Source organism: Simochromis diagramma, unplaced genomic scaffold (genome assembly GCF_900408965.1).
Source record: "Simochromis diagramma unplaced genomic scaffold, fSimDia1.1 OVJJ01000321.1, whole genome shotgun sequence".
In the NCBI taxonomy this organism is placed as follows: Eukaryota; Metazoa; Chordata; class Actinopteri; order Cichliformes; family Cichlidae; genus Simochromis; species Simochromis diagramma.
Window position 1 is genome coordinate 15,635,509 of NW_024386772.1, and position 103,500 is coordinate 15,739,008.

Here is a 103,500-nt window from a genome sequence, read left to right on the forward strand (position 1 = left end):
GCTGTAGTGTTATGCCTATGACTGTGCTTTAATCCCCCCAAAAGGATCAAAAACATGACATTTAGACCGTTGGATTGAATTAGCGGTCAAGCAGAAGACGGGGGACTTTGAGGTCACTTTTAAAATCCTTCTCTCCGTAACTGTGCCACTATTTACTCTTGTTTTATCTGTCACGTTGTCTCCTTCCTTCGCATTTTCACTTATTTGGTGATCAAGGAGGCATGAATTAAAATTTGCCTCCACAGGACACGAACGCCTGCAACTTTTTTTCACCTCCACCTTTGCTGAATTGTGTCCTCGGCCGGTCTCCAGGCACATTAGGCAGATGAGTGATGTCCATCTCGGCTGTTGTGTTCAAGATGGCAGAGAAACTTAGTGGCTTCCACACATGAACTCTGTGTATTTTTTTAATGAATTGAGTTTATGAGAATGTATTAGCTTGTTGGACTACAAGTTACACACTAATCACGGTAGACTTATGAGTGCAATATCTTTTTCTATCAGATTAAAATTAAGTCATTATAGTCTGCTGCAAGGTGGCTGCTAGGCAACACAATAGCATCATGATGCATAATGCATAGTTCACCTTTTGTGAACATAATGAGATGTTGTTGTGAAACTCAAACAAGTGGGTGCTTTCATAAGATGCGTTATGTGCGTAAATGCTAAAAACAGGTCATTTCAACCCATTGCAAGAGGTTACCACACAACATGATGCTGCCATAATATCTGATCTAGATAAAAACCTTCAGTTGCCAACTGGGTACCTGTGTGCCAAGTCTGGTTGCTTAACGCCTTCTTGTGTAAAGGCAGTGGTTAGACAAAGAAATAAGCAAACACACAGATGGGCAGAGATTTTGTGTCCTCTAGCATGCCGGATATGAAAGGCCATGTCCTTTAAAATAAATAAATAAATAACGTTAAGCTGTACATAAGAGCAGACTCCTGAGCGGAAAAGGAGGAGGAGGAGCCAGCAGCAGCCACAAGAGGTCTCTGCAGCTCAGACGTGCGGATCTTTGAGGCAGGATGTGAAGCCAGGCCCCACGAACACGAAGAGGCTTAAAGAGGCTAAAGGTCACGGGCGCAGCTGAGTACTTGAATTGATGTGGGCTCCACTGCTCGCGTGTCTCTACCCAGCCGTAAGATTTATACTACAAACAACCCCCCCCCCCCCCCCCCCCCCACCTCCACGCACCACCTGGCCACATCCTTACACTAAAACACACACACAAAGCTGCCCACACAGTACCTGAGGTGGTGTGTGTGTTTGTATGTGTGTGGAGGGGGAGGCCAGCAACTGATAAATTATCACACACAGAGAAAATGAGAGATAGAGGGTATTGTAAGATTTTTCATTATCGTGTCATATTGCGCAATAGTCCAAACCTGCGCACTGGTGAATTTTCGGATCACCAAGCTTCCCAGTTCACCAGTTAACTGTGCTTCAAATAATTCTTCTCCACACCTCCCCAAATATCGCGCTCAGTTATTCCACCTCTGAGCTTTGATAGGTGAAAGCCCTCACTGTTACAGTAAACCACTCCCGCTCATGGATTGGGCGTGCGTTAGGAGCGCAGGTGTGATTGTATCCACTTCCAGAAGAGTGTCTTCCCAAGGAGTTAGAGTTAGACATAAAGGCGGAATAAATTTAGTATTAGCTGCACCACGAAGGCTTTATTGCAGTTGTTTAGTATACCGTCTATCAGTGGCGAACAAGAGACGCACAAAGAGAAACAACCTGCAAACGTTACGGATGCAAAAGTGAACTTTACACATTCTGAGAAACCAGAGCGGATAATCAAGATTAGATTGTCAAAGTGAAGAACCCCCTTAACCACCAGGAGAGGAAACATCTCACAGAATCATGAAGAAATCTTCATTCACAGGTAAGTCTAGCTCTTAAATGTGGTGACAGCTTTCAGGAACTCGTTATCTCGTGAGATATCACCAAGTCCTTTTATAGCCTGATTGCAGGGAGGAGGCTGTGTCTTATAAACTGTGCATGTTTAGGTGCCAGTGTGACTGTAGAATGGAAAAAAAAAAAGAGGGAGACAAGGTAAACATTAAACAGCTCTAACAATTAATAACCCACGTTTTTTCTAAAAGTTTTCCTTTTGAATTCCCCCTTTTGCAAGAAGAAAGAAAGAGGGGGCCCCACACATGCATCTGTGGGTGTGGCTGTAAAGCATTTCTTGCATGTTTGTGCTCTCAGACTTTACCCTTCAAAAATAGGCTACGACGTCATGACAGAAAGGTGGTGCACAGACCCTGGCCCGGTTTTTTGTTTTTTCAAATGTGAGTTTCTTTCTTGCTTAGACGAACAAGATGAAAGCTGCTCTGTGTGTCACCAAAGCAGGTCATATTTCATTCACAGTGAAATACTACAAAACCCTACAGTCAGATTATATGTCAGTTGGCTTGTTAATCTGCTTGATTGATAGTTTTACGGTGTAGCTCCTTCACTCCTCCCAACTAATGCCTGAAGAGTGATCTGATTTGTGCATCAGACACGTTCAGTGGTTCAGTTTACTTTGGGACTGGCTGGACCTGATTATGGTTGTTGTGACACTGTGGAGGCAAAGACTTGAAGCGAGGATGCTTCTTTAAAGGACAATGTCCCCTGTCGCAAGGAAAGTACACCATAAGTGCATGTGACCTCCTTCTATGCTCTCTTTTTACCTTCCTTTGTTGCAGCTTTCCTCTTAATTCCCCCCTCTTTCTTCTTAAGGCACTGCCTACTATCGCCCACATCTTCTACATTCCCTCACCCCCTCCTTCCACCAAGACACACACACACACACACACACATGAATCCTGTCTCTCTTAGCAGTGGCTCAGTCCAATGTACACAACCCTATCCCGCGGAATGCCAGCTTTCCCGGCTCCTCTTCCCCGAGCCTTTGTGCGATGGAGCATCCAATGGTTTTCCATCGGAGCCAAGCACATGTTGGGTCATGCCGCCTCTCCTCCTCCTCTTCCTCTGTGTGTGTGCGTGTTCTCTCTCTTCTTGTCTCTCTTTCTTTGTCTGCCATGTGACGTGCACGGAGCTGTCACATTCTTTGTCAGAGCTTCCACTCGTGGAGCGGTCTAATAACAAAGTGTGTTTGTAAGTCTGACATGTGTGGAAGGCCTTCCTTACAAATGCGCAGCAGTGTTTAGACAAGCACCAGAGATGTGGATAGGTGACTGAGAGAGGAAGGTGGACTCGTGTGTCAGCTTATGTGTGCGTGTATTTTGTACACAAATACCCTTGTAGACACACAAACAAGTACAACGTGTATCTGGCTCATCTGAAGACTGACATTAACAGTGTAGAAATGTGTGTGTGTTTCTGTGTATGTGTTCCGTCATGTAACCCCGCACAGATGAACCCCGCTCCTGGAGCCAATCCCTGGCTTGTACACCACTCCCTCAATTTGTCTGGATCAATGAGTAACCTGCATGAATAACAGCTCACTTCAGCACACAAACACACACACACACACACTTCAAATTCCACTCCTCTCACCTGTGTGACAAAGCCCTCACTCCCCGCTGCATTACAGCTTTTAGCCTGTTTACACTGGAGAGTCAGCCGGGCTTTGATTCAGAGCCTAAAGCTATTGTTTGATGGCAACTTGAAAGTCGAGCTATAAACTGTGTTGAGACATATTCGCCCTGTCATCTAGCAGAGCGTGCCGCCGATGGTCTAACCCTCAATTTGGAAGCCTGTGGATAATGGAGAGATAAGGTATTGGGATATGTGGACATGCATGTACAGTACCCTGCGTGGTAAAGTGCTCTTACCATGCCGAGTACTGTAGGTACAGCGTAGGAAACAGCAGGTCCATCAAGTATTCAGTGTTCACTGATTTTGCAACTTGATGCATATGTACTAGTAGTATCAAGTTTTCATATATCACCGTTGTGTCAGCATGTGCCTTCCCTCGCCTGATCCTGGGTCCAGTTTTACACTAACCCCAACCATGGACTGTATATAAAAGTTGAATGTGAAGGCTCACTTTGAAGCCTCAGTTCTGTCATTATGGCCACCTCCATCTTCGTGTTTTCCAGAAGCAGAAGTGACAAAATTATTATATCTATGCTTTGCTGAGACTTGCTGATTAGTCAGCTGTGAAAATTCTCACCAAAATTAGAGCGTAGACTTCCTCTTATTAAAAGCAAATTTGATTTAAAATCCTCTGAAAGGGGCGATTAGCACTCATTAGCCCCTCACAGGTAGAAAGGTTTGGCTCTAGTTGGGGGCTTTTCTGTGTGGTTGTTCTCCCTAAGTGGTTTGGTTTCCTCCCACAGCCTAAAAATGTTGTTAATTTAGCTGGTGGTTCTAAATTGACCATAGGTGCCAAAGTGTGAATGATTATTTGTGTGCGTGTGCGCGTGTGTGTGTGTGTTAGCCCTGCGATAGACTGGCATCCTGTCCAGCAGTGCGTCTCGCCCCATGACAGCTCATAACCTCCAGCCCACCATGTGATCTCGAATTGAATAAACAGGAGACGATGGATGGATGATCCAAAAGGCAACAGCACCATAAACACTGTGGGTTATGCAAATTAGCCAAAAGTGGAAGCATTAGCGCTAGAGACTTGTAGCTTTTTATCTTTAGTTTTATGTGAATTTGAGCTGCTGCACATTTTGCACTTCATGTGGCTTTATATTTCGGCCTTGGAGGTTCTCACGAGTTAATACTCCTACTCTGGACCACAACCTGACCATAACCACAAATACAAAGGGTGGTGACTACAGGAAACACACTTTATCTTTGACATAGATAAAGGCTTATTAAACAAGGGTGCGGACCTGTGGCATCTCTAACCTGTGTAACTCTGTGGAGGTTTAGCAACCTTGAGACTGATAAACATGTATGTGGCAAATAGGCCACAGCACTGTGTTATTAATAAAAACTTCCGTGTGAAATCATAGGAGACCTATATTTACTATGTCTTGTCTCTGCGCTGTGTATGGTCCTCCCCTCTCAGGCGCATAGAGCCTGCTCTGAAGTGTCCACTCTGCTTTGTGTTTATCATCTGCAGCCAAGAATGCAGCTCTGTGATGCTGTGCTGCTGCTGGGGGTGTCAACTGATACAACAGACCGCCTGTACTGTAGGCCCGAGGCCAGGAGCAAGCCTGTAAAAAGATAATGGCAGGCTCGGAGACATTCTGATGCGTGGAGTAACATGTGCGCCGACATCTAGAGACGGGTATTAGGGTGATAAAGTACAGACACTCGCGTACATTTGTTTCGATTTCAGATTTTTACTGCACTGTTATCTGGCTAACATGCAGACCTGAAAAAAAAAACAAAACCCATAAGGGGGAGTGGGGAAAGCATGCTGTTCAGTAGCCCATGCAACAGATAGCAGCTCCTCTGCTTGGCAGGAACAGCCCTGTCCTGTCGTGACATGAATAAATATTTTATTGCAAGTAGCAATCAGTTTAAGTGTTAGTGACTCATATCAGTTCGGAGAGGCTATTAGGGTGGCAATGCCCTCGTGAATTAGCCAGATAATGCATGTTAAATGCATGCGAGCTCTGCTGTCGGTACAAAGTCTTGCTCTTATTGAAAATCAGTTTCCGGGACAACCGCTCTGTATAACATGGCTGCAAGAGGATTTCATCTGCTTTTTAGTTTCTATTTCAGTTTATCAGCTTTGTTTTAGTCGATGAAGCTCTTTTCTTTTTTAACGTGACCTGTTGCTTGCACACACACCTGAGCAAGCACATGCGCTGGCCGCATGATGCTTAAGGCTTCAGCGTTAAGGTGGAGTGGCTGTGTTTGTTTAGTTCCTGAAGAACTTAAGTCCCTCATACAAATTAGAAAATCCCAGCAAACATGCGGACGCTGAGGCCCTTAAAACTTTCCTCCTTCTCCCCGTCATTCTCACATTTCTGAAGAATCCCGTCTGTGCGGCCAGTCACTCACCGAGCTGTTCGCCTGTGACACGTATTTCCTGGGGGAGGCTGTAGCTCATAAAGCTCTACAGGCTATTTGACTAACTCCGTGGCTTTTAACAGCCTTGGAAAAAGGAAGGCTGATGCTTATCTACCACACTGGTATTATTTTATGGACTGCATGAGTTTGCTGTCTAGAGCACGTTTTGATATGATTTAATGCCGACTTGTGTGTGTGGCATTGTGAGGAGTACAGAGAGGCTTTTGTGTGTTGGGCAACACGGTGTTGCTTTTCAATGAATGGAGTGAGTGAAGAAGAAGGTTGGGAAAAAGTGTTGCCTTGGGCGCCATCAGAACAGCGGCCATTCATATGGGTTCCAGTTTAGGGTCGCCAAAATGATAAAAGTGTCTGTGCGTGTGTGTTGAGTCTGCCGATGTGTGGGCAGACCTGCAGCCGGGTAAAGGTCTTACCTGAGCTGTAAAAACAATCTTGAAAAATGGACGTGGAGCCATTCAGTCAGCTTTGCTTTCTTTTCTTTAGCTCTTCCGCTCGCTCACTTCAGCCCTCTTTCATCCACTCCCAGCTCTTTCACAGGCAGAGTTGTGAAACACTGTTTGCAGCATCGTAATGAGGGTCATAAAACACAGTGGAACAGATGGCTGAGCAGAGAGACACAGGGGGAGGAAGGAGGGCTTAGTGAGCTTAACCTTCTTTGACATCATAATTTAAATTAAAAAAAGAAAAGATGATGTTCATTCATGTAGTGTCAACTTCTCCAGTGGATCCTCCAGTAATGGATGCAGGTCTGCAAACACACCACAGTGAAAATCTTCATTTGCTGTGTACACAGTTCAGGGCAGTGCAGGTACACTGGTATTCTTGTGTCTGTCAGACTTAGTCATTGTAATCATAAACCGGTAGTAAATGAAGCAATGAACATGATACGCCTGCATATACAGCGTAATTCACTCGCTGGATCCTTTATTATGTTCAGCTGATTGTTAATTCCCGTATCGAACGAGGGAGTCATGCGGCAGAAACTCGATGCTTTTAGTCTTGTAGGATTTGGCAACACAAACTTCAAACTGAGCATCAGAATAGGAAAGAAATGTGATTTAAGTGACTCTAAATGTGGCACAGTTGTTGGTTCCAGATGAGCTGGTCTGAGTCTTTTAGAAACTGCTGATCTACTGGGATTTCCCCACACTGCCGTTTTTTTTAGATTTGGTCCAAGAAAGAGAAAATATCCAGTGAGCAGCAGTTCTCTGGGCGAAAAATGACTTGTTGAGGTCAGAGGTCACAGGAGAATGGCCAGACTGCTTAAACTGCTTCGAGCTGACAGGAAGACAACAGTAACTCAAATAAATCCTTGTTACAATCGAGGTATGCAGAAAAGCATCTCTGAATGCACAACAAAACTTTGAAGCAGATGTGATACAGCAGCGGAAGACCACACCGAGTGCCGCTCCTGTCAGCTAACAAGAAACGGAGACTCAGAATTTAGCATAAACAACGTGAAAGCGCGGATCCACCCTGCCTTGTATCAATGCTTCCGCCTGCCAGTGGTGTAATTGTGTGGAGAATATTTGCTTGGCACACTTTGGGTTCCTTAGTACCATCTGAGCATTGTTTAAACACCGCAGGCCACCCGAGTATTGCTGTTGCTCACTATGCCTATGCCTTTATGACCACAGTGTTTCCATCTACTTTAAGCAGGATAACGCACCATGTAACAAAGCTCTAATCATCTCAAACTGCCTTCTTAAACACGACAATGAGTTCACCGTACTAAATATCTGAGGAATGTTTGGAGGACCTAGTTGGATCTGTGCCACGAAGGATTAAGGCAGCTCGGCAAAAAAAGGTAAAACAGGGTACAACCCAGTACTAACAAGGTGTACCTAATAAAGTGGCTGGCGAGTGTATAAGGGAGCATTAAGCAGACATGAATCTGGTTGCACATTTCAAAATTATAATTTAAGCACGCCTCAACTTTCTCTATAAGTGCTTTTATTTTGGAACTCTGATATTTTGTAAAATCATAATCAGACAGTGTCCGTGTTTGGTTTATATGAGTGCAAATATCAATAGGTGAAAATCTGGTATCATGTCACAGAACTAATTTATAATTTCCTGTTCCAAGCAACAGTGATAATTAATTGTTCAGGAACTGCTCTGCAGCTGTTTTTAGTAAAGTGACTAAAGACATGTCTTGCATCAGGCTGTTGATAAATCAAACCACTAAAGGAAACAGTGAAGTCAAAGAAGCACAGGATGGGGGGGGATCCGTCCCCTCCTCTGTCCTCCTGCACAAATATCAATACAGCCTCCTCCACACAGCCTCCTTAAGCAAACACTAAAATCTCAGGTCCCGGCATTAATTATAGCCTACGTTTAGTAAATCCCTCTACCCGGTCTCTGTGCAGGCCGTCCTTCGTGTGTGACCGCATGCGATCACTCTTGTGTCTCAAGTATGTTGAAGTGCTGCACCCTCTCCTCTGTTATTTACTCTTCTCCACTCATTTGACATCATTAACCAATCAGCTGAAACATTTGTCCAAGCATAGCCGTGCACTTTATTGGTCATGCTTAAAAAAACACCACCTGGCACGAACGCACACACGGCTTCGCTAAACACTGCGTTTTGACATCAGTCACTTTACTGCGAACTCACAAGCACAGACAGATTTGTCAATGTGCAAACATTGTGCAAACATTCATATGTATGCGCTGTGCGTGCGCTGACCTCCTTTGCGCACAGTATCATTTGCAAATATGACATCAGATGATTAAAACTCGCCTTCAAAGGTGAAAAAAGATGCATGTGAATGTATACGTTTCTGTTTGCTGCCTCAGACAAGACTGTGCAGGAGGACAAACAGATTCGGCACACAGACACTTTTGTGCTAGTGTAGAAGTAAACTTGGCAGGTGTCCCTCTTTTTCTTTGTATTGCTGTATGTCTGTCAGTACTTTGCCCTCACTTTAAACTACGCTGAATTATATCACCTTTATGCCAAATGCCAGCGTTTCAAAGCGACTTCATGCTGCTTTTTTTGTGGCTTCTGTGCCGCTTTACTTTGTTGCGATGATATGCATTGCTCGCCCCATTTGAAGGAGAGGTTCAGTTGCAAGGGTGTGCATGTGCATCCAAGAATAAATAAGTACAGACATGTTTTTTAGCTCCGAGGCTTGATAGACTTGACTCCACAAACCTGAAGCTCTGTGCACACACTAGCATAGCAGGCCAATTGGGTCATGACATGAAAAGTTGCTGATTAATGATTCACACTCACAGCAAATGGTCAGCCCGAGTTCCTGTTTGGTGATTTAAAGAGTAAGACTTCCTCCCTAAATCAACATTGAACGCGCAAGTAGCGCTGCTTACATCGACCGTAGCTCAATACTGAGTGTAAAACAGGTTAAATCAATTCTGAAATGCTTATAATAATCTATGCTAAACCTGGGCTTTTTCTGGTCTGACTGGGGGTGCGGGGAATCAAACTGGGACACTGGGAGCAGGTAAAAGTTCAAAATTGAATTCTTAAATAAAAGGCAAAGGAGCAGAGAGTCGGCGAGGCTGAATCCAACCATGAGAAAACCAAAGGTACACCGGAAAACAAAACTTACTGAGACCTGGGACAAGTGTGCACAGAAAAACATGAGAAAACTGCTTAACTACAAGACAATCTAACAACTAAAAGTCTGTTGGTGCACGTCTTTAGACTGTGGGAGGAAGCCTGAGTATCCGGGAGAACATGCAATTCCACACAGAAAGGTCCTGACCTTCTTGCTATGAGGAAACAGTGCTCCCCACTGCACCAGCATGCTGTCTGTAGCCTAATGATTTGTTCTAAATGATACAATTCTGCTCTAATGTATCTGCAGACGGCAACATTTATGCCAACAAAGCAGTCATATTGTTTTCGTTATGCTGACGATGCTGGGCTGCATCATCACTTCCTGCATTTACTCTCCTCATTGTGAGGAATGACTTCAAACGCTCCATCGCACCTTCTCGCCTTCTGCTACATGTGCACACTCGCGTATTACAAAAGCTTTACTCATGTATTCCAGTCATATACCCGCCACACTCACTACCTCTCCCTCGGGCCAGCTGTCTTTGTGTTCATCAGTGACAGCAGAGGAGGGAAAACCGCTATGTTGGCTGGCAGCGTTAGAAGAAAACGAAGCCCATGTTGTGCACCAATTTGTGGAAGGAAGTACTTCTAAGAATTAAAAACAGGATGGGACGACTGAATCATCATCCACCGGATGAACTACCTCATCTGATCTGCATTAAGCGAGTCGACGCAGGCGACGTCTAGAAGCTTAAGGGAAGTGGAGACGAGAGTGTGGTTGATCAGACAAAGATGCAGCATCTTGTTTCCATGCCACTGCATGACCCAGGAGGACAACACTTTTTTATCATGCTATTCTCTCTGTAACCAAAGCTATTCTTTATTATGCTTTATTTTGTGTCAAGTAAATCCTGTATTGTTTGCATGAAGCAAATGAGAAGCCACAGCCAAAGCTTTGAACATGGTTAACACGAGTCCGCAGTCACTGGGACTCTATTTAAACCTATGAGCGCTCTGAGATTAAATCTGACTACACATGAAATGAAGTTAAAGATGATGTGGTTTTAGTGAGTGAAGCAAACACTGGTGGATGATCGTGATTAAAGAAACGCTCAGTGACCTGATCTCAGTGCGTTTGACATGCTGAAGATAAAAAAACAGAAGGCAGGAAGACCCACAAAGAAATAGCAGCTGAATATAGCTGCAATAAACATCACAGTGGAGGAAATGCATGTTTTCTTATGTATCTTAGTTTAGGCAGTCATTGCCTGCAACGGATTCTTAAGCTTATCTGTAATTGTTAAAGTAATCTTGAGCAATGTGTTTCAGAGGAAGGTTTTTTTTTTGGTTTTGTTTGTTTGTTATGTCACCTAACGCTGACCTGTGAATCATTCAACATGAAAAGGTACCTGAAGATGCCAAAGATGATACAGTTTTAGAAGCACAAGTTAATGTCTTTCATAAAGAGCTATTAGCTGAAAACTGGGCATGGGTCTGAAAGGTGTGTAGTTTGTCTTTAAAATAATTAAATATTGAGGAAGTTGGATGAGTGGAGGACAAAAGAAGAAGTAGGTGGAGGCTCTGTCATTATTTAGGTCACAACTGATGGAATTATGAGTGCAAAAAAGTACCATGACATTTTGATCCAGCATGCATCACCATCTGCAAAGTACGGCTTCATTTTTAAACATAACAATGACTCCAAACACACAATAGAACGCTATCAGTCATAAACGGGTCCAGACCTCAACATTAGAGTTACACTTTCACTATAAAAACTCATTTCCTGTATTTCCATGCATGGTTGCACACATTTCAATAAGTACCTGCACCTACTTCCTATTTTCCTTCCTGAATATCAGGACCTTAGTACTGTGTAAAGGACAAAAAGCTTTACATTTGAGCCCCTAAAGCTTTGGACTGTGTATAAAAATGGCCATAACTCATCTGTGATTAATGCAACAATTGTTTTTAATGCCTTAAATAAAAGCTGAGAGTCTGCATATCTGTTATTCACTCATAAGGTCCATTTGATGTTACTGCAATGCAAACACATTTTGGTAGACAGCAGTCAAAGATGGCTGCTGTATTCACTTATGAGATCTTTTAGAAAACTCCATTGCCGTTTATTTAACCAAAACTTTCAGTCTGAAAATGTTACACATGATTTTAAGTGACGAATAAAACTATTTTTAAATATTAATCTCACATATAATCCATTTAATCTCTACATCATTCTTCCTTTGACTGGCTGAAGTCAAGTGTTAGTCATGTACGTTAAAGAAAATATTCACCCCTGTTCCTGTAGTGGAGCTGAATCACCTGTTTGAACAGAAAACAGCTGTGTCCTTGTTTAGCTCAGTACGCCACCAGCAATTGCTGGTGATTCAGCAGCACTGAACACGCGCGCACACACACACACACACACACACACACACACACACACACACACACCGGAGTCGATCAATGAGAGATTATCTTCAACGTTCCACCAGAGTAACACAGCGGACCGTCTGCCAAGAGGAAGCAACATTCCTCTGATTCTTAAAACAACCACCGTCATGTAGAACAAGACTGTTGGCACTGAGATCTCTCTTAGATAAACATGAATGGGGATGAATAACCTTTTATTTTCCAGAAAATAAGCATACGGGACCCCGGGGAGAACACTTAACGGGATCAGGAGATCATAACTTCAGCTGCACTTTTCAGATCTTTCCACACTTTCATCAGCACTGATTTATACTTTCAGCTGCTGTTCTAATTTAACCATTGAGGTTTGCTTTGTTTACGCCCTTTCCCCCTCTCTCTGGCTTTACTAAATTTAAACAAACTGCTTCCACCCACCTGCCAAAGCATCATACATTCACTCCATCAGCACAATTTTAGTCTATTCATGCGCAAACAAAACATGCAACAGGCCACATGTAGTAGAATTGTCACACTGTGCCGTTACTCTCTTCTCTGTCATGCACTTTCTCCTAACTGCAGCTTTGGTCTTCTGGGTTTACTTCATCCACACAATTATAAAACCAGAAACAAACGACAAACTAATTTACAAAAAAAAAAAAAAGAGCCTGGCTTTTTCTCTCTGTGGTCGGACAATAATAGCAGTCTTTCAAACTGTTGGTTTACTTTGTTTTTCCAAATAGCAACTGTAGATTATTTTGGCCTCATGAAGAATGTGAAGTAATGCTTTTCCATTTGGCGCCCGTCTTTTCAAAACGCCACTGGCAGCAGGTGTTCCTCGTGGGGAAAAGTGAATCCGCTCGAATGTGTCATTTTGGATTTGGCCATTAAAAGGAAACACTGGCAAACGCGAGCTAAACTGCAGACTTTCCCTGATAATTTGCCGTTTTTGAAGAATAGGGGCAAACTGCATAACCAGACCTGCCACCGAGGATGCTTATTATTTCACAGCGTAACCCTAAACTGTGGTTTTGTGCAGACTTTATTGTATGTTTGCTCGTACTCCATAACTGTGGCCGAGAATTGTGAGTAATGCAATATTTCTTTCCTAATGCTGACTACATTCCAGATGAGGAGATTTCACTCATTTTCCCTTCTTTCCTTGTCACAATCCACAGCACGAACCTCCAGCGCTCGAGCGAGGAGAACCGAGAGAGAGGCCTCCGGCATCACCAGCCCCAGTAAGTAGACTCCACCACTCCAGTGTCCGCACATACAAAACATCCAAGCTTCTAAACTAAACCAACATAAGGTAAAGATTCCCACAGGGTACCTTACATTTCTCCTAGGTATACTTGCACACAGCGTTTGCAGAATTTGCTGTTGATCTGTGGATTTAGCCTCTCTTTGGGTAATCCCAGAGATGTGATCTCTGTGGCATCTGTTGCAACATCGTTTATTCTTCTCATCACTGAGTCATAAAAAGACTAGCTGCATGTTCAGAGCTGTGAAAGGACTGTGTGGACTGATCACACCCCTCCCTGCTGCTAATGAGTCAGGGACAAGACAAAATCTAAACATTGAGAGGCTAAAAAGTTTTGCATAATTTGGTACATTCATCTCCAAGAATCGATTGTAATCTGTCTCTTGTGGGCGGAGGTAGACGCAAAAACGTTTTTTTTTTCCACCTCGATAAATTGCTCTCTATTACTTTGAAGTGTTATGTAAGCCGACATCAATGACCATCAGCTGAGGAAGGTGCGAACACTGCGTGTTTCCTGCAGAGATAACGGCTAATAGTCAGTAAATAGCAGATCACACATACAAGGGTAAGAAACTCTAGCAAAAAACATTTAAAGGATTGTCATTTAATTATTATTTTAGATCTTATTTCATACTTAAACAAAATAAGTTATCTTGGCTCTGACCACTCCCACTGTACTGCATAATTTTAAAGGTTAGAGGTTATTTAAAAAATACAGGTTATAAAAAATAAGCCCTAAAAACAGTTTATTTGCTTCAATGCCAGCAGTGTTTTTGCAGTGTTGTTTAAATGGTAGTTTTCAGATTTAAAATAAAAATCTTGCACAAATAAAATGTGTAATATTTCACAGAAAGAAAAAACACATCCACACATACTGACCGTCTCTTTCACGGCTGTTTATGAAACCATAAACTAATCGCGTGATCAACACCACATCTCAAACTGGGGGGATTACATCACGCTGCAAACTGTGGCTTAGAAGATGAGATAAGGTACTTGTTTATCTTGATACCTCTAACTGTTCAAAAGAAACTCGTCAGTCTGCAGTCGCACAAACTGAATTCTCCCCACCAGTCTTTGCGTCAGCAGCACTTTTGTGAAAGGATTTTTCTGTGTAACAGACAGCAAGGGATAAAACAAAAGAGGAATAATGACTCTTCAGACAGTATCTGAAAAATTGTTCTGTTAAATTATAGAGCATCATTCAAGAAAAACCAAATGACCAGAAATCCAAACGATCCCCGTTGAGCAAGCACTTGGAGAGTGTGGGAAGGAAGAACTCCATTTTAGCAGGAAGAACCCTCCAGGAAAACCAGGCTCAGGGAGGGGCGGCCATCTAATGCAATCGGTTAAGAGATATAGAGAAAGAGAAGAGAGAAAAAGGAAGCGCAGAGAGAGTCAAGTGAGGACAGCAACATGAGGGTAATCAATGATTTTAGGCTTTGCTCTTTTTAAGCAGTAGTACTTGTTTTTTCCGCTGTTCACTCTCAGTTTTAAAAGGACGGTATTTCGTTTAACGTGACAGCGAAGCACGTCACTGAGGGAACAAAGAAAAGCACCAACGACCATCATCTTTCTTCCCCATTTTGATGCTCAGTTTGAACATCAGCACGTCATCTTGACCATGCCCACACAGAGTGACGTGATGCCATATGATTGGCTGATTAGATGTTTCCATACCCACATGCTGTACTTACAAACAGTGCTTGAGGCTCCAGAAGAGGCCCTGCTTGTCAGCAGACCCCCCAACGCTGATGCAGCTGCCACAGGGTGTGTGTGCAGGTATGTGTGTGTGTGTGCGTGCAGGAGTTTGTGTTGGCATTCACAGGGAGATGCTCCGTACAAAACATCTGCCAACGGAGCAGATTTACGAGCCAGCAGGCGTGTGTTTGGGAGGATGCTTTACTGTAAACTCAACTAGAGCACACACACACATACACACAGGTCTGCCCAACACTGTTGCCATTGTCTGTCTGTGTGTGGTTAATTCCCCTCTATTAGTCAGCAGATCCTGTTTTATTGGACATGCACACAGAGACATTACAGAGATATAGCCCTCCAGAAGGATAATCACATGCACTTAACCCAGATAGGATTTAATTCTAACACTTCATTTTTTTATGGCAAAAACAACACATTGAGTGACATTTACTGTCATCTTAAACTTAATGGGACAGTTCACCCAAATATCAAATCTGCACATTTCCTGTCTTTTCAAAGTGCCACAAAATACATTTCAAAAACTCAGTATTATGTTTTTTTGGGGGGGTTTTCCCCAGAAGTCACGACCCAGATTCAGAGCAAACTGTAATGTGAGCAGGTTCAGGTTGTAGGAACTATTTTCTTTCTAATCTATTAACATTGCAAAGAAGCATGCAGCAAGCTAACTTTACAGTTGAGCTTAGAGGGGGCCACTAATGTTTACATCCTGTAGCCTTTTATGAGCACCAGCCTCTCACCACAGTTAGATGTGTGTTTCCTGATGTACTGTACTGTGCAAAAATGTTTTGTCAAATGGGAAGTATGTGCAGTGATTTATTGAAATGTGCGAACATACATGTAAATAGAGTATATAAGGCCAAAACAGAGTTTGTAAAATTCTAATGAGCTTGAAAGACAACCGTTATTCTTCAGCACAGTCTCAACCCCTCCAGGAGGGTTTTCATCTAATTTCTTTAAGCAGTCTTCAGGAATAGTTTTCCAGGTTTCCAGAAGGAAGTTCTTCCTTGGATGTTGGCTCACTTTCTTTCTGTTCTCTGTCAAGATGTTCCCCCACTCGTCCTGTTTCCTCAATTTTTTTAAGGACACACTGCACATCGTGCTAACATATGCCAACTTTTTGACTGCACAAATACAGTCGGTGCCTATCAGCCTGTTATCTTTGGCAGTTTTGTATATTCAGCTAACGAAATTAACAAAGTGCCTCAAGATACTGTTTAAGATGGTTTGTTTCCAATTGTCTGTTTTGTATTGACAACAACAGTGGTTCATGTCTTGAGGCAGGTGCCTTTTTTATCCTTGAATTATTCATATGTCAGTGTTAAGTAGTCTAACAAACAAGAAAAACATTCCTCTAAAAATAGTCAGGCAGAGCCAACTTCTAAATAAAAAGCTTGAAAGATCTCTAGAAAGCTACTTTTAAAAGGTTTGAAAAAAATTCTGTCTCCTTAGAAGCAAAGTTTAAAGAAATAAAGGGTGAGCCAAGACTGCTGCACAGTACCTTACTCAGTCAAGTGTACAAAATCAGTCTGAATGGATAAATGGCCTTACAATCATCTTATTAATATACAAGAACTGTCAAAAGGAGCGGATTTCGCTTAAATGACTTGATAGATTCTCTCATTGGCAAACCAGCAACAGCAGGAGTAGGTGAACATCATCAATCTCTAATATATAGTATGTGTGTCTGAAAGTAGGCCTGAATTTTGATCTGCTCAGCCATTGTTTAGATTGTCTATCAGCATCTAATTAGTCGTTTAATTATTTTGGCAACAAATACTAATCATGTCTGCGCCTCCTGCTAGAATTGTGCGCTCTCTCCTCTTTGCTTCGGCTTCCAGCTAATCAGAGTTCCAGATTTTATCCATTCGGGGCCTAATGAGGCTGGTTTTAACTGAAGGATTAAAAGTGATTTGAGTTGAGACAAACAAAGGACACACAAGCACTCCGAAGCCTCCTATGAAGGCACAAATACTGGGTCACTGGGGACGTTACGTATTGCACAAGACAGCTGACTGGCATGTCTAAGTGTGTTTGAGCTCTCTATCAGAGCTCAGACGCTTGCCATGCGACCCCTGACCTCTGCGGCGCAGCGTGAGGGATATGCCAACAGTCGCAGGTCATTTTAGTTTCCTGAGCACACATTTCAGCACGACGGCTGCTGTTCCACTACACCAGCAAAACACAAGCGCTTCTTCTGCGTTACCTCTATAGGCTCGTTACTGGGAAGCTTTAATTGGGAAGTTTTAATTAAGTTCCCCCTTCTTGCTTCCAGCTCTTATTGTTTTCGCGCTTCAGTGTTATTTCTATCAGCCTTTCACACCGTACGCAACGGCAGAACTGTTTCATCGTGGGGAAGTTCAGACGTGGCTGAGGCAGGACAGTCATACCAGCTCGACGAGATCGCAGTTGGTATCAAATGAATCAGGGCCGGAGCGCACGCACGCACACGCGAGGAGAGCATTATAAGCAGGCTGACAGAGGAGTTTTCAAGTCCAGCGGTTTATTTTTGTCTGTAAGGAGCTTGTCCGTGTCACATGGTGGAGCTAATGGTTTCTATTTTCAAGACACAATGCTGCTTCAGTCTCTTGGTCTGCTCTGAAGAAGGAGAGGGAGAGAGAGAGGGAGCAACATATGATCAGCACATGGGGATGTCGTAATTCTGAATTCATTAGCAAGACACACTGAAGGAATCAGTGTTGAGGGAGGAGGGGAAAGGGAGAGAGAGCCCGAAAGGAAAGAGAGAGTAAGAAGAGGAGGAAGAGGAACAGAGGGAGAAAGGGAAGGAGTGAGGGAGCAAGAGGGGGGAAAAAAAGGGAAGGCTAAAAAAAGGCAGAGAGAGAGGGAGAGGGTGAGAGAGGGAGAGTGGAGTCAAAGAGCAGACACTACATGTGGCTGTGGAGGGAGTGATCCGGTTATGGAGGGGGACAAATTCTCAGGTAAGCCCAAACTCTCGGGGAGCTTAGATGAGTCCGTGCCATCCGTTCTTTAGCGCAGTTTAAGGCTCTTCGTCGGCTCTTTTGCTGGGTTATTTTCTCCATGAGCCAGAGTCTATTTTTCCCCTCCATGGTATTTTCCACTCTCTCATTCTGGGCTGTTTGCTGACTGGATGTTTTCTTTGGGGTTTGGAAGCTGGGACCAGGAGCTCTGCAGGGTTTGTGGAGCAGCTTAGCGGACCCGATTTTGGTTTATCTGTCTTTTATCTGTCCTGTTTCCTTTCATGTATTTCTGTCTCTCTGCACTCACCTCACCATCTGTATCACCAAACCTCTGTTAGATGTTTTTGTCTTTACAGGCTGTTGGTCAGGATTTGGACTGGTTTGCTTCGTTTTCATTTGTTGCAAGAGTGTTGCAACTTTTTTAGAGAGTTACTTTTTTGTGCTAAAGTGACAAAGAACAGAACTTATTTCTTAGATATTTCTCTCCATCCCCTGCATTCTTCTTTAGTGTGAAAACAGGAAGGAGCTCCGTTTGAACAGTACTACTCTTGTCCCTTGTGGCTTTGATCCCTCTTTGGCCATCGGTCAGTCCCTCTTTCAGTTGACAGCGCAGAGAAAGGACTGCCTCAGTCCTCTTAAGCGACGTTCCAAATTTGCACCTCTGCCATGTCTTTCTTTGCTGGATGTGGCAAACAATACACATTAGTGAACTGATAACCATTTTTCTGTGCACAGGTGCTGGTATGTGAGCTGGACATTATGCTAAAGTCATCAGTGAGGGAACCCTGTCTGCTTCTCGCTGGTATTTTTATAGGTGTTAGTGTGAGAGCTGTAAAAAAGCTCAAGAAAAGTAGGGTGGAAACGTTCAAGTGGTGGCAGCAGCATGTTTATATGAGTGTGTGTGGGACTGTCTATGTTAATGAGCATACATGTGGTTGGTGCGGTAGTGTGTGTGTGTGTGAATGAGCACAGCTTGTAGCACCTACAGGGTCTGTTGAATCGAACTGAAGTAAGCTCAGATTATTGACAAGTGTGTGGTGGAAGTGTAAAGTAGTGGTACACCTATCGCACTTCTCCCGCCCCGTGAACAGCTCCTCTCGTTTTCTGTTTCTGTCTGAGTGACCTCTCCACTCCAGGTGCTTTCTCCAGTGGGCTGTAACAGCTCCAGTAGGACACGCGTGTGTATTTTTGTTGTGTTTAAATATTCCCTCAGGTTTCGATGCATCCGTGAACATGTGTGCATCAGCTCCATCAGTCTCTCGTAATGCTTTAGCTTCTATTGGCTCACATGTAGCTGCGTTTATTAAGCATTGTATCGCGCTGGACTCATTTTTCTGCGGTGCATCGTGTATTCAGTTCCTTTTAACCTTCCGAAAAGCCCTTTTACAGTGTGATCCTCATTCACACACCGATGCATGGTGGCAGAATTTCCATTCAAGTTCCCCCACCCCCCGGCCACTGGGAGCATTTGGGCACGTGGGAAACACAAATATCCAAGGCAGTGGCATTCAGGCACCACCCTTGCCTAAACCACGGAGTATTTCCAGGAGTGAGAGCGTGTCTGAAGTGGACAGTTTCCTGCCGCGTGCCACATATAAGAAAGGACTTCTGAAAGAGTCTCGACCTGATTCTCTTGAAATTGTCCAAAGCTCATGTCTGGAATTACTAGACAACCTACACGTCCTCCTGAGGCACAGTTGCCTCTGAAAAGCAGCTGTGGCCTTTCTGTGCGGACTATCGCAGTCTTAATCTTAGCTCAGATAGGCTGCGACCCTTTTTGTTGTTATATGTATCATGTGTACCCCACTTAATGAATCCGCTCTGTTTCCCCACCCCTCTGGTGCTGATGCTGATTTTCAAGGCTCCCTTTGTCTCCTGTGATCCTCCCCCCTCATCAATCAACGACCGTGATGTCCTCAACAGAAACTTTCCATGAACCTCAGAGCTGATGTTTCACATCATTTCCAGTCACAGTGAAGTCAGCTGATGAGGTTTGATAAACATCTGCATGACACAGCCATAGTCAGCGCCGCTCTGAAGTCTCAGGGTCATGACTTTCACAGTGACTACAAGCTTTTGTGATCAATGCGGTAACTCACTGAAAGACGCCAGGCAGGCTGTTTGTGGCAGGAGCGCTCTGATTGATGTGTAATTTACACACTCACCACCAGGTGGAGGCGCTGAGTTACACGACGGTCACTGGAGTCTCAGAGACTTGTTGTGCTGTTCTGCATCTTCAGGCTGCTGCGCAGTAACTGGTTTTAAGGAAACAACAGAGTTGATTTTGGTGAAAACAAAACATGCCTGCAGGGGAAAAACTAGGGCCGTGATGACAGTGCTGGCTTGTTGACCTATTAAACAGTGCTGTTACCGACCCAGTGGTGACACGGCGCAGAAGGCGTAGGTGGGAGAAAGAAAGACGAGCGTAATGAGAGTCATCTCCAATGAAGGACAGCTGCTCTCTGTATTTACCGAGCCATCACCCCACCAGCCCCATGTGCAGTCACATATACAGGCTGTGCACACTGCAGAGCAAACCACAGAGTTGTTTTTTAGAGTGGGGGGGTTCCCTCGCATGTGTGCGTGTATTTTCCAACAGGTGCTGCTTTTGATTAAAGGTCGGGGAGCCTGGCCGGGTGCTGATGTTTAACATTTTGGTTAAGGGGCAGCTGCCATCACTACAGCTGTGCTTTTACTTTACATGAAGTCACTTCGCCATCTCTGGGGCCACAGGCTCCGTGTGCACATGTGCACGTGTGCATGTGTGTGTTTTAATGTGGCAACCTTTACAGATTCTTACTGTGTGTGTGTGTGTGTGCACCGTCACACATTCTCACTCTGATGCCTTCCCATGCCATTCATTCCCACTTTTAGCTAAAAGCACTCTTCCAGTGGGGTTTACTGCTTTTTTCCTAACACTGCTGACAGATATCTTCCTGCTTTCTAGTTTCCATTAAAGCCGTGGGGGGTTCACTGTCACTCCACATCTCCCTTTTTCCCTCTCTCTCTCTTTACATATTTATATATATTTTCCCCTCGCTGCCTGAGAGGGAGAGAGAACAAGCACACCTTTCCCCACCTTTCTCCCCCTCTCTCAAGCCCCGAGCCAGGTACAGCTGCTTATTATGGGGGTTGCCATGTAAACAGAGTTGCAGTAACTAGACAGAAGCATCCAAAAAATACAGACAAATGAGCACACGCGATCAATGCAAGCAAGGCACCGAGTTTACCTCTTCCAGATGGCTTGTTTGATGCAGTCTGACTCATGGGCGACTTGTCTGCATTGAGGCCAACAAAGCTTTTCTGTTGTTATACAGTGAACTCAGCAGGAAGCCAGAGCTTCCTCTGTATCTGGTACTGGAAATGTTTGAAATAACAACTGACACAAGCTGAAAGAAACACTGATCATTATTCACGCATCGAAGCTGGTACGAGGGGTTTAGGAACGGCTTTGAAAACATGCCATCTGTAGAAAAAAAGTTAACAAAGCTGCAGTCATCAATGATGTTCAGGTGCATTCTTGAATCCTCCTGATGAGTGTGGCTTTGCTTACTATTGAAATTTTTATTGGAGTTTTATCTCAGGTTTGAACTTTCAGGGCATCTTTACCACTCACCAGACTACAGAGGAGCGTATCTCAGTCTGCTGTTGCCCTGGCATCGCCCCAGCAACTGCCATGCCAAGCTGGCATCTGTTTATAGAAGCAATCGTCTTCTCCTCCCACTGGGCTCCTCTCATTTTTCAGCTCCTCGAAGGACAGGACCCTCTTTAGCGTGGTGGTGGTCTGGGTTTCTTTAAGCGACAGACTCTTTGTCTTCTTGCTGCAGTGCAACATTTTATTAACAGCTCGCTATTCAAATGTATTACAGTTCAAAAATGTACAGAAGGCCCGTAGGCCCAGTAGATTCCTACTCTGTATTGAATCAATGTTCCTAATTATTGCTGTTTTTTTAGGCGTTTTTTTTTTTTTTTTTTACAGCAAATACACAGCTCTGCCAAGACTAACTTGATGATTTAATTATTCTGTGGAAAATAATGCACATGTTTACGACTGATTAATGAAAAACATCATCTTTGCTCATAACACAATGCCACGTTTACTAGAAAGAAGAGGCGCTGTGGCTGAATTGACACCACAGGAGGCCCCAAAGCTTGCACCGATATCTGGAAACAACATGTCCTTGTAAAAACTTCCAGTCACACACACACACACCCACACACACTCACGCATACACACATTTGGGCTACCACATACCATATCCAAGGCATATGTTGTGCAAAAAAGCAGATAAAAATGATTCTCAGTGCTCTGCATGTGCTGAGCGCGAGTGCACGATTGCTATGATGTGAATGAAGTTCTCTAAAGGGTGAAAAGCATTCCCCTCTTCACCCAGTGTGACAGTTGTTACAGCAGATTGGATTAGAGCTGTCTGGGCTTGCTGGGGCTTGCAAGGATATGTGGTGGAAGGAAGTGTGCATTGCTGTGTGTGTGTGTATGTCTTTCTAGCTTTGTGTTAACATTTTTTTCTTCACTTTTTGCTTAAAACCATTGTGATAACCACTTGATTTCAGGGTTTTGTGTAAAATCAGGGTGTAGCTCACAGTGAGGTTTGGGTATGGGGTTGTTAAAAGTCAAGGTGAGGGGTAAGTGTCCTCACACTTATACAAAGCTGCTACGGCGACAGGCCTGGGCGCTGTGCTGAGTGTGCATGCATGTTCGTGGTTTTGCATGCATCAGCTGTGCGCGTATTAGTCGTCTGTGTGTGCGTGCATGTGTGTGTGTGCACAGAAAGGCTCAGTGTGTATTTTTATGCCAGGCTGAGTAGAAATCCACCACACACATGCTGGGCAGGATTGGCTGTGTGGGTGGAGGGTGTGTCCCGAGCAGGATTCTCCTCGTGTCTCCATCTTTATTTGTTCCCAGATTATGTTACCGGGTGCTATAGTGACTGGTATAGTGACTGGTATAGTGACACGTTTTATTTATAAGTACAACGCTGACCTCTGCTGGAGGAAGTGATACACAATTGAGACATTGTAGGGTTCATATCTCCAGGAAAACACACTTCAAGTAAACATATTTAGGTGTATTTATAGGCTAAGTGTGTGGGGCTGTAGTAAGACGAGAACAACCCCTATGAAACTTGTGAGTAAGGCAGTGATTCTGATTCTGTTCATCTGGGCAAAAACCAAAAATTAAAAATTGAAGCTTTTGAAAACATGTCCCACAATTTTCAAGTTCTCTGTATTAACCAAAATTATTCGCTGACATTTTTCCGGTTACATAATTGTTTTCATGGTTCACTGATGGAGGGGGGGGAGGGATGTGAAGATCAACCACAGACTGCAGGTTTTGGTACAGTAAAGCGCCGTATTTATTTTCACAATCAGCGTGTTTAGTGTGTGTTTGGCCACTCGTGCACATCTGTGTTTATGGCGAGGTAAACACGCTTAAATCAACAGAAAATGCAAACTTTGATTCTAGTGTAAGCAACCAATTGGCTTTCCAGATAAATCACACGCCGGGCAGAAACTGCTGGGGGGGGGTTGAGGGGGCCTCTTAACGTCTCCTGCCCCTTTACGCTCTGAAAAAATTTACTGCCGTTTAGATCCTAATCATTTTTGCTTCAGCTGTTGTCTCTAAGGGCGGCCTCTTTACTTTACAAGCACAACATCCATGCAGATTGGAAAGAGTTATGAGCCTTATGAGAAAAGATCCTCTCAGCACACACACACACATAACTATAATACTTTTGGTGTTTATTGTCTTCACTAATGAATGGTTGTGAGGCCAGCAGCAGTGTTTTCTCACCGCAGGCCTGTGGCTGAGCAGTTGCCTGAGGGTGTGATAGCATTGTGGAGTAACTCTAGTTTACACAAAAGGTAACTGCGTTCGCAGCGAGCTGTCAGTTTAGGCGGCAGCGCTTTACTAGAAAAACATTTCCAAGACACTCTAGTAAACTAACTGCGACTGTGCGCAGTCATTCTTAACATGCATTCATCCACATGCCCCTAAATGCCACATCCGCTCGCTTCTTCTCCCCCTGGTCCTGTACATGCACAGAGCAACACACACGATCACACTGACCAGCGCCCCTGCCCACCCGTCCCACAGAGAGCCTCATTCACATGGTCATTAAGTCATTAGGGTACTTATTTATTGATGTCTGCCTCCAGAGTGACTGAGCATGTCAGACGACCTACAAACTGCCTGCGTGGGCCCGTCCTGACCATATTAGTCCATTGTGTGGTTGTGTCTTCGCTCTTGGGTCGTTCATGTGTCGTCTGCAAGCTTTCGCTCCAGGACTGGACGTAGAGCTCATCTTTCCTATACACTGAGCGAGCTACGTGTTTGTAGGATGCTGCTCTAATGGCTTCCAACCCTTTCAGAGCCTCCAAAGGCCCCTCAGTGTGCTGCCCGGAGCGTGTGAGTCATGTGATCGGGCCTGTAGGAAGTGCGTTTTGAACGTTGGTGTGTGAATAATTCGACTTGCCCGGTCGAAAATGAGAGGGTTCGCAGAGAAGAGGCAAGCCAGAGAGAGGAGGGCTGCAGAAGGGGAGGGAGATAGGGAAGGAAGAGGAGGAGGAGGGGGGAGGGAGGGAAGGCAGTGAGCTGCAGAGAGAGAGAGAGGGAGGGAGAGAGCGGGAGGGTGGGGGGTTGTCATTGGTTGCTCATTCCAAACTCTGGAAGTTGAGAAGGAGGAGAAGAGAAAAATAAGTTGCTGCTTTAAGAAAGAGAGGAGAGATAGGACAGGCAGAGCGTTTTGGATCTGTGACCTGCCTGGTGTGTGTGTGTGTGTGTGTGTGTGCATATATATGTGTGTGTTTTTCTTTTTTTTTCTCCCTCCCCACCTCTCCCTTACTCGGGCTCCTAATTTGGGATTTGTTTAAAAGCAGGACTGCGCCGTAGGAAGACTTTTCCTTGCTAGGGAAAGGGAACCCTGCTCCCTCTCTCTCTCTCTCTCTCTCTCGCATTTATTACACACACGCACAAACACACTTGACGCCCAAAATGTCTGATTCCACTGTCAACGCTCACTTGGAAGGGATCATATCAGACTTTGAAGGTCAGTTTGTTTCTCTCATGTGCTCTGCTGATTCTTCTTCTTCTTCTCCTTGTCACTGTGGAGTGAGGCTCTCTGTAACCCTGCCATGAGGACACTATAGATCATTTCCACATGTTTGATTGGAGCCCAGCGCATCTGGAAAAATGGAGGGTGTTGTGAGGGCTTTGTTGACGTCTGCGGTGAGCTGTGGTGTTTTTTTAGGGGAGGGGGGAGTGAAATTTGTGAAAGTGTTGCTGCTTTTTAAACTGCTCTTAAACTTTTGTCGCCAGACGTGTTGAGCGAGTGTGTTTTATTCTGAAGTGTGAGAGAGAAATTTGTGCTTTTAAAGTAACTGATTTTTTTTTCTCTTGCTTCACTTTACAACAAACCCGTGTGACAGAAAAGGCAAAAAATGAAACTATATTTTAAGCGCTCAGGAAGCACGAATTGACCGTACGGCTGCGAGGTGAACACCTGGACCACCTCCCCCCTCTTCCTTTTCATCTCTCTGCCCCTGGCACACAGATTCCCCCTGTCATCTCTCCCCTCCCACTCGTCCTCTGGCTGTGCTTCCCCTTTCCCTCTCTCAGCAGCTTGTCCATTCACAGCTCCCTCTCCTCTTCCCCTTTTCGCCTAACCGGTGGTGGTTACAAGAGGGATGGGTGAGGGTCGGCAGGCCGACATCTCTCCCCCACGAAACCGTTTGCCTGTCTCACTAGATGCCTCCTGTCTCACAGCCATCAGGAACGCATCCACACTTGTCCAGAGCTGCGTCTCTGTCAACACGAGTTTGCTCGTGGTATGTCCTGGGAATCTCTCTGCCTCGCTCTCTTCCTGTCTTTAGGTCTTTAAACCACCGGCTTACACAGTGCAACCGAGCGGAAAGATAAGTGGCGTTCAGAAAACAAGAGGTGTGCTCCAACCATGTAGCTCGAAGTCACGCTTTCAGACGGTCCTCGCTCATGTGTAACACCAGCATAATGGCCTACTGTTGGGGTTGTCAGTGGTGCATGTGTGTGTGTTGTCCGTGGTTGGGCTAGCTGTGTGGTAATACCTTTGTGTCACCACCATGCCCCGTGATGTATTGCTCTGTGTGGGTCATTGAGCACAGCATGGCACCGATGCAGCACGGGAGTCCTGTGGGAGCCGATATGTATCAGGGTTGGAAAATAAATAACTACAAGTTCTCCTCTTACTGTAAGTGATAAGATTTCATTATAATGAGCTCATTTGTTGGTACATTTTTAAACATTTTACTTCATTTGAGAACAGCTTTTGGGCAGTCTGCAATCAAAGGGGTTTTGATTTGAAATTTGCTGTAAGAGGAACTTTTAAAATCATAAGCAAGGAAACTTTAGACACAGGCATCTCCCCCTTAAAGGTTAGATGATGCTTTTGTCACAAACTCTCCTTAAAGCCAGACTCTGTGACTTTAGAGAGAAAAAGTAACACACTTCTCTGACTGAAAAGATGAATTTTAAAAGCAACACAACACACCCTTTATTCCCTGAGGGGAGTTTAGCTGCCTCAACTTTACTTGGACCAGTGAGATCGAGTCAGCTAGTTTTATTTTAGCATAGTATATTACACCCCGCTTGTATCTTGTAGCCACAGTTTTAGCCTCCCCTGTCTCAGGTTTTACATCATTTTATGATACAAAGACCAGCAGTGGTAGTTTATTACTGTGTAATAAGAGTCTGTTGCCTTTTCTGTAATCTAAAGTGGCACGTGGTGAATGGTGTGCTGCAAAAACTTTTCACTGTAAGCCTCCAAAACAGGGCTGCATCCAAGCTTTTGGGCTTTTCCGGTTAAAAGACACAAGGCTGGGAATGTTTAGGATTTAGGTCAGTTGGGGGTGATTTTAACCACCACAGACCACACCTACAAAGATTGAAAGAAGTTTGGAAAGCTTGCATTTTTCATACTGATTTCACATCTCTGATCGGGTTTGGACCCATCTTTCCTGGGTTCAGACCTTTAAATGCATCCATTGCACTGACTGGTACTGTGACATGAATCGGGAATTTCTCGGTTAAAAGACAGTCAGCCAGTTTAACAGCCAAGTAGTTAGCCAATCGACATGACTAACGCTGTTGTTGAGCTGTTCAAAAGTGTTGCAAGTGGTTTGGGGGAAATCACACATGCTTTTCTACAGAAAACAGAGTTGAGACGACGTCAAGACTGAACATGGGAACAAAGTGTAATGAGCGCTGTAATAATAGGTTAACTTTACTTTATCTTATGTCAAATATGCTAATTATTAATATGCTGACAAACCCCAGTGCTCTGAGATACCATCTTCGGATTATGTTCTTTGCTTGGATAGGATGGAAAAAGAGTTTGCGCTGTGTAATCCGGACAGTAACAAGAACGTTATATGTATCAGTGTGTGTATCTGCCATGTCACTGGTGCTGGACAGTGAGTGTGATTCAGCCTGCCACGCCCTCGGCTGATGACACCATTGAGAGGCTGAAACAGACAGAGGAGAGGATTTACTCGCCCCTGAGGCTGGTGACCTCAGCTGTGACCTCAGCCTCCCTAACTGACATAGATCATTGACCGGGCCACTGGGCTCCTCTTCTGCGAGCAGATGGAGCACATGCACACAAACAGACACACACATTCATTCAGGGTCATCGCAAGAGATCTGTGCTGTCTTTTCTCTTGGGAAAAGTTGGCTATTTTTCTGTCTCATAGCCAGATATACCGTGATTTAGCGATTTCTGTCTACTACTCTTGTCTCTCTGCATCTCCAAACTGCATGTTAAGGGCATTTGCTTGTCCAATGAGAGGAAATTCCACAGGAGTACATTTCTGCGGTGGGTGAAAATGTCGGGGTAGGCCGGAGAGGAGGAGTGGATCAGAGCACAGCCGGGTTTCTTTTTTTTTGTGCATGGGACCCAGCCTGCATGGCACTTTTTTTTTTGTTTTGACAGTCGGTGATAAGACAAAGGAAAATCTTATCTCGAGCTAAGAAAGCAGGCTTTTATAAACAACTGAAAGAAAAGCCTATAGATATATAGTATGCCTGGTATGTAATACAAAAAAAAGGTTAACATTTACAGAATTCGTGGGCTTCGTAGTCTCTGTTTCATCGTCTGTGCGGCAGTTTTAACAATCTGTTTCTAAATAAGGCGGCCCACCTTGTTCTGTGGGATAATTCTCGTTAATGGTGACAGAAAGAAATCCGACGAGGAATCATAGCAGAAACTTAAATGCCTGTCAAAATGAAAACAGTCATTATACAGTAAGCCAACTGCCAATTACATGTGGCTTTGGATTTTTTCAGGAACCGTGTTAGTTGGTGCTCTGTAGCCAGCAAAGCGTTGAAACTGTGCTACAAAGAAACAGATACTGTATGCTGGGCTAGTACGATATTGATTGCAAGCATTAAAGCTCAGTAGACACACTAAACAGAGAGTGTGTGAGAGGAAGGAAGTAACTTTCTGACAAAAGGCTGATGAGCCACCCTCAGGAGTCCCCATCCTTATCAGCACTATCAGGCTGCTCTGTATTCACCAGCTCCAACAGGTTTCCTGCTAATGACGCCAACTGCAGGGGTGCTGCTGGAAGGCACAGAGGGTCACTCTGCAGAGCGAACACAGCAGGTCTTTGTTAAGTTTTAAAACTAATCCTAGTTTTTTGCCCCTCCCAGTTGGACATGGCGAGTAAAAAAGCTGCACCTATTCCAACCCCGGGCAAGATCCGAGAGTTATGAACACACTCCATGCTACAGCTAAAAACAGCTAGTTTTCGATGAAAGATTTTCTTTGACTAAAATGTTTTTTTTTTCCTGTAAGGGAATGAATAATGTCTTTGACTGAGATTCGTTAAGGACCAAATGATCCTATGCCAGCTCTTTCAAAGAAACATTTTGACCTGCAGGCCACCCTGTCTTTAAGAGAGGAGCGCAAAACTCAAGTGCTCGAAAACAGTGCTGTAAATAAAAAATGGGCATGGACAGCAGAATTCACTGCAACTCATTTGTGTAGGTGTTTGGCTTTGCAGAATGAAGGGTTATTTATATGCAACCTACAGACATGTGCTTACATACAGTTGTTAATAAAACAAAAGAAAAACAACAGCATGCAATGCTGATTGGTTAAAAAATGTGCAGAAGGATGCTATATGTCCCTCAATGTTATCTGCATCTTAGACATTGGGGGCAGGTGGATGAGCATTACTGTTCAGCAGCTGGCTTGTGTCCAGCTGATTCATCCTTCCTACCACTCCCTGCGAGGGGATGGAGGTACTTGTTGGTTCTGGGGCAACAACCATAGGTTTTTCCATACTCTTGGTTTATGTATTTATGTATTTTATGCAGTTTTTCTTACCAGGGCGGTTGGGGATTCATGATTATTTGTCCTGTTATTACATGCATTACTTGGCTGAAAGATGAGCAAAAACACAAGCAAGGCTATCCTACACTGTCTTTTCTTATATATATGCTGCCTCTGGTGACAGTAAAAACTACAAGATGTACATAAATGATGGTCTGTAAAACTGTGTAGGACCGATGCACGACCATGCTGCCCCTTAATGTCACCCAGCGTTTGGCATTTTGAAGCATTTACTTTAACACTTTTGTAGTTTCCGTCTTGTTCTTTTGGAGCCAACAGTGACCACATTTGGATGAGATGGGGGACTGTGAAATTTGGCAACTGTGGCTCAGATGATAGAGCAGGCTGTCTACCAATTGAAAGGTCGTTCCCAAACTCCTTCAGTTCACATTACCAAAGTTGAATGTGTGTTTTATTGGGTGAATGAGACTTGCGGTACAAATCAAGGCTTTGATGATCACCTGCATAGAAAGACTATAAAATCCTGGTTCATATACCATTCACGTTGTGCCACTTGAAGAATTGGTTAACAAGCTGGGTGTGTGTCTGTATGGGGATATCACATCGATACATACATGCCTAAGTGGCGTAGTGGTTATCATGTTTGCCTGTTACGCCAAAGATCCCTGGTGAAAGACTGAAAGGAGATAGAAACCCAGCCTCGGGGAGGTGGAAGTTAGTGTACTCCTAGTGCCGGTCTCAGGGCCTCCCATGGTGGGAAGGTTGCATCAGGCCGGACATCCGGCGCAAAATCTGTGCCAAATCAAACATGAAGGTTTATCTGCTGTGGCTTCCCCTTGGGAAATAAGAGAGCAGTATCTAGTGCGAAGTAACAGGCTGCTAAAATATCTCTAAAGTTGAATCTAATGTTGTAAATTCTGCTTTAAAGTTGTAAAACTATAGACCTCAGACCTGGCTGCAGCATTCATATCCACTCATTGTCAGCGTAACAGCACTCTGGTTTGACATTACTGAGCAGCTCCATTAACACAGTGGGACTGACTAGTTGAATATGTTTAAAGTTAGTTAAATATCTCACATGCTACATTTGCATGGAGCCAAGTATTGCTATTGTAGTTGGTTTAAACACCTCAGTAGGACTAGAAAGGTCCAAGCCAAGTAAAATTTCAGGGGAATAAGTGTAACTGATCACATGAAAATTGTAACAGGTAAACAGTTTAACCTGATTTATCTTTGTTTGGCTGTGTTCTTTCTGCATATGGCAACCTCTGCAAGCTGAAAATTTGGTCTTTGATAACACTGCTTAAGTAGAATAAATACCTGCAACCTGCAACAGGTGATAGATTTCCACCTTCAGGGAGATGATCGTGAAGAAGATAAGATAAGGAAGGTGACCTTATCTTGTGGTGGAAGATGACTGCAGGCCATACTCATCACTTTTTTACGTGCTTTTCTACTTGAATGCGTTGGCACATGAGCGTGTTCAGCTCAAATCCCAATAAGCTGACCCAATCAGAACAATGTCAGGGAGAATGAAAAATATATATAACTGGATTCTTTTTGATGACCTCAGCTGTGTTTCCTGTGACTTCACAAAAAAAGTCTTCAGTTGAAATAAAGTAAATATTGTTTTTGCATTAGCAGGATCTTAATTCGGCAGGAAACAAGGACAGGGACTGCGGGAAGCTGCTGGGAATTGCTAGCAGACCAAACCACCAGCTTTTCTGCAGCAACTGTATGATAAAGTAGACAGTACATGCACAGATACAAGGATTATAACTTACCCTCAAGCATGCTGGTACTTTGTCATGTGACTGTCTGTTTGGAGGTATGCTGGTGCTCTAATTAGGTTTTGTCAGCTTGCTCACTGTCAACCTCCAGATGACCAAACTACCTCTCGCTGACCTGTCCAGCTCATCCGCTGTCACGCTCAGAGATGCGTATCGAATGTGGTCCTCAGTCGGTACATGCTATGCTAGAGGAGAAGTGTCATGTGATTTTTCTGGCAGCTTAACTATGTTTCAGTGCACTACATGGATCCATCCCATGTCTGACCGAGTGTCGGGTGGAAAACATCATGCTTGGCTCAGTGTCTTCCTTATTTGGCAGTTAAGGTTGTGAGAAGGGTTTCCAAGATTAATAGGACTCAGAAACCTGCTTCAAATTCAGCTCAAATGAGAGGTAAAAAGAAGGGGTTGCATTTTGTTCCCCGTTGGGGCTTATCAGTCAATATCTTTGCTTCGTTGGAAGGTATGTGATCAATGCTATCGCCTCAGAGCAGCAGCAGCTTGAAGCCATCACGCATAGGAATACAGCTAAAAACGTCACACGCGCTCAACACCGTTCATGTGTAAACATGCAGGCACATAAGGAGTCACTGAGACATGCAGAAGTAATGGTGCCATCGTCTTCACACCAAAAAAAGGGATTAATCCCCACTGACCGTCAAAACAACAAAAAAAACCCAGTTGTGTTTGCTTTACTCAGCTGTGTTTAAACACACACGCACGCGCACATGCATGCACATCCAGTGAGAGATAACGCAGAGTAACTCAGCTGACAAGGCCCCTGTCTCCACAGTGTCTGTGAGGACGTCACTGCGTTGGCTTTGTGTCACCACAGAGCGCACTTTCAGCGCCGTTTCAGGCAAACGGGTCATTACTGTTTATCAAACCAGCAGCCAGATGCAGTTTTAAGTCATCTTTGGCGTCTACTTTGTGCTTACTTTTACTCCTCGGCCTCTATAAACAGAGCGAGTCATGTCCACTAAATTAGCCGCTTCGTTAATGGTTCCCCTCCTTTCCATTTCTGACAAGAAATTCCCACCGCATTCGATTAATTTTAGTATAACTTCAGTGTGACTAGTGTGCCATCTGTGTGCTTGTACTTAAAGAAGAACATCAGGCATTGCTACCCTTTCTTCTGAGAACATTTCAAAGGCCAGTTTTCTCATTATTTCTACACAAAGAGCTTGTTGTCAGACACAGATGAAATGATCGCAGCGATGTATATTTCATGCTTTAGCAACTCAAAAGGTCATTACCGTTGCAGACGACCAGCTAACCCAGCACCTCGTGGTGGGCGGTGTTATTTGTTAGTTTCTTCTCGGTACACGCTGTGATATCAGACACAGAAATCTGCAGAAACATATCGAGGATGTGGAAACACTGAGTTGGGGGAAAGAGAGGATTCTCCCATGCTGGTACTTGGCTCGTCAGCTTTGAAACACGCCAGATGCCTGATCGGGCTCGGGTGTTTATCTGGGACAGGGGCTGTGTTGGTCCAGATTTTAGTGGCTGCTCTTGTCTCTGGGCCGAGCTGAGGTGAGCCAGGTGTCACCATCGACATCTGACATGCAGCTCACTGCAGTGAGGAAAAAATGCAATTTATCAACCAGTAACAACACAGCTGCTGGTGAAATACTGACTCATTCAAAAGATATGGAAGGGGCTTACTAGTTTGTCAATATACACTGGCTGATTTGGATTTTTCAGAGCAACTTTTGCTCTGTAGCCTTCCTCATCTTTGTTTTCAGGAGCCAGAATTGACTATATTTAGAAGAGAGACTGATGTGCTAAGTCATTGCATAGCTACCAAACTGCCTGTATAGTCACATATTTTATTTGTACAACATTTTTATTTACTTATTTTTATTTTATTCTTATGATTTTCTAATATATGTCTTATTGACTTTTTCTTTCTGACCTTTTTGTTGCTGTAATGTGTCTATACCATTAAAATGCTAAAATTCCACTCACCAAAGCAGGATCCAAGTTTCTTTGGCATCTTTTCTTGAACTAACAAAACTTCAAAACATATTACTTGCTAAATTCAAAGTAGTCCAAAGGTTCCGAGGCTTAGTTTGGTGTAGAATAAATGGTAATATAACATAAAGTAGATATAAGAAAATATTTCTATATTTCATTTTTAGTTTATTAGTGAGAGTTTTTTTTTAAATAGATCCTTTAATAAAATCTATGGAAGCTTATTTTGACTACTGGGGAAAATTATAAGTAAGTCAAAATTTCAGGTTATTATATCAGTATTTCGACTTACTAATTCAAACTTCTAAGAAAATCATTGTAAATTGGAAAAAGTTTTATTATGTAAAATAAAAAAATAAATGCAAATTCCAATCTGAATTTTGAGATAATAGCAAAAGGAAATTTTCACTATGGCAAAAATAAAAAAATAAAAAAATAAATTACAAAATCTTGATACTTCCGGTAGAAAATACGTCAACGCTTCAGGATTAAGTGTCACGTGATCAATCTGGGCTCCGACGACGTCATCCTGATACGCTGTTCTGGCTACAGGTGCGCGAGGTTCGCAAGAGATGTGTAGGTAGCCGGTTAAACTGAACTCTTTCAGTGGCTGGGTGTGAGTGGAAAGCTCGGCAATCCTATTAAAACGTGCTTGGTGGGGAAAAAGAAGTATTTTTATCGAGTGAATTAAACGCCATGTTATCGCGCTATATGAAGCGTGTCAAGTCGAGTAAGATGAGTTTCTTCTGGATTTTCTTTATTTCATTTCAGTGGTTTGTTAGCTAACCAACTCGTTAGCTGATAACCTTAACATTGCGCGCTGCATTTCGTTTAATAACTTATATGTTTCCGATAAAATTGATTATTTTCTCTATAGGTTATTGTTCAGCATGTGTTTTTGCTATTATTGTTTAAACCTTTGTTAAAGTGGTAAACCTGAGGACTTCCAGGCCTCTAGAGCCTCTGGTTTTTCTGCAGTTTCCCCAGAACTTTTCAGCTTCAAAGAAAAATGTAATGAGTATTTGAAATAAAATCTATGGTCTAAAACTAGGCCATTAAGTACCAGAAATGGATGTTGGCTCTATAGAGTCCTGCTACAGGGTTGGAGAGGAAGTGATGAGCACTGTGTCCTCTGGCTCTCATGTTTTCTTCTTTATTTGTGCTTTTACTTTCTTTTTGCTCCATATGATAACACTGTAATGGTGCAACAGTGATTTAAGTCCATATCTGTCAGCTCAGACTGTTGTTTCTTATGTAACCATGTTTGTTGTTTGTCTTTCAGCGCTGAAACGCTCGTTTGAGGTGGAGGAAGCGGATACATCCACACACCCATCGCCCCTGACTCGCCGGACCACCAACCCCCTCCGCTCATCCACCTCCTCCACATCCAGCCAGCGGAGCTACGACTTGAGCTCCCGCAACTCTGACTACTCCTCCACCAGATCTTCACCCTCCGAGTCCTCCAGCCTACGCTCCCCGAAGACCGGCATGAGGCGCATTGAGTTGTCAGGGGGTCGTAATGCTGATACAGCCTCTTCCCGCCGTGCCGAGATGTCCATTGAGGTCTCCTCCAAGCAGATAGATAGCTCGCCCAGTGCCGGCATCACCCGCTTTGGGCTCAAACGGCCGGAGGTCAGCCTGAGCAACAGGAGCACCTCCCTGGAGAGCTCCTCCAATTCCTTCTCAAGCACCAGTAGCAGGCGAGGGGAGCTGAACATGACGAGGACCCACGAGCCACCCGCCCCTCCCCGGAGGATCGACTCCCAGATGGCCTCAACCCCGGTGTCTAGGATCCCCGAGCCTCCCCAGAGAAGGGCGGAACCCCCGTCGCCCAACCTTAGCCCAGTTGATGTGGCCTTCAAGAGGCCAGAGGTTCCTGTGGAGAACAACGGCCACCAGCCGCCTGCACCCGTCGCCCCCCTGCCTTCACCTGCAGAGCACCGGGTGGAGAGGGTGCAGTCGCCTGTCACAGAGGCGTCCGCAAGCCGACCAGCAGACAGTGAGTACCTGCTCAGTTGGGCTTGTTTTCCAAACTAACCCCTGTGTATGATTTATAGAAGTAAACTCCTCAGTGAGATCAAACCGTTTGTTTCTGATTTCTTTGTTTGTTTGAAAGCGCCACCATATCTGATTTTCACTTGTTTCTTCCACTTGACTGTTTCTTCTTAATTTTATCTTGCAACACACTCATAGTCATGTTAAGAGGAGGCATACAGCTCACAGTCCTTGTGAGCTTGTCATTATAGACTATCTGAATGTAGGTCAGCGAGGGTGATGATGAGAATCCCAGAGCTTCTCCCAGGACAGCAGTTACAAGAAAAGACTCAGGCAAGCGGTTGAATATGTTGGCTCTCCCTGAACTTAAGTTAAAAACTTATAGCACTCACAGTCTGGTTGAAGCCTTTGTAAGTTCAGACAAGCAGGCAGTTGTAGTTAATTTGGTCTGTTATTTTTATAAGATGCATGTGACGCGGGAGGAAGTCTGGTAGCCGCTGTTTTTTGACCTTAGCGTGCGGTTTGTGATTTCTTCTCCTTTTTTTTTTCTCCTGTGTATTCTCTGGATTTTTGTGACATAAACTCAGTAGGATATTTGCGCAAGTGAATTTATCCCTGTCTAGACCACTCAGAGGCTTTACTTTTCACCCACAGCTGACTAACCTCTCAGATGTGGTACAGGGATGATGCCAAGCCCAAACTCGAGCGTCAGATGTTTTTCTAGTAACTTGTGCCTTTAAGTATTGGTTTTACTGAGGGAGAAACAGTCACTTTTTGGACTAACCACTCAACCTGACCAGTTCAAGTGTTTGATGTTGATCATAACATGATTTGATGGAGGACTTTTTAATTTGCTTGACCATTTTTGAGCAATCGATCAGGGGAAAGTGATGACAGAGGTTGGTTAGGCAGCTCATCCAGCATGCTGGTTCATACCCAAAGATGACACATTACTGCCTTTGAACTTTTTCTTATGTTCTTTTTCTTTCATCACATTATCAGGGAGAATTTAGCGCTACGGTAACACTTTCCCAAAAACTGAATGTGGATTTCCATGAGGTACTTTCTGGATATGCCTCATCATTAATGGATTAATTAAACCTAATGTTTAAGGTTAACCTATGACCTTTTCTTTACTGCCACTCTCAAGTCGAACTGCTCCCCCCCCCCCGATATGTTTGTTTAACCCTGTGCTTTAATAATAAATGTCAGCCTTTGGAAGTGTCTGTTTTCAGTTTTTGAACTGTGTCATTGTATGCTTTGTTTTTTGTTTTTTTTTAATATTCTTCTTGGCTCTTGGTTTAAATGGAAGAAAGCATGTGTATTTGTGCAGGACGTTTTTTGTTTTTCAGTTTATCGCTTATTTTGGTTGTTTGCTTTCCTATCTTGTCTAACTAAAACAGCGCATCGCTATACTGGTATGTGTGTGTGTGTGTGCCTTTGCTATCTGGAGACAGCTGTGCTCATAGGTTGCTGTCACTGCTTAAGTAGTATGCAGGCGTAGGCGGCTGGGAGGTGGTACATTCCAAATCTGGAGGTCATAAAACATTTTACATAAAAATAGAAAGCCTCCAATTTCCACTTTTTTACATGGTGTCTCGCCTGTTTTTGACTCTGTCCACTGTTTTTCCCTTGCAGGCAGCTAGAGATTTATTTTGGTTGTCCTTCTACCTAAAGATATAAAAGACCTTTAAAACTTTTGTTTCTTAGATACCAGCATTGTTGTATCATTGAGCACATGTGCATTCTAATTATGTAAAATAAGCAAGGAAACGGGAGAGGATTAGATCTCAGCTTCTGCCACATTTGGCTCAGATTACACACTTCCTGCTCAGCCATGCATGTGGAGGGAGGCCCTGCAAGAAGCTTGGGAAGCTTCCAGCAGTGAGCAGATAGGAGGCGGAGAAAGAGTCTAGAGTTTGTGGACAAGAAGGAAAGAGAGAGCCAAATGCATGGAGATGTGAAGCGTGGATAGAGACGATGTGCTTCCTGTAGTTTGTCTGCAGGGAGAAAACAATATGAGAAAAGCCCACTTTAGCATCCCGTCATTTGGAAATAAATCTAAACAGTTAGACCACACTGGTTCAACATCGTGCCCAAAACCAGATTTTAATTACCATTTTCTCAACAACTCCACACAGCTTTGATGCAGGCCAAGCATTTGTTTTTGTTGGTAAATATTTTGACTTATTTTGGAAGGGGAAACGGGGAATGTTTTCAGTTTGTTTACTTCTGTTGCCGCCTATGTCAGGGTCTGCATCCAGTTGGGTGTCAGTGTTTTTTCTGAGACCCATTAGATTATTACTTAAAGCCTCTTCTGATTTATATGAAGTGGGACGTACTCACCTTCGGGTGTCAGCTCATGTATGTACATGCCATGAGCGCATACATTCATCCTTGTGTGGATGATGAGGGTTAAGAATGCCTCACGCCCAGGGGAGAGTGACTGATGGACATGCTGATAGGTGATAAGAAGTTTTGTGGTGGCTGTTCGAGAGCACAGGAGGTAGTAATGACATGCTTTGTGTCGGCTGATTTGTCGCCTGTAACGATGAGCAGCTGTATTCAGTCTCAAGCAGGATGTGATCTCATGTTTACCCACAGAGAGACACACACATGCACACTCATTGTGTACACAGCTCAGTTTCCTGTTCCTGGCCTTGACCTTGATTTGTTTTGTCATGGATGCTGCGATACATATTGCAGAGTCAGTCAAATAGGCTTTGTTTTGCATAAACTTAATACTGGTATGAAAAAAAAAAAAAAATTGCAGTATTTCCAGATTTAGATTCAGTTTGTGGGTTGGGATGTCTGTTTGCATGCAGTTTCTCCTGCAAGTTTTATTTGCAAAGGGCGTTATGAAAAATATCTGGGAAATTAGTCAGCTGCTCTCACCGTGCATATTAATGAATGATAGCGAGGATTGCCACAACAACAGTAGGCACCTTTTCAGAGAACCAGCTGCTATGGAAAACGTGACAGGAAGTGGGTTTGCTAACACATTTGCAGGACTTAAAATTTGAAATAGTAATCTAAAGAAACTCTGTATGTAGTGGAAGTGTGTTCAGCATGTATGCTTTGCTCCCTGATTCACAAACAGCTCAACGTAAAGGGGCAGTTCAGAAGATTTCTTTTTTAATGTCAATGCAGGCATCTTTACATGGACAAAGGGATGATCACAGTTCAAGGAAGGCAATACAGAGTCTGTCCTATCAATTTGTATCTGCTGCTTATATAGCGCAAAAGAAAATACAGCGAGTATGTGTTTCATGTGGAAGGACTGTGTAAGAAAAAAGAAATACACATAAATGCAATAGAATTCAAACTGTGGATGCAAAACAATGCACCCCTCAGTAATGTGTTTTTGAGGGGGATACTGATTCTAAGTTTAAATATCACATTTATCTGCTGATGATGATGCCTGCAGCCATAAACAAACCACAGAAGTATCTTTACACCGATCTGTTAGAGGTTTTGCGACATAAATTGATATTTAACAATTTAAAACCTGTTGGAGCTCTATGATTAACTAACTATTGCATGCAAATTCATTTTCTATATGGCTCAAAGCCAGTTTCTCCTTACTTCACTGCAATTTCTTGCTGTTGACATACAGCGCACAGCTGCGTAGACCTTATATAGGATGTTGATTTATTGGTCTGTTTCTCAGAGAAAACAACAATAGAAGACCAAGGCTTGAAATCCCTTTAAACCTGCTGCTCTGTGATTGTCATACATTAGTTTAGCCACTGTGATGCATACAAACAACAAAATAATATCACCACTGGTATTTCCTGTCTTTTTGCTTTAAAAAATGATAAATAGCATTATTTAAAAATTATAAGTGGTTAAGTAACAATGTTAATCAGTGCATATTACATTTGGTGTATTTTAAATTTTACACCATTCATTTTTATTTTTTTGTGCCTCCGGTCTTCTTTGGATGCCTCACTCTGACAGCAGCGAGTTTGTATAGGTGTCTTTTTAAAATGCATTAACCTAATGAGAAGAATTTTCACATCAGATTATGCATAAATACTAGAAAGTTTGAATGGAGAAAAAGCACAAGAAAAGTTTGAAGATATTCTGTTATCTACTCTTATATAATCTACTATTTTAGATTATGTCTGCTGTGTCTTGCCTCCTGCCATTGATTTACTTGCATTTCCTGCTACATTTTTTGGCTTTTCTCAGGCCATCCTCTGCTTTTTAAAGGCAACCTCAGTCCAGCTCATTCACACTACCGCAGGTCATTTTAAATTAAACTTAAGTAGTCAAAAACTTCGTAGTACAGGTGTTTAAAAATAAGTTAATAACCTGTGGTTCACAAAGCCATTTTTAGGCCAGAATTAAGTATGTCATACCTTGGCATGATGGCAAGTGAATGCAATTCAGCATTAAAATAAATAATGATAATAATAATAATGGATTGGATTTATATAGTGCTTTTCAAGGCACCCAAAGCGCTTTACAATACCACTATTCATTCACTCTCACATTCATACATTGGTGGAGGCAAGCTACAGTTGTAGCCACAGCTGCCCTGGGGCAGACTGACAGAAGCGAGGCTGCCATATCGCGCCATCGGCCCCTCTGGCCAACACCAGTAGGCAAGTAGGGTAAAGTGTCTTGCCCAAGGACACAATGACCAGGACAGAGAGCCCAGGGATCGAACCGGTGACCTTCCGGTTACAGATGCGATTCCCAACCCCCTGAGCCACGGTCGCCAACAACAGGGCAAGTTGTTGTTTTATTTGGCTGGATGCATTCGTTTGCTATGATTGACATTTAGATCTTCCCCCAAAAAATCTAAAATAGAAACATTGTAGAAATATAGATATCTCCATGTCCTGGCTGCATGTCACACATTCATTGTGTAGCATTGAGCTTAACAGCTTGCAGTTCAGCAAGCAGCTTGAGGTGAATTAGTTTAATTTCTCTGCACAAACAGCACATAAATACATCTTGAAAAAATAGCAATACCATATTAGGATTTTACACAACTGTTAATTTACAAAAAAAAGCTGTTTTGGATGCATGTTTTAAGGCACTAATATTGTGTCGACCTAAATAAAATATAAAATACATAAAACATTGGTTGTTTTCTGGATAATTTTCTTACAACCAATCTCAAGTAATAAGAGCTAATTTATATAAAAACGGATTACCACGCTTCAGTTAAACAAAACTGATTGTCCTGTTATGTCGCTGTCTTATGTTTTGCTTAAGGGATGACACCAGTTCTTAACTGGCCTGAAGACAATTTCTATTTTCATGAAATACTCCGTTTAAAAAAGGCGTTTTAACTGTTGTTTAATAAGCTGTTGAGCCACTGGGAGCCATAGCTACGACACGTTCCATAATACTTACTGCCTGCCTTACAGTTAATGATTTACGTGTTGTAAATAGTGAATATCAAAGGTGTTTTGTTGATTACATCTCTCTAATGCAATCTTTCTATGTGCTATCTTTCCTGAAGAGGTGTGCGTTTATGTAGGTGTGGAGCCAAACACGGACTTGCAGCATCATGCTGAAATGCATCCCATGCCGTGCACCTGCTCCCTTATTATTAATGAGGTCTCTTGGATTGTGAAGTATTTAACATAATTTCTTCTGCTACTTGCTTGAAACTAAAAAAAAATTCCATTATGTTTTGGTTAACAAAGGAACACAGGAAGGGAACAAAAAACCTGTTGATGCAGTGAGCTCTATTTGCTGATTTTAAGGTTGCTTAAAGAATATTTAACATAGTAATTGAGTGTGAGCTTCATGCACTGGGGCGTGAATTTAGGACGGTAATGACACATTAGGCAGTTTTTGCTTTATTATGTGTTTAGTTTTATGTAATGTGATTGAAAGGATGTACAAAGAGGAAGTATGAAAGTGAATCCACAGCAGCTTTATTTTTGGATATTGGGTGGGTTTTTTTTGTTGTTTTGTTGCTTTGTGTGTGTGTGTGTGTGTGTGTGTGTGTGTGTGTGTGTGTGTGTGTGTGTGTGTGTGTTGTATATATTTTATATAAACACCTATGCGTTTTGAATTTGCATAATTTCATTTACAAAAATGAAACCTGTTAATGTTGTTAGCAAAACTAAATTAACGAATGTGCATGGATTAGGTGTCATTAATCGATTACTGATTCTTCCTAATCTGAATCACCTCAAGTCATAGCAGAAATTGATGCTCTTCTGCTTTCTTCTTACAAAATGGTGGAAGTAGCTGATCAAATGTGTCAGCTTTCAGACTTTTAGAGACAGAACAAATAAGTGTCTGTTTGTCATTAAAACTTGGCTCTGGTCTCTTCACTAGAGAGTTCTTTGTACTACTATTTTTGCAAAGCTGAGCCTGCAACACTTTTAATGATGAGTCATTATCTTATGATCTTTTGGGTCTTGTGCTGGCCCTCTGAGTGCTATCCTCTTTTCACCGCATTAAAACAGTATTTATCTCTTTCACTCAAGCATAAAGGCCTTTTGATAGTTCTGCCTGGGACTTGGCTAGAAACGACGACTTGTGCATGTCACAAGGGATGGAAAGGATTTATCCCTGGCCCCCAAAAACGTCTTGTGATTAGAAAAAAGAGAAACACCTGTCTCTGTAATTATGCACATCTAACTTTTAGAAAAAAACTTAATGTCACTGATGAAATGAGGTTTAACAAACACAATTTTTGAGTCTTTTTCACAGGATGTTCTTCATTAAACTTTAGACCCACTTACAGCTTAACACACATGACATTTATTCATTCAGGCAATTCATATTTTGCAATCTTGTGCAAACAGCTGAGACAGAGGTGCGGCTTGTTTGACTAGATATGCTGGAGCATTGAAAAGCCTTTGCAGGGCAGCACTTTATCATGAGCGATAAGGCCGTTACAGAAGACTTTGTACAGTTTTTTAAAATGCATTTACACACTAGGACCTTTAATCCCAGCAGGTGATATCCAGGCCAGTCTGCGGCATGTCTCCGTATAGGCGAGGTCTGCAGGATTTTAGCTTGAACCCTTAAGATCCAAACCTTAGTGCCACATTGCTGTAAAGGGGTCATCAACATAAGCATGTCATACACAGTTGAAATCAGTCTTTACAAAAAGCATTTTCGATAAAGGAAGAAAACATAATACAAACACAGAATACATTCAAAATGTAGAGGCAAAATGTCGCACACACCAGCAAATCTTTTGGAGACGCACAGAAGCCATTGTGTCCGTTTTCCATTAGGTAAAAAAAAAAAAAAAAAATCAGTCACATTAATCTCGTTACATACATATAAAAAATTCCCCATAGAAATCTTAACTCTGATCCCATGGATTTCTTCCTTTTTCCATAAATGGACATTTAACACTGCTCTGTGATTATGGGCTGATGAATACATTGTTTCTGATTGACTCAAACCCAGTTCATCACTGCTTTACAAAAACTTCTGACCACATGAAGTACAGCACATTAGTACCAGTATCTCTGCAATGAGCTCTTACAGGCTCATGTCTGTTTTCAGCAGAAGACAGCATAGAGATGAAGGACCTGAAATACCTTTACATCTACTACTATATGATTGTTTTTACTAAAAATCTACCTTTAAATATACAGTATGGACATCACTAGTCTGGTATCTTATTTTGCCTTTTTTTATTTAATAAAAATCATTCAGCTATTATTTGAAAGGGCGTATGTACAGGTTAATTTAATATATCTATCTTAAAATTTTTTTTCAATATCTTTATTCCCCCCAGGGTGAGGTTCTTGCTTTCTCAATTTCATCCTGCATAATGAAGCGTGCTTGCACTCCTGGGGCGATTGTCATACCTGACTCGTACTCGTACACATCATAAAACATGTCCTGGAAATCAGTGTTTTCTTTGAATTTTGTTGCCCACTGCCACCGCCACCATTCATGGTTTTTTGTGGCTTTATTTTCAGAACTATAGAAGCCTACCCACGCCTTTTTAAATTCAGACGTCCAGTTATGGAAAGACTCATTCACTATTAAGCGAGCGCAAGCCTTGCCGTCTTTTGCAAAGAGTTGCAGGTTAGCATCATAACCTGGTATTTTCACAGCTTTGGGGTTTTTAAACTCACTGCCTCTGTCTATCTCATCTCCTAATGATTTCCAGAAGCAACATACAGTCCTGACCTCATGCAGTCGTGCTTGAAGGCCTTCATTCAGGGGTACTGATGTATCACAAATGCCCGACTCTCTGTTCCCAATAGATTTATAAGTGAGAGCGTCCTCTTCCTGATCATTCTTGTAAAGTGCCACCATCACACCTTCTTTAAGAAGATGTCTAGGAACATCGCTCCAAATAATTCTGGCATTTCCCTTTTTTCCAGTTGTCACCTTCAGTCTTATCTCATCTCTATGATCCACTTGAATTTGTGCAAACATTCCAACAGGATTATTATGCCTGCTCTCTGGGATATTGATCACAAAATCAGTTTGTGTGTTCCTTGTTGGTGCTGGCTGAGGTCTGTTGTTGCGTTTGTGAGTGGAATATTTCTCCTGGATCACAATAAACAAAAACAGCCCAAGACAAGCAAGCTCACCCCATGTGTTTCTTATCTGCCATAGTTGGGAATCATCAGCACGGCTTCCAAAGCGGTCTCTGAGATACGTCAGTGAGCTCATGTCATTTTCTTCCACAGAAAACTCTCTGATCTCCGTCAGCAGATTGGTAGTGACCTGATATGTATGCTCTGGATTATACCTCGTGCCCTGATTTTCAGATTGCTCATAATGCTGTGTGATATACACTTGATCGATCCTTTGTGAAGTTTGGCGTCCCACGTTCTGCTCTCTGACCCTGAATATGATCCTGTCCCTGTTTCTCGCTGGGTACTCCGCCCGTGGGTGGATGACATAATATGGCAGTGGTAGCGATGTTTGTTGATTGATGTTGCCAACAGTGTAGTATCGGTATCCCCTCGGCAGTGGGTCTAACACCCTCTCGTAGTTTCCGTAATGATGTGAGCCGAATTCTCCACTATTTGGCTCAAAGGTCAGCAGGATGATGTTGTTGTTGTCGATGTCAATTTCATTAGCAAACCAGTGGAGCAACAGGAGGCTGTGTTTGGGCACCGTTTGTCCAAAGTCGATTGACTTTAGATCACTGATTGAATTCAGGGCCCGTTTTCCAGCTAACACAGAGGTTAGGGTCAGGAGGAGAGCCACACAGCAGCTCGTGATTCTTCCTGTCTTCAGCATCCTGTAGAGAGATTTAAGAGTTGGTGGTTTCATTATTCATCTAGACTCTACATCCTCACCTTACACTTGTTCATATTTTGATGATCTTTTTCCTGGTGGTCTTTAAACATTAGACATGTTCATATAAACAGTGAAACAGGTTTTGCCAGTTATCTTTCCTTTGGCTAATCCCATAATGCAGTGTTGACTTAGGTTAACATGAGGATCGTGTCTCAGTGTGTTTTTCATGAGCCAGATCATTTGGTTAAACAACAGGAGTGCGCTTTCCTGGCTCGTCATTGAGTACAAATTCTGATTTTGTTTTTGCTTTTTTTAAAAATTAAGCCAGAAAGTTTTGAACCAAGCTTTATATGTGGGCTCATGAACTACTGGAATTATTGAATTTAACTGCATGAGTAAACCTGAAATTTTTTTTTTTTTACAAACATGAATTTGAAAACATTAACACCAATGTCTGTATTATTTTTAATACTGAACATACTTGGCTGTTTGCTACAATTCTAATGACACTGTTCCTCATGCAATGTTTATGATAACTGCCTTTGTCAAATGAATAAATGATCCACAACACAAGCTGCTACAAAGTGCTCTGTAGACTATCAGTGTAATAAAGACCATTAGAACCGGTGAATTGCATAACATCCTGCTTCAAATAGAGAAAATGATTCTGTGGGTCAATAAAGCTGTAGAAAGTGAGGTAAATATTAATTGTGTGGTTGTCTTTTATGATAAAGGATATATTAGAAGTACATAATGCTACAAAAGACTGTCAATGTTCAATTTTTGTACCTTGCTACATACAATACTAAAATAACGTGAGAAGCAGAGAAGCCTTCACAAATAAAATCTAGAGTTAAATCAGTCACAAATTCATTCAAAATCCCACCAAAAAGTAAGAGGACTTACCTGCGTTAGTCTGTTGCTGTCATGTGTCTGAGCTCTTTGTTTGTGTAGGAGCAGAGGTAACTCCCTTTAGGTTGCTGTTTCCGTGTAAATGAAACCAAAGTAGCCAGCAAGGCTGGTACTAACAGGAAGTTGTCTAATACATCTGTCTGCATGTAACCACCTCCTGTAATAGCGAGCAACAGAATACTGTTTCAGCATTTTAGCTGGGTTTACAGCCACGCTTCTAGATACAAACACTGATTATTTGTCATTTTTAAGAGCAGCTTTAGGATGAAGTGTGTGACTGTTGGGAGAGCGACTGAGACAAATTTGGTTAAATATTAGTCAGTATTGCCTGAAGCCTTATCAAGTCTATCAGGTCTTTGTAAGTACTTTTATATACACGTGTCACAACTCTTGACCGCCTAGAGTGGATTGAAATACTTGCACGTCAGTGTCTTAATTTTTATTCACTTTTTTAATATATGTATGTGTATGTGGAATACTAGCCTCAAACACTTGACTTTTTTTTTTTCTTCTTCTTTTTTGGTCGTTTGCCATTATTAGGCAACAGAAAGAGTCACTTGGTTACCTGCTATTTGTTATTCACTATGTTGTGAAACATGGACGACGTGCAACGAACATTCCCAGATGGATTTGAAGCAAGTGAATCATACATTGTTTTTAGGTCAGTAGGTCACCAGGACACTGTATTTTGTTTTTGTTTTTTAATTTGTTTATATTCTCTCAAACATAAACTAATATATCTAATACGAACATAATGACACTTCTGCTTCAAGGCAGGTACGCGTTAATACACTTAACTCAGTAATTGTATTACATTTACAATGTTGTCTTTACTTACGTTGCAAAAGTTCTTCAGTTATCTGCATATTGAATGGATAGAGCGGATAAAAGAAATGGATGTGAATTCATTTCGTGTGCTTGAGAAGCAAAATGGAACAGACATGCATTTCATACACCACAGGGTAAACTGCACCCATGTCAGAAACAATCGCATTATGCTCATCAGCTCTTTGCAAGCATCTGAACAGATGACATAATAACACACAGCTAGCCAAGAACACATCGTGATCATAAAGTTGACTCTATGCTGACCCCAGCCCAGCAGCCAGAGCCTGGTCATATAGCGTAGGCACTGATGAGCCTTACATTCTACGCATCTGCTTGTTTGTGTTTCTAAAGTTGGTTATGACACATCACAAAATAACCATTACACACTTGAAAAAATGGTTTAATGAACACACACTTTTCAAGATGACAGAAGAAATACAAAAAACATCTATAAAATGCATGTCTTATTCAAGATTCATCGATCAGAGCAATTGTCCTTTTTTCTTACAAATCTGTGGCGAGTAACTACATCATACACAGTAAGCACAATTTTATGTAGTTCAAATGCTAAAAAGATATTTAGAAATCCCAAAATTTCATTACAAGCATTCTATGCAAGATTTAGAAAGCAAATCCATACAGCACAAAGTAAAATTAAATAGATGGCTGCAAAGCGTACAATGTAACAACTCCTGCTGGATTTTTGTTTCCATGTTTAATTAAACATCCTGCTGGTGGTCGTGGCCTTTTCTTGGTGAACAGTAAGGCGACTATAGCTTGGTTCAGTTGATATCTAGAGCATGTTGTGCCTCTTTGTGTTATTTACTGGTTTGAAGGCAAGGCAGTGTGCTAATGTGTTTAAATATCAGCGTTTACTCAACAGTCATTCAAAGTATTTTACGAAATTGGATTAAACTTACTTTATTTTTGAAGAAAATATATGTATTAAAAATGAATGGATGAATGAACAGAAAAGTATGATTAAAATTTAAAAATGTTAAAAAATATATAACACCGATTTTAAAAACATATGTAAATATAGTGTAAAACAGGTAAACAATGATAGTAAATATCATTGAACACCTTTTTAATGAGAGCAGTTTATGTGATGTGACATTGATGAAATCCTGATTGGAAAATTTCATAGTAGAAATTTGTTTTCAAGCAGTTGCTTAATCGTAATACGTAATTTTGCCAATAAATGGAAGATTTGAAATAGGCCAATAATTACTAATGGCCTCACTATCTGAATTTGTCCTTTTTGAAAAATACAGTCTTCACTGATGCAGAAGAAATACCAGGAAAAAACGTTCAGGAGCTAAGGTGCTGAAAAAAGTAAAAACTTGCTAGGAGTGTATCAAGACAGCAAGTAAGAATAATGATGTAACAGGATTCTGTAGTCGGTAACAGTCAATTCTAACAGAGAAGCTCGATTTAAACTATGTGCTGATGTTGATTTTAGTTAAATTAGTCCTTGCACACATATGACAGGCGGGGGAAACAGAAGAACGACAATAAGATGTTGGAGAAGCCCTGATTCCAAAGGTGCTATCTCATGGTTGTGTTGTTTCCTTGTGTTGCAGCCTGCGATAGGTTATTTAGGTTAGAGTTGTAGCTTTTCAGAGGCCTGTACTATGAAGCAAGTTCTACACACCCAGGGTATCTTTCTGTTATTTGGATTTACTTACTCTAACATCAGCAATTGAATAAACAGTTACACGAAGCTAGTTATCAACTCATTAACTCCAGGGTTTCCCCTGCATGTTCACATGAAACTGTTGGTCAGATGCTGCCAACACCAATCTAAAAGGGGTGTTTCACGGGTCATATGACTCGTCCTCCACACAAAATGATCCCTACGAGTGTTGCTATCACAGACCTTATCAGATGATGATAAATGTTGATCAAAAATTATGCAAAGAACATAAACTGTAAAATGCAACACTGTTGCAAAAAGGATGAGAGAAACTCATTAATCTTGTGACTTAGTGCATTGAGTGGTAAAGTAAACATTTTAATTCACATTAATTATTTTATGGCTGAGTGCATGCTCTGTGCTGTTGATTATTTCTAAGGTGATGGATGCACATTACAGCTGTTTACACTAGATGCATTTGAACATTAAAACTTACTGTCCCACAGGCTAATAAAGGAGATGTTGAAATGACTTCAGTTTGTCTGCAGATCAAAGTGACTTTGATTTGTTGAATAGGTATTCTTGGTGTTTTTCTTTTTGTGTCCCAGTGGCTGTATTATAAGATTTAGCAGCATTTAAAGTGAAGTATAAAAACATTTATACAATTTTATTTTATTTTTTTTACAATGTTACTATGTTTACAGATTTTTAATCACCATTTGATAATGTCTGGTTTAGGTTGCGTAGGGATCATTTTGTGTATATGATCTATGAAATGCTCCTTTGAGATCAATCAGATGCTAAGACCACCCTTTTCATGTGAAAGAAGCTGGGAGTTAACTTGGCAAGTTGATAAACAGCTTCGTATGACTATGTATCCTGATCACCAGTGAATCCAGGTAATTGAAAGATACTCTGGGTTTGCTTCATAGTATAGGGCCAGGCCTCTTGACAACAATAAACAACAACCATATGTTTATAATGTCCCATAGCTGGTAATCATGATTGTTTCTTCAAAAGTGGTCTCTAGAAACCTTTCTGATCACTCTTAAGAGGCTGGTAATGACCTGAAATTAAAATCTGCTGCTAACACTTGTCTCTACTTTCTTTCTTTGGCTTTTTAAAAAACATTATTCAATCAGTATTTAAAGGAGTAAATTTCTTCATTCAGGCCAGGGTGAGGTTCTTGCTTTCTCTATTTCATCCTGCAGTATGAAGCGTGCTTGCACTCCCGGGGCAATTGTCATGTCTGACTCGTACTCGTATACATTATAATTGTCCTGAGAATTGTTTTCTTTGAATTTTGTTGCCCATTGCCATTGCCACCATTCATAGTTTTTTGTGGCGTTATTTTCAGAGCTATAGAAACCTACCCATGCGTTTTTAAATTCAGACTTCCAGTTATGGAAAGACTTTGTCACTGTTAAGCGAGCACAAGCCTTGCCGTCATTTGCAAAGAGTTGCAGGTTAGCATTGTATCCTGTTATATTCACAGCTTTGGGATTTTTAAACTCACTGCCTCTGTCTATCTCCTTTCCTACTGATTTCCAGAAGAAAAATCGAGTCCTAACCTCATGCAGTCGTACCTGAAGGCCTTCATTCAGGGGTACTGATGTGTCATAACTGCCTGACGCTATGTTCTCAATACATCTAGAAATCAGGGCTTTCTCTTCCTGATTATTCTGGTAAAGTGCCACCATCACATTTCGTTTAAGAAGGTCACTATGAACATTGCTCCAAATAATTCTGGCGTTTCCACTTTTGCCTGTTGTCACCTTCAGTTTTATCCCATTTCTATGATCCACTTGATCTTTTGCAGACATCCCAGAAGTGACATTTTGCCTGCTCTCAAAATCAGGTTGTGTGTTCCTTCTTGGTGCTGGCTGACGTCTGCTGTGGTGTTTGTGAGAGGAATACTTTTCTGGGATCACAATAAACAAAAACAGTCCAAGACAAGCAAGCTCATCCCAGATATCCATAATGTCCCATAGCTGGGAATCATCAGCACTGCTTCCAAAGTGGTCTCTGAGAGACCTCATTGAGTTGATGTTATTGCGGTCCAAGGAAAACTTTCTGATCGCTCTTAGGAGGCAGACGGTGACTGGATATGTATGTTGTGGATCATAATCTGTCCCTTGATCTTCATATGTCTCATAATGCTGTGTGATATAGACTTGGTCTATTATCCGTGCTGCATTCTGCTGCCTGACTCTAATTATAATGCGAACCCTGTTACTGTCCTCAATGTCCGACTCCGCGACATAATCTGGAAGTTCCAGTGATGCATCTTGGTAGCTATTACCAACAGTGTAGTATCGGTATCCCCTCGGCAGTGGGTCTAACAGCTCTTCATCGTTGCGATAATAATGTGAGCCATAAGCACCACTGTTTGGGTCAAAGGTCAGCAGGATATCATCATTGTTGTTAATGTCAATTTCATTGGCAAACCAGTGGAGCAAGCGGAGGCTGTACTCAGGCACAGACTGGCCAAAGCCTACCGTCTTCAGGTCACTGATTGAATTGAGCGCTCGTCTTACAGCTGACACAGAGGAGAGGGTCAGGAGGAGAGCCACACAGCAGCTGATTTGTCCTGATATCTTCAACATCCTGTAGAGATTTAAGAAGTTACTGGTTTCATTATTCATCTCTGCATCTTTACCTTACATTTGTTCATATTTTCCCAGTGGTCTTTAAACATTAGACATGTGTCCATATGAACCCTGCAGTAAGCTTTGCTAGTTATTGTGTGAGTGTGTCCGGGTGTGTGTGAGTGTGTCCGGGTGTGTGTGAGTGTGTCCGGGTGTGTGTACGTTTTGAGCTTTCCTGGTCCTTAAGTACAAGTTTGTCTGCTTCTAATTAAGCCAGAACGTTTTGTCCTGATGTTTGTTTGTGGGCTCATGAGCTGCTAAAATACAATTGCATGAGTAAACCTGAATATTTCCAAAAGCATTATCAAATTAATGTCTGTATTGACAGTTTTTGGGGTTTTTTTTTTTTTTTAACACAGAATATACTTACTGATATAGCTGTGCTACAATTCTAATGATGCTGCTGCTCATGCAGTGTTTATTATGATTGCTGCCTTTTCAGGAAGTAAAACAATCCACAACACAAAATATCGCAAAGTCCTCTGTAGACTCTGTGTAATAGAGACCAATAGTAACAATCCATCACATAAAAGCCTGCTTCAAATATTGAAATGCATTCAGTGGGTCAATAAAGCCATAGAACGAGGTGAATGTATGTTTGTGAATGTATGTTGTGTGGTTTTCTTCTTCTGTGTGAAAGGGTGCATTAGAAGTGTGTAATCCTCAAAGAGACAGTCGACTCTCAGTATTTATTGTAACTTACTCCATATAAATTCCTCGTACAATGCTGTTAGCTGCACTGTCGTGTAAATAATTTTCCATTCAGAATAAATTCTAAGCAGAGAATCCTTTACAATAAAACCTAGAGTTAATCAGTCTCCAAATGATTCAAATTGGCAGCAGAAAGTAAGAGAGCTTACCTGCCTTAGCCTGCTTCTGCCAGTGTCTGAGCTCTCTGTGTAGGACCAGACATAACTCACTTTAGGTTTCTGTTTCCCTGAAAATGAAACTAAAGCAGCCGGAAAGGCTAGCGCTAACGGGAAGTTTCATAATACAGCTGTTTGCATGAAACCTCGTCCTCATGGAGAAAAACAGAACAGTATTTTAGCATTTTAGTTGGGTACACAGCCAAGTGACACTTTCATATGTAAGTGCCACAGCTCTCGACCTTCCTTTGCACATAATCCGTTTTTTTGTTTCTTTGCTTTAAAAACAAAACAAAACTGATTATTGGCCTCAAACACTTTTTTTTCCTTTTTTTTTTTTTTTAATCTTGCTATTATCAGAAAGTGTAGAAATCTACGTAGTGCATTGCAAACCTCATATCAGCTATGTTGTAAAACATAGAAGAGCCAGATGAAATTGAATCAAGTGAATCTTGTTTGTTATAGCCCAGTACCTAACCAGGCCACACAGTTAATTTACTTTTTAAGCAAGACTAAAATATCAAATACAACGTTTGAGTCAACACAGTTATAACACATCACATAAAATGACTGTCCCCAATTAAAAATACAGTTTAATGAGCACAACATTTTAAAAATGCAATACAATACCAAAACAGTAACACAACACTTGTCTGTCATTCATCTGTCAGAGTAATTGTCCGTTCTCCTCCCTGGATGAATCTGCTGGGAGTCACTACTGTTGATTAGACTTGATTAGATATTTGACAAATACAAATGCACAATTTTGAAGTCCACACACAAAATGTTGATTTTTGTGACTTGCTGTCAAAATGATTTATTACAAGCATGCTATAACCAGCCTGTCTTTTAAATCTAACACAAAATAAACTCATATAGTCCAGGTTAAAACAAAAATGAAAAAAAGATAATGACATGGTTGCAAATTGTACAGCAGAAACTATTAGTCATGTAGTCAAACTCAGATAACTGCCCTGTTGTCCCGGTCAAGACAAAGATGCTCCAGGTTCTCTGGTCCTGAGCATAATTTCAGTTACTGATTAAACTATACTCTGTTGTTAGGGCTGTGTGATATGACCAAAATCTCATATCCCGATATTAAGACATCCATCATCTGATAACGATATAAATCACAAAAATGTAACATTTTCTGTAAATTCTGTGGGCAGCTCGACTTGCGTGAAGTGTTTCCAGCTGGGCGTTGCGTACCTGGAGTCGAGTGTTTTAACTGATGCATGAAACTATACATTTTTAGACATAGGTTGTAACGGCCGCCGTTTTCTTTGTGAGTATGTATTACACAGCGTGCTGCGGGGAAAAGCCTGTTCTAACGTTTGAGTCTAAGGTTTATTTTTAGCACCTGGCAGCTCTTTTTTGCTTCTCATCCGTAAATACTCTGCACCTTTCACGTGATTCAGTTTATTTTGAAAAGTCTCAACAGGATCTTGAGCTTTATTGTGAAAGCTTTATGTGGAAAATAAACAAGCAGACCCGCGGTGGTTTTTCCGTTGTTGTTGCTAACGACAACGCATAAAAACAAGCGCTTGTCCGTCAGTAGTGTGGTTAAATATAAGAGAAAGAAAGAACTTTAAGAAATTAATATAGTCACTACAGTGGTCGTGTCCAAATTCATGGGCTGCATCCTCCTGAGGACTCAGCCTTGGCGGTCTACGTGGGCCGGGTCCTCAGAAGGTCGGGTAGGGCGGAAGTAAACGGCTGGGGAAATTGGACGGTCTAGCCTTCTGATTAGCGTCACCGCTGTCTCGGTGGAGTTTAATAAACTCAGCCGTCTGCTCCTTGCTATCTAAAATATAACAGGACACTGGCGTCAATTCTCGACCGTCTCACACTTCTGTTTAATCAGTTTTCTGTTTGATGTTTATTCAGCTGTGTAAAAACCAAGGAGGAACCTACCCGGGGATTAATAAAGTTTTATTTTATCTAATCTAATAACTTTAATCTCAGCCAAACTGATTTACTCACGAACAAACAAAACACTGAAAAAAGCCCAACAATAACATTTTTAGGTTGTCTAAGTGACATATATTACGTTTAACCTGAGTAGCGAAAGTCCACGGTGACCTGAAAATGATGTGCCGGGAGTTGTGCCGTTCTCGGCGGCTTCAGTGACCCTCGAGCTCCCAAGTAGCTATCGAGCTGGTAGGTAGCAGATGTCTTTGAAAACGTCGAGGCACTTTTGCAAATATGCGATATCTTGATAAACAGAGCAGATATTTGATGTTTACACAGCTACTTTCTCGCCTGAAAATATGTTAAGTTTATTTTGTGACCCAGAAAGATTAGTACGAGTAATTTTAAAACTTAGTAGCGGCCGCCATTGTTGGAAACTGGAGTTTGGCTGGGCCGCGCTATGAATTCTGGGATATGGTAGTTCACGAAGGACACACCCGACCCATCCTTCAAATTCGGGGAAAAGGAGGACGCATTTGTCGGCTGCATTTGGAGGAGTCTACGAATTTGGACAGCCTTCGGCGCGTCGCTGTGACATAATCGGTCTACAAATGCGGCCTCAGGAGGATGCAGCCCATGAATTTGGACACGACCAGTGACCATCAAAATAATGAAAACATATTGCCATAAACAATTTATTTTGCGACACCACAAAACAAACGATAGCGTAAAATGCAACGATAGACGTTTTTATATCGTCATCCGATATATATCGTTATATCGAACAGCCCTATCTGTTGTATTTATTTGCTGTTGACAAAAAGGAAATGAACAAAATGACGACTAAAACAACCAAAGCGAACAACCAATCATTCCAACCATTAGGTTGTCCATTTCTTCTTGTTGCAGCCTCTCTGTTTCCAGTGTCCCATGACTGGGACGCGTTTACACGATGTATCGGTGAGTTGTCCATACGAGCCCTTCTGATCTCTCTTAGGAGGTTAGTAGAGATCAGGTACGTTTGTTCTGGATCGTACTCTGACCTTTGGTAGTCAAATGTCTGATAATGCTGTGTAATATAGACTTGGTCTACTGTCTGTGACTGCTCCCTGACTCTAATTATGATTCGGGCCCTGTTTCTCCTATGAGATGGAAGCTGGAGTGATGTCTGTTGATTGACATTGCCAAGAGTGTAGTATCTGTACCCCCTTGGCAATTCATCTAGCAACCCCTCAAAGTTGCCGTAATGATGTGAGCCATAATCACAGTGTGGGTCAAAGTTCAGTCGTATGACACCATTTGTATAAATTTCAATTTTGTTGGCAAACCAGCGGAGCAATTCTTGGCTCTCCATAGGTACCGATTGGCCAAATCTGACTGACTGTAGATCACTGATTGAATTGAGCATTCGTTTTACAGCTGAAACTGATGTAAAGATCAGAAGAGCCACACAGCAGCAGATGATCTTTCCTGACATCTTCATCAGCCTGTAGAGAGATTTAAGTAGTTAGTGAATCCATGCATTTTTCGTCCTTACAAGGTTTGTTTTTTTTTTTTTTGTCTTTTTGTGTGACCTGTGATGCATATAATAGTTATGATTACATATTTTTATCACCATGCTACCATTTAAGAAAGGACTTTAATTTTTCTTTCCTAGTCTGTGATTAAGTGTTAATCATTTGGTCGTACAAACACTGAAACGGGTTTTATTTACTTTTCCTGGTGAATGGTATTAGCCATTCAACCCAGAGAACAACAAATGTTACAAAGTTACAAAATCATTTCTAAAAATGTCTCTTTATTTCTTAAATAAAGAGATTTTGTTTTTAACTTAAATTCAGAAATTCTCTTGTTTTCCCAAACAGTCTTAACTTCCTGAACAGGACCTGAGAGGAGGTAATGATAGGGGAGTGTCACACTAGTAACTCTTCATTTATAATTAACTTGTTTAATTTGTCCACTGATGCCTCCTGTCAGCTTCAGATAAACAAGAGGGCGGGATCACTGAACGGTCTGCTTAGAGTAATTAAACAAAGCAGATTTTGTTTGAGAGATTCCAAAAATGTTTTCATGTTGTATTAGATAAAGCCAGTTGCTAATCTTAATGAATTGTATTTCACTTTTTATTGGCCATGGCACTGGTTTCATGACACTCCCGATTACTGTGTCAGGAAGTTACACAAATTAAAATTCAAAGCTTTAATACTAATCCTGCAGACTTGCAGATCATATTGAATGGAAGTATGTATGCTTGTAATTAGTCCAAATCCACTTTGTTGTGTATGGAATATTTTGTCACCTGCTGAATAGATTCTGCATTAGAGATGTGGGTAAATTCCTCACCAGTCGAGTAAGGAATTTAGAAAATGAGGTAACTTACCTGTGTCGGTATGCTTCTCTCAGTCTGATCTATTTGTTGTGTGAGAGCAGTTTTAACTTCTTTTAGGTTTCGCTTTCCTTGTAAATAAATCCAGAGGAGCTTTGACAGTTGTGAAGAGGAAGTTGAAAAACAACAGTGTTCATTTGACTTCCTTCCGTTTTTAAAGACAAAAAACATTTCAGTATCTGGTAGTTTGGCAGTCACGTGTCTGTTAACAGCTGATTATTGGCCATTTATGAGCAGGCTTGTAATGGAAACTTTGAATATGGGCGTGTCTGCCTTATGGCAGGGTGTCGAACTGTGACACTGCAGTAGTCTCTCCTGTACCAAATGATCACAGATGAATTTCACACATTGTGCACATGTTTTTGAATTTGGTGTTTTCTTGAATGATTGTTGTTTTCTTAATTTAAGTTTTTATTGTTTAAAGATGATCTGTAGTCATTATATAAAAACTTGAGATTATTTCTGTGTCCAAAAATATGTATGTGTCACAGCTCATGACTTTACTAGAGTAGATTGAAATATTTGCACATAATCCGTGTCTGCTTTTTGTTTGAGACTGGATGTTTTTGTTTGTTTTAATGCAGGTTATTGGTCTCTCACACTGGCTGCATTTTTGGTCTTTTGCCATTATCAGGACGTGTAGAAATTTACTATTACTTTTTTATTTTATTATTACTTTACTATTATATCAGCTACATTTTGAAACTTGGAAGACACAGATGGATTTGAATCAAGTGAATCGTATATTTATTTTAGGCCAGTAAGTCACCAGGGCATGCAGTTAGTTTACATTGTGAACAGTGCACATATATCTAATATGTGCATATCTAATACAACTTTTGAATCAAGACGGTTACAACACATCATTGAAAATGACCATCTCACGCTTGAAAATACAGTTTAATGAGCACAAAAGTTTCAAGATTACAGAGAAAATACAAAAGCATCAGTCAAATACACTCTTAATCAACATGTCTGTCATTTCTCCATCAGCATTATTGTCCTTGAGCCTCACTGGATGAATCTGCTGGGAGTCACTACTGTTAGATTAGACATGAGTAGATATTGTACAGATGATGCACAGTAAGAACCATTTTGAGTAGCTAATATACAAAATATTGATTTTCACTGCAAGCATGCTGTGGGTCTATCCATTTAAAAATTTTCAAACTTAGCACAAAATTAACTCATATTAGAGAGTAAAATTAACAAGTGAAAAGTGGAAAGTTTTATAACACTTTTACAAAATTTCTCATCAGTCATCTAGTGGTACAGATGTTGCAACTGGCTAATTGTTTTTTCCCAAAACAAGTGAAGACCAAGTTCAAAATAAAGATCCAGATGGTTTTCTGGTCTAACAGTTACAGTTAGTTTGAGTCTATCTTGGAACAAGTTTTCTCTTCACATTGTTTACTCATTTTTTATTTGCCACTGCGATGAAAAGAGAAAACAAAACAGCAACTACCAAAACTACTAACAACAAACGACATAAGAAACCTAGACAGTCTTGAATGTTGCTCCATGAATCATTTCTTCTTGATGCCAACTGGACTTGGTTACAGTAGGATTGTACTGGCCCAGCATACCCCACAATGTGGAACAACAGTCCGAGAGAAGCAAGGTGACCCCACATGTTTCTGATGCGTTCTAACTGCAAATCATTAGCCCTGCGTCCAAAGCGATCCCTAAGATCCCTTAATGATATCATGTCATGACTGTCCCTAGAAAACTCTCTGATCTCTCTTAAGAGGTTGGTAGTGACCTCATACGTTTGATCTGGATCATAATCTGACCTTCGATAGTTAAATTGGTTATAATGCTGCGTGATATAGACACGCTCTACTTGTCGCACTCCATATGCCTCCCTGACTCTAATAACGACTCGAACTCTGTTTCCATGTCCTGACTGGGCTCGGACATGAGGTGGAAATTGGGCTGCTGTTGATTCATTGATGTTACCAATGGTGTAGTATGTGGATCCCAGCGATAGTTCAAACAGCCTCCCACTGTTGCCATAATAGTGGGACCCATAATCATGGTTTGGGTTAAAGGTCAGATGTATGACATCGTTTCTGTCAATGTTAACAGTGTTGGCAAACCAGTGGAGCAGCACAAGACTGTGGATCGGCACAGACTGGCCGAAGCCTACTGACATCAAATCATTGATTGAATTGAGTGTTCGTCTTACAGCTGACACAGAAGTCAGGGTCAGGAGCAGAGCCACACAGCCACACAGCACAGTAATTCTTGCTGACGTCATCATAATCCTGTAGAGAAATTTATGTTTATTAGTTTTATTGTTCGTCCATATTTTAGCCCATGCTGTCATTGTGACCAGTGATCTAATAATTATGTGATGTTTTCATTACCATGCAATCATTTGTCCTACTCTGTATTTAAACATTATTTAAAACGGGTTTCACAGGTATTTTCCCCCTGATTAATACCATCCATTATGTGATGAAGCCTCCTTTCAGCTTCAGATAAATAACAAAGTAAAAGTCCCTAAACGGTCAGGTTAAAGAAGAGCAATAAAACAAAGTAGATATTGTTTTATGGCAGTTTTAGAGTCAAAGACTTGTAACGAAAACATGCCATAACATTTGTATTTGTCCAAACAGTGATCCTAATGAATTAATTTAGAATTTCATTTTTTTCAGTCTGGCACTGGTCCCATGAAAATCACCTAAACTAACTAGATTTTAAACGAATTAAACAAAACAAATTGAAAATTGTTGCTGCAGACTTAAGTGCAATTTTGCAGGAGTGTTTGTATTTGCAAGAAAAACTTATGGGAAGACAGACGGAGTGAAATGTAATCCACTTCATAGTGAAATCTAATACAAAAAATGGTCAACTTCATTGTATTTGTAAATATTTTGTCACCTGATAAATGCTGCATTAGTGATTGGGTGTGAATTTGTCAGCAGTCATGTGAGCAAAAGTATGCGAAAATGTAGCCGCTAGAAAACAAGACGCTTACCTGCGTAAATCTGCTGCTTTCGATGGCTGATCTGTATGTTTGTGTGAGGCTGTAGTAACTCCCTTTAGATTTCACTTTCTTTTGAAACGAAACCAGGAAAACAAGCTTTGCCGGTTGTTTTGCTGTTAGAGGAAAACTGACAGTCTGCCTGTTAAAAAAGACTTCTTCACTGTAAAAGAGCAAAACCAGCTTGCATTTCAGTGTGGGGTTTTTTTTGTTTTTTTTTTTGTTCTGTTTTGTTTCTTTTTGTGGTAATTTGATTCTGTTAAAATACAAAAGCTGATTATTGGTCATTTAATCCAAAGTCTGAATATGGGTGTGTCTGCCCGACTGCAGAGGTGAGGGACTGAAATTGCAGTAGAGTCTCTCGTGTTGTAGTTGAGTGAATTTTAAATAGTGTACACGTGTTTTTAATGGCTATGTTTTCATTTATAATTTGTTTACTTTAGTTTTCATTGTTTAAAGATGTTCTGTAGGTTCTGTCACCATATAAAAACTTTACGATTATGTACAAAGATGTTTGCACCACAACTCAAATTTTAAGTTTCATCATGTTAAAATAACTAAATATACACTTGCCAAATTTTTAGATATGCAAGTTTTGCACTGCAAAGCTGAGGCTGGAGACTGACCCATGCTGTTTTGAAGCTTGTGGAGCTGCTTTTACTGCTGCAACTCTACCAGCTACCAGCAGATGCTGCTGTCACACAGGTAGTTGGCCTTGCACCTGGAAGGTAGCGCCTGGAGCTGGAAAACGTTTGTCAAAGATACGTTGAAGTCCACTGTATTATACATTAAGAAGCACAATACACAAACACAGAGCTGAGTGGCTCAGTGTCGGCATACACACACATCGGGTGGAGGAGGGTGAAGGAACTGTTTTCAGAACCCTGAGAGGGCCTCATTCAGCTGTTTACTACAAATCCTCCTCAGTGAGGAAGTACTTCCTCTTCCCAGAGAATTGGATTGATGTGACATCTTCAACCCCCCCCCCCCCACCACCACCACCACCACCACACACACAGACACACACACACTGTTTTTATTACTTCAGAGGACACTGACCTACATTAATTTCCGGTAGATTTGCCCTAAAGTTGGCCCCTAAATGTTATTTACATTGCGAGTGTTTACTCTTCATCTCCAAATGGAAATCCAAGCGTCACAGTGTGACGGTGCACAATAGATTTTTAGGTTAAGTAAACTCACAAATGTTTACACATAAAGACATGCTCAAGTTTCTCCTTTTATCCTGTACGGAGGCTTAAGTATTCCTTCTGGGTGAGGTAGACACACACACACACACACACACACACACACACACACACACACACACACACACACACACACACACACACACACACACACACAAGGAAACATTTAGTTTCTCCGTGGCCACCACCCACATCTTTCACATGAGCAGCATGAGTGTTGCAGAAATGAATAAGATCCTTGCTGTTGATTTAATTTTTCTGTACTTGCTTTTTTGTTTTTTAGAAACCTCAGCATGCATGTCAGCTAACGAACCTTTATTTATTTATTTATTTTTGGTAGTGTCATTTATCAGCCTAAGATGGTTCATAGCAGAACTGTACACACACCCCGTGCACTGCAGTCTACTGAATACTGATTTAAGATGTGTTGCAGCCCTCTGTATTAGTCGTACACTACACTATTTTCCTATGGAGGAAAAAGACAACCTGTGATGCCTTTAATGTAATGCGCCCAGTCAATCTATGGTTCTTCTGTATCTCTGTGTTATGAAAGTCCAACTGCAAGGAATACTGTCAGGGGTCAGCCAGGCAGCTTCATGCTCTGCCTGCCAGTACATGACACCATCTTGGCTCAGCGTGGCCCACAAACTTCAGCCCCTGACATCGGCTTTCTGTCTCCTTCTCCTCAAAATTAAGATTTTTTTTTCTTCTTTCATTTAAGAAGGCCGTGTCCCCAGCAGCACAGCAGCTCTGTAATAAAGAAGTCTGCCAAGTTATGTCAGATCAAACAAATGATGGTTGGCCCACGCTGCATGCATGCACGGTTCACTCAGGAGTCAGCGTTTTTAAGAAGAAAATCTGAAAGAGGGAATTTGTATCTCATAAAAAGTCTATTTTAGGCTTAAAAAAGACAAGTTAATAGTGAGACCTTTGGAGAGCAGCTCCTGAGTGGCAGTGATGTTGAGAAGAGGAGTTTGTGTTTCGAGTTCAGAGTGGCACAGTTTTATGCACACAGCTGTTTACGTGACTTCAGGATGATGCTTTAGTCTTCCTAAATGTGGATTTTAATTTGTCTTAAGTCATGACCATTGCCCCTTTTTATTTAAACTATCTATGGCTTGCTTCATCACTGGCACTGCTGCAATGCATATTAGGAGTGAAAAGCTCTGTTATGTCTTCCTATTGTATAATCTGCATAATCCACAGAAGAAGATTTCAAAGATGATTGTGTCGTGTTGGTGAAATAAAGTGCAGCTGAGTAATAAACCAGCTCCTAAACCCATTATTAAGTGCTGTCAGAATTATCTACATTTCCAGTGTCTCCACTTTAAACATCAGGTTTTTATTGGGGAGATAAAGGTGCTTCAGAAAGAGTGAGTTGAAAAGAACGAAAAAGGTCAAAGAGCGAAAAGCTGTAAGAGAGACGGGGCCCCGAGTTTGGGGGAAATTGCAGGGTTCTCCACCCTGTAAAACTAACGACAACAAGGGTTTATTTTACGTCCATATTTGGTAAAAACCTGGTTTTTATCACAGTTACAAGTCCAGCTATGTTTGTGTGTCGGATTTAATGAATCGTGTGTTGGTATTGTGCAGGACTCAGGTCCATATTGATGTTTCAGTTTCGTTAGATGGACATTGTTTAAAAGCCCTGGTTTATTTTGGCCTCTGAGTTTGAGTAATGACACGTCTCTCCAACATATTACGCCTGGTTTTTTTTTCAGGAACCTGACTGTTCGTTTCAAGGAATGCAGGTGTTGCGTGTGTGTGTGTGTGTGTGTGTGTGTGTGTGTGTGTGTGTGTGTGTGTGTGTGTGTGTGTGGCTGCAAGGTTAAACTCAAGTTGCTGCACTGGTGTGTAATTACACTTCCTGTGAGCCTGAAAACAGCTGTTCCCTTCCTCTTTAATCTGGCATGAATATACACACTTCCAAAGAGTAGTAATCAGCCAAAGTGATTGGTTTGTTCTCAGGTACTGGAAGATAAGGGATCAGGTGTTTTTAACATCTCATTTTGCCATTCTTTAGATTTCGTCTTTTCGTATTTTGTTTATATTTTCACTGGATAATAGTTGTTGGTGTTTGCACTGTCATAATCAAATCTTTATTTTGAACATATAAGTAACAAGTGTCAATACGTATTAGGGAATAAAAGACAAATAAACACAATCATTAAAAGCCATCATATTCAAGAGGAAAACAAGAACAAGATGTTGACCATATCCTGGTCAGCCATTCCTACCCCCATCTAACTCATCTTATACATCTGTTTACAGTGTACAATCTAATATATGCTATAAATAAATATACCTGTCTAATACATGGATTCATGTTATATTATGTTATTGCTTTTCATACTTTGTCATACTATGTATACATGTGGCTTTTATTGTTACTGTAACAGCATTAAAGTGTTTGTACATCATCCCTGCAATGGTTTTTACTGTTGAAATGTCTGAGGATATCTTATCCAGGCTCTTGACTGTTGCCAAACATTTCAGTTTAGTTGCTGTGGGATTATTCAGTACTTACAAAAGCTGCTTTAAAAAAAACAACAATTTCCTGTGAATTTTTCTAAAAAAGGATAAATGTCATCATATCCCCTGCTCTGTCCGCTTGATTTCTTTGGCTTTATCTAAAACATTTTTCCTCTTTTGTTTTTTCTTTTAAATGATTTACTGTAAAAGCCAATATGATATAAAATTTGCAAAGAGGGGGAAAAGAAATCAGTGAGTCTTGATTTATGGAGGGTACTGATTTGTTAAAGGGACTGAGTGTTAGTAGTTTGACGTAAAGATGAGGAGATAAGGAGTCCAGACAAAGTAATTTAGTTTTTTGTTTTTTAATGTGGGACTTGAGGAGAAGCTGGCCTAAAGCCAGCAGAGCTGCAGGCGCACGCACACACAGCTCTTCTGTTGTTTCTTTATCGCAGCCACTGACGCTCTGTCTTTGTCCGTTCTCTGCTAACATTTACTTTTTATTGCATTGGAAGTTGTGGGTGTGTTTTTTTTTTTTTTTTTTTCCCTTTTATTTGTCAGAGGGAGGGTCGGGGTTATTTGAAGGAAGTGGGCGTATGGTGTTGCCTTACGTGCAGAGTCACATGACAGGCATGGGTGGGAGGGGCAGGCAGGGAGCTTCCAGAGCCACAGCAGAGTTTGGCCTCTCACTGGAGCGCTGCACTTCGACAGGGGACAGCTCATACACACAAACACTTCACACACGGTGAGTGCTTTGCATACTGGCAGGGAGCGTAAGTGTGTGTGCGTGCATGTGTGTGTAGAGCTGTGTGTGTGTGTTAAAAATCAGTTGGAAGTGGAGGAAGGAAGTTTTCTCCTTTGTTCTCGATTTGTGTGTTTGTGTTCTTAGCAGAAAGAAGAAAACTGTTTGTTTTTGAGTCCAGCTGTTCAAACATGTAATGTTACTGATGTGTTTTAACCAAGCTTAAATATGCACGTGGCTATTAATTTGTTTGTTGTAAAGAAGCATGGCTGTGTATTTCACAGACGGTGCTCAGGATCTCAGGTTGGGATATTTTTCTCATTTTTGTGTGAGCATGCTTTCACGGAAAATTACCATTGTTCAGATTTTGCATTCTGTCTTTCATCTCCTAAATGTTGTGCATGTCTGCTGTGTGGCACGCTTTGTAATTGATCTCTCTGTGTAATACACACACACAGACTCACACACACGTCTGTTTATGTATCCAGGGGGATGTTCCATCATGTTCAACCCCATTTTTTTTTTTTTTCTGTTTAAACTCCCAGTTTTATTTTTGTTTCCTTCCTCCTGACGTTGTCCACACACTGGACTGCCGTTGCTGACAATGACATATTACCAGGCTAAATACGTATGCAGAGTGGACAGTTAGCACCACACACGTGGTTCGTAGGCTTTGATGTGCTTTTGGAAAGTACAGTGAAGGAATCCTTTTAGGAAAGTAGAACAGGCTAGCCTCAGATTAGTGTTTCTTTATGAGCTCTGTACAGATCAGGTTTCTCTTTCACTACTTTTTCTGCTCTTGTTTAAGCACTGACAAAGTGATAGTGCGAGTTCTTGGCTATGGGGTCATGTGGCAGCAGCTGCCAACAATGCTGGGCCTCAGAAAATATCATCCAGGCTTTGTTATCCAAAGTTGACCTGGAGAATACAAGGAATTCCTCTCAGCAGCTAATATCAAACCGGTGGAAACACCAACCGCCCCTCACCTTTTCAGAAAGTCACCCGCCTCTGGTTTGCCTCAGAAACACACACATATGCGCGCACACACACACGCAGAGCTGCTGAAAGGAGCTCTGTTGTGGCCCCTGTGCAGAACAGACTGTGGCCTTTCACCACTGTTTAATGGGAAGCTGAAAAGGTCATCGTTACCTTCTGCATCTTGCGTGTCTTTGTCTGTCTGTGCACATCGGGAGTCAAGAAGTTAGATCAGTAAGATTGTGTATCTATTGTGGAATTTAGCATCATGAGTTTGAAATGCAAAACATTTCATGAATGTAACCGGAGTTCTGTAAAATCGATAACATTTCATCTCTGTTGGATTCCCCGGGAGCAGATTCTCTGAATAACCGGTTTGCGTTTTCTAGTACATGTCTGTGCGTTAGATGTTCACCACAAGAGAAGAGTGGAAAAAGGGAAACTGTCGTATTTTTGTTGTAACTTGTTGCATATAAATTTTGAGATGATTCAGTCGTCTGCAAGTGTTGATGTTGATAGATTAGCAATGAAGATGTTAAAAGAAAACAATGCTAAACTAACATAACACAATAAGCTCATGTTCCCTTTATAGGGCATGCTTTTAAGGTCTAATGTAACAAGTGTTTGGCTGTCTACACCTACAGTGACCTAGAAGTGTCATGCTGCCACACACGATAAATATACGACTTTAAAATCTTCAAAGGTGAGGAGATGATGGTGGTTCACTTGAAATTAACTGAAGTAACATGTAAATATGAACTACTTTGAGTAAGGAGTCACATTTCAAGTTAAACTGACACTGTGACGTCACTTATTGTCCACTACACCCTTAAGCTTTGTATGTGGGTCAAACACAGTCCATAAATACTGCTGCTGAGACTTGGAGAGGACCCAGGTGACAGGCTTCAGCTCGCACACAGGCTGTAGACTGTGTCAGAGGAGTGCTGCTGACAGCATTTTTGATGGAATAGTGAGTTTGTGTTTTCTAAGGATTTGAACACCTTGATCCTTCTGTCTCAATAGTGAAGGACAGCTGCCCTCTAAGTCCACCTTAAGTCAACTGAGCATTAAAGTAACATTGGTTAGTTTGTAGATAATTTGGTATTTATAATTATGTCTGTGCAATGTTAAAAAAGCAGAACTTTTTCAACTGAGTTCGCTGTACTTTTTTTTTTTTTTTTTTGTTTAAATAACACTTCTTCTAACTGTTGTTTCTAAGGTGAGGCGTGTGCACGAACAGAGGTCAGATTCCTCAACCCCCTGCCCCTCTAGACCCACACTCACTGTCAGCTAACCATTTCACTGATACACTTTGACCCATTCACTGAGATTACATTGGTTCAGTCCACATGCTCTATTACTGTCAGCAAGTAGCCAATAGGTAATGGATAACTAATGTATTATTTAGCCTAGCCACAAAGACGCTCACAAAACTGACAACTTCCTGATTCATTTTGCTTTCGTGTAAACTCAGAGGGTAAAGTTTAGCAGTTGCTTTAGGGTGGAATATTTTTTGTAAAGCATGATCTGCTGCAGTGGAATGTATTTCCTTAACTGTAGATGTTTAGTTGAAACTAAATCAGCCTGAGCCTTGAATTGAGTCAATAAGTCTTCTTGCTTGCACTTGGGTGTCCGCACGGTAAATTGAGGCATGCATGCATTTAATAATGTATAGGTGAAACCTTACCTGATGTGCTCAGTGATTTGATTTTTTTTTTTTCTCCTTTCTTTCTTTTTTCTTTTGGAGCTACTTGGTGTAAGAATTAGCTGAAGAGCCTAGAAAGACAACAGCTCTCTTGTGCACCACCACAGCTTAGAGGCCGAACACATTCCTCTGGAAGTCTAGACAAACCTGTGGGCTTCTGCTGTCATTACAGTAATTTACATTTCTCTGCTGTCTGCAAAGTAACCCTAGCTGCTGATGCTGCATGCTGCAAATACAAAGTTGTATGTTGTTAAGAGACTGATTATCATTGGTTTTAAACATCTGCATTATATTAAAATACTTCTAAAAACATGCACATAAATGCCACGTGCAGAACACAGTAAGATGGGTATATCATTTCCAGGCAAATAGTGGCAGGTGACATAATCTCTCAGGCACATTTCTCCTGAGAGCTGAACGATGAGTCTGGGAATTCGGCTTTGCTGCAAAAACACTCAGGCTGTTGTGTTATTAAAGTCAGTGTTTGCACTGCCACCAAACCAATTTCCCCTTTTTATTAAAAGGCTTCACTGTCAGAGGGTGGGAAACTGGGTTTGTGTGTTTATGTGTGTTGTAAACCCATGTGGTCTGGGGGTATCGAATTGATTCAATGCTGGAGGGCTACCGGAACCCCAGTTCAATGTAATTGAATACATTTTTATCGCTTCTACACAAGTTTCTCAGCTGTGTTTGCACCATCTCTTGTGGGAAATCAACCATAAAAAAGGCAGCTTGAGAATCAGTTGTTTTTATCACATTGAATAAAATAAAATTTGAAGCAGCCCACACGCTCCTCAAGAGGCATCTGGGTTACCATCAAAACAAATCTAGTGGCGTTAAGATGAGACTCGACTGCAAACCGCCTTCATCCTGTATGGGAATGTAAATGGAAGACAAACGCAGCAGATGTTTTTAACCAGCCCATAAATAGATTGTTAAAAAGAACAAAGATCTCAAAACCCATTTAGTGGATTAGTAAACCAATGTGTCTTTGACATACAGGCTCCAAACAAGCACTTAGATTAACCTGAACTTGTGCATTTTATCGCTTGATGGGATTAATGCCTAGTGGTGGATACTAAATTATTGAGCTGTCATTGCTATGAAACAAATTAAGCCTGCTGTTACGTGGAGCTTGGACACAAACTCTTTCAATTTACCTTTTCAATCAAATATAATTAAGGTTATCTGTAGGAATTCACCAGCTTTGTGTTGGTGTTGATACAATGGATTAAATTAATATATGCGTGGCTGTTCCCTAAATTTTCCTGGATGCAATCAATCTGGATGAAACTTACTGCATAAACTGCCTACAGTTGGGAGTGAAGGGAGGGAGATGGAGCACAACTGAGGAGGAGAGTGGGGATGAATAATTAAATTAAATGCAAAGTGGTGTATAAACACAAGCAAGCAGGAGGTGTGGAGATGATTCCAAGGATGGGATTTGGAAGCTGTTTCCAGGAATCCACAACATGTGGTCAAAATGCTAATTGATTATTAGAATAAGCCGCCTCAGATGTTTCAGCAGCCAAATCATGGCTAGTTTAACAAAGCAGTTTTCTGCTGTGCTAATGGGATCAGTTAGCCATTTTATCATTATAAACCCACATTGGGTAATACAGTGTAACACAGGGGCGATGCTGGCTGAGAGTGTGTTTTATTAAAAATCATAAATCATTTTGTGATGAGTGGACCCATTAGACAGCAAGTGTCATTTACTACATTCTTGATCCGTTTCATGTAACGTTGGATAAAAACAAATCTAATTTCCTTTGAAAAACAGGAGTTTTTGTGACTGTAGGTTTTGAGCAATTGTTTGGATCTTATCATCCGTAGCTTAGTGTTTGTTTAAAGCCTGGCATTTAATCATTCAGTGCAATGCTTTAGTAGAGAAAGCATTTGTGTACGTTATAGCTCATTAAAATAGTAGAAAAACTGTGGAACTGCCTGCATGTTGTATAACACAGTTGTAAAAGTGAAGCGATAAAGGGAAAGATTTTGTACAATCAGTTTTACAGCTGCCCTGAGTGAGTCAGTGTTGCAGATAACAAACACTCCAAGTTTCCAGCCTTTTCTCTCTCTGGATTCCTCTAAATTCTACTGAGTTTATTCAAAGAGTCAAACCACAGGTTTGTCATGAGGGGACTAACCTCAGTGCAGCTCTTTCCAACCTAAACTGGGAACATGATCTCTGACCTGCTCACCACCCTGTTGAGATCAACACCCTGGACAGCTAAGCCATGGCTCAGTGGTTCTGGCCACACTGCATCTAAACATAGGCGACAGAGTCACATGTTGCTTCATACTTCTTTGTAGTTTTAGTGCCTTTTGAAAAGACCATCCAGTGAACAGGGAGATGTTTAGCTGGATTCAAATGTATTTGCATCTCAGTTTGGAGGCCTGTGTGTAGTTAGTGAGGAATGCCCCAGGCCCAAAACTGGAATAAATCACAATCTCTGCATCCACACTTTTTTTTTTTCCCCTCCCCTCCTTCTCCCCCTCTGCATGCCTTTCTTTGTCCTCCTCTCACTGACCTTATCTTGTTTACCTCCCCCCTACTCAACGACAGCCATCTTCCTTTTTGCTTCTCCTCTGTATCTCATGCCTATCTGCACACGTCTGCCTTTTTTTCTCTCTCCACACTTCGGTCTTCTTCTTTTCCTTGTGTCTTGCTGTTTTTCTCTGAAATGTTTTGCTGCAGAGATGAGACTTCTGGCTATATTTACAAAAAAGCAAAGCAATCTGATGCCGCTGGAAGCAATAAAAGAGAAAACCTCTTTAGTGCCTGTAATTGAAAACAGCATCACAGTGAGTCACTCTGCTTTCCAATAGCTAAAATAAATTTTGTTTGTCCATGATGCAGGGGAGCAGTAGAGCTAAGGAATGGCATGGCAAATGTGCAAGTCATCCAGGGGTGATTTATTACCACTAAGCAAGCAACAATGGAAACTGACGTTTTTAAATGACCCTTAATTGTCACTGAAAAACAAATCTGATTCATCCAAACTGTGCTTGTGCTGTTTGATCAGCAACATAAGCAAACCTATTCCACAACTGTCATCGCATTTTCTCTCAAATGTGACTTTTGCATGCCCATTTCCCATCAGACTTGAAACTAGTGGGGGGGGGAAACATAAAATGCTGAGTTGAGAAGCGGCCCAATATAATTATTCTTAAAAGGCTGTGGCCGGTTGAAGCCATCTGAGAGGCTCATTATCCACCTCCAAAGGATTTACACCATCAGTTTGCATGACAACATATTAAAATACCTGAGGTTCCCACAATATGTCATTCCTTATATCCCTATTTCACTCAACAGTAATTTTTTCAGTCAGCCCATTGTGTTTGATAGGTTTGAGGTAATGTCCAACAGCTGTTAAGCCATCGGGGCCAGACATTTCCAGGTGGAGGTAAAAATAAAAATGTTAACATTTTTAAGGCCATTACTGGCTAAAAACCATGACAGAGGGTGAATACATCCATCTGATAAATGGTCAGTGTATCCAGATGCTTTGACACGCTCTCTGCACCACTGATACGATGCTTCACTCACCACATCGTAGGGTTTGTAGTTTACCAAAGTTGGCTAAAGGTCTAAAGAAGTGTCCTACCCATGAATGAAGTGATTCATTTTGATTGTAGAGAAGAGTTTGGTTTCCCACGGTAGTGGTTCAAGACTCCTTTTGTGTGGTGTTGTGATGTTTGCCAAGTTGTTTATGGTGTTAAATTCTTCTTTGACTTGAGAAAATCAGTACATTGGTTTCATGAAGGACAGTTAATCTTTTGAAGAGCCTTTGTGCTCCTGGCTGGGAAACCAGTTAGTTACCACCAACAACTCTTTCTGTCCGTCTCTCATTCACTCTGTATCTTAGCTTTTATAATTCCCACCCACAGTGGAAGATGAGCAAATAGTAATTGAACATTAAACAGAACAGACGTGCTGCAGAGGTGCTGAGCATTGTTCTGAAATGAGGCTCATTTCAGGAAGTCCTCAGACCAAATACTGTAATTGATTGTTTCCACAAAGCCTACACAGAACCAAAAACCTCCATAAAACCTACTTTTTCTTCCTGTTTTAAACCCACACTGATCACAAAATGAGAAGTGTGCATACCAAACTGGAGAAAAGTGTTTAAGCTCAGAGGCTGGGAATGAGGACTGTGCTGGGACCGCAGAAGTAAGATCTACAGTTGCAATAAAAGGAACAAATTTCTTTTATCCAGTGTTATGCCCTTCGAAAATGGGTCGATGCTCAGCTCATGGTTGTGCACGAGTCCTGACAGTAAAGCCTTTGGATTAGATTAAACAGGTATCCAAGTAACTGACAATCCACCATCTATTAAATGTTTCAGCTCGAACAAAAGATTAAGCTTGTACAGATGATCTTCTCATCATTATATTTTAGTGCTTTGCAGGTGTAGCTGCTGTTGGATGATATGTTAAGTATTCCATCTTGTTCATTTCATGTCCCTTTCCTTTGATGCTTTCCCTGGTATCATGCCTTTGAAGCTCTGTTGTTGGAGCCCTGGTTGCCACAGTGTCCTAACTCCTGGCAAACATCTCTGTTTACAGCACAAAGCAGTCGCAGGAAAAAATCAGCAAGGGATTTCAGGGGGGAAATACATGGTGTAGAGAAGAAGAGGATGGAGGTTTTGTATTATCCAGCACATTTAATAACAAAGCTAAAAGCCAAATGAGTAGCAGATAGGAGGAGGGGCTCAAACAGGAGAGATACAAGAAAACTAAGAGCTGGTGTGCAATAGGGAACACCGATGAGGGAGGATCAGTGTGAGCAGGGAGGAAAGGGTGAGGCTGAGGGGAAAAAGACATGAGCGAAACAGGGGAGGTGCAGAGGGGAGGTGGAGGGCAGTGAGTCGCTGTAAGTTGCTGACTGACTTTTGGAACAGGATGAGGAAGTGGTGAAGAGGCCAGGAGAGCTGCTTCCATAGGTGGGTCTCTATGACACATGGGTGCACACACAATGGAGCATAGTATAAAAGCAAGACTTAACGTGTTAACATGAGCTAGTTTTGAGCTTCTACGGCACTGCCATTCCTCAGATTTTTCTTCTTCCATTAATCAGTGCAGTGCCAGTTTGAAGTGTGTTGACTTTTCTACCAGCCTGTTGATTTATTTCCCAGAGTGATACGGGTGAACTGGCCTGCTGTCTGGACTACTTTCTCCTTGTAACAGGTCGAGTATTCGCTGGAATCCAAAAGCTGTTAAACTCTTGGCAGGCAGTCCAGGGGCTGATATTTGCATGTGTACGTACAGATCAGCTGTGCGCTCAAACAGAGAAAAGTCTGAGTGTGTGAAGTCAAGGCAACCAGCATGTTTAAAGGCACAAAGTCAAGCATGTACTCAGGGCTTTTGTGTGTGTTAGCCAGGTTAGCTGTGGGTGGATCAGGTTTCAACCTCACCAGTCTCACTCTTTTCCACTCTCACATTAGCAGGACAGTAACACTGCACTGTAGAGAGCAAGGGAAAGGGAGGCCTTGCGAGGGGTAGCATGGTACATGGACTGTGTATCTAATGACACACGGACATAAACACTGTCGTCGTGTAAATTTGTCACATACACAGCTCGAGAGGTACGGTGACTTTGGCATGCGCAGACCTCAGTGAACACATTAAAAGTTTAATATTTCTCTTGTGATTAGACAAACATCTGCAGGCATTTCACAGAAGGACATGAAGTTAATCATTACAAAAACAAAGTGAAGAGATGTCGTTCTGCCAATTTTAAACTACTCTAATTCCACAGAGCGAATTTTCTGATAGTTTTACTTTTGGGTTGATAAACTGTTCTGGCATGAGACCAACCAGGACCTTGAAAGTCAGGAGGTGCTTTTAGTTGTTTTTCTGTCTGTCTTCTAGACAGTCCGCCACATTTGTTCCAGACTGAAATAAACAACAACCATTAGATGGATTATCAGAAACTTTTGTGCAGACATTCACTAGAAGATGGATCCCAGAGCTTTCCTTTAGATATAACAATAACTAATAGCACTTTGTAAACAGTTACAAAGGGCATCACAGGTTGAATAAAACCAAACATTAAAGATGCAATGATGTGCATGGCCACTTGCACCATTAATCAAGTTTCCCCCTATTAGGCAAACACGCAGGCCATTTCAGCTATAACTTGGTTTTTTGTGCCATCAACCATCCAAGCTGTTGTTTAACTGGGTGTTCACATGAGTTTTCCCAGTCAGGGATGCATTTTTCTGACACTGCAGGAATCCCCTATCATCTTGTTCAAATGTGTGTATGTGTGTTGTTAACAGATTTTACTGTAGTTTAATTCTACTGATAGCTTTTCTTCTGAGCTGCCAGCACCTGAAGAGCTGCTTAGCTGAACTGGTTTGTTCTATAACAGGAAGTTGTAAATCATTACATATTTCAGCACTATGACAGTTTGGTGCAGTACATTACTTCCTCCTATGGATTTCCAAGGAACCAAGAATCTTGAAATTCTTGTAAAAAGTCCTCATTTTTTTTTTGTTTTTTTTTTTTTTTTTTTAAAAACCTCTCTATCATTTTACTTGCAGTACCTGTTTTCACAGATGAGTCATTTATCTGTTATTGCTTCTTCCATATTATACTTGTGAGTAACTCAAGCCTTCTCTGTTTCTGTTTGTGTTACATCAGGACCTGAAGTGTTTTCCAGCTACAGCAGCAGTACCATGTCTGAGGCGGTGGTGCCTGATGCTATGGTGTCCCCAGCAGTGGGTGGACTGTATGGGGAGAAGGCTGGCGGCCCCATGTTGGACTTCAGCTATGTGGGTATCGATGCCATTCTGGAGCAGATGAGGAGGAAAGCCATGAAGCAGGGTTTTGAGCTCAACATTATGGTTGTGGGTAAGCAGAGCCTGTTTACACTCACTAAAATACCCAGATTTGGTTCGCACAGTAGTTGTCGGTCACATAGCATGGCAGTGATCAAATCTTTGGCTGCTTATGCACTCACACATTAAAAGAAATGCATGTGAAGCATTAGAAATAATTCCAGGAGTTGCCTTTGAGTAAGACTTTTGAGCTGGTGCTTCACTTTGGATAACTACTGCTAGCAAATGTTCAGGTTGAAATAATATTTCCCATCTTTACTCAAAAGTGTGGCCTTCTGCAAATAAATGGTTGCATTGATGGTTGTATACACTTAAATCTGACAATAACCTCAGTTATGTATAACTAGAGCTTAGACTGAGTCATGATGCTTTTCTCTCTAATCAAGTTTAAATAGAAGCCTGAAGCTTTTTTCTTTTATTTTGTTTTTTTTTAATTGGGCATACTCATCACTGTGATCAGACACCTTTTAAAATAGGAGCTAATTACACACCTCAGGATCAAACAGGCCACCATCGAACCCACCCAATCTCACTGCTTTGCGTCTCCTGCATGTCGTCTCCACACATGGTCTGTGTCTCATCCTCAAATAAAAAAATGTGCTTGAAAGCAGCCCCAGGCCTGAGTGGGTAAACACAACTAAACAAAACTGGTTTCCATGGTTCTTTGGGTGTCTTTTTTTTTTTTTTTTTTTTAAATATTCAAATTCAAATTTGAATTTTATTTGTCACGTACACAGTCATACACAGTACGATATGCAGTGAAATGCTTGGACAACTGCTCGTGACCTAAAGGAAAAAAAAAAGGAAAGGGCTATGAATAAGATAGGAAATAAATATGAAAAATTAAAAAGTGTAAATTTAACTAGGAAGGAATAAAATATAAAAAATGAAATAACTGTACAACACAAATTAGAATGAAGGGTAAATTTAACTGGGAAAGAATAAGATAAAATATATAAATTAAAGTTGAAAATAAAATAACTGTACAACAAAATACACAATATAGAACTATATAAAAATGTATGAAGAAATATAAATAAATATATACACAATAACAGCAGCTGTACAAGTATTAACTGGAAATGAAGAATATAGTGTCCAGTGTTGTGCAATCCACATTATGTCTTGTGCAGTGCAAATATGCTTAAAGTGATTTAAGTGATGAAGTGAAAACAATGTCCAGAATGTCCAGTGTGTGTGTGTAAGAACTGTATGTGTGGGTCAGTACTGTGTGGTGGTGTGATTGAGAGACCGTATCGCCTGCGGGAAGAAGCTCCTCCTCAGTCTCTCTGTGTTGGTCCTCAGGGAGCGGAATCGCTTTCCTGACCTCAGCAGAGAGAACAGTCTGTTGTTGGGATGGCTGAGGTCCTTCACGATCTTCCTGGCCTTGGTCCAGCACCGCCTGCTGTAGATTGAGTGCAGGTCAGGGAGCTCGGAGCGGATGGTGCGCTCAGCTGATCGCACAACCCTCTGTAGAGCTCGTCTGTCCTGCATGGTGCTGTTCCCGAACCAGGTTAAGATGTTTCCCGTCAGGATGCTCTCTATGGTGCACGAGTAAAAGTTCCTGAGCACCTTGGAGGGCAGTCGGAAGTCTCTCAAGCGTCTGAGGTGGTAGAGACGCTGACGGGCCTTTTTCACCACGGTGTTGATGTGACAGGACCATGACAGGTCCTGCGTGATGTGAACTCCGAGGTATTTGAAGCTGTCCACTCTCTCCACTGGGCACTCGTTGATGACAGGGGTCTGGTAGTTCCTCTCCTGCTTAGTGCTGAAGTCCACTATCAGCTCCTTTGTCTTACTGACGTTTAGAAGGAGGTTGTTCCTCTGGCACCAGTTCTCCAGATTCCTAATCTCCTTCAGGTAGGCCGTCTCGTTGTTATCAGAGATCAGGCCCACCACGACGGTGTCGTCAGCAAACTTGATGATGGTGGTGGAGCTGGTAGTGGCCACACAGTCATATGTGTACAGAGAGTACAGTATCAAGGTGAAATTATTTAACTGTATCACAATGTAGGAACAATTGATGGTTTTTAAGAACTGGATAATTGGTTTGGCATCTTTATAACTGATGGGTTTTTACCTGCATAGAGGACTTTATGCTCCCCTCCAAAAATTGTAGCAAAAGTGAAAGGAAAATCAACAAAAAAAAACGCATTTTCACTGGATTTTCATTATTTTAATTCTCATCTGTTAAACAAATGGAGTGATAATGGACTGATTATAAAACATAAGACTCAGTCATGCTTAGGCCCAGGTGCAGTAGCTACAATCTAACAGTTTAAAACTAACAGAGCAGGTGGATTTACTTCCTTGTCTATAAAGGAAGAGGACACCCGGGGGGAAACCCCTACATCCAAACAGGATAGCGAGATGATAGAAAGAGAAGAACAAATTTTTTGGTAAGATAATGAATTGTGATAACTTTGAGTGTCATTTTTAAAAAATTTCCTTCCAGCTTGTTTGCTTTTTCTTGTGAAAATGTTTGCTGCCAGACACAATTTAACAGTTTAAAAAGCATCTGTACGACTTTGACCTCATACAGAAAGCACTTGTGGGATTTTGGCACCACCTCACTGTTTTGTGATGGTTGTTAGCGGTAGGATGATGGATGCAGACACTTTGGAGAAAGCAGCTGTTGGAGCGAGTTTGGACACGGCTCAGAGTGGCATTAGTACTGCCAAAGCACTGTAGCAGATAAAATGCTAATTTCCACGTGGACTTTTGAGTCCTTTAACTTCCAGCTGTTGAGCTTCATATTTGTTCTGTGAATCCGTGTTTGCGTGGAGTGTGTGCTGCTGTGCATGTGAGTGCATATCCATAAATCAAAGTTCTGAATGTTGACTTAACCTGAGGTTGAACTTTGAATGGTCATTTCCCAGTGGGCCCCTCCAAACAGCTCTTCATTAACCCGTGGTGATGTTAGCATGAGGTCCAAGGGTCACAGGGGGTCTCATCCGTATAGACAGACAGCTGATAAATTAAGTCTGTTTCAATTTGCCCGGATGGGGGAGCATTTTATCCTCTTACTGTAGCAAAACAAGAGCATCTGTGTTGTTATCTGATCAGAAAGTGTCTTGAAATGATAGTTATAAGATCAAAGAAGGAGTTACATTTGTGTATTTCTGGGTGTGGCTGTTGCAGTCATGCTATTTCCCCTGCTGTTATTTTGAGTGGCTCATAAGTGCCATATGTCGTATTAGCATTTTAGGACTATTAAAAAAAAAGCTTTAGTGTTTCATATGCTGCTGCCTCCACAGGATACCAAAGTAAAACTAACCTCCATCCAAAACAGCATCACCATTCACAGTTAATTTACTAGTGAACACTCCCTTTGCTCATTTTATTTTATTTTTTTCAGTTCAGTCTCTGCTTGTCATCTAGCCCCAGCCTTTCCTGTGCCATTTTTCCCAGAGGTTGATGTTGCGGTTGTGGTGGCCCACAATGTCATTAAGCTGCTTCCCAAGAAGAATTCCCGCAGTCAAACATACTCCAAATAAACAGTCATGGATTTCAGCTTTAGATGCTAGATCTCGTTCTGCTAGGAAACTCTAACCAGAACCTGCAGCAGGTGGACAAATCAGCCAAACTCATCGAGGCTGCAGAGCAAAACGGGGACTACTATCACAAGCTGCAATTACAACGGAGGGGCTGGATCTCATCCCACATCCACGGGATGAGACTTGTTGAGAGAGGCAGCTGAGAGAAAGGAGCTGGAGAAATTAGACAGGGGAAACGCCCAAACTCTTGTGCACATGCAATCGTTGGAGACTTGTATAGAAGATGACAAAAGACAACCATAGGCATAGCAGTTGTGGCTGTTGCTTGTCCTGTCCTGCTGTTGGCTCATTGCAGCTGCCCCTTTTTCTCATCACTTACTGCATATGAAGTAAACTGGTGTGCTTTGTTGGCAGTGTTTGAGCAGACAGGTGTCACAGCTTCTGAAATTGTTGGAGTGAAGCAGGGTCATTTTATAGAATCTTGTTTGGGTTTATTATGGCACCATTGTGTAAACCGTTGGCTCCCCATTGTGTAAGCAGTCACTGTCGAAGTGTTTTTTTTCTCATTGCCTGTCATTTTTTTGTTTGCTTTTTGCTTATAGGACAAAGCGGCCTGGGAAAGTCTACTCTGATGAACACGCTGTTCAAGTCTAAAGTCAGCCGTAAGTCTGTGCTGGCTACAGCCCAGGAGAAGATTCCCAAAACAGTGGAAATCAAGTCCATCAGTCACGGTACAACTCACGACAACTGGCTTATGCCCATCTGCATTCTCACTGCTTGTCTGTGTTACAGCAGTTTGCTGCTGTGCTGGCTCTCAGTGTTCTTATGTGCTTTTGTTTGCAGACATCGAGGAGAAGGGCGTAAGAATGAAGCTGACAGTCATTGACACACCAGGCTTTGGAGACCAGATCAACAATGAGAACTGGTAGGCTACAACTTAACGTTGCTGCAACAACCATATAAGCATTATAAGAGTTCATAATGACAAGAGTTTCTAACCAGATGTCCTCCCCTTTATTCTTGCTTTTCCTGCTTTCTTACTTTACCTGATCTCCATCATTGTCCTTCCTCCTCTTCTTTGTCTCCCTGAGCCCCTCCTCTTCCTCCTTTTACTGATCTGTCCCTTGTCTTCCTTTTCCACCCCCTTACCCTTCTTTCCCCTCCCTCTTCTCTCCTTCTCCCTCTTCAATTATCTTTCTCCACCATGGCATAGCTGGCAGCCCATCATGAAGTTCATTAATGATCAGTACGAGGCATACCTGCAGGAGGAAATCAATATCAACAGGAAGAAAAGGATCCCAGACTCCAGAGTCCACTGCTGCATATACTTCATCCCCCCAACTGGACATTGGTAATGACACACCACAGTCGTAGTTTTAAATCTCAAAAAGACACATCTAAAAAAACATCAGTGTTGATTCCTGTCACACAAGCTGTTCTTTATGCTCTGTAGTTTTCTTGTAAACAGACATTGTGTTTTCTAAAAGCCTGACTTGGTGACAATACGAAACAATTACATCAACTGGAATTTAAATAACTGCTGTTGTTACAGACAGCAACGCTGTGCTTTGCCTGTGCATGTCAGCATATATTGGTATAGGCTGTCTTTGTTTGTTCTTAACTTTTTAAATGTGAAGCAGATCTCTCTGCCTTGTTACCCCCTCTTATTGAACACACACAAGGACTCTCTATCCGGCCCACACACTCTGGAGACATGGGCTGCTCTCGCCAGGCCCCGAAGCAGCTCAGTATCCTAAGTTTTTCCCTGGACCTCTCACAGGCCCACACATCTGGCTCTCATCGAACCGTCCGGTTTACTCTCCCTCTCAGCGCTCTCTTGGTTCAGACCTGCACCGATCGGAGCTCAGGGGGTCTGGGTATACTAGCAGAAGGAATTACCATGCAGCTCATGGTTTCTTTTATATTCCTTTTTTTTTCATTGGTGTAACTCGAGTCGAGTGCAGCGACTGGTCTTGGGAAAATGTTGAAGCAGCTGTGGACTGTCATCCCCTTTGGAGCACGCACACAAAGACACAACTGATAACAGAGCAAATGCTGCACCTCTATTAATTTTTGTCTCATGGCATGTCTTTACTCAGGCAGGGGCCTGGTGTGAATGCCCCCCCCCCCCGTCTCCAGCAAGCAGCGTTTCATGTTGATCCAACACTGCAGATGTCACATGGCCCGGCCAGCAGCTGCTCCAGGCTTGCCTTAAAAAGCCTAATGGGGGAGAGGCAGGAAGGACGCAAGAGACAGAGACTCTGTGTGTGTCTGGGTGCATGCAATCAATTCTGCACTTTTGTCTTTCTCAGCGTGCTCTTTCTCGAGTGCACAAGCCTTGTTGTTGTCAACGAGCAGCCTGTGTGAAAGAGTTGTTAGCCAGGACAGAATCCGCTGCTCTAACCACATGCAGATGCTTTCTCAAACTGCGGGAAAGGCCTTAGCTGCTTCCCCTAACTGTATCAAGCAGCTGTTCACACACTCTGTGTAATGATGGGTGCATGATAAGAAGTTGGAACTGTAAATGTTCCTCCATCTGGGACGTTTCTTAGGAACATCTGCCCTCTGGTGCGAGAGCTTTGCGTTACAATTTCCTGTGCTTTTGTTCTTAAATCTAATGTCTTCCTCCCGGTTCTCTCATGTTGTGTCTCCTCAGTCTTCGGCCTCTTGATGTCGAATTCATGAGACGTCTGAGTAAAGTGGTCAACATCGTCCCAGTCATCGCCAAGGCAGATACACTCACGCTGGAGGAGAGAGACTTCTTCAAAAAGAAGGTAACATCTATTAGATTTTAGTGGCATTGCAACTTCTCTGAAGAAGTATCCCTATATTCTTTTACCCTTTTGCTCTCTGCTTGCCTTTACTTTTTTTAAACAGCTGACCCCTTTATGAGGTTTTTATTGGCTTTGTTTTCAAGGATCTCAAGATTTCCCTTTCCCTCATTAACACACTGTGTGCGCACAGGTTTAGGCGTACATCCTGTGAGGGTTTTGCGTTTTGTTTGTTGCAGTTAGCGACTAAGCCCAAACTTTTGGCATAGATTAGCGTTAATTCAACCTTAATCTGCATCCTGTGCATATTTAGGTACAATTGTTTGATCTCTCAGAAGGATACATCAAGAACAGCCGCCTAATTAGTCCAGAGATTAAGAGACTTGTGGTGGGTTAAAGATTTGTTGTGTGTGTGTGTGTGTGTGTGTGTGTGTGTGTGTGTGTGTGTGTGTGTGTGTGTATTTCAACATGCTCTAACCAGATCAGGGAAGAGCTGCGAGCCAATGGGATTGACGTATACCCACAGAAGGAATTTGATGAGGACGCAGAGGACCGAATGATCAATGAAAAGATCAGGGTAAGGGCAGCAGCATCACCAAGCAGGACTTTGGGCTCTATCTGAAATCCATTCTGTAAGGATTTCTAACTCTAATAGCCGTTTACTTTTAACCTTTTGAACAGGAGATGATCCCATTTGCTGTGGTGGGAAGTGATCAGGAGTACCAGGTCAACGGCAGGAGGTTGCTGGGGAGGAAGACCAAGTGGGGAACCATTGAAGGTACAACTCTCGTTTGTATTTATATTAATGATGCACTTTTAGCAAAAAAGAAAAGGGGAAAAAAAGATGGGAGGGTTTCTGGGAGTCAGCTTGTCACAGAGTGTCAACAATGCTCCATTCAGCTCTCCAGACAGCAGTCGTGTGCCATGTAGCTGACTCAGGCCTCCACCAGACAGTCGCTATGAAGAGGCCTGATTGTTTACTTGGTGTCCCAACCTCTCTCATTCCCATACAAAGAGTATGTCTGCTGAATCCTCACATTGGATATGCACTGAGCAGAGAAAATGTGTAAGTTTAGTCATTTTTAATTTCAGTTTCCTCCAGCAGCTGAAGGAAACTGGTCATCATTAGTGTCATACGACTTTATGGTCACATTGTTTTTGACTGCAGGATCGGACTTTCAATATTTAATTATGTTAGCCACTCCAGACAGGAGGCCCCACCCCTTTATCAAGTGTCTCATAAAGGAAGTTCAATTTCCTGCAGAGTGTGCCTGTGCTGACACACACAGGCACACATCACTGGGAAATTCTGATGCAGTTAATCTCCTTAGAAAATACTCAAAGTGGATGAAAGCTGCAACAGGTGAGGGCAAGATGGCCTGCTGCATGGAGCCATCACACTAGGATCACTGACTCCACCTGCTGGACTCTTAAAGAATCTCAGCACCAGCTATTCATGAAGCTTCTGCAGCCTGTTAGCACCTGTTTTAACTCCCCTTTGATTATTTCTAACTCAAAGCTTCTCTCTCTGCAGTTGAGAACATAGCCCACTGTGAGTTTGCCTATTTACGGGATCTCCTCATCAGGTGAGTGCATGTTGTCTACTAGTCTGAAAGTCCACAGGTTTATGCCAGATGAGGATCTGGCACAGATTCATCATAAATAAAGGGATTTTTGTAATTTTAGACAGAGAGGGAGACCCAATCTGCATGTGGTTGATCAGTCTCATGAATCACATGTGTCACATGTATGTAGTAGCAATAGGAATGAATATGTAAGTGTTTTTAATAGAGCTGCCAATGTTAATGTGTTAACACGGATTTATCCATCATCCCGCAATTAACCCATCTGGAGCGCAGAATGACGCAAAATCCCTGAAATGTCTCTGTCAACGCAATTCGGGCAGTTTGTCCAAAGTTTGTCCATTCTGCGCTCCTGATTGGTTAATGGCGTAAAAAAAAATGTAATCGCAGTGATCGTGATGATGCGTTAACATTGACAAGAGGCGTCCTGCTTCAGTGAATCCACCTGTTTTATAGTGATCACAGTCCCAGTGCAGTAAAAGCAGAAACGCAAATTTGCAGAGGGAAAAACTGATATGAGACATGTTTACAGGCACAAAGCGCAAAAAAAACATGAGCTGTTGTCTGTAAAGACAGCTGGAGTGATTCAAGTCTGCGTGTTTCCCTTCTGTCAGACACACACAACAGTTAAAGACACGTTTTGAGCGGTTTCTGTCTGACACTGCAAGTGTGCTGGTAGTTTACAGGTACATGCTGGATCAAGGTGGATTCAAAACCGTTTGAGGTTATTGTAAGGCAAAATAAAGGACACAAAGGAGCAGGAGGATGTTTCCAGTCAGCATGTTAAAGTAAATGTAGTTTTTATTTTCAAACTCGAGATAAAGTGACCATAGTTTCCTGTCGTGTGCTCGAACATTGCAGTTCTTAGGATGAGTGAAACGTAGAGAATTGGTTTCACTGTCTCTATATGCCATGTAGAAATGGTCTGTAGTTGTATTTTTCGGTGTTTTAGGTAGTGTGTTTGTGTTCAAGAATGAGACTGCTTCAGTTTGTTAATATAAATTTTGACCAGCTCATCTGAAACTGCAAATCCAGATTCAGTTTATATAGAACAGAATAAAATCGCCCTTTAATACATCGAGAAAGACCATTGGAAACTTCAGTTTTTCAAGTTTTTGAGATCCTCGTTCATTTAAACACAACTTCTCAGTGTGTGGACGAGCCTCTTTAAAAATCCATATATACAAAGGTGTGTGATTTTTACAGCAGTAATTATCTGTCCACACTTTGTACCCTAAATTTTAAGGTGGTTGAGTAGAAAATGTAAAAACTGTGATGGTTTGAGATGGACGGACACTTCTGTGATGCCACCGTGTGTGTGTTTTTGTTTGTAGGACCCACATGCAGAACATTAAGGACATCACCAGCAGCATCCACTATGAAATGTATCGCGTGAGACGCCTCAACGAGAATAACACGATGGTGGCTCATGCCAACGGTATCCCAGAACATCATCTCACCGCCCACGAGATGTAGACGCCGCCTGCCGCCATCACAGCGTAACTCGTTTGTTCTGAGACTCTGATGTTCAGCAACAGTCTTCCCTTCACTCCAACCCACTCCACTCCAAACCTCCTCCCCCACCTCACAGGGTGCGAAAAACTCAAACGCCTGCCAGAGGGACTTCATTATCGGTGACTTTTGGTGGCTGAATGGACTGTTTATGTCAGTTTATTGCTTCATGAATAAATCCCCTCAGTATCGCTGACCGAGAGAGGGATTTTTACCTGCTTACAGTTAATATTTGTGGTGCCAAAATTTCAGCTTCCACCAAACCGAACGAACTGACACTGAAGTGCCTTAAAACGTAACATATTAAACTCGTCCACTTTTCTTTTTGCAGATTTTGGTGTTTTGTTTTTAGCAGCGCCTGTAGGAATGTGGGCCACAGTTTTGTTTTTTCCTCTAAGCACACACTTATAGCGACGTGTGAAAAGTGATGATACTTGCACTTGATCACTGCATAAAGCATGTTGGAGAAGGGCCAGGCAGCACTTTGCCAACATGTAACACACAGTAATGTAAAGTGTGAGCAGTGCAGCTTCACTCAGCTCTCTCCCCCTTAGTTAACCCCTCCCCCCCCACTCCCAAAAAAGGGTTATCAGAGAGCACCTCATACGCTTGACTTAACTTTTCTGTCGCAGCTCGTGTTTCTCTTTAAAAGTTGTTTTTAATTCCCACTTATAAATGTCATTGTTTATGAATAGAAATATCTTAAGAGTGATTCAAGATGATAAAGTATTTATGCACGATATAAAATGTGAACGCCGTCAGTTGTAGTCCATATGTTCAGATTAGTAACACACACACTTCCCCTGCTTTGGGCCCGTCATGGCGCCTTATTTATTGGAGGGTTTTTGTTCTTTTTCATAGCATGTTGGCCAAAACTGGAAAGAGAGCACGGTTGTTGGTGCCAGGCTGACTACATTTAGATGTTTTCCAGTCCCCTTAAATTCTTTTTTTTCTTTTTTTTTAATCTAGTCTTCCACTGACCAGCCCACTTTGTTTTTCCTCCCATCATGTACCGAGGATCTTTCTTTCATCCACATATTACTTCCTAAGCTCTCACTGTCATGCTCTGTCCTGTATATTCGTCTGTGTTCTGATACATTTTTGTACTTGTATTATTGATAACAAATTTTCTTTTATCTTATTTGAAAGAAATAAAGATTGAAGTTGTAAATATTGGGGTTTTTTTCTTATATTTTTACGATGCCTAGAAGAAGTCCAGTCAGCGAAAGAACTCACTCCTTAAAGTTTAAATGTATACACTGATGACATTTTAGATAATTTTCTCCCACAATGGCTTTTCCATAGCATTTAATTGCAGGTGTAATTCACTTACTGGAGCACTTTAATTGCCGTGTCATTAAACTTCTTCTTGATTAGCCCCTGAAATCAATATGGCTGCCTACTAGGTCAGTGCAAAGCTGATTAGTGCTAATTACTTGAACGCATGAGTGCATCTTTTCTTCTCCGGCACGACATTGGAGAAGGCGAGACCTTCGGGATCAGTGAGGGTATGTGCAGACGTCAGCGCCCTGAGGTATTGAAGCAGCAAGAGAATGTAAACGCGGCAAACAGACTCGTGTCAAGTAAAATATTTACTTTGATTCCTTTTGAAGGACTTGACGCCAGTGGAATCGGCCCAGAGGGAACTTCAGTGACTCTCAGGTCTAAACTGAAGCTTCATTTGCAGCTCATCAGCTGTGACAGCTTAGAATATGCCTGTGTCATCAGTTGATGAACCTAGACCTTCGGTCCCATGGAAGACACTATTTCCTTAGTTAAAGCCAAGAGGTGACTTTTTTTTGGCCAGCCGCTGTGATTCAAAGACAGATGGGTGCTGATCTAAGAGTGCTGGGTGAAGGCTCCAGGAAGAAGTAGTGCAGTGGCCACAGAGAGGCTATAAGAAAAATGTGAAGAGCTCAAGCAAAATACAGACAATCTGTTTAAGTTAACAGACTTATCAATACTATAACTCTTGTTATAGTATCAGATCCCCAGCCATCAGATGTGGCTGGGGATCTGATGGATTTTAATTCAGTATTTGATTGAACAACAGGTCTTTGGTGGTCTTCAGTATGCTGAGAGCAAGTAGAGAATAAATGTAATAACAGATTTAACACTTTTTGTTTTGGTTTTTTTGGTGTAAATGTCCAGTTTCAGGATCACATATTGATGCTTATAGAACAATGAAAAAGTTTGCAGCCAACAGGGGGAAAAAAATCAAGGAATCTAAACACAGCACAAAAAATAAGGAAATTTGTGTCTTTGTTCTAACAATGCTTCCTGGCAATAAATCTTACACTCTGAGAAAGCCTGTTTATTTCCCCGTAAGTGTTGCCACATTTATAGGAAAATGCATTTGTGGGTTACACCCATGGAAAAATCTGCCAAATCTTCTCTTGCCAAACAGCTTATTCTGCTACTAACTCTTGTTTGGTGTAGTTTATTGCATGTGAGGATCGAAGTCTGACAAAACAAGACATCTTGGAAATTTAACAAGTTATTCAGTTAACAAAGAGATGCCTCAGTAACATGTGGAAGAACCATACATGCCCACAGCAGCCTCGCACCTCTGCCTCATGCTGGTCAGCAGCTTGGTCATACACTGCTGTGGGATGGCTTCTTCAACCAGGATGGCATGAACGGTACAGTCCCAGACTGTGGAGATTTGAAGCCTTTAATGATAACTTGTTCTTCCAGTAAGGAAGTTGCAGCATCTCTCCATCACACTGCCTACACCAAAAACTGTTACCTATCTGTGCACAGTTGGCAATCTTCACACTTAAACTCCATGATCCAACTGCAGCAGAATCTGGACTTACTGCTGAGCATAACGTTCCTCCACATGTTCACGTTCCAGTGTACATGTTGCCGACACCAGTGCAAACGGGCCTGACGGTGAAGAGCAGTCGTGGCAGGCCTGTGAGGCCAGAGATTGTCTAGACTAGATGATTGTCGGCACCTGAAGCTCAGAACAACACTCAGTCGCAGAAGCTGTTTTCCGCCACAAATGCATTTTCCTTGCAAATGAGGCACCATTCAAGAGGAAATAAAGAGGCTTTCCAGTGGTATGAGATTTATTGCCAAGAAGCATCATTACAACAAAAGAATAACTGATCAAACACAGTTTTTATTTCTTACTCATCCTCAGCAGGGAAACAAAGACTTTAGATTGTAGTAAAAAGCTTTAGACCCTCCTTGCACCCACAGAGGTCTGAGAGGTTACTGTAATCTGATTACTTTTTCAGGTAACGAGTAAAGTAAGGGATTACTATTGCAAAAGCGGTAATTAGATTAATTGGGATGTAATGGGAAATTCACAGAGAAACTCGCGGATTCTTCAACTGACCGCGGCACACCTGCACCAGGGTAAACCTCTGCCTACCGTAGTCCTGCTTTACAGGTGAAAATAGAGCAACAGGACCGCTGAGTCTTTGACTTTAATTATTTTCTGCTGTGTTTTACTTGCATCTATTTGAAAGACTGAGTGTAAACACAAAAAATATTTTATGTGCTGGAATGTGCAGAAAATAGGTTTAAATGTTAAACTAATTTATTCAAGTCAGAGAATGTTGCATATAATTTAATTTTTGCTTGATGCATAAAGTTAAAAGATTAAAAATAATAAAAAAAAACTTTTAAAAAAAGATACTTTTCCATTTGATTACATTTTATATGATGGATTATGCAGAAAAAGTAGAATTGGGCTGAAAGATCTATCGCTTTATCACCTCTTCAGGTTGTAAATCGTGTTTTTTAAAAAGTAACTAAGTAACTAATTACTTATGAAAATAAGTAATCAGTAAAGTAACGGGATTACTTTTTTGGGGAAGTAATCAGTAATTAGCAGGTTAGTTTCACAGCATCGGGGTAATTGACCCGGGTTGGAAGTTTGCCACCTTCATAGCAGAGAAAACCCAGGCTTAACCCTGAAGTTACCTGGATAAGCTAAAATCTGTTTTGTGGTGCAGGCATCAGGTTGTGTTTTCCTTTTGTGAGTAGTTTGTGTTCTAAAAGAAACCCACTGCATCAGGAAAAACTCCAAAGGTGGCTTTGAGTGCTCTATCAAGCATTACACCGTATACGTGACTTGTCAACATGATGACATCTGAAGATTTCAGGTAAATGTAACAAAATGAAGGCTGAAGTTTCAAAAGGTTGTTGTTTGGGAACTCATTGGCCTTTAATCCCATTCAGAGGCATAATAACTCTGGCTTCTACATGCATCATAAACACATATTGTGAGTGCACATTTTCAACATATAAGTGGCAACAATGTTTCAATCCTCCACAAATCCAGTCAAAATACTCACCCATCAGACCCACATCATAATCTGGAGAACGGTGTGCTTGGCAAAGGCACTGATAGTACTGCTTAAATCCCAGCAGCGTTCTCACCCTGCTCTCTTCTCTCATTCTTCCTTATGAGCAATGCGTTTCTTGCAAAACATCATTTAAAACTGCCGCCGCGCCAGCTAACTGCTTTAAAAGATGCTCACTGAACAACAAATTGTTGCATAGGAGACTTTTTTGTACAAATGGCAGCGAACAAGGCCGGGAAACGCAAATCAGGAAATTCAGAAAAGATGCCTGTTTTAATCAAATGTTTAATACAATCAGAATCAAAATGACTGAGCAAATAATTGCACGCCTAAAACTGAATTAATAAGGAAAGTGTATATTATATAAATAAAGTCAGGCTTTGGTTCTAGGCGCCTTAGCATGATACCGTGGATAGAAGCATTCTCTGTGATGTGCAGGGCCCTCCTACCTTCTTGGTCCGGGCGCGTTGCCCCAACTACCCCATTGGATGTTACGCTTTCATCCCATTCCCAGTCTTCAGTCACATGAATCTCTGTGAATCTCCTAAAATGTGATCTCGCTAATGCTAAGATTTACTAGGTAGCTGAATAACCGGGAAGGATAAACACGACCGTGCTCTCTGTGCATGTGAGAAAAGACAAAGCCAACCAGAGGAGACGTCTGAGATGTCTCTGTCATGCCTTAAAGTCCAATTCTCCCCTGATGCTGAGCGCTTCAAAATGGCGACTCGCTCCTTTTTACCCCTCAAAATGGCGGCAGCATTCAGATGGCGCACGCCTGCAACGCCCACATCCCGCAGCCACCTAGTAAGCTTGACCCTTCGCCCCCATCTCAAGTTGAGACCTCCCCCCTCCTGGCTACATTCTCAAACTGCCTGTCTCCACGTCTCCCGGGAACCAGACGGGAGAGAAGCAGCTGCATCTCCGCTGGCCCGGGCTCATCCTCTTCCCTGCGAACCACCCAGCAGTCGTCTTGTTGGCACCCACCCAGCGCCTCGCCGCCTGTCTTAATGACATTCATTAATGAGCTGCGTGCTTTATGGATACTAATGAAGTTGGCGCCTCAACGAGAGAAAGAAACAGTTTGTTTTGCAGGCAGCGCACACGATTATAGATGCTGATTTTTGTGCGGATGGCCATGATATGTCTGCTCGAACTCGCGTTACGTTTTACACACCGAGTATATCACCCTGACTGCAGATTGCGTCGTTCCAGCTGTTTTAATCCTCGCTGACAACTTTACAGCTTTTGCCAGATTGCGGTGTGGATGCACGTGCAACCTCACGATATTGCTAGGTACAGGCTGCTAGCCTCACACGATGGAGGGGGCATTAACAGATATGGGCATGCTCAGCGGTCAGACAGTGCTGATGGATGGCACCTATAAGAGCAGAACAGGCCCTCTGGTCAGGAAGCATCCTGACAAATGCTCGCCCGGGTTAACGTGTGAATGCATGAATATGCAGGAGGCGGCTGCAGCGGTGTGTCAATGTATTTAGATATGAGTTGTCCTTGTCACACATGTACTGTTGAAACAGGAGATGAGCTTTGTGTGTCTTTCTTGGTTTTATTTATTCAACTACATTAAACTGCACCTCACGAGCTCATCTGCATGAAGCCAATGTGGCTCCAATTAACACCTGTTTGTAAGATGAATATAACTATCTAGCTGTTTTTCCCCCCTTTTGATTTATTAATTAGCTAACTTGATTGCAAAATCTGCCGAGATGTTTGTCACACGTGCACGCGTGCATGCGGCTGATCGTGCTGTGCATACATTTGTTTAGCGTGTGTTTACATGTCCACCTCGCTCATTCTTAGTGGCGTGAGTTGTTGTTGTTTGCCCCCCCCCCCCCCAATTTGTCTCCTCCTTTTCCTCCATCTGCTGTTTCCCGTCTCCTTTGTTGGCGGACGCCTCACCTTCTCCTCCTCCATCCGTCCCTTCCTCCCTCCTTGCTCCTCTCGCCAATGTCAGTTTCCACCCTTTTCTCCTGGCTCCGTGCCAGGCGCTCAGACATGCGTGGGGGAGGGGCTGCGACCGTATGCAAATGAGTCGACTTTATGCAAATCGGCCCCGTCGTTAATTAAAAGTCAGCTGCAAATTCAATTAGCCGACTGAACAGAGAGGGAGGTTTGCAAGTATCCATGGGATGACGGTTGGAAAGAAAAAATCCCAAAACGATGCGAGGGTTCGAAAAACAAAGAAATCGCAGCTGAGGGGGGTTTGGGGGAAGATGGGATGCATACAAACAAAACAAAACAAAACAAAAAAAAGGCTAAATATCAAATACTGTTTGAATAAACTCTTCAGCTGGAGCATGTGGTCGCAGTAATTGGTTGCAAGACAAAAATGTAGGCGCGTGCTGCTCCTGGTTGACATACGCAATGCTATAAAACACTTCAGACAGAAGGGAGAGAGAGATCCAGACAGAGAAGGTGAGACAGAGAGAAGAGCATCGTTGGTAGCTCCTGCCTCTGGCTCATTACTGTAAGTAATTAAACCAGTCGCAGATGTGTGTCAGCGATTATGCTGCTGTTATGGAAATGACTGCGAGAAAGCATGGGAATAGGCGTACATGCATGCTCGTCACCGTGCACGCTTACGCATTTTCGTACATTGTTTGTCTGGAGATTTGTGAAATTTGGTCTTTTGTGCATTGTGCTGCCTTTAACCCGGCATATTGTAGACACAACAGCAGGTTGTATTAAGAGGTGTAATCACTCTCTAACCCTAACCCTGGCAAAGTGAGCCATTCAGAGCCCCAGATTTAACCCGACTCTTTGTTAATCAAAAGCAATGGTGTATTAACAGTGTTCATGAAAGGGCAGATGTTGATGTGTTATGGCATTACATGGCAACACAACTGGCGTTATGGTGGCATCACAATGTAGGTACAGTTGTGGTCAGATGTTTACTGACACCCATCGAAAATGTCGGGGTAATTTGGGGATTTTAATGATTTCTTAATGCAGCATGCATCTTTATTACTTTAAAAAACAAGAATATGGTGCACAAGGTTGTTTTGGATTTTCTCTGGCTTAAATATATATACATACACTCACTTCAATCTTTTTATAAGGGGTGGAATTCGTCATTTCTCTCTGCAAGCATAAAAAACGTTTCTTTGACAGCACTCATTGGTTATCAGTTCATCAGTTAAAACAATTCAACATAAGTACAAGTCATTTAGTTGTGTCACCACTTTGGCACACACCTCAGCAAGCTTACACCCTCAGATGAGAGGAAATTGATTTGGATGTTCAGGAACAACCCAGGAACCACCGAGGCCCAAGCCTACAATGAACTGCCGAACAACAACATTACTGTCCACAGCGAGGGGGCAGCTTTACCTAATCATGGACTGAGAGGGTGTCGACCAAGAAAGGAGCCCATGTCCCAAAATCTGAGCCTCAAAGCTTGACTGAAATTTGCAGCTGCACACACGAACAAGCCAAATGCCTTCAGGAGAAACATTTTATGGTCAAATGAGACAAACTTTGAGTTATTTGGCCACAATGACAAGACGCGTGTTTGGAGGAGTAAAAGTCAGGCTTTTGCACCTAAGAAAACGTTACCACCTGTAAAGCATGCCTGTGGTAGCGTCATGCTATGGGGCTGTTTTGCTGCCAGTGGTACTGGTACATTGCACAAAACAACTAAATCAAATCAGTAGCTAAATGGTTGAAACTTGGGCACAGTTGGCTGTTCCAATGTGACAGAGATCCCAAACACACATCAAAACTGGTTTTGGAGTAGATAAAACAAGCCTTCCTGAAGCTCCAACCTCAACCCTACTGAAAATTTAAAAGCCGAGCTCGTGCCAGGAAACCAACTAATTTAAATTAAGTCTAGCAATTCTGCCAAGACGATTGGCCAAATATCCAGTCAAAATTATGCCAGAAAATTGCTGATGGCTACCAAAAGCATCTGGTCAAAGTACAGCTTGTTGAGAGAAGCACTGGGGGTGTGTGTGACCTGTCTGTAAACCTTAGACCCTGTGTGAATTGGAGGAAATCCAAAATAAATTCAAACTTGTGCACCCAATTCTTGTTTTTTAAAGTCATAAAGAAGCATGCTGTACACTCATTCCACTCTGGATAAAGAGGAATATAAAGAAAGCATGTGAGATTCAAGCTCATGACTATATGCATAAACCTCTGATCACAGCTGCATGTTTAGTCGGAAGACAGAACACCTTTAATGAGATACAAATGCGCCGCTGCAACCCACACTTTCAGTGGCATCTCTGTAATTGCAATATGTTGTGTTTGTCTATATTTTTATCTTAGACTGCATAAATGCTGGTAATTCGAGAAAGTTCCTTACTACTTTATCTATGAAGTGTATGTGGGATGATGAATATGGAGGATGGGTGTGTTCTGCTCCCTGGGGGTGGGTGCCAAGGCACTCTGCCAAGCATTTGCCAGCAGGGATGATGGATGGAAGTAAGTTTGTGATGAACGGAGCAGAAGAGAAAAATGGATGTGAGGCGAGAGTGTAGGAAGACACTGAAATGGATTCAGTTAAATGAAGAATGGTAGATGTGTGTGTCTTACTGGGGAATTTCCTCCATGTTAAACAAGAAGACAGACGGTGTAGTGAAGCCAGGAACTTGATATTTCCCATAATTGTCTCGATGGATAGTTCCTGTTCGGGTTTGTCCTCAAGAGGTCTCCCGATCAATACTCATGTCTTGATGAGTTTATTACTTTGTCTGTCTTCCCATCGAAGTCAGGTTTTGCTGTTGCTTACAATATGCCAGTATCTCTGTCTGCTTTTTTAGTCCAATAAAGGCTTATGTCTCCTTACAGTTATTTTCAGTAGCCATTAAAATAATGCTCATTTCTAAACATCTATCCAAAATCTGTCCGAAATGTAAAAAATGAACCTGGATGGATGTCTTATCCATAAAATCAAAGGTTGTCATTTACAAAAACACATGTTTAGCCATTGAAAAAATCACAAAAAAATACCAACAGACTTCGTCTACACACTTATTTACGGGTGGTTAGCCTCCAAAGTTGTCCATTGCCAACCTCCTGCTAAAAGGATAAAGGAGGTTGTCTGCTCCAGACAGACCTCCCTGCTGCACTGAATGAACTCTGTTGGCTCATCTAAAGCCCACCTGACCATCACTTCCCCAGCAGCCCACCTGTTATGTCTACAAACTCAGACATAACTCTGTTGTAGCAGGTTCAAACCATCACTTCATGACTCACCTTAGACTTGCAAGGTGAGAAGTTTGCAAGACAAAAGGGGGATAGTGGTCAGCTTAGAGTGGCAGGGTGTTCAGCACAGCATTTTTAGGAGAGACTCCTACTGGATGACAAGTAACAAAGGCCGTCGTCACGGATCTACTTCAGATTAGCTTGTCACGTCATTTGCTGCCTATGCTACACTCAAGGTGGAAAATATTGCAACCGCATAATTCACAAGTTTTGCAAAGAAAGAAAAAACTACCACAAATAAAAGGAAATGAAGCTTCAATGCAGACTGTGAAACTTTCAAGAAGTGGGTTAAACTGCTAGAAGCAAAGGGCATAGATTTGGCATGGACGGAAGGGACATGTCCCCACCAATAATTTGATCTCTTCAAGTAAAGAAAAACAAACCCGTTAGAAAGAAAAAAAAAAAACGATCTCTCAACGTCTCATTCATCCAGCGGTGCAGAAAGAGTTAAATTACGTTCTCTACTGGAGTCCGACCTCATGTGACCAATATGGCCAATGTGATTGGCTGTGCCTTTTAGGGAGCTCTGTTTAGTTTTAGCAGCGGCAAGCTTGCGCTGCGAGGACCTGCAAGGAGGAGAGGAGGAAGGCAGCAAAAAGGAAGAACCTGGATATAAGAAAGTATTTTTAAAGTCAAGTTCACTCATAAAATGTGTCCGTCAAAATAACGTTACAGGCTATGCTAGGCTTTGGCCCACATCAGTCTAAAATTGTATGTAACCATGAATAACGTGTTTTGGAAACTAACTGCACAACAGGCGGCACTATTAGTTATCTCGGTCTCAGAGTAACATTTCTAATTTTGATTGAAACTGTCAGAGAAAACGGAGCCTCGAGCAGCCAGGATATTAGTTTACAGAGGCTGTTAAAATTATATGTCTAACGTTAAAATGTTGGTGACACAATAATTTCACCCTAATGGTACTGACATATTCATAGGGTTCATTTTTGAGACAAAATGTCATGAGGTAGTCATGATTTTGCAAATATTCCACCTTGTAGTGCAGTTTACACAAATTGTTTTAAAAATGCACTCAGCCTACAAACATTACTGATGAGTCAAGATCTGCACAAAGTGACAGAAACACTGAAGCAGCTTCACATTTTATTCTTATTGTCATGTATGTCATATTTGTCAGGTGACAGAAGAACCAACACAAAACTCAGAGAGCAATGGTGATACAAGATCACAGGTGAAGTTGGATGATGACTTGTTGGTTCATTACTGTATTTGAAGCACACGTGTGACTGCATGTATGTGGAATGTCTCACTGTTATTCATCAGGTGACAGAGGCAGCTCTGCCATGTTGTAGCTCGGACGGAGGTGAAGAGGCGAGGTCACAGGTTACTGACTGATGGTTTGGTGCTATAGATTAACTAGTATTTATTATCACGACAATTGTTAGGCTGCTGATGTAAATTGATTCATTAGTGTATATTTGACAAAGAATCTGAATTGCCATGTCTCACTTTTTATATGGCACGAATCCATGTGTTATTTTATCAGGTGGCAATATGTCCTAGTGCAGTCAGAGGGGAAGAGCCAGGGCCAAAGGTGAGGCACATCAAGCACAGAATAATAATTTTAATCTGAGGATAAAACGCATGTACAGTGGCTATAGAAAAAAATCTACACACCCATGTTCAAATGCCAGGTTTTTGTCATGTTAAAAAAATGACAGCAAGTCATGTTGCTGTAACAGTAGTTCATGTTTAGAATAAAAAGTCCCAGCTCACTGATTTGATCGGGGCAATGTTGCATAATTTTGCTGAGAGATCTTTGAATTTGTGGTAATCTTAGATGAGTAGTTTTATGGACAAAAACCAGCAGGTCATTCAGTGTTCCCTTTGTGCTGATGTATAAGAAATGTTGGTGTAGTATAACTGAAGTAATGTTGTTAAGTCCTTAAAGTCATATTCATTTATTGTCATGACTGTATTTGAAGCTATTTTTATTTTTGTATGATACCTGATTTATATGGAATATGGCTGAAGTAAACTAAAGTCTAAAATACTTAGTCATTTGTTTAACCTCTTAAGCCCCAAGCCTACCTGATCTCCTGTCTTTTGCCCCCGTATCAGGGGGCGTTGGGGCTTAAGAGGTTAATAGTAATTTAACATTATATAATTCACATATAAAACTATGAATTGTAATTTTAAATGGTTTAAAAGCAGGCAGAATAGCATATGTAGGCAAGTATATTCCCCCCCCCCCCCCCCCCCCCTTTTTTTTTTATTTTTTATCAAGAAGCAAAGACAAAAAGGAAAAAAAAAAAGAAACAGAGCAGGGTTCGGTGGTTGAATCATCCGTCCCCACCAATGCCAAAACCAAATCTATGCCCTTGGCTAGAAAGTAATTCTCAAATGTGTTTTTAACCTATTTTAATAGGTTTTAAAAAAGATGAAATGAATGTGTCCCTCAGATGTTAAATCCCACACATGCATACTGTCCCACATTTAGTTACTTAGTGTCAAAGTTATCTGGTCAATCTAGTCACAGTGGCTACAGTGAAAATCAACTGGTAGGTGCAACTGTTTGATTTTCAGACACAAGCTTGTTAAGCTTTAACCTTACTGTATATTTCATGAGACAGACCAGTCTTTGGTCATCATGGTAAATGTTAGCTTGAATGGAAGAGAAGAGAATACATGGGAAAAAGGAATCACTGGATCTACAGTTGTTGTCATGAGTTTACATCCACTCATCATGAGTATGACTGTTGTGGTAATTTAGGTTTTTTCCCAGGGTGGAACAATTGTAAAGTATAACTATCTTTAGCAACTTTTAAAAAACATGAATTGGGTGCACTAATTTGGATTTTCTCTAATCCACAGAAGGTCAAAGGTGTATACACACAGTCTCGAATATATGCACAATTCGGTTAAACGTCTCTTAGCAAGTTGCACTTGCCATTAACAATCTTCTGGGATAAATCTCTACATTTTAGCAGCCTTGTTAGCAGAATTGGTGGAGTTTGTTTAAATTGGTACAGAGCTGGCTTTTAAGCACAACCCACAGGTTTTCGATAAAATTGAGGTCAGGACTTTGGGAAGGCTGAAGTTTGTGTTAGCCTGCTTTATCCATTCAAAAGCCAATTTTGGTTTGTGTTTGGGATCATTGCCCTGGTGGAACACGCCACTGTCCAGGTTTCAACCATCTAGCGCTTCGTGGTGAAATTGAAGATTTTGGAGTTAGTCCTCTTTTATTATTCCGTCCACTTTGTGCAATGTACCAGTGCCACTGGAGCAAAACAGCCCCATAGCATGACGCTACCGCCACCATGCTTGACAGTGTGTACAGTGTTCTTCAATTTTAAAGCCTCGCCTTTACTCCTCCAAACACGCCTCGTGTCATTGTGGCCAGATGGCTCAATCTTTATCTCGTCTGGCCTTAAAACTTCCTTGATCGACACGCTCCTGTTTCACGGTGATGAAGCCTACCCTCACTGTGGACAGCGATGCTGGTTTTCAGCAGTTTCCAGTTCATGGCAAACATGAGCCTTGGTGGGTCCTGAACATCCTACTGTATTTCCTCTCATCTGAGCGTGACAGCTTGCTAAGGTGCGTGCCAAAGTGGTGATGCATCAGAATGACTTGTACTGATGCTTGCAGAGAGAAATTACTGATTCCACTCAGTGGTGAGAGGTTAATAGACCTTGGTCCTGTCAAGTTAAAAGACTTTGTAGAAACTTTAGTGCCACTTATTAAAAGATTTAAATTAATTTATGTACATATTTGACCCAAAGAAAATAAATTCAAACTTGTGCTGACTGACTTCTTCAGTCTCAGCTGTCTGCAGGTTTCCACAACCTTATAAACAGCACATTTGCACAATAACTGAAACTAGCCCACTGAATGAACAATGGGCTGTGAGGTCAGTTCTTTGATCATTGCAAATTGTCATGACCACTGATCAAAGACGATTGATCAATGATCCATGGACCATTGATGATTTATCTTGTTTTATAAAGTCATTAAAGATGTATACTGTACAATCACCCCATCCTAGAATAAGAAAAGTTCAAAGAAATGACAGTCATGCCCATGAACGATGGGTGTCTGTAAAATTCTGACCACAACTGTTTTGTGTGGCACACAAATCATATTGGTTCATATTGGTAAGTGTTACCTTGAATAATAGAGAAGAGAGTAAGAGGGAGAAGAGCCTTCATTGGATCTATATTTCCTCCTTTGGGATTTTAGAAGTGATTGTAAAGGGATGGACATTAAGGAATTAGTACAGGAGCAAATTTGTCTTTGATGAGCCCATTTATGTGCGCGCATGTGTATGTGTGCATCATCTGCATGCAGAACTGAAAGCACGGAAAAAGATCCAATCAGAGTGTGTGAGTGCCTGAGGAAAATCATAAATGTGCTCAAGTACAAAAGACACACTTGCCAGATTGGTGTTTGACTTTACTGCTCAAGTCTCCTGACAGCCCGCAAATTCCATCGGAGATAGGGCGAATGAAACCAGCCGGCTGTCTGGAAAAAGAATTTAAAGCCGCTTGGATGTATGCAGCCAAGTGAGACGGCAGGTGAATAGTAATTGAGGTTAAGGACAAGCCGGAACAGAAACGGAAAGGTTGTTGATAAATGGAGTGAGGAGAAACAATGTGTTTTATGTATGCACGTAGCAGACACTGGAGCTGTTACAGGACACAGGCTTTTAGAAGAAAGCAGGTCGCATAATAAGAATTTAATTTTCCCCATGGTTGCACATTTGCTTGGTGCAAATGGAGAATGGTGCACATGCTTAAATTGACCACAAATACTTGAATTATTCCCACTATTACCCCAATTGCTGCTGATAGTTGGAAAAATGACCGTGAAAAAGAAGAATGCCGGAAAAGTGAGAGTGACAGGAAGCAAATAGTCTAAATGAAGAATCTGTGCAGTAGCAAAGAGGAAAAGTAAAAGCTGATATCCAGCGCCAACCTGTGAGCAGATCCCCTCATTTCATTTCATACTACTGACCTCAAAACCGTCGACAACCCAGAAGCTGCCCTCGAGTTTCAGCATCTGGCTTTTTAGTTGACTGTCCGTCCATCTTTACATCGCTCGGGTTATTGAACTGCCATCAGGCATCTACAGGAAACCTTGTCACAGATAGGACCGGGCAGGTGTGGCTGCCTCTTATTTCCCCTATGACTGTCAAGTCATAACGGTCAAGCTGACTGGTGTGACAGGCAACACCTCCCTGCTTAAACAAATCCCACATCAAAGCAGATGTTTCTTAAGGTAAAACTTTAAACTGAGCCACTTTGACCTCTTGGATTTTCTACATGTCAAAGATAGACTTTCTTCAAAGCGAACTGCTTCATTGTCTCTTGCACAGCTGTCCTCTGGGCTTTTCCTCCCTCTCCATTAACCTGCCTCTTTTTGCTTGAAAGGTTTGATATTGTGGGTGTGTGGGTTTAATATTGGGTGAATGCTGACCACCCAGCTCTCACACATGCACACCCACCCCCTGTGGCTACAGCAGTCAGTCAGATGTGAACCAATAAAGCTTCTCTAAGTTTGCAGTGAGAGGTGGGAGTACGTGCTCTTTATTAAAGGAGAAATGTTGGCACAAAGTCCCTCCGTACCTCTGTCAGTTCATTCTACTCTGCTCCACTGAGCCCCCACAGCACCACAGACTTCACTTTGTTCCATGTCTCCTGTCTCTTTGGAGTATGATGGGTATCCATATGTGGGGCTCTGTGTTGGCTGCTTTTCTCTGTGGTGGGTGGAGAGTTTGCTATCGATTGATGGCTCATCCGGAGTGAGATAAAGCCCTTAGATACTGAATGTTATGCAGACAAGACGAAAGAACTTGTGTCCACGTTTGTGTCTGTAACAGTAAAATGAAAACATGAGCAAATAACAAAGGCCTATGATCGGACTCCACTCTATCTCATCAGCTGTATCTTGCTATTTGATTATTCTTACGTCAGTGTCATTGTAAGCATGCAGACATGATAAGACAAGATGACCTGCTGACTTTCAGACCGAGCAACGCAGCAGGGAAGAAAGGTGATTTCAGTGATTTTGAACGTGTCGTGGGTTTTTGGTGGTGCCAGACGGGCTGGACTGAGTATTTTCAAAACTGCTGATCTGCGGGGATTTTCCCACACAATCATCTGCAGGGTTTACAGAGAATGGTCTGAAAAAGAGACAATATCCAGTGAGCGGCATATCTCTGGATAAAAATCCATCACTGATGCCATAGGTGAGAAATTTAAAAAAAAAAACCTCTATGTACGCTCGCTCCTTTTCAGTAGAGCGAGCTGGATGCTGAAGTACCATGACTGCAACTTTATTTACATCTGCACAATGAACACATCACAGGGGTGAGAAGGAAAAATGGATCTGTCGAGGGTGTAAGTGGGAACATGGGAAGGCATTACTTTGGTATTGCTGAGTGGTTATCTCCACGCTGTCAGCTCGAAGCAGCGCAGGCAGCAACACACGAAAAAATTAATCTGCCTATCAAATTTAATTAATCATTAGCTGAGGTTGCCCGTAGACATCATCATGTTACCCAGAACTTACATTTTAAGTTCTGGCATTGCGACCTTCAATATTTTGGTTTTCTTGAACTGGAAATGATCATATTTGTATGAGAGAGTATGGGCAGTTTTTAACTTAATGCTTCCAAGAGCTAGCTATCTTTGTTAGCAAAGATGTCGGCTGTCAGCTAGAGAAGCAGGCGTAAAGCTACAGACAGTAAAAAAACATGGACACAGCTTGGGGTTGAAAAAATGAAGCCTGTGCTAATGTACCTTAAAATGTCTGAAACTGTCTATCTTAAAGCCATCAGGTTGTTGCAAAACGATTTCTCGTCCTTTCTGACTTAACCTCTGTAAACACAGTCAGTCAGTCTCGCCGCTTTTCAGATTATTTTTTTTTTAAACCAAGATATTGCCAGTGAAAACACTCATCTAAAACGGTCTTCGTAAACCGCCGGATGACATATTGCTAGCTACGTCCATGTTTTATGTGGCGTATGCCTAAAACAAAACGCACTCACCAGAAAAACTGAACAGCTTGTAACTGTTTGTTGTTTGTCAGAGTTTCCAGATAATTTATTAATAACTATTATTCCAAATCTATTTTATTTATTGTTTGCTTAATGACTTCCTAAATGTATTTTCCTTGTTAGCAGGCTACTTGTAACACAAGAACACAGACTATGTAAATAGACTATGGTGTATCACTACTAATCATATATATATATATATATATATATATATATTTCCATCCCAACAAACACAAATACATTTGAATGCAGAGGTTGGTAAGATACACATCTATGATACTGATACATTAACTACTACAAATACTGACATAAACAGAAAAAGTAACAAACTGTCTTACAAGAGTAAAAAAAAGAAGTGTGACAGCTGTGATGGAGCTCAGGACGAAGGCGCCGTAACAAATGATTTAACCGGAAACTTGTGGCTCTGAGCGTGACAACTCACCTGTGTCAGCTGCAGAAAAGTAGACTCGTTTTGACGGGTCCTTCCTTCAAGTCAGGAATATTTGAATAATTGATCGATGTTAGTGCTGAAACATGGAGCAAGCTTGATGTTAAAACTAAAGAAGCTGTTTTACCTATTGCTTTACTTTTATCTTTAACATACTCACTTTGCGGTTTCTTTTTAATTTGCTTTGGATTTGTTTTGCTTTGAGAAAGCGCGAGAACGAAGGTCAAAGCGGACGCAACACCATAAGCGTTAGGGTCGGTAATCCTACGTTATGTCTACTGTAAAAACCCATCTAAAAAAAAAACTGACTGATAACAAGGTGACAACTCAAAAATATGTGCACAATTTACTGCATAGTCCACACGGAGCAAAGGCTCTTCTTGGGGGCCATCTTTTTCACAGTGGGATGGGCTTTTAAAGACAGCAGGAGAAATTTAATCAGATGCTGTATTTAATTCTGAGCCCCAATGTGATGAAATATTCTGCACCATATGGAGATCCAATCAGCATGCATGTTTATGACCGACCTACAGTAATTTGAGGATATTTTAGGGTTTTTTCAGCCTTTCCTGGGAGAATTTCTATTGCTTTTGATCTTTCATATAGGTGTGCTCGCACACGTACAGACTAGTGCACATCATCCGCCAGGAGCTTTGGAGATTATGCACCATGCAGATGATAAGACTGTCAGTGCAAGATGATTTAAGCTCTCCCTTTTTCTATATGCTACCCTCTCACTGACCTTTGTGTTTCTTAGCTTTGCATGTGCATTGGTTTCTTCTTTCAAGGTGTCCCAAAGAATAAAACTCCTACATGTTATCATTTCATAATTTTCATAATTTTCCACAAGTCTGTTGCATTGGTGCTAAACGACACACTATAGAGCGAGTGGAATAAAACCCCACAGTTTAGCAGAACTGCATATTACACAAATGTGCAGAGGTACACGCACAACAGTAGTCCACATTTGTGCTGTAACACCATAACAGAGTACACCACATTAAATTAGATTTATCTATTGTGACTTCAGACAGTATGTGTCTGCGTAAGTCAGCCCAGAAACCTGTTATTGTGTTCATTTCCCCCTCTTTTTCTGTCATTACAACACCTCGTTTCAACAGTGTCGTCGACAGGAAGCGTTCAGTTCCTTTCCATCATCTATATTACAGCTGGAAAAACCCTGACAGCCTTGTTTGTCTTTTTTCTCTTCAGTAAGGCTTTTACAGCCGTGCTAATGACACCGAGAGTGCCACAGAAGGGGAAACTGCTGTCCTTGTAATCCCTGCACACCTTCAAATGAGGCTCCTTTATTGAGGAAGTATGTGGTTTATAATTTTGAGTATTTACTGCTCTCTGGCTCAGGTACCTTTCATTAAAGAATACCCCTACAATGTTTCATTTGCTAACAGCGACACCGGGGTTAAAATACAGAGTGGAGGAGGCCACATTATGTGTTGCAGGCTGCTGAAATTGCAAGGATAATGTGACATTAACAATGAAAGCATGAAGCCGTAGTGTCCTTGATTCAGTGGGTAGAAACCTACATCCTATTGCCCACAGCTAAAAGCATGATGTTAGTTAGATATTTTTGTTCTGAAGACACCCACATAAAAAAATCCCCCTACTTTACATTACCATTATTGAGTTGAAAAGTTTTGAGTTTTTTAACCCTGTGAAGTCTAAATCTTAATAAGATGAGAAAAGCAAAAAATATATATTTATTTTTAAATAATGAAATATGAGGGAATATATGACTCAGCCCTTCATTTCTAACATAAAAGGAAATATGATATATAAGGCAAAAACAGAGTTTTTATATGAAAGTCGTTATTAGTTATGAGGACCTTTATTCTTCAACACAGTCTGAACTGTAATTTCTTTAAGTAGCCTTCACGAATAGTTCTCCGGGCTTCTTGAAGGAGAGTCGAAGCTCTTCTTTGGATGTTTTCATTAATAATGTTGAGGTCCGGGCTGTATTTTGCTATCCATGTCTGCTTTTACTGCATTGGCAGCGTGTTTGGGATCGTTGTCATGCTGGAAAATAAAGGCATTGCCAATCAGAAGCTTTCCAGATCGTACTGCAAAATACTACTACTTTTCCTTCCATATATCATTCCATCAATCAAGATCTCTGACAAGATTCAATATCACTGGCTGACATGCAGTCCAAGCATGTCAGATTCTCCACCATGTGTTATAGATGGTTGTGGACAGTTACTGTCTCTTGTACAAAGATGCCAGATTCTCAGTGCAAGTCTTGTATAATTTAGTGTTTCTCAGCCATTTCTCTCTGTTTCCCTTCCTAATCAAATCATGGCTTCTTGACAGCTACCCTTTCACTGAGACCATTTCTGATGAGAATTCAGTAAACAGTAGATGGCTCAACTGAAGGTCCAGATTATCTCTCAGATCCTGTGTTAGGTCTTTCCTGGATTTCTGCTCTATTTCTTTAGGGCATGACTTTAAGATGCTGTTTACCTGCTGTAGATATTTCAAGACTTCTTCTTTGTGCAGTTTCCTCAGAGTTTCAGAAAATAACTCTTTGAAAATCATTTTGTTGGTGCAAGAATGTTGTTTTATACCTGTCAAATTGAGTTATCTTTGGCAGTTTTTTATAGATTCAACTAGGTTGTAGAAACAATACTGTTTCAACCCCCTTGATTTAGGTTCCTGTACAAACAAAAAACATTCCTTGATTTGAGACTTTTTGTACAGTATTGTTAGCTGATACCACAGTATTAGAGTGAGGGTCAGACTTTACAAGGTTAATAAAGTAATAAATAGGCTTTTCTGTTATTCATCTATAGCAGATGGCACTTATTATACAGGCAAGAAAGCAACCTTTCTTTGACTCAGCTTTGACATGACAGAGTTTTAATCCTTAATGTCAGTTCTTCCTGAACCTGAATCCAAACATAGAGAAACAGAACAGATCCTCTTGGTAGGTCTCAACCAAATTCCCACAGAATATTTTCATCAAGTTTCTGTCTCATCGCAGCTATATTTCTGCAGAAATGGTTAATTAAAGGCCGGGGCTATCTTCAAAGCTGTGCAGTTCAGCACCTTTCCAACAGCACCACATAAAAGCAGTCAAACTCTGAGAGATCCGAAGGATACAAATCTCTACAAAGACAGAGAGGTTTCACTAATGTCGTTTGTGATTTATCCGGGATTTGGGAATCTTGTAAAGAACAAAAGAGGATTTTCTGATTGAGATTACTAGAATCAGAAGGATGGAAGGAAATGTAATACAATTCATTTTTACTTTTGTTCTTTTTTCTTTCTCCTCCTGACATCACAGATTAAATGTCAAGATTACTTTTGGCACACATTAAAAATATAACTCAATAAAAACTTGTTGAGAATAATATTCTATCTAGGCTACCAAGATTTTTGTTCAATCTCTCTAGTAGATGGACAGCACAGTAAACTACCGCTGAAATGCCAAAGACAGAGTACTTAAAAAATGCACTGTGGCTGACTAGAAGCTGGCAGTCGAAGCTGCACTTTCAAGGGAGATGTTTATCCTGTTGAAGAGCTGATGAAACAGAGTGTTTCTTTTCCATTTTAATGGCTCTGTTGGCCTGTGCCTCGTGTCTTTAAAGTCCACCACACAAGATTTATGCAAAAAGGCAAGACTCATGGAAAACTCCTGAAAGTTCTGTCTGGTAAAATTAAGTTGGCCTAACTAAATAATGGGAAGTGTTTGTGAAACCGCAATAAAATGCACATCCCAGCAGCTGGAGCGCCAGAAAAAAACGTAAAATAGCAGAAATTTACCACCATGTGAAAATACAGAAATTTTACATAAAAAAAACACTTTCATGATTACAGGATATTTTTAATTAGATGTGGTAATTTAAAGTTTATTTTTCTATCTTTTTTTTTTTTTTAAACTGGAAAATTCAGTAGAATTTAACAGGAAAAAAAAACTTTTTTCTACAGTGCACTGAAATTTTTCCCTTTAGTAATTAAGGTTAGTGATCAAACAATTATGTCTCATGCACTGAAGTAAATTAATGATTTATTAAAACACAGGTGCACTTTTAGGTGCAAGTACAGTAGTTACATAAACAGGAGGAAGTTTCTTCGCCTCAGGACAGAGCTTTGACCTCTAAGATTTAATGTTATGTTACTGTCATGGTCCTGGGTCCTTTTGACCCAGCGTTTTGTGTTTTCTATTAGTGTGATTGTTGGTTCTGTTCTTCCTCTGTTTAGTGTTTACTCTGTTCTGCCCGTGTGTTGCTGTATCAAGTCCGCGTTTCTTAGTCTGTGTCCTTGCATGTGTAAGTTCCTGTTTTATTGTGAAGGTCTGCGTCTTATGTGAGTGTTTTCAGTTCGCCTCCCTAGTCTGGTCACGTTAATCACTCCTAGCTGTGTCCCCCACCTGTGTGTAATCTCCCTGTGTTCTCTGAGTGTTTTTAAGTCGTGTCTTCTGTCGTTGCTGGTTCGTCTGTGTTGTTTACCTCGGTCTCCCTGCGTCTCTCCATCCGTCGTCCCTGCATCTACGTTTCTGGTTTGTTTTGTTAGCTCTGCCCAGTTTAGGTTCCAGTTTCATGTTCCCTGCGCCATTGCTGTTTGTATTTTCTTTTGTTTAATAAATACTCACCTGCACCAGAGCTGCCGCATTTTGGGTCCTATCTTCAACCCCACACGTCTGCCACACCGGACGTGACAGTTACTAACACACAGTTATTTAAAATGTGTCTTAACTGATGTTGGATGCCAAAAGGTTTGTTTTTTTTTCCATAATTTGCTATTAGATTGCTTGGAATTACAACCCCAGCACTGGTGATAAACAGTAGATCAATCCGCTCTTTGATTACTTCCACAGCCTCTAAAGTGGTTGTGGTGCTCATTTCCAAGTCAACATTTATATTACTGG

The 103,500-nt window shown here is 41.6% G+C and overlaps 4 protein-coding genes across 10 annotated transcripts; 1 reads left to right on the forward strand and 3 right to left on the reverse strand.

Moving 5' to 3' along the window:
- Positions 1 to 1,570: 1,570 nt before the first annotated feature.
- On the forward strand, positions 1,571 to 82,769 carry LOC120746481 (septin-9-like). Of its 7 annotated transcripts, XM_040051906.1 has the most exons (12): positions 1,571 to 1,886; positions 13,058 to 13,120; positions 34,196 to 34,912; positions 72,039 to 72,248; positions 76,335 to 76,463; positions 76,576 to 76,657; positions 76,946 to 77,083; positions 78,389 to 78,506; positions 78,985 to 79,080; positions 79,185 to 79,281; positions 80,038 to 80,089; positions 81,421 to 82,769. In XM_040051906.1, the coding sequence occupies exons 1-12, from the start codon at positions 1,865 to 1,867 to the stop codon at positions 81,560 to 81,562; spliced, it is 1,866 nt and encodes a 621-aa protein (XP_039907840.1). In that variant the 5' UTR covers positions 1,571 to 1,864; the 3' UTR covers positions 81,563 to 82,769. The 7 variants fall into 7 exon arrangements, with proteins under 7 accessions (XP_039907840.1, XP_039907858.1, XP_039907846.1 ...); XM_040051924.1 differs by lacking the exons at positions 1,571 to 1,886; positions 13,058 to 13,120 and adding an exon at positions 17,666 to 17,801; XM_040051912.1 differs by lacking the exons at positions 1,571 to 1,886; positions 13,058 to 13,120 and adding an exon at positions 24,511 to 24,868.
- On the reverse strand, positions 41,592 to 45,803 carry LOC120746521. The gene is made up of 2 exons (XM_040051953.1): positions 45,016 to 45,803; positions 41,592 to 44,110 (listed from the first exon to the last, which is right to left on the reverse strand). Exon 2 carries the CDS (start codon positions 44,107 to 44,109, stop codon positions 42,628 to 42,630), a length of 1,482 nt encoding a protein of 493 aa, XP_039907887.1. The 5' UTR covers position 44,110; positions 45,016 to 45,803; the 3' UTR covers positions 41,592 to 42,627.
- Positions 47,311 to 51,187, reverse strand: LOC120746530. Its single transcript, XM_040051959.1, has 2 exons — positions 50,994 to 51,187; positions 47,311 to 50,092 (listed from the first exon to the last, which is right to left on the reverse strand). The coding sequence occupies exon 2, from the start codon at positions 50,089 to 50,091 to the stop codon at positions 48,649 to 48,651; it is 1,443 nt and encodes a 480-aa protein (XP_039907893.1). The 5' UTR covers position 50,092; positions 50,994 to 51,187; the 3' UTR covers positions 47,311 to 48,648.
- LOC120746561 lies at positions 56,178 to 57,782 on the reverse strand. The gene has a single exon (XM_040051985.1). It carries the CDS (start codon positions 57,623 to 57,625, stop codon positions 56,711 to 56,713), a length of 915 nt encoding a protein of 304 aa, XP_039907919.1. The 5' UTR covers positions 57,626 to 57,782; the 3' UTR covers positions 56,178 to 56,710.
- Positions 82,770 to 103,500: the final 20,731 nt, after the last annotated feature.

What these genes read in the sequence shown, in the direction of transcription:
- LOC120746561 (XM_040051985.1), bottom strand. Translation starts at nt 57,625, where the DNA reads ATGACAGCATGGGCTAAAATATGGACGAACAATAAAACTAATAAACAT.
- LOC120746481 (XM_040051899.1), top strand. Translation starts at nt 25,927, where the DNA reads ATGTATTGCTCTGTGTGGGTCATTGAGCACAGCATGGCACCGATGCAG. An exon ending in AATCAAGTCCATCAGTCACG is followed by an intron (nt 76,464 to 76,575) that starts GTACAACTCACG and finishes TTTTGTTTGCAG; the next exon opens with ACATCGAGGAGAAGGGCGTA. An exon ending in TTACGGGATCTCCTCATCAG is followed by an intron (nt 80,090 to 81,420) that starts GTGAGTGCATGT and finishes TTTTGTTTGTAG; the next exon opens with GACCCACATGCAGAACATTA.
- LOC120746530 (XM_040051959.1), bottom strand. Translation starts at nt 50,091, where the DNA reads ATGTTGAAGATATCAGGACAAATCAGCTGCTGTGTGGCTCTCCTCCTG.
- LOC120746521 (XM_040051953.1), bottom strand. Translation starts at nt 44,109, where the DNA reads ATGCTGAAGACAGGAAGAATCACGAGCTGCTGTGTGGCTCTCCTCCTG.